This window comes from Quercus robur, chromosome 4 (genome assembly GCF_932294415.1).
Source record: "Quercus robur chromosome 4, dhQueRobu3.1, whole genome shotgun sequence".
Classification (NCBI taxonomy): Eukaryota; Viridiplantae; Streptophyta; class Magnoliopsida; order Fagales; family Fagaceae; genus Quercus; species Quercus robur.
In genome coordinates, this window is record NC_065537.1 from 83,816,358 (window position 1) to 83,952,661 (window position 136,304).

General features: G+C 33.7%; 9 protein-coding genes and 5 long non-coding RNA genes across 77 annotated transcripts in view; 4 read left to right on the forward strand and 10 right to left on the reverse strand.

The window, feature by feature from the left end:
• LOC126724037 (receptor-like protein 13) overlaps positions 1-11,057 on the reverse strand; it is a 66,139-nt gene extending 55,082 nt beyond the window's left edge. Inside the window, exons 1-7 of one of the 12 annotated variants that reach the window (XM_050428127.1) lie at positions 10,628-11,057; positions 10,277-10,432; positions 8,656-8,811; positions 7,928-7,999; positions 7,689-7,835; positions 3,923-4,069; positions 2,860-3,816 (exon numbers count right to left, since the gene is read on the reverse strand). In XM_050428127.1, the coding sequence (XP_050284084.1) occupies positions 2,860-3,816; positions 3,923-4,069; positions 7,689-7,835; positions 7,928-7,999; positions 8,656-8,811; positions 10,277-10,432; positions 10,628-10,994 (2,002 nt within the window). In that variant the 5' untranslated portion in view covers positions 10,995-11,057. The remainder of the gene's footprint in view (positions 1-2,859; positions 3,817-3,922; positions 4,070-7,688; positions 7,836-7,927; positions 8,000-8,655; positions 8,812-10,276; positions 10,433-10,627) is intronic. The other 11 variants (XM_050428136.1, XM_050428135.1, XM_050428134.1 and 8 more) reach the window with 11 other exon arrangements.
• A 14,108-nt stretch (positions 11,058-25,165) lies between these two features.
• LOC126724051 (uncharacterized) lies at positions 25,166-27,361 on the forward strand. The gene is made up of 2 exons (XR_007654582.1): positions 25,166-25,433; positions 27,065-27,361. It is a non-coding gene; the product is annotated as an uncharacterized LOC126724051 (long non-coding RNA).
• A 326-nt stretch (positions 27,362-27,687) lies between these two features.
• On the reverse strand, positions 27,688-33,866 carry LOC126724042 (receptor-like protein 15). Of its 2 annotated transcripts, none has more exons than XM_050428144.1 (5): positions 33,341-33,866; positions 33,003-33,161; positions 31,353-31,430; positions 30,079-30,225; positions 27,688-30,001 (listed from the first exon to the last, which is right to left on the reverse strand). In XM_050428144.1, exons 1-5 carry the CDS (start codon positions 33,717-33,719, stop codon positions 27,789-27,791), a joined length of 2,976 nt encoding a protein of 991 aa, XP_050284101.1. In that variant the 5' UTR covers positions 33,720-33,866; the 3' UTR covers positions 27,688-27,788. The 2 variants fall into 2 exon arrangements, with proteins under 2 accessions (XP_050284101.1, XP_050284100.1); XM_050428143.1 differs by having other exon boundaries at positions 31,344-31,430.
• A 3,699-nt stretch (positions 33,867-37,565) lies between these two features.
• LOC126724053 (putative disease resistance protein At3g14460) lies at positions 37,566-85,041 on the reverse strand. Of its 50 annotated transcripts, none has more exons than XM_050428155.1 (21): positions 84,970-85,041; positions 50,340-50,453; positions 49,667-49,815; positions 46,300-48,081; positions 46,069-46,126; positions 45,887-45,992; positions 45,506-45,775; positions 44,360-44,417; positions 44,101-44,239; positions 43,875-43,974; positions 43,472-43,654; positions 42,570-42,996; positions 42,183-42,481; positions 41,802-42,071; positions 40,646-40,703; positions 40,387-40,525; positions 40,161-40,260; positions 39,467-39,531; positions 38,857-39,210; positions 38,670-38,747; positions 37,566-38,227 (listed from the first exon to the last, which is right to left on the reverse strand). In XM_050428155.1, the coding sequence occupies exon 4, from the start codon at positions 48,065-48,067 to the stop codon at positions 46,301-46,303; it is 1,767 nt and encodes a 588-aa protein (XP_050284112.1). In that variant the 5' UTR covers positions 48,068-48,081; positions 49,667-49,815; positions 50,340-50,453; positions 84,970-85,041; the 3' UTR covers positions 37,566-38,227; positions 38,670-38,747; positions 38,857-39,210; positions 39,467-39,531; positions 40,161-40,260; positions 40,387-40,525; positions 40,646-40,703; positions 41,802-42,071; positions 42,183-42,481; positions 42,570-42,996; positions 43,472-43,654; positions 43,875-43,974; positions 44,101-44,239; positions 44,360-44,417; positions 45,506-45,775; positions 45,887-45,992; positions 46,069-46,126; position 46,300. The 50 variants fall into 50 exon arrangements, 46 of the variants coding, with proteins under 46 accessions (XP_050284112.1, XP_050284111.1, XP_050284113.1 ...); XM_050428154.1 differs by having other exon boundaries at positions 49,667-49,999; XM_050428156.1 differs by lacking the exon at positions 84,970-85,041 and adding an exon at positions 51,045-51,131.
• On the reverse strand, positions 48,074-49,660 carry LOC126722798 (putative disease resistance RPP13-like protein 1; the record flags this gene model as incomplete). The annotated part of the gene is made up of 1 exon (XM_050425944.1): positions 48,074-49,660. A coding segment is annotated over exon 1 (1,320 nt), but the record flags the coding sequence as incomplete, so codon positions are not given.
• Positions 51,667-52,842, reverse strand: LOC126722799 (clustered mitochondria protein-like). Its single transcript, XM_050425945.1, has 3 exons — positions 52,661-52,842; positions 52,228-52,362; positions 51,667-51,888 (listed from the first exon to the last, which is right to left on the reverse strand). The coding sequence occupies exons 1-3, from the start codon at positions 52,766-52,768 to the stop codon at positions 51,667-51,669; spliced, it is 465 nt and encodes a 154-aa protein (XP_050281902.1). The 5' UTR covers positions 52,769-52,842.
• Positions 52,785-95,522, reverse strand: LOC126722800 (clustered mitochondria protein-like). The gene is made up of 5 exons (XM_050425946.1): positions 95,395-95,522; positions 94,949-95,067; positions 56,661-56,769; positions 56,482-56,571; positions 52,785-52,955 (listed from the first exon to the last, which is right to left on the reverse strand). The coding sequence occupies exons 3-5, from the start codon at positions 56,748-56,750 to the stop codon at positions 52,785-52,787; spliced, it is 351 nt and encodes a 116-aa protein (XP_050281903.1). The 5' UTR covers positions 56,751-56,769; positions 94,949-95,067; positions 95,395-95,522.
• Positions 53,020-55,697, forward strand: LOC126724058 (uncharacterized). The gene is made up of 3 exons (XR_007654588.1): positions 53,020-53,216; positions 54,288-54,377; positions 55,391-55,697. It is a non-coding gene; the product is annotated as an uncharacterized LOC126724058 (long non-coding RNA).
• LOC126724055 (AAA-ATPase ASD, mitochondrial-like) lies at positions 58,450-97,436 on the reverse strand. Its single transcript, XM_050428203.1, has 2 exons — positions 96,972-97,436; positions 58,450-59,953 (listed from the first exon to the last, which is right to left on the reverse strand). The coding sequence occupies exons 1-2, from the start codon at positions 97,323-97,325 to the stop codon at positions 58,727-58,729; spliced, it is 1,581 nt and encodes a 526-aa protein (XP_050284160.1). The 5' UTR covers positions 97,326-97,436; the 3' UTR covers positions 58,450-58,726.
• Positions 85,691-87,006, reverse strand: LOC126724056 (clustered mitochondria protein-like). Its single transcript, XM_050428204.1, has 4 exons — positions 86,867-87,006; positions 86,613-86,699; positions 86,180-86,314; positions 85,691-85,840 (listed from the first exon to the last, which is right to left on the reverse strand). Exons 1-4 carry the CDS (start codon positions 86,930-86,932, stop codon positions 85,757-85,759), a joined length of 372 nt encoding a protein of 123 aa, XP_050284161.1. The 5' UTR covers positions 86,933-87,006; the 3' UTR covers positions 85,691-85,756.
• LOC126724060 (uncharacterized) lies at positions 87,676-90,402 on the forward strand. Its single transcript, XR_007654590.1, has 2 exons — positions 87,676-87,851; positions 90,025-90,402. It is a non-coding gene; the product is annotated as an uncharacterized LOC126724060 (long non-coding RNA).
• LOC126724059 (uncharacterized) lies at positions 90,849-93,648 on the forward strand. Its single transcript, XR_007654589.1, has 2 exons — positions 90,849-91,124; positions 92,194-93,648. It is a non-coding gene; the product is annotated as an uncharacterized LOC126724059 (long non-coding RNA).
• Positions 97,437-106,468: 9,032 nt separating the features above from the next.
• LOC126724061 (receptor-like protein 15) lies at positions 106,469-111,660 on the reverse strand. 3 transcript variants are annotated; one of them, XM_050428205.1, is made up of 5 exons: positions 111,155-111,660; positions 110,811-110,966; positions 110,414-110,569; positions 108,901-109,047; positions 106,469-108,789 (listed from the first exon to the last, which is right to left on the reverse strand). In XM_050428205.1, exons 1-5 carry the CDS (start codon positions 111,534-111,536, stop codon positions 106,652-106,654), a joined length of 2,979 nt encoding a protein of 992 aa, XP_050284162.1. In that variant the 5' UTR covers positions 111,537-111,660; the 3' UTR covers positions 106,469-106,651. The 3 variants fall into 3 exon arrangements, with proteins under 3 accessions (XP_050284162.1, XP_050284164.1, XP_050284165.1); XM_050428207.1 differs by lacking the exon at positions 108,901-109,047 and having other exon boundaries at positions 111,155-111,659; XM_050428208.1 differs by lacking the exons at positions 108,901-109,047; positions 110,414-110,569.
• Positions 111,661-124,119: 12,459 nt separating this feature from the next.
• LOC126724062 (uncharacterized) lies at positions 124,120-125,280 on the reverse strand. The gene is made up of 2 exons (XR_007654591.1): positions 125,150-125,280; positions 124,120-125,018 (listed from the first exon to the last, which is right to left on the reverse strand). It is a non-coding gene; the product is annotated as an uncharacterized LOC126724062 (long non-coding RNA).
• Between the last annotated feature and the right edge of the window lie 11,024 nt (positions 125,281-136,304).

Below are 136,304 nucleotides of genomic sequence, written 5' to 3' on the forward strand. Positions count from 1 at the left end.
ATTTTAATTGAAGCAACTTCCTCAGCTCGTGTCAATGTGGTTTTTTCTTACTGCCATGATTTATTCTTTTTTTATTTTAAAGTAAGGAATCAACAAGAAAATTTGACAGAAGAGTATCCTCTATGACAAACGTTAAGAGTTCACTTGAGTCACATAAAATATGCAATTTGTTGCTGATCATCATTTCAATGTAGGATTTGATGATTTTACCTTAGTTAAGCAACTTATTTAATGTAATATCATTAATTTTATTTGTCTGTTAATTAAGATTCTAAATATCTTTAGCGTAAAGACTTTTTTTTTTTTTTTTTAATATTGAAATTGTGTGTGTTTTCCCTCTGAATTCGTTGTTTTTATGCAGGGATCAAGATGAGGAACTCTTACTCATTTGGTGATCAATATTTGCACTTCAATGTCAGCATTCCGTCGTAGGTTTCCTTGTTCTTAGCCATTGTTGTTGCAGGATTTTTCACCCTCCAGAATGCATTTTTATGGTTCAGTTCAATCTAGTGTGTGGACTATATATGGGAAAAAAAGTGTCATATTACTGTAATCTATAGCATCATATGGGAATGTGTTTGCAGCCTCTCATTTTTATTGTAGAACTAAATGCTTGATTTGTGCATGAATTTGACCCCAAGGCAACGTGAATTGATTGAAGAGTTTGCCAAAGAAGAGCAAGGGGAATATGATAAGCGTGCTACTCCTGGAGCATCAGGGTAAAATGTAGACCAATTGGTGTCATTTGTTTGCTAATTCTTAGCAAAAAAGGATAAAGGTAACTGAAGAAGAGCATCAATTGTTGAAAGACCCACCTACCCCCTAAGTTTTGTAGGTGACTAGGTCGTTTTTGTCCTTTTTTTTTCTTTTTTTCTTTTTTTTTGTAGGGGTGTGTAATTTTTTCCTTACAAATCACAATGGTAGTTTTATTTAAGGCGACAACATTTGATCACTTGCATCTAGAGTATCTAAGTTGTTATTGTACATATTATTTATTGTTCTTTAATATTTTTCACTATCAAGAACGTCAAGTCAGTTTATTTGTCATTTTTATATTATGTTATGAATAATGTCACATACATGGATATTTAGATGTCACTTGGAATAAATCTTTTGAATATAAAGATGGTTCAACATTTACTGAAGCATTTAGAAAGTTAAACATTATTTAATTGGTTTTCTTTGGAGTTGTTAGATCAAACAAGTGCTTGTGTATAGGATTGGATGTCCCTAAATTCTGGTTTTGAACATTGTGAATTCATGAGTATGTTTTATGTGATTTTGCAGAGTTAATGGTGAGTAGAAAATGAGTTAGACAATATTTTGAAATAATGTGCAAGATTTAATTAAGATTTTCTTGACGTTACATGGCACTTCATGGCTAGACTCCTAGCCCTTTGGGGGTAGTTGTATTTCTGTCTTTGCATAACTCTCATATTAAATTAAAGCAACAATGCAAAAATACAATCTTAGTCCTTTAAAATTACATAGCAAATACAAATTTTACACAACATAGTATTAAAATTCAATCTTTAGATTCAAAATCCAACAGAAGAGACACACATACATGTAATCATTAAAATGCAAGGCTATGCAAGTCTGAAATTAAACAACTTACGGTAATAGACCACAACAAAATAGTAGTAATACAAGGCTATGCAAGGCTGAAATTAAACAACTTATGGTAATGAACCACAAAAAAGCAGTAGCAAGTGTCAATGCACACTTCAATGAGGTTAAACCACGCCCTACGCCAGTATGGATTTATGTAGAGAACTACAACAATTCCTAGCAGGACAATTATGTAAGCCACCACAAAGCTTATGTAGAAGACACTCATGTCCATGAAATTACCACCTTCCCCCTCAATATCCACCGATATTGTAGACGGTGGTCTCATTTTGGTGCAACTATTATGTAATGGAGGTCCACACAGGAGAGGGTTCCCCTCATAACTGCTTTCACCAAAAGTGATGAATTGATTTTTTCTGTCAGGTGTTGTTCCTGATAAGTTGTTGTGTGCCACAGTGAAGACAGCTAGAGAGGTCATTTCGGTCAACTGAGGTGGAATTTTGCCATTCAAATTATTGAAGGAAAGATCCAGACTTTCTATTTGATGTAGATTTGAGAATGTTACTGGGATTGGTCCGGATAGATTGTTGTGTGACAAGTTCAATGCACGAATGTTGCTGCTCATCCTACCGAGTTCCAGTGGGATTTTACCTGCTAGGTTGTTGCATGAGAGGTCAATTCCAAACATGTACTCGAGGATGTCACCCTTGTAGGAGTAAGTTCTAGTTTTTGTTGTGAACTCTACTTCTTCAACAACCCCAAATCCGCCAAACGTAGATATATCAAAAGGGAGAAATTCAATAATATTTGACGTTGTGTTCAAATATAATGACAAACTCAAAGGGACTCCCCCTAACTTAGAACCTTTTAAAGAAGGATTGTGGGCAGATGCATCAAAAGTAATGTTACTCAAGCAATGAGGAATTAGACCTGAAAATTTATTGTAGGAAAGATCCAAAATGTTTAAGTTCTGCAAAAGGCATACTTGAATTGGAATTTGACCTCCTAAATGATTTGCTTTCAAGAGGAGAATTCTTAATGATGAGAGGCTGCCAATCCAATTGGGAATGTTTCCAGTTAGATGGTTATCTCGAAGATTCAGTGTAACTAGATTGGAGTTGTTTTGGAAAGAACTTGGAATTGGACCGCTCAAGCAATTTTTATTTAATTGAAAAAACTCGATACTTGAGGAATTGAAGCAAGATGGAACAGGGCCAAAAAGATTGTTGTCAAAAAGGTCAAGAAATTCAAGATCAACGAGTTTGCATAATTCAACTAGAATGGGACCTTCAAAATGATTTTTGGCCATAACAATATCTTCTAAAGATGTCACGTTCCCTATCCATGTTGGAAGCGTGCCTGAGAAGTGATTGTTGTCCAAATGTAAATTTGTTAGACTAGTCCAATTAGAATTGGTAGGAAATATTTGGCCACTGAAATTACTGAAATTATTGTTTGATAATACGAGAAATTCTAAATTGTAGCAACCCATTATGAAATGCATTGGTATGGTTCCTGAGAAATGATTCTCAGACAAGTCTAGAATCTCTAAGAAAGCCATATTCCCAAAAGAAGAGGGAATACTGCCTTCAAATTCATTTCTAGACATTTTTAAATATTTTAAATTTGGAAAAATTAAACCGAGGTTTGTGGTAATTGGACCATGTAAGTGATTATCAGAAATATCTATGCTCCAAATGTTGGGACGGATATCATATGGCACCATAAAAGGCCCCGTGAAAGAGTTATTATTTACAAAAAAGATCTCCAATCTTGTATTGTTCTCTAACAACCAGTTAGGAAACTGCCCAGCAAACTTTTTGTGAGAGAGATTAATTACTCGCAAATCATATTGGTAATGGAGAAATCTGGGAGGTGTCCTATTGTGAATGTTAATTGAGCAACTAGACAAACTGAAAACCTTTAATTGGAAGGTTGGAATCCAAGTAAGGGAGTCAGGTTCCAAAGCTAATATATTGTTATCACTAAATAGGATCTTAAGATTTGAGAGGTTGGAAAGGAAGGATAATGTGGATGGGATTGAGAAGTTGTTATATGAGAAAGAAAGGTACTCAAGTGATGTCAAACTTGATAGTGGAGACTGGACACTGTTCCCATTGAAGTGATTGTTAGAGAGATCCAATACCCGAAGTGATGTCAAGTTTGCCATACATGAAGGTAGTCTCCCTTCAAAATTATTGTTGCTGAGGTCTATCTCTTGGAGCTTCTTAAGTTCACACCAGCCTGTATAATGTGATAATTAGTTATTAGGTTCTACTATTGTAATTATTCGAAGCAATATCATTGTGAAAAAAAAAAAAAAAAAAAAAAAAAAAAAAAAAGAGCCTACCTTGGTCAAGTAAGGTGCCATTCAGTCCACAGTCTGACATTGTCAATACATTAAGAGAAGTCATAACTCCAATTTTATGAAGAAGACTTTTATCAAATGACGATCCATCCAACATCAACTGTTCAAGGTTGTTTAGTTTGCTCAACTCTAAAACAAAAGCAAAAAGCTTAAATTAGTACTAATTGATATGGTAGAGCATAAATTAGTACTAATTGCTGAAAATTATTAAGATACCACACAGAAGTGTTAAAGTAGCCAAGACCACTTTCATAACTAAGATTCTTTGAAAGAAAGTAATTTTATTTTATCTAATAATAGTGTATAGAGTATAGACTACCATGTAATGTGGCAGTCTATATACTTTCATATTTTAGAATTTAATTCAAATTGTGAAATTAATTTATTTCAACTAGAGATGATGCTTTTTTTTGAAGATCTCAATCTTATTTTAAAAGCTATGTTGTTAAACCTTTTTTTTCCCCTTTTTCTATAACATCTAAATCATTTTTTTTATTTTTTTATTTTTTTTATTGATGCTACAATTACCAGCTCAAATAGAATTTCGGTCAATTTTGGGGTGTTCCCTATGTTTTGGTCTGTTTCAGATAATTTCGGTCGAAATATGAATTTCGCCCGGTATGAGTTTTGGATTTTATTTCCCTTCTTGAAGCTAAAATATGTTGTTTTCTCGCTGAAACTCGAAACCATACTATTTCTCATTTTCTCCTTTAGCTTGATCTTTGAGCCACTGCCCTTCTCCGCCATTAGCATTTGCTTTCCTAGAGATTGGAGCCACATGTATTGCTTGCATTTGTTAGAGTAGTTACCTTGCCTTTAAGTATGTGTATTCTTGACCTTGTGTTTCTTGAGCTCCTGCCAATGCTTCCTTGGTGGAGGATGAAATTTGTTTGTGAAGAGACGAAGAAAGGAGATCTGATGAGGAAGAAACTAGGGAGATGAAGTGAAGAATGGTCAAGCACTTGTTGAGTAGTAGAGCCTAGAGGGAGTAAGGAAACTTCTAGGACACTTCCTACCAATTAAAAAAAAAATCCTAGACTCTCCTTTATTTACCAGAATTCCATAAAGTAATAAGTTAAAAATTTTCCCTTAATGTTTTTAATCCACTTCTGACTTCACTACATATTATTATTATTATTATTATTATTATTTTTTTTTTTTTACTTTTAAGGTAAAAGAGTAGGCACATATTATTAATTTTTACGGGTATAGTAATCTCAAAACGGTAAACCGAAATAGATTGATACCAAAACATTTCATTTCAATTGACAAACCGAAATGAGCACCAAAACAATATCCATAAAATTGGTTTGCACTAAGCTACTTATTGTTCATTCGACCATATAATAATAGAGGAAGGGAGTGGCAACGGTGGGTTGGAGGGTAAAATGGAGATTGCACTTGAATAGTGAGGGTAAAAACATAAATTTGCCAATCTCAGGAGATGTGGACATCCTAACTTGCAACAAATAAAATTTATACTTGGAAAAAAAAAATTTATATACATAATTATTTTTAAATTAATATGTTTTGTCTCTCCTAAAAAGTATATATTGTACACCTTGACTTGTTAATTCCAAGAATTTGTGTTCAACAAAAATAATCTTGACCCCACAATCATAATTCATAACCACTTAAAGAAAGAAAGAAAGAAAAAAAAAAAACCCCCCAAATAATAGCAAAAATAGCCCAAACAACAAAAAATGAACAAAATATTTAGCAAAAAGCCTATTAAAAAACAAAAAATAAAAATAATTAATTATTCAAATTCGTAACTCATTCAACACATTCCATAAAAATTATCCTTAATTTCATATTTCCTAAAAAATGGTACCCATAGAGATACTATGATCGTGTTTTCTCTTTAGTGGCATTAGCAGCTCGGCTCTCCTCGACAACTCATATTGCAGTTGTAGCAAGTATTATTCGTTGTTCTCTGCCACTCTCTCTTTCTCACTTTCTCCCTTTTCTATAATCATTTCAAACTCTCTCTCATTTTATTACTTTTATCTCAATATTCTTAGTTCTCACATTATCTTTCATTGATCTCTTTTTGCCTTTTTATTTTGTTAGAAGAAGGAAATTGTAAAATTTTATATATTTGCGTACTTTTTTTTTTTTTAAGACAAAGGGGCTTTAGTTGGAGTTGGAGAGCCAAGGAAAAGAAAATCTAAATGTGCGCAAATGTGTAGTCTAAAATTTTTACGAAAAGAGAGGGGGGGGGGGGGGGGGGGGAGCTCATGCTAGGTCTTTGTATTGAGCTTAAGTAGTAGTGGCCCAATTTTTATATCTAAAAACAAGTAGAAAAGCATTTGGGCTCAAGTTAAAACCCAAATTTTAGTAAAAGAATCCATTTTAAACCAAGTTTTCGTGTATCTCCCGATACATATGATATGATATCATTCAATTGATATGCATCTATGTATTGTACAATTCATGAACACTTCTAATACACCCTTACAATACGAAACTTTTTGTATGATTCTGGGAATCTGGTTAGGCGAACCAAACCGGTTTGCTGTTTAGTTCCCACACTAGGCTGTGAATCGAGTTGTAGAACAGTTCTACCATATGGGTTGTGTTTTTGTGTAGGGTTGGGCTTAATGATTTGGCCTAAATCAATTTTTCAACAGAGCTTTATTGAGCTTGGGGTTTGGGTTTGCTATATTATTTGTTTGCATGCTGTGAGTTTAATTTTGATTGTGAGCTTAATTGAAGAACCAAGTTAAGGAACTTGGATCGAATTGGTGTCATGAACCGGGTTAGATTTTATGATTGGATCAAGACCACCAAAAATGGTGTCATTTTGCCTTTTGGGTTGGTTTCCTTCTTCTTTCTTCACAGACTCAATCAACAAAGGATTGGAAGAGTTGTGGGCCTCGCGATCTCATTGGACTAGTGATTAGGCTTGAACGGGTAGTTGAGGAACTTGAATCAGCGATAACGGTTGGATCTCTACCTATAGCGACTTGGCTTCAAATACCGACAGACTTCCTTGAAACGTATCCAACAGTGGGATCGATGTAGTATATGCCGCTCGAAATTTCTCCTCTTTCTCGCTAGGGTCCTCTTCGATCGAATCTAAAGATGTCACAAAGATTGCCTTTCCTCTTTGTGATGATTCGAGTACTTTCTAACCGAAATATTTTCCAATAAGTTGGGAAAAGATATATCCTTACACAAATACTATTTCATTAAAAATCATCTACAGAATAACAAATCCTATGAATATGAAGTAACACTAGGTACCAAGTGGGGTCTATTACGCCTGTGAGGAGGTTGCACCATGACCATGTTATAGGGTGTGTTCCCCTATTACAATTGTAAACTAGCATTAACAAATGAGAATGGTCTTAAAATATGTGCAAATAATGATTGAATTAGAAGCTTTTTATTGGCGGGAATGCAAATAGTTATTGAGAATATTAAAGGAATTGGAAAACAAGTTCGACCAAAATAAAGCATGATGGTAAGGGGGAAAAAAAAAGTGTGAGTTAGCTCTCTGTATTTGACTTCCCTATAACCCAAAAAAAAAAAAAAAAAAAAAAAAAAAAAAAAAAAATGGAAAAGAAAAGAAAAAGCTCAGTTTCATTTATTTTCAATATATTTTGTTTCAGAAAAAATGAACAATATTTAATAATAAAAAAATGTTTTATTATAGCTTCTGCTTTTCTGAGATTATGTCAGTAATGACGAAAAAGAAAAATGCAAAACAACACCACCGTAAAATGTCCATGGTACAATTTACCTTCAGTTGTAAACGATCCTTCCAAATTGTTTCCACTCATTCTTAAGATCTTCAATGATGTGAAGGTGGTCAATGACTTGAAAATTCGTGCATTAACTTTGTTCCAACCCAACTCTAGGACTTGCAGCTTAGGTAAGTTGTTTGAACCTAGGCAAAGTAAAATAGATAATTTGACATACCATATAAAAGAAGGAATTGATTTGAATTCATGAACATATATTTTTAAAAACAATCGTTACCTTTTGTTGTTGTTGTCACGAAGTCATCGATCTCATTGTCATCCAAGTAGAGCTCCTCCAAGTTGCTAAATGCTTTGAAGTTTGAATTCCACATATATATATATATATAAATCATAATATTCATCAATTGATTTTGACTGGATTATTTTAAGGTTACATTTGCATTTGATAATTTAAAATTATTATTATTTTTTATTATTTAAAATTATTGATGATCTAAAATAATAATTGATTTTTTTTTTAATTGTTGTTCGACATAAACTATAACGACACAAGATGAATTTGATTTTTGAGAGTTTTTCTCTAGCATAGGTGCATTAACACTTGTGTAATTAATTTGAAATCACATTTCACCCAAATTATTTCAAATCCACAAATTGATAAGGCTTTGTGTAATTAATTTGAAATCACATTTCACCCAAATTATTTCAAATCCACAAATTGATAAGGCTTTAAATTTGTTCACGATTTTATTAATTTAGAAATATTTGTACTTCTCATAATTTATACCAATTGCTTAAACTAAAACTGAAATCATAATGATTCTCTTCGGTAATTTAATTTAAAAGAGCCAAGAAAAAAAAGTGAGATTTTAGTTGCATAAATCTCAATAACTAAGAGCAGAAATTCTCAAAATACAAAAAAGAAGCAAAAGTTTACACCCTCAAGCGTGAGGCACTCTTTCAGTCGCTTTGCAACTTGATGTGAATTTTAGCCGTGAGACTTACCTGGGATGTGGAATGATCCATTCAATTTATTTCCACCCAAATCTAGTATCTTCAGCGAAGAAATTCCACTGAGCGATGACAGGATGTTGTTGTTGAAATGATTATTAGCCAAGTAAAGCATCTCCAGCTTGTGCAACGCTGAGAATCTTTCAAAACCTACAATTTAGTAGAAGCTTCAGTTTCCATGTCCACAACTATATATTCCCACAACCTATTTAATAGTATAAAGTGAATCATAACCATAAAATAACACACACAGTATTATAAATTGATGTCATGGACCATTTCAAGTTATCACTTATCAACCTTCCTAGATGCACCTATTCCCGTTGCATGTAAAATAAAATAAAGTTCTATTATTAATTACCTTGAGAGATAATTAAATTAAAAATAAAACATAACATACTAAGTAAATTAGAATAAGTAAATGTTTTATATGAATTGCACTCAATCTACTCAATGTTAGTAGCAAATCTAGCACTGAAAGTCTTTATACTTGCAAAATTACACCTCAAGTTGTTGAGTAGTTTTGTTAGTCACTTCATTTGCAATACAAAATTTTAATACTATAACTTAAGTATACCAAGAAAGTAAATCAATAATAAAGATTTAACATTTTATAACTAAGACTATTATATAATTAAATTACTTTCAAATCCATATAAACAACTTTTTGTGCACAACAAAACTTTCACATTCTTAGGCAAAAGACAAGATTAGTATGGTTTTGTTTTCAATTTTTTCCCAATGCTAAAGTTAAATAACCAATTTTTTTTTTTCTTTTCAATTTTGAACTTTATCTTTAGATAGTTATAGTTGTAGCAGCTTAGGTTTTGTTGGTAATGCAATTCTAGTGCCGTAGTATCGTAGTGATTGGTTACTTGGATAGCTTAAGTGGTTTTTAAATAATGGCATGGCAGACTTTTTATTTTTATTCTTTATATTTGTTAACTTCCCCCTTTCTTTTTATGCACAATGTGCTCCTAAAACTAAACCAAACAATGAAAGTATGAAATTATAAACAAATATGATTTTATTTGTTTACTAAAAAGTCGTTTTAAAAAACAGGTCAACCATGGGTCAATTCTTTCTCAAAAAAAGAAAAAAAAAAAAAGAAAAAAAGGTGGGAAAAAATTATTTACTTTCATTGAGAAAAGAAAAAAAGACAAAGGATATGTGCTTTCACCAAAGAGATGAAAGTGATATGATATTATAAAAATATAACGACACAAGATGAATTTGATTTTTGAGAGTTTTTCTCTAGCATAAGTGCATTAACACTTGTGTAATTAATTTGAAATCACATTTCACCCAAATTATTTCAAATCCACAAATTGATAAGGCTTTAAATTTGTTCACGATTTTATTAATTTAGAAATATTTGTACTTCTCATAATTTATTCCAATTGCTTAAACTAAAACTGAAATCATAATGATTCTCTTCGGTAATTTAATTTAAAAGAGCCAAGAAAAAAAAGTGAGATTTTAGTTGCATAAATCTCAATAACTAAGAGCAGAAATTCTCAAAATACAAAAAAGAAGCAAAAGTTTACACCCTCAAGCGTGAGGCACTCTTCCAGTCTCTTTGCAACTTGATGTGAATTTTAGCCGTGAGACTTACCTGGGATGTGGAATGATCCATTCAATTTATTATCACTCAAATCTAGTATCTTCAGCGAAGAAATTCCACTGAGCGATGACAGGATGTTGTTGTTGAAATTGTTATTAGCCAAGTAAAGCATCTCCAGCTTGCGCAACGCTGAGAATCTTTCAAAACCTACAATTTAGTAGAAGCTTCAGTTTCCATGTCCACAACTATATATTCCCACAACCTATTTAATAGTATAAAGTGAATCCTAAGCCACAACTAATTTCTCATTTTTTGAAAATTCAAAAGGAAAAATATAAGGCAGAAGTAAAACATAATTTCGACAAACACTACCAATTGACTTTGCTTAAGACATGAACATACCTTCATTTGGGACCCATCTACTAATCTGATTACCAACCAAATAGAGGTACTGGAGCTCTTCAAAGGGAAGAAACAAAGAGGCATTTAAACACCAATCTTCCCTACTCCAATTGATCGTATAATTACGATCAAGTTGGATTACACGCCCCGTAGTGTTGTCGCACTTCACTCTCTCCCAATCACAGCAATCACTATTTTTGTTGGTTGAGTTCCAAGTTCGCAAATAATCTATATCAGCTGTGGAGTTTATGGAAGCTTTGAGTTGCAAGAGAGCTGCTCTCTCATGCTCCCAGCAACCAAAGCACCCATTCATACCTAATTGAACCAAAATTAACACTACCCACCACCAAAAACGTCCCAACTCCATTACTTTTTTCTTCTTCTGATTTTCTATGACAGTAAGACTGACAAAGTTTTTGTCCAACTCTCTCACTTAAAATTACTAGCAAATGTGGCTTTAGTTTCTTCCTGCAAGAACCTCTAAAACAAATTGTTTTTTAAATGATGAAACCTCTTCATATTTGCTAAATTGGATTATTCTAAATTTATTACTGTGAATGTGAATGTGACTTTTGCTAATGGTTTGAATTAGTGCCACAAATGTGACTGTTGCTATTGGTTGGAATGAAAAAAGTTGCCAATTCAACTTAAGTCATATTTTGGAATGAGGTAGCTTGGAATTTAAGTCATACTACTTGTATTATGTGTTTTGCATTATTTGAGAAGACCTAGACACAACAAAAGAACAAAGACTTGGAATCAATTGTACTTTCTCAACTTCTATTCAGAGTTTAGTGCCTTGTTGAAAAGGGTTTCATAGTGAACAATAGTTCATAATATTATGAGTTTTGCATTATTTGTGAAGATTCACTTAAGAAGAGGCAAGAAACTTTGGTTTCAATTGTGCTTTCATGGAAAATGTTTTGTAGTAATGACTAGGTCATGTTATGAGCTTTGCATTATTTGAGAATACCTAAACTCAAGAAGGTGCCAAAGACTTTTGTGTCAACAGTTTGGAGAGAGAGAGAGAGAGAGAGAGAGAGAGAGAGAGTTAAAAAAAATTGTTTGTAGGTGGTTGAGATATGATTAGAAAAAAATTTACATTCCGTTTGGTAATTAATTAAATTATATATATATATATATATAGTGGTAAAACAGTACGTTAATATTGACCAATATCAAAATATACCATTCTTTTAGTTAAATTGAAATAGCTCCCGGTACGAAATTGTCTACCTTAATTATAACGTATTAAGAAACAATGATGTTTTGTGTCTTTTGTCTTTGTTGATAGATGATTTCATTTTAAATTATTAATGTATTAACTATTAAGAAAAAATAATTTTGGTGTTTGCCTTGATTAATAGTTTGTTAATATGTTTATTTGAAGTTTATTTTTATTATTTTTTATTTTTACTTAAACTCCCACTATAGTTTAAAATTCTGGTCTGTCCACGCGTTAGTTCTTCGTGGTGATCACCATTGACTTACTTCTGTCATTTGTTTTTCTCACGCCAATGACTTTGCAATTAGAAGACTCTCAACAAGAAGCCAAAGACTTTTTTTTTTGAGAAAGTGAAGCCAAAGACTTTATTGGTGTATCCAATACTTTCTTCATAGATAATGTTTATTGATGACTAACCTATGCCATTGGTATTATGAGCATAGCATTATTTGATAATACCTAAAATCAAGAAGAGGCTAGAGATTTAGGCATAAATGGTCCTAATAATAATGCAAAGCGCGTTTCTCTTAAAGCTATTCCAATGACAGTTTCGAACAATTTTTCATCTCCTATTATTTCAAGGAAAATATCAAATACGTAAGTCCTTGATGAGATGATATTCCAGCATTTCAAGGACTCTAGGCATTCTCCTTTTTCCTCTCTATCTCTTAATTGATTACCCTCTTGTTTGTTTTTTTGTAAGATAGTCTTCATTCAACAGCCAAAAAAGTTACATCCACCATTAGTAATATACGAATTTTGCATTATTTAGGAAGACTTAAACAGCTAAACTTAACGAAGACGCCAAGGACTTGGGGTCAATGGTGCTTTCGTTGCACCTTATATTGTGCTCTCTTTGATAATACTTGCATTATTGGAGAAGACCTAGCTAGACTACTATAGTCGAAGACTTCGTGTCTTTCCAGTTTCTACCGAAAAAAGAAAGGAAAAATTCATTAAAATTGATTTCTAAAAATAACGTAAGAGGAAAAAAAAGCTATTGACTTGAACAAAAGTATGGTATTTGATCTTAACTAATTATGTGACACTTGGACAAACAATAATATCATAATTTTGGATAATTCATTGAAATTGAGAATTTAAAAAAATAAAAAAGTAAGCAAATTATAGACAACTTATGATATAAAGATCGAAATCTAATGTATTGAAAATAACAATTAAATCCTTAGGTAAAAGTAAAGCTTAAAACACAACAAACGAGCAAGAGACTGGATAGTTTGGTATGTCATTCAATTTGTTCATCGCCAGGGGAATGTACATTTGAGGGAGTATATATGCATCATAATAGAGGTACAATATAGAGTGTAATTGTTGAGCTTTACATGGGGAAGGTGAATTCTCTCTCTATCTTTGCACGAATCACATATCAAATTACCAACAGCAATTAAACCAAAAATGTGAAACACAATCTTCGTCCACTAGAATTACACGAAGAAAAATTCAAAATTTTCAGTCATAAAGATCAATTAAAAAAATTCAACTTCGGAATAAAAATCCAAGAAGATGAAACACGTGAATATGCAATCATCAAAATGCAGGCAAGAAACACGTGGCTATGTCAGTATTTCAACGACTCTAATCATTCTTCTTTTCCTCTCTATCTCTTAATTAATTACCCTGTTGTTTCTTTTTTGGAAAGATAGTCTTCATTCAACAGGCAAAAAAGTTGCATCGACCACTAGTAATATAATAATTTGCATTATTTAGGAAGACCTAAACAGCTAAACTTAACAAAGACGACAAGAACTTATATAGTTCTTTCTTGGATAATCCTTTCATTATTGGGGAAGACCTAGCTAGACTACAATAGTCGAAGACTTCGTGTCTTTCCAGTTTCTACCAACCATCATGTTTGGAGTGTTCTTTTCTAGGGTTTTGTGTTCATGAGTTTGTTAAGAAACAAAACAATTTGATGTAGTACTTCTCCCAAAAAAAAAAAAAAAAAAAGCAATACACAAAAAAATTTATGACATTTTTCATAACAGTTTAGTTAGCAAAGTTTTACTAGTTCTCATTTAAATTCACCACTAACATCACTCTTTTACTTACCGCTATCAATCCATATTTGGTGCCAAAATTTTCTTGTAATTAAAATTTCAATTGCTTTGGAATTTGTATTTTGTGGGTTACTTATAAGTGGGAGGAAAAAAAAAAAAGATACAACTTGATAACTTACTACAAGCTCAAACTTCAATTTGGGCTGGAATTGACCGAAATAGACTAAAATGACCCATAATTTTATTCAAAGGAGAAAAGGGGGTTTCTTGTTCCAGTTTGCATTCCGGAAAGGTATTGACAACATTGGTAGGAACCCAATTGACTATCTGACTGATCATTTGTGAATGAATCTGACTCCAAAGCAACGTGAATTGAAAGAGCATGCCAAAGAAGAGCAAGCAGAATATGATAAGCCTATCATTGAGGCAGAGAACATTTAAAATCTTGCCTCTAGATATCCAAGTTGTTATTGTAAATATTGTTTATTATTCTTTACTACTGGAATTGATGTATGCATGTTAATTGTAAAGTCAGTCTATCATTTTATAGTATCACATCTTTTTGATTTTAGAAATGATGAGCAAGAAATTTATCATTTTGCTTTATTGTTTATTATTCTTCGTTGTTTCTAGGTTAAAATTAACAAAAACAAAAAAGCCCCGGTAACTTGGATGATATAAATGAAAAAAGTATTGCCTACCAAATGCAAATAGCTTCGGTCTAAACCGCATGGATGGATTATCCTCAAATGTGAATGAAAAACATTCTTAAATAAACCGAATGGACCAAAGTAGACTGAAATGGACTATAGGGACTGAAGTGGACTGAGTTAGATTGTTATGGACAAAATAGACAGAAGTGCACTGAATGGACCGAAGTGGACGGAAACGGACTAAAGCGACTGAAGTTGACTGATTTAGATCGAAATGGACTAAATGGACAGAAGTGGACCAAATAGACTGAAAGTTGACCGGAAGGAAAGAGTTAGACCGTCGTGGACTGTATAGATGGAAATGGGTGAAAAGGACTGAATTGGACAAGAGTGGAACAAATGGACCGAATTAAACCAAACTGGACCAAAATAGACCGAAATGTTGTTTTTATTGCTTTGGAGTACCACGGTCCACATCAATTGTAGTTCGTGATTAGCTAAAAATTCCCATAGAATGGAGGATTTTCTTCATCAAAACCATGATTTCTAAATTTACACAAAACAAAGAATTTGAAAGTGTGATGTTCTCAATTTTTTACAAAAGAAAAGGAATTATGGTCACCTCATTTTACGTATTAAGCATTGAAATTCTTTCATATGATAACCTAAAATTGTCTCAAAATTAAAAAAAAAAAAAAAAAAAAAAAAAAAAAAAAAAAAAAAAGAAGAAAGAAAAAGAAAAAAAGAAAGCTAGGAAAACTAGAAGATGGACACATCGAATTCTATTACCAGTTTAGAGTTTGCATAAGCAAGCACTTCTTAGAAGACTGATGGACTCCAGCAGGAGACTGTTATTCTTCTTCTGATTCTAATTTTCCTAGTTTTCCATAAGATTTTATTCTATACATTTTTTTTATGGAGGATAAAAATTATTTTTCCATTTTTAACTTGAAGTTTTTCTGCCGATCCAGATTTCCATGCAACAGGGCCCATTTATGGTGCAGATTACTTGTCCTCAGTGTCATGGAGAACGGGAAATTGTGCTGGTATGTTGCATTTATCTGAATTTACTCGCAATCATTAACGTAAATCTGAAAGTAATCAATTGAATTGCACTTAAAAAAAAAAAAAATCATCAATTTAATTGTTTCTCCCTTTTCTGTGGATGTTTCATAATGTCTCTTTGGAAAATACTGAAGAAATCTATGTCCAGTGCAAACAACTATTGAAGCAAGAATCCAATTGTAAACAACAGTAACAGAGAAACTGAGAAGAAGAAGAGTGAGAGAGAGAGAGCAAAGATTGTAAAACTGAGTAATTCTTGCTTAATTAATTTCAGTGGTATACAAACGTATTTATAGTACAAAGCCCAAGCTTAACTATATAACAACCAATCCACATTATACGGATCTAATTCGTGATTCAAGGATCTAAGCTCAACAGATTTTCGCGCCAAGTCTAACAGTTTCTGAGTTCACAGAGAATGGCACCGTTTTAAGACTCAATTTCTAACACATATGACATAAGCAATACGGTGCGTTCTGATAAATGAACTCTAGTGAGAAACGGTGCGTTTTGCTTCTTAATTCAAATTCTAACGGTAACTCCCATATTCGTTTTTTAAGCTTTAAGAAGAAAAGAAAAATATAACCGGTTTTATAGGTTTTGTATATGCTAGTTTTTATAGATGCTTGACTCTCCTTTGCCATTTGCAGGAGTAGATAATGATGAGACCATAAAGGTGAGTAGAAGTGGTGGAGCAGATCTTGATGGAAAACTATCTCATTTTCCAAAGAACATTTTTTTTAAAACTATCTCATTTTACGGTGTTTGATAAAGACTTTGAAAATGAGTTTGCGAACGTTTTCCTGTGTTTGGTATGCATAAAATTTTTATAACATTTCTTTTATAATTTAAAACATGTGTATTATTTAAACCAACTAATGTAATCAATATAAATAAAAAACCAAGAATGAATTTAGTTTTCATACTAAACTTTTGACAATATATACAATAAAAAATAGTTATTCAATTTTCATGATCTCTATCAACCATCTTGCTCATATATATGGATAGTAATTCTCATAATTCAAAATAACCATAAGCTCCACTTTAAATAGTTCAAAATGCCACATAGGCCAAATAGTTTGACCTACAAAAGAATCTAGTACAAATAGTTTGATAAATACCAAAATGCCAAATTGTTCAAATTGACACATCCAAATTCTAACAAAATGCACCTACATAATCAAAATTGGTTTAAATAGTTGTCAAAGAAGTTATGCAACCATTGTCTACGAAGCTTGTCATTTTTCAACATTAATGTATAACTTACACTTATTTGATATTGGACTAATGGGCAATTTTGTAATTTGCAATTACGAAGTGAATAGAGGTTAAGCTTAAATGTTAGACACATGGGAAACTGATCTAGGGATGTATATATATTCTTAACATGTATTTGTGGTTGACTCTCCTTTGCCATTTGCAGGAGTAGATAATGATGAGACCATAAAGGTGAGTAGAAGTGGTGGAGTAGATCTTGATGGAAAACTATCTCATTTTCCAAAGAACATTTTTTGAAAAACTATCTCATTTTACGGTGTTTGATAAAGACCTTGAAAATGAGCTTGCGAACGTTTTCTTGTGTTTGGTATGCATAAAATTTTTATAGCATTTCTTGTATAATTTAAAACATGTGTATTATTTAAACCAACTAATGTAATCAATATAAAAAAAAAAAAAAACCAAGAATGAATTTAGTTTTCATACTAAACTTTTGACAATATATACAATAAAAAATAGTTATTCAATTTTCATGATCTCTGTGGGGCCCAATAGTTTATGGGCCAGGCCCACTTGCTCATGGGGAGCCCGCAGGCCCAAGCTGAAAAAAGTTATGGCCCAAGCTTAAAAGTATAAGGCCGAGGATGGCCCAGATATGCAGCCGAGGACGGTTTAGTCCTCGGCAAGCCTAAAGCTCCCTTGACAAAAGGGGTAAAAGAGAGCTATAAGAACAAATCCGTAAGAAGATCTAAAATATCTTGGGAAAGTTACCCTTATTATCCTTCCCAGATAAGACTATACACCTAACAGAACCGGATTCTTAGGCTTTATCTACCATCCCCACCAATTCTGGGATTAGACTGACGGGACAAATGTCAGTCCTGGAAAAGTTAACCCTACACGGGACGAAGGACAGCAAACGCAGGATAATATAAAAGGAAACATAAGGTAACGAAGTGGGGATCCCCCCATCTCACTTCCTGGGAAATACTCCAGGGATGAGAATGCCCGGATAATATATGTAAACCACCACGAAAAACCCACCGCCGGGTAACAGGAGAAAGACATTAGTTCTCCTCGGACATGATCCGAGGAGTCCAATCCCTCAAGTTAAAAAGCTGTGGGGCTTGGATATCCAGGCTGAAAACTTTTCTTATCTGAGTTCCCTAAAGTCCGGTTTGGACCAATGCCCTGTACCAAACGCTAGCCTTTCAAGCCCACTCTCTACAAATCTTATTGTGAGGGATCCTCCACGTGCGAGCCCAACGTCATTGTTGGGCCGTTTGAGAATCGTGTCCCTACAATTGGCGCCGTCTGTGGGAAGGCTTGCGCGTTGGCGCAGGTGGCGCATGAGTCAACCCTCTAGCAAGCGGAGATTCGAGAATTTTACCCCATCTCCGATGACCTGAAGTTGTTGCTCTGATATAAACTTGCACCAGGGCTTACATCCTGTAGCGCCAACGGCACGGGCATCTTTAGGGGCTTCCGACCCCAAATCAGCTCTCCCTGTCAGGGTCAAGGGGCTGACCTGCGAAAAAACCATAAGTTTTGGACAGAACCAAGGCCTTGCATGGTCCTCGGACTCAAGCCTATGGGGAAACCAAGTACACAGAAGAAAAAACATAAGTTTTGGACAGAACCAAGGCCTTGCATGGTCCTCGGACTCAAGCCTATGGGGAAACCAAGTACACAGAAGAAAAAACATAAGTTTTGGATAGAACCAAGGCCTTGCATGGTCCTTGGACTCAAGCCTATGGGGAAACCAAGTACACAAAAGAAAAACCATAAGTTTTGGACAGAACCAAGGCCTTGCATGGTCCTCGGACTCAAGCCTATGGGGAAACCAAGTACACAAAAGAAAAACCATAAGTTTTGGACAAAACCAAGGCCTTGCATGGTCCTCGGACTCAAGCCTATGGGGGAAACCAAGTACACAAAAGCACAGTCGGAGTTCCCTACTTCCCAGTCGACCGCTCGGATGGATTATTTAGGGATTATCAGTCTTGGACGGTATTCGCGCGTTTATCACAGAATATTCAACTGTTACCCCGGTTAGTTTCCTAAATTTGATTTACTATGAATTATCGATATAATGCCTGGTAGTACTGGTAAATTAGAATTAGTTAGATTATGTTTCAAGGTATCTTACTCTAAATATTCTTGAAGCAACACACACATGGAGCACACCCATTCACAAAGTAATGTTGCCCAAAGGATCAGTACTCAAAACATGTAAATAAATTTCTATTTTTACTAAAACAAAGAAGTAGTACAGCGTACAATGAAAAGCTGGAATCAGCTTATGTCAGAGCTCACTACATAATTGAGTAGGAAGATGCAGAAAATAAAACAAAGCCGAGGAGCAGTACAGACGAGAGGTTGGCTACTAAAGCTAACCACATAACCAAAAAGAAAGATACAAGAGAATAAGAGAAAGCCGATGAGGTGGGTCAGAGGAGAGGTTGGCTACTGCTCCAAGACCTTGTACTTCCTCAATGCTTTTACATACCCATGACTCAGGCAGTAAAAGAAACCCAACTTGAGCCTGACACCGCTGAAAGAAAGGTGCAGGGAGCTGGAAGTTGAGGGGCTTTCTCTAAATATTTGCCCGCCACAAGGCAGAAGCGCTGACGGCGGAGAATCTTTCTTCTGACACACCAAAATTCTGGCATGAACAGAACCTGCTTCGGATTTTGACTAAAAGAGGGAGAGACACCCTCTCCCCTCGGTCGAAATGGAGTATTCTCTTGAACTTATGCTTCCTGTGCCCGTACCTCGCTATTTTGAGTCTCAGGAGGACACGACGATTCCGTGGCGGAGAGAGTTCCTTCTCCCCAACCCTCGCCTCAAACATGTTATGCTAAGGGAGGACAGCACTGAGTATAGGAGCTGTGATTTGGGAGAAAGCTGAAGGAGTTGTGTGTAGGGAGAGCAACTATCTCTCCCATTTATTTAAGGGAATAAGGTGGTGGCAGTTAATTCATGCAGCATCCCAAGGGACGCTACAGACAAAATAGTTCTGGCTCAACTTCCAACGTCAATTGCAACCACAAGATTAAAGAAGCCTCGTAAAGGCGCACCTCGATCATTGGGACGTCAGAGAGTACCGCGTGGTCAAAGACTGTAGAGATACCTCTTAATTCGTGGGCCTAGTGAATTCACGGCCCAGACCCGTTCTGCATGAGGACCCAGGAACTATGGCCCACGCCAAGAAATAGCCATTGCCGAGAACAACCCCTACTCGGCGCCTCGTGAAATACCTGAGGAAGGGGAGAATCTGAACTCAAAAAAGTTTTGGACAGAACCTAGGACTTGCATAGTCCTCGGACTCAAGCCTATGGGGAAACCAAGTACGCAAAAAAAAAAAAAAAAAAAAAAAAAAAAAAACATAAGTTTTGGACAGAATCTAGGACTTGCATGGTCCTCGGACTCAAGCCTATGGGGAAACCAAGTGCTGAGAAAAACATAAGTTTTGGACAGAAACTAGGACTTGCATGGTCCTCGGACTCAAGCCTATGGGGAAACCAAGTACTAAGAAAAACATAAGTTTTGGATAGAACCTAGGACTTGCATGGTCCTCGGACTCAAGCCTATGGGGAAACCGAGTACGCAAAAAAAAAAAAAAAAAAAAAAAAAAAAAAAAAAAACACACAAGTTTTAGACAGAACCCAGGCGTTGCGAAGTCCTCGGACTCAAGCCTTTTGGGGAAACCAACTACTCGGATGGGGAAGGTTCTCAGCTCAAAATACTGTAAAAGGTTAAGGCCAATGTGTTAAGAAGATGGCGAAACGACCCAATGTTCATTAGCCTAAGGAAACTGATCATTTTGCGGGCGACATGTCCTCGGATGGTTACTTCTTACACCGTATCAAACACTTAGTCCTTATCTCGGCTAATTTTAAGGTGAGTCTCGTTCCTCACTGGTCAGCATTGCCATGTCGAATAATTTTATTAAAGTTATGGTGGCATCTTTTTATTAGCAAGTATTTTGGCCTTAGTTGTCATTGATTCAAATGCTATACTATTGTGCCGAGCAGTGCTCGCAAATTTATTAAAACATATAAACAGAACATGCGAAGTAGAATAACAATAACTTTTATTAATATGAAAAATTACTACAACGTACAAAGAAGGGCTTAAACAAGCCTATACAAAAATGAATTGCCAAAGCAACAATAGCATCCGCAATACAGATAAATAAACAGTCAGATGTCTTTTAAACTCGCCTTCAAAGTCTATCCAATCTCTGCCTCAGTACTGCTCATATCAGGAGAAGAACCTTCTTTAGAAAAAGATGAAGGAGAAGGAAGAAGAATTGGAACACATGGAAGCACTTCAGCAAGCTCTTGTCATCAAGGAGCGCAAAGGAAGAAGAGGATGGAGGAGATGAATGAAGAAGATGGAGGACATGAGTAGGAAGGAGGAGAAGAAGAGAGATGAGAAGAAAAGAAAGAGAAAGGAGCAAAAGAGGGAGAAGGAAAAGCACCAGGATGGATCTGGTGGTGGATAGAAGAAGAAAGAGAGGCAAAGGGGGGCGCCAGTGAACGAAGAGTGGAAGAAGCAGGGGCACTTAGTCCCTGCCCCAGTCCTGACTCCTAACACGCTGGCGCCATGTTAGATATGCTCACGATGGAGCGGATGGTGGTGATAATGGATGTCTTTGACTCGGTCACGCCGAAAGTGAGATGTGACGAGTCCCTGCTTCGGATTTTGGCTAAAAGGAAGGGGAGACAAATCTTGAGTCTCCGCCATCCTTGCCCTGACCGAGCCATCTCGAGCTTTATTAGGACATGGTGTTTTTGGGAATGAAAGGGTTTATTCATGGTTGACTACTGTGGTGAACCTTTTATCGGATAAGGTACAACCAGAGGGAAAGAGTGGACTCTGGGAGGAATATGAAGGATTCAAGTATGATAAAATCAGTTTTTGTCTTCTCTCCTTATATAGGGGAAGAAGACAAGGGTACATAACACGTTCGGATCCCCAGGGAAATCTACAATTAAGAATACGCCGTTTCGTTCTCCCACGCCATCAATAGCCGTTAGATCTGGGAGGTTTCGTAAAGGGAAGATATTAAAGACGCGCCTCGGATACCCAAACGGCATAAGGGCAACGTGCGCAAATTCAGGGGAACGGCTTGTAGACCGGTACATTCTCTAGGTTGTTGAAGGGTCGCCAACGTCACTCAAGGGCTGAAATAAATGAACCATAATAAGGCTCGGTATCACCAAAACCCACCTTTCCAACCAAGATGTTGGACAGCAGGGTTTTGAGGGGCTATTGTGGGGCCCAATAGTTTATGGGCCAGGCCCATTTGCTAATGGGGAGTCCGCAGGCCCAAGCTGAAAAAAGTTATGGCCCAAGCTTAAAAGTATAAGGCCGAGGATGGCCCAGATATGCAACCGAGGACGGTTTAGTCCTCGGCAAGCCTAAAGCTCCCTTGACAAAAGGGGTAAAAGAGAGCTATAAGAACAAATCCGTAAGAAAATCTAAAATATCTTGGGAAAGTTACCCTTATTACCCTTCACAGATAAGACTATACACCTAACAGAACCGGATTCTTAGGCTTTATCTACCATCCCCACCAATTCTGGGATTAGACTGACGGGACAAATGTCAGTCCTGGAAAAGTTAACCCTACACGTGGACGAAGGACAGCAAATGCAGGATAATATAAAAGGAAACATAAGGTAACGAAGTGGGGATCCCCCCATCTCACTTCCTGGGAAATACTCCAGGGATGAGAATGCTCGGATAATATATGTAAACCACAATGAAAAACCCACCGCCGGGTAACCGGAGAAAGACATTAGTTCTCCTCGGACATGATCCGAGGAGTCCAATCCCTCAAGTTAAAAAGCTGTGGGGCTTGGATATCCAGGCTGAAGCCTTTTCTTATCTGAGTTCCCTAAAGTCTGGTTTGGACCAATGCACTGTGACCAAACGCTAGCCTTTCAAGCCCACTCTCTACAAATCTTATTGTGAGGGATCCTCCACGTGCGAGCCCAACGTCATTGTTGGGCCGTTTGAGAATCGTGTCCCTACAATCTCTATCAATCATCTTGCTCATATATATGGACAGTAATTCTCATAATTCAAAATAACCATAAGCTCCACTTTAAATAGTTCAAAATGTCACATAGGGCAAATAGTTTGACCTACAAAATAATCTAGTACAAATAGTTTGATAAATACCAAAATGCCAAATTGTTCAAATTGACACGTCCAAATTCTAACAAAATACACCTACATAATCAAAATTGGTTTAAATAGTTGTCAAAGAAGTTCTGCAGCCATTGTCTACGAAGCTTGTCATTTTTCAACATTAATGTATAAGTATAACTTACACTTATTTGATATTGGACTAATGGGCAATTTAGTAATTTGCAATTACAAAGTGAATAGAGGTTAAACTTAAATGTTAGACACATGAGAAACTGATCTGGGGATGCATATATATTCTTAACATGTATTTGTGGTTGATTGAATCAACATTTTTGGAGGTTAGCCTATTTTCTATCTTGTGGACAGAAACATCTCAAATAGTATATATTTAACGGATGAAAGAAGAGTACCCACAATATACTTCTTCTCACTATGTATACCAGGACGAAGATTGGAAATGGACTAAGAGTATGGTGAGAAAAACGATAAGAACAAACACTTGAAAATCTGGAAAATTATCTTTACAGAAGATTTTCCAACTAGTTTTTGAGTTTTGTAAATGAATTCCAGAAAATCACCTATTATGCTGTTTCTTAACACCACCTCAGTCACCTGTTATCAATAAAGGAAGAAGGTTTTAGGGTCTGTAGGTTGATTATGGTTTCAAAAAGATGGAATATAAAGCTAAAGATATATGTTCTTAAAAATACATTTTAGGAATTTCCTGACAGCAGAAAATTTTAGGTACTTTTTGATTTGTTTCTATAATTATTAGATCGCTAAAAGCCTTAGAGGAATGATAAAAATAATTGAATTACATCTGTAGAAACTATCTGTTTCTGTATGGAATAAAAAAACCTCCTAAGATTAGTAAGTTTCTTGAAAATTTTTATTACTTATAAGCCAATCCCAATGACCAAATTTGGTACCCTATCCCCTTTTTACAAGTTTGCGTTCAATATTTCTGATAGCTATAGTGTATGTATCATTTGTCTCAAGTTACTTTTATTTTTGATGTTCAGTCTTTAGTTTGTCTTTCTATTTGATTTTCTTGCATTTGTTTTTAGGTGTTTTGTGTTTATCATTGCGAACGTAAAGTACTTTTTTTTTTTTTTTTTTCCATTAGTAAAATCTTTATTACTTATAAAAAAAAAAAAAAACTTTTATTTTTGATCTAGTTGTTTATTTTATTTTATTTTATTTGTGTGTGTGTGTTTATTGGATTGCAAGCAATTTTGGGGGGAACAATCCAAGTCCCATCTATCACAGGAGATGTAGTCCTCAAGGTTTGTTTATTGTTTATATATGATTAGTACTTGTGCAATGGGAAAATTTCATTTATGACTGTTTTCTTTGTTGAGATTCTATCAGTGCATTTGGAATTTACTCATGCAACTCATGTGACTTGGTTATTGGACTTGACCCCCGTGACTTGATTGTTGGACTGATCAATTAATAATGAGATCGAATTTGTTTGTTGAGGTTCTTTCATGTCTTTGTCCCTTTGTTGGGATAGGAAAAAACCAAAGCCAAATAGCATCTCTCTATTCCTCCATGTCATTTCTATGGGGTTGGCTTTTAGCCTAAGATAACTGGCTTCTTGTAGAGGTTCTTTCTTGTTGTAGTTGTCTATAGTATCATGATCTAACTAATTTCTGATATTTAGGTTCGTTCTGGCACCCAGCCCAGTCAGAAGGTAGTTTTGAAGAAGAAAGTTTGGTGAGCTAGACATGCCAAATTTCATTATGTTCACTAATAAAAAATTTTGTGTGATAAATGATTTTATTTTGGCATGCCACTTGCATCCTGCTCTCTATCGAGAATAATGTGTGACATAATAAGTCTCTATCGATGATCACTCACATGCTCTTCAAATCGGTGGATTCAAGTTATTGATCTCCAAATATCAAGTGCGTTGGATTCAAATCTTCTAAGGGGCATTGAAGTATGTGGGCTAGAGGTTCATGTTGCAGCAAATCACTATTAGAGACATCTGTGAAATTCAAAGCTTAGTTTGGTAACTATAGTTAGATTTATAAAGAATGAGGTTATTTTGACTCTACATATCTATCCTATAGTGAAATTGTTCACCTCAATCGTATTTATAAGGTCAAGTTCCCCTAGGTTTTTCCTTTGAAACTATTGCTGTAACATCCAGTGAGTTTTTTTTTTTTTTTTTTTTTTAAAAAAGGGTAAGTCAGATTTTTTGTGGACCAATGTGCCCCCACCTAACCCCACTACCCATCACACAATCCACTCCCTCTTTTCTCTCTTTGGCCGGTCACTCCCACTCTTGTTCTCCTTTTCTTTTTCTTTTTCAGTCAACACAACACACATACACACACTCCTCTCCCTCACCCTCCCACCGGTACATTCCTCATCCTCACCTCTACCATTTTTTCCAGCAAAATCACTAGAAAATCCTCAAGAACATCACACCTTCACATAAGTTAATTGAGGTAAAAGTTTTAATCTCTTTTGATGAGTATTATGTTCTTATTTGAGGTTATTTTACCCAAGCTTTAATAATGATTTTCATGTGATTTAAGAGCTTTGGAAATGATATTCATGTGTTATACGTATGGGTTTTGGTCTTGGTGGATGTAATTGTTGAGTGAGTTCATGCTTTTTACAATGTTGGGTATCTAGGGCTTGTTATGGTGAAAATTTAGGGGTTTTAAGGTATATCTTGTGAAATGAAATTGTGAATATAATTTTATGGTTTATTTGGAGCTAGTTAAAGATCTAAATTGTTTGTTTGAAAGGATATTGTGATTTTGGTGTCATGGGTCTCTTGATGATGTTGTGAAAACCATGTGGAAACTATTTATAAATTATTGAGGTTTTGATGTTAGAAATAATACCTTGTATGATTCATAAGTATAATGGGAGTCTATGTCTTGTAAAGTAATTGGTTGAGAAACTTTGGGGATGGAAAATATTATTTGTGAGGCTAAATCTAGGCTTGCCTAATTTAGTGCTTATTTGACAATTCCTAATATGTAGCTAGATACAATTTCAAGCTTTGTGCTCATTGTGATAGATTTGCTTGACATTGTTTAGGTTCTAGCTAATCTCCCCTTGGAGCTTGGAGAATTAGGATTTTGTGGTTGCTAGGTAAGTAGCTTTTAATGGGTATTTTTGAAAAATAACCATATCTTATAAATATTGTTTTTGGGTCAAACACATTTTGAAAAATTAATGGTGGAACTATGTTTTTCTAAAAGGTGTTGTGTTATGACCCTACTATATATGATTATATATGAAAATGCATATTCTTATTGCATATGGGGGATTTGCATGATTTGTTAGCAAAGAAAAGACTGGCATCTTTGATTAAATTCTAGAAAATGCGTATTATGGATTTATTGCATTATTTGCAAAAATATAAAGATGCTTTATCTTGGCCTATCTTATTTGGGAAGTTAATACAAAATCTCTTTGGCAAGAAATAAGTTGAAGGCATTGAGAACCTTGTGAATATCTTGGGCTTTCAAATGTTTTATGAAACTACTTAGAAGTGAAATTATGTATTTTGAATTAAAGTTATGTGAGCTCTTTATGTTCTACCCATGTGCTGTGACATGTGATTACTCGGTGATTACCTAGCTAGATACTATAGTCTGTGTGACATTAGTATCTTAGCACCCGTCTTTGTGATGGTTATTAGTTCCGGCTTTGTGTCGGCGATGAGTTCCGGCTTTGTGTCGGCAGTTTAGTTCCGGCTTTGTGTCGGCAATGAGTTCCGGCTTTGTGTCGACGATTATCATGTGGCCTTGGGTTAGATTTTCTGGTTTGGAACGGTGTGTTATTGCTCACAGTATAGTAAGTAGTTTCATGTTGAGATATTTTGAGGAATATATAGTATGTAATCTCATGAGAACATTTTGAGAAGCTTTGTGTTGTGTCAATTTATTCATTATTGTCATATTATTTTTGGGAAATGGTTTTGTAGAAACTATTTGGAAACTCCCGAATTAAAAGCATGATTTGTAAATTGTTACCATCATGAAACTTGCATTTCCCCACCCCCTTTAATTATGCTACTTACTGGGCTTTGTCTCATTCCATTATTTTTATAACTTTTCAGAGTAGGCAACAATCTTTTGAGACAGCTTTTTGGTGGCTAATAGTAGTTAGACTAACTACTGATGGAGGCTGAATTTTTGTGTAATGGATATATTAGATGGTGTACATCTTAGTCTAGGCTTGACTCATTCTTTTGTATATTATAGTGGTTATGACTGTATTTCCACTGTTGGAACAAGCTGTTGTTATGTAATTGTTGTTTTCAGACCTCTATTCTTTTGTGGCCTATGGTCCTTGTAATTAATGCTTAGAGCTCTAACTTACTCTGAAAGTATATTCTATGGGATGATTATGATAATCCTTGTTGTTGGCACTCGATAATAACTATGTGGATTGAATTGTCAAAAAGGAAAAATTTACAGGTACTTGAGACGTCTCTCTCATGTTTTGGACCCTTTGGGGTTTGAGGCGTGACAATTGCCTTCTATTGGTTTCCTAGATTATCATATCTTGTATCTTTTAAATTTCCACACTTGCATAATAATATTAATGATTATGTGTTTAGCCTAAATCTTCCAAAATAGATCTAATTATTTACTTGGATTTAAAATTGGTTAAATATAATGTTTTGAAAGGGGTCTAAAATTTAAATGCACTATCTTTGTAGTTAGAACAACAGCCAAATTCAAAATTTACACAACTGATATATTTATTCAAAGTTCAAACTTTAGATTCAAAATCCACAAGGAAGAGACACACATACATGTAACCATTAAAATGCAAGGCTATGCAAGCATGAAATTGAACAACTTACGGTAATGAACCACAACAAAACAGTAGCAATTGTCAACGCACACCTCAATGAAGTTAAACCACGCCCTACGCCAGTAAGGATTTATGTAGAGAACTGCAACAAGTCCCAACAACACTGTTATGTAAACCACCACAAAGCTTATGTAGAAGACAGCCATGTCAATGAAACTACCCCCATCTTCCCCATCATGATCCACTAGCATTGTAGAAGGAGGTCCAATTTTGGCGCAATCATGTAATGGAGGTCCACACAAAAGAGGGTTACCCTCATAACAACTTTCATCAAAAGTCCCGAATTGATATTTTCTTTCTGGTGTTGTACCTGATAAGTTATTATGTGCCACACTGAAGACTTCTAGAAAGGTAATTTCGGTCAATTCAGATGGAATTTTACCACTTAAATTGTTGTAGGAAAGATCCAAACTCTCCATCTGCTTCAAGTTTGAGAATGTTGTAGGGATTGGTCCAGTTAATTTGTTGTGTGATAAGTTCATTGCCCGGATGGTGCTCATCATTCCAAGTTGAGGTGGGATTTCACCTACTAACTTGTTACATGAAAGGTCAATTCCAAACATGTAGTTGAGAACGTCTCCATGATAGGAGTCAATTCTATTCTTTGTTGTGAACTCTGCTTCATCTGTCTCCTTTACATCTGTCTCAAAATAACCCATATAATTCCAGTCTTTCATATTTGTTGATTTTGTCTTCAAGTATGGCATTCTAATTTGGTACTTTAAAATCTCATCCGAGAAACCTCTAGAATTAAGCTCTTGGGTGGATGCCACGAAAGTAATGTTACTCAAGCAGTGTGGTATTGTACCTGAAAATTTATTGTAGGAAAGATCCAACAAGTGTAAGTTTTGCAAAAGGCATAATTGACTTGGAATCCTACCTTCTAAATGATTTTCTCTCAAAAGAAGAATGCTCAAGGATGAGAGGTTTCCGATCCAATCAGAAATGTTTCCAATTAGGAGGTTATCTCGAAGATTTAATGTAACTAGATTAGAGTTGTTTTTGAACGCACATGGAATTGGACCGCTCAACAAATTTTTATTCAGATAAACTGATGTAAGATATGATGAATTGAAGCAAGATGGAATAGAGCCGGATAGATTGTTCTCGGAAAGGTCAAGAAATTGAAGTCTAACAAGTTTGCACAACTCGATTGGAATAGTACCTTCAAGTTGATTTTTGGCCATAACAAGTTCCCATAAAGACATGTTCCCCAACCCCGTTGGAAGCATGCCTGAAAAATGGTTATTACTAAAATCAATTGTGTAAAGATAATTAGATATTGAGATGCTATTTGGGATCATTCCCGAAAAGTGATTGTTATCCAAAAGTAAAGATTCTAAATTAGTCAGATTGAAATGGGTGGGAAATATTTGGCCACTGAAGTTATTATATGACAATTTGAGAAAATGTACGTTGTGGCAGCCCATTCCGAAATGCATTGGTATTGTTCCTGATAAATGATTCTCAGACAAGCCTAGAAATTGTAAGAAAACCAATTTCCCAAAAGAAGGTATACTACCTTGAAATGCATTTTTAGACATGTTTAAATATTCTAAACTTGGTAAAATTAAACCAAAATTTATGGGGATTGGACCCTGTAAGTGATTATCTGAAATATCTAGGTTCCTAATGTTGTGACAAATGTCATATGGCAGCATGAAAGGCCCCGTGAAAGAGTTATTATTTAAGAAAAGGGACTCCAATTTTGTACTGATTTCTAGCAACCAAGTGGGAAACTTTCCGAACAAATTATTGTGAGAGAGATCAATCACTACCAACTCATATTGGTAATGAAGAAATCTAGGAGTTGTGCCATTGACATTGAGTCCGTTAGAAAGACTCAAAAACTGTAATTGGAAGGTTGGAATCCAAGTATGAGAGTCAGGTTCAAAGGCAATTTTATTGTTATCACCTAATAAGTCCTTAAGATTTGAGAGGTTAGAAAAGGTGGACATTGTGGCTGGGATCAAGAAGTCGTTATTTGACAGAGAGAGGTGCTCAAGTGATGTCAAACTTGGTAGTGGGGAGTGGGCAATGTTCCCGGTGAAGTGATTGTTAGAGAGATCCAATTCTTGAAGTGATGTCAAGTTTGCCATACATGAAGGTAGTATCCCTTCAAAATTATTGTAGCTGAGGTCTATCTCCTGGAGCTTCCTAAGTTCACACCAGCCTGTAAAATGAGATTAGTATCGATTAGATTCTAGTATTGTAGCTTTCCTAAGTAATATCATTGTGAAAGCAACCTACCTTGTGCAGGTAAGCTACCGTTGAGACGACAGAATTGCACTGACAATACTTCAAGAGAATTCATAACTCCAACTTTGTGAAGGAAGCAGTTATCAATTGATGAATCATCCAAGTACAGCTGCTCTAGGTTGTTTAGTGCACCTAACTCTAAAATAATAATAAAATTTTTAGACATGGAAATTGTAAAAAATAAAAAATAAAAAATTATTAATATTGTATACTATGAAATAGTTATGGAAAGATATGTGGCATGCTATATGTAAAGTTTAAATAAAAGTAATATATACAGATTTTGGTTTAACAGTTACAAATCCAAGAAAGAATTAGAAATGTCCACTTTGTTTTTATCATCAACATCATCAGTTAGACGAGTGAAAACTAAATAATTTGTCCATAGTAAAAGACATTTTTCCTATTTAGGTGGAATTTTATAACAAGAATGTCAACAAATTTAAAAGTAAATGCTTCTATTACGACTTTTTACTTGTTCCTTTTTTTTTCTTTTTCTTTTTCTAAAATCCAAAATCTGTACAATATGGTTTTCAAAAGCATGAAATAAACTTTCAATGTCTGAAACTACCGCTTTTGTTATTTTCTTGAGAAAGTGGTAAAGTAAACATGACAGCCATTTTTCGAGTTTCATTGGTCTTCAAATATGTGCATAAACTGATTGAGTTACAAAAGATCTCTATGTTCTTTCAAGGACTACGGAATTTTAACAACTGATTCCAAATCATTATAACTAGAATTGCAAGAGATGCAAAATTATTATCGAGAATAATAAAGGGTTGGAAAATGTAATACGAAATTTATTTTAAATTACAAAAGAATCATGTGTTAGAAAGGTTCAAATGTTAAGGAACACAAGTTTAGTTTCATTTTTTTAAAAAGAAATTTCATGAAAAATATTTATAAAAAGTTTATAATAGGTTATGGTTTTCTAAAATTATGCTAGTAATGATTATCTTACTGTGTATATAAGAGTTTGAGCATTGTATAACTTTCCTTTAGTAGTATGCGATCCTTCCAAATTGTTGTATCCAATATCTAATATCTTCAACGATGGGAAGGCAGCTAATGACTCAAGAATTCGTGCATCAAAATTGTTGACACTCAAATCTAGGACTTGCAACTTACTTAAGCTGTTTGAATCTATAGGAAAAATAAAATATTTCATAAATAATAATGTTGCAGTTTCATTAAGCATACGGCATACAATGTAAAATGAGGATTTTATTTTAATTCGTGAACATGTATTTGACAACCTGTCATACCTTCCGTTGTCACGAAGTCATTGATATAATGATTTCCGCCCAAGTAGAGCTCCTCCAAGTTGTTAAATGCTTTGAAGTCTACATGTAAAAAAAAATTAATTAAAAGATTGTAGATTTTTTAGTAGTTCAATTTGTCTAGATTAAAGGTTGAATTTCAATTTGAGAATCTTAAATTCATTTTGTTAACAAGGATTGTAATGTTCATTTCCATTTGCTAGCTGTTTGGGTTTCTTGTACATACTGTTTGGACTTCTTGTACACAATCACTCCCACACCCAATTTCATAATTTGCTGACTTGTGTGAGTTTGAGTGGTTTGCATGAAGTAGTGAGTCGCATAAAGTAGAAAATATCCACCATTCACAGTGACACAACTTAGTAAATTGTAAAATTAAATGTGTGATTGGTTATGTCTCTAGAATTATTCCTCTTGAACTATCTCATTCATCCATTCTGTTCTCTTAGAGGATGAAGATAGTTTGGACTTTGGATCAAATGACTTTTTGTTGTCGTTTTATTTTTGTTTAATGGTACTTAATTAGTCAGCTTAAAAAAGAGTCATCATTGACTAACATTATATTATATAATTGAATGACTACTAATATTTTAGTCTAATTGTTCTATATTTGATGATGTATCTTTTTTTCCTTTTGCTCCATATCCATCAATGGAATGGCCTATAACTTGACCCACTGGGCTTGTTTTTGTTGTCCTTATTTACCCAAAATAAAAAGGGCATGTGAATGTGTGTGTGTGTGTTTTTTTTTTCTTTCTATGTCGTCATATAATAGTTTGTGATTTTTACCTATTTTCCCCCTAAATTTTGTCAGTGTTTCAACTTCAAGAGCTCTCTCATGGGTTATTAGAATGATTTTTCTAATTTATGACATGCTAGGTTCCAAATTTTATCACTTACCAAAAAGCAAAGTTCCAAACTTTATTACTGACTTATTGTTACCTATTCTTTTTCTTCATTTGGAATGCCAAGTCACACTTTTTTTACACATTATCTGAGATTGTTACCTAAGCATCCAATCATCCATGACATTTCCATACACCTCTTGGGAATTCAATCATTTGAATCTTCGCATTTAATAGGGTATAATAACCCTATTAATAGTATACCCAATGCAAGGTATAATTTTTCATTAAATGGAACTTTAAATATGTCTAATAAATAAATATAACAGGTTACGCAAAACTTCACAGTGGGATTCTTTGCATTTAAAGAATTGGTCTATCAATATAGGGTCGTCTAAGAAATAACTTTATATCAAATCATTTAATTTATGTCAAATTTTTTACCAATTTTTAAAGATGTAGAGCCAATAAAACTAATTTTTTGAATCTCACTTATCATTTAAGTAATATTTTCAGTTACTTCATTAATTTATACTAATTTTTAATTAGGTGAAAGTGCCCACTAACATTTCCCAATAATATAAATGGCCAGTAATTTAGTTTTTCTTAAAGGAACTACAGTTCCATAGATAAACATTTAAAAGAACTACCGGAAAAAAAAAAGGTGAAATTTAGTTGTATAAATCTCAATGATTGATATAGGAGGGAAATAAAAAAAAATATTACGTTCTCAATAAGCATGAAACACTCTTCTAATCTTCATTTGCAAATTAATTAATGATAATTTTACCTTGGATGTCGATTGATCCATTCAAACTGTTGTAATCCAAATGTAGTTCCTTGAGCGAAGCAATAGTACCACTAAAGGATTGTAAAATGCTGTTATTAAAACTATTATCACCCAAGTGAAGCACTTCCAGCTTGCCCAACGTAGAGAATCTTTCAAAACCTGCAATTTAGATGCTTCAATTTGCATGTCGGCAACTATATATTCCCACAAAATAGTATAAAATGATTCTAACATGTGACTAATTTTTTTCACGTCCATTAAAAAAAACAAAGAGGTAATAGAAAAAAGTAAAATATTGACAAATACTACCTACTTTTCTCAAGATATAAACTTAGTACCTTCACTTGGGATCCATCTAGAAATGGAATTAAAACTCAAATCGAGGTACTGAAGCTCTTCAAACGGAAGAAATAGAGAGGCATTAAAGTGCCAACCTCCCCCACTTTCTCCACCCCAATAAATCGTATTATTAAGAGCAAGTTTGATTACACGGCCAGTAGTGATGTCGCACTTGACTTTTTCCCACTCACAGCAATCATTCTCTTTGTCAGCTGAGTCCCAATGAGGAAAATAATATTTATCAGTGTAGTTGACAATGGAAGCTTTGAGTTCCAAGAGAGAAATTCTCTCTTGCTCCCAGCAACCAAAGCACCCATTCATATTAAAATGAACCAAAACTAACACCACCGGCCACCACCAATAATGTCCAAACTCCATTACTTTTTCCTTTTACGATTTTCTACAACAATAAGACTGACAAAGTTTTTGCTCAACTTTGATTTATACTCCCAAGCAAAATAGGTCTTGAGTTGAAATAACACTACCACCACCATCCTATATATACCCACTACACGTACCACTTTCTCAGATCATATCTTGTGTTTTTTCTAAAAGCAAAAAGTTACGTCCATTATTTGAGATGACTTGGACTAATTAAGTCTTCGCAATTCGCATCATGTGTCTTTCCACCCAGCTAAGATAACGATTTTTTCTAAATAAAAAAAGGTGCAAGAAGATAATTTATTTTAGAGAGTTATAAATATATATATATATATATATATATATATATTTATTTATTTATTTATGAGACTGAAAATAAAGTGAAAGAAAGAATTTGTTTTTAAGAGCCTATTCATTGTTTTTTGTCCGGCCGGCCTAAACAGTGTGGTCCCATACAAAGTGGTGAATAACTCTCTGATAAAGTTCAAAGTTTTGAATAAACGCTTTCAACTCTTCAAAACTTTGTCTTTGTCTACCAACACAGCCGTGTATTGTAGGCCTTAGCCTTAAATTTTAAATTTTTTTATCTATTTTATTTATTTTCTATTTAACATATTCTAACAATAGGTGTATCTTATTTAGGAAAAAAATAAAAATAAAAATCTACATATAATTATTATTATTGAAATATATTATGTGAGACAAATAAAATTATAATTATAATAAAGAATTTTAAATATGTGTATATATATATATATAATATAAAATTAACCATAATTTCAAAATGATACCGAAATATTTTATTTCTTTAACCAAACCAAAACAACTTTTGGTACAAGCCTCTTTTAGACTATAATTTTTGGTTTTCTAGGTTTTATAAGTTTATGTGTTTTTTGTTGTTTAGGGCCCGTTTGGTACATATGTTTAAAAACTGAAAATTGTTATTTAAAAATATTTGTGAAAATACGTGTGAGTGAAAAAGTGTATAAAAATATGTGTAATGTTGTTTAAAAATTGAAAATTGTTGTTTGAAAACACAAACCAAACACTCCCTAGTATTTGTTATATTGTTTGGCATTTGTTGTGACTGTGTACAATTTGTTTGTTTATTAAATTTAAATATTGTACATAAAATGAGTACTGAGATTGATTGATAGTTTTCAACTAGTGAATCAGGCAATTCAAGTACTCTACTATGGAGAATTGTACTTCATTGGGTGTTATTGTACTTTTTTTTTACTGTTATTACTTAATTTAAAAACTAAAATAAACATAAATTATGTCTAAAAATATTTTAAAATATACCTAAATATAAATATTAATTAATTGTCTAACCCCTAACATATTGTACTCTTGTTTTTCAAGAATGGTTGCACCCCATGACCATACCCATCTTGATGTCCATGCAAAATAGCATTACACAGTATTACAATTGCAAGTTTCTTAAAGCTATTCCAAGTTTCCAACTATCACCAATCATCAATACTATGTGCATTATTGAGTTGATAAACTTTCGGACATTTTTTCATTTCTAACTTCTTCTTTTTCCCTATCTAATACATACTCACGTCTTCCTTTCTCTCTTAATTTCCCTTTTACCTAATCCCTTCAAGAAGCAGGAAAGCTACACCCACTACACATACAACTTATGAAAGAACTAGTAAAGTTTATTAACTCAATTGTTGTGGAAAATGTTATGAATTTTTTGTGTATTGCTTATCATATTAGTGGACCTTATGAAACAATCTCATGAATCGTGCCTCTCATTTTTTATGGCCCCCACACATATGGAGACTCATCATATTTGCTAAACGGGATTATTCTTATTTTATTTCTGTTGCTATGAATGTGACTTTTGCTAATGGTTTGGATTAGTGCTACGAATGTGAATGGTTTGAATTAGTGCTACATTAGGAGTTGAAAAGTCGCCTGTTGAACTTATGTCATATTTTGGAATTAAGTAGCCTGATTTTATTAATTTAGAGTACCACGTCAATTGTAGTTGGTGAGTAGCTAATAACGTCCCAAAGTCCATTAATTTTTCTTTTTTCTGATTTTCTATGACAATAAGAATGACAAAGTCTCAGCTATGATTCCGAGCTAAGTGGATTAGAGTTTTTTTTTTTGAGAAATAAGTGGATTAGAGTTGAAATAGAAAACCAGCATTAAAACTTACATTTATACATATATCAAAATGATCCAGATTACATTATTCCAATTTCCAACTACTGTTTTTGACTTTTAGACCTGTTATTTGTTTTCTTTCGGCTGTAATTTTGCAATTATGTCCTACTCAAGAAGAGGCCAAAGTCTTTGACGTGGGTGCTGATCCTAATTTCGTATCTAGTATTATCTTGTAAAATTTTTATTTATGACTAGTCAATGTCAAAGACTTTTTGGCGACAATATTTTTTTTCCTAATTCGTACGTATTTGGTGGTAATGACTCATGCAGTCATATATTATGAACTTGGCCATTCGGAAATCTCGCAGCTTTTGTCTAGTTCGTTCAATGATATATTATTGGCAATTTTAGTTGGTGGTTCACTGAAGCCATTCACAGCATCATCAGAGACAATCTTGAAATCACATTCAAAGATTAATTACATCCCGGACACCCACATTTCATGCAAAGATGACGCTGTCCTCCAATGCCTTAGCTACGGCTTTCATTGAAGGAACTAGACTCAAAAGGTCACTGGTGCCAGGGTAATCACATATCTCAGCACAATATGCCAAGCATATTGTATTTATATAACTTGGATAGAAGAAATTTCATTTATGGTTAAGTTTGCTGTGATTCAAGATATATTGTTTTTAATTTTTTTTATAAATAAAAGTTACGATCTTTCTTAATAGAATATATATTTTGAACTTGGCATTATTTGTGAAGACTTTTTCTTTTTTTTTTTGAGAAATATTTGTGAAGACTTGGACCCAACTAAGGCCGAGGACTTGGCGTCAACTACCTTTTACAAATTAGTATCTAGTTCCTTCTTGGAAAGTGTTTCACATAGTGAATGCTACTTTATGTCACTAGTATTATAAATTTTGCAATATTTTAGATAATCTATACCACGAGAGTGGGAAATTTCTCTTTGTTAACTAAAATCGAATTAAAAATAAAAGGTGGGATTTTTTTTTTTTTTTTTTTCATTTTCATTGAGGAAAGAAAAAGGACTCGAGGGTACGTATGTACTTTCACTAGAGAGGTAAAAATGCAATGAATATTATGAATTAAGGATGGATCTCGAAGGTTATATTGGCAAACTGAGGAGCCGAATTTACATCTCTATTGTCTATACGCAAAAGAGAAAGAATGATGTTAGAAATACTATAAAATTTATATTTTAGAAATTCGCAAAAGGTTATGCAGTAAAATGTGTAATATTGTAAAGTTGTGATTTACAACTATTTTGTGTTGGCTTTAATTCCATGCCAAATTTGATTGTGATGGGCAAAAAATACTAAAATAGTTTGGAATTCTTACAACAAGAGAATTGAAGTTCTTCAAAAAGACTACTTAACATTCTTATATTTGAGAATAAAGACCCAAATATCTCTTACTTGCAACATAAATTGGATAAATCATACAACATTGTCGTATCTATTTGTGTAAAATAAAGTACTTTGAGATCATTATGAGCTCTAAAACATGTAGTATTGAAATTCAATTCACTAAGCAAATTGGCACTTCTCTATAGCTATGCCTTCAAACCGCTTAGTATTTTAAATCTTGAACTGGTATTAATTTCGAAGGAAACATTAGGCATTCCTATGCTTTATAAAAAACAAAAAGAAGCCTATGAAGCTAACTGAAAAGACAACTGCCAATCATCATAGATGAGCACAATATAGATACCATAACATATGGAACTTAATTAGTACTAGAAATAAGTTGAATACATGATAGCATCAAGGGATATTTTTGGATTAGGTGAGTAAATTGAATCATGTGGAGCAATTGCCTATTATATTGTTGTTAGAAGCTGCAAATATGTTCCACATTTTATGTCTGAAACCTGTGAAAGAGTTTGCAAATATTTTAAAAATAATCATTGGTTGGAAGTCAAAATCTTATACAAAGAAACATAATTAATTGAACAAAGCTGACAACCACAAAGCACCTTCTTGTTGGGGGAAAACCTATTAGTCTAGTACTGATATGGGAGAGCCTCAAGATTGACTTTGATCCTTCAAGGAACAGGACTTGAGCATTTTTGTGGTAGTAGCCAGATTTTCCATCTTTCTCTATTTCAGGCACCATGGCATCGGCATAGGACAATATAAAGTTCTTGAGGTACAAAAGGGAATTGGGAAGCTTCTGCTAGTGAGGACAGCAATGACATCAAGAGTGCTGAGTCGTTTGGGCCATCTAGAGTTGAAGCGAAAAACCAAAAAATAGCACTATGTTCCCAAGAGATAACTTCTCATCTTCACGTCCGCCACCAATTTCAAAATGTCAAATAAAGCCTTTGCGAGCCCATCACAATGAGTTTGTTGCATCTGGTGATGAAAATTGGATTTAAAACCAGGCATATGAAATATACAATTTTCCTTCCCTATATTGCAAAATGGAATGCTTCAGTTTTTTCTTGTTAAAAATACACCTTGGATGATGGATTTTTAAATAAAAACATTATTTTAATCAACAAGAGAGGATTAGATCCAATGGAGCATAATATTCCAAAAATGGCTAGTAAATTTTTCTAGGAACAAAGGATGTACAATTCTTCTCTATTTCTATTATAATGACAATCAGCTAAATGGTTTAAAGTATATGAGCTAATGCCATTCAGTTCCATAATCCATTCAGAATGGATTTTGATCTTGGCCTTGACAATGTGTTGTACAGAGAATTAAAAGGATAGGTGATGGTCAGGAATATGTTTAACGAGTACCAACAAAAAAGAGAACTGATGCTGATCCATGTCTTTTTGGCATGTACCTGGCTGTAAGATGAAATTCTGTATTTGATAAACAACTTGGTTGCGTAACAGCATTATACTCCTTGCATGTAGTGGGTCTGCAAAACCAGTTTAAGCATCCACAAATGAGAAGAATCCAAGAATTAAAGAAATGTGGAGCAATTGTTAAATCAAAGCATACCCTACCAGATTGTGTAGAATATATACCTGACTATAACATTCATTTGATGTAGCAAGCCTACAGTTTTGTGAATGGTAGAAGGTATTGGAGATAGGGTTAACTAGCCATAGCTCTCAATATCGACCATGTCATAGTCTTTGGTACTGTGTCAGTGGTCTTGCAGCAACTATATGCATCCCCTCTTTCCAGACGACTGATGAGACTAGCATACGGACTCGAGAGGTCTTGGTCGATGAGGTCCAGAATCTTATATTTAAGGTAATAGCAACCATAAGTCCAATGTCCCCTTCCTTGAATATGGTATTTGCGTCGAGCATTCGGATCATACCATGTCAGTAATGGACTTGGCGGAGCCTTAGGTGGCACTGGAATAATGAGTCCTGTTGAGATCAAACCTAGATGTTTTAAGATAATAAGAGACTGACATTACTAACTTAGCTAGCAGAGCAAATTTCTTCCAAAGAAGTTTTTGTTAATGTATTATATGCTGTGAATCAATATATATATTTGTTTTCCAATATAGAGGCTGAAATTTTAAGCTACTTTGGCTAAAGTTCCCTTATTAGAGATGGGTTTTATGATTCCCATTGTTGAAAAAAGAAAAAAAGAAAAAAGAAGTGAGTTGGAGTAACTAACAATAAGATCATTGTCAAAAGCTACAAAATTGTTGAGGAAACTTGGATCAGAGTTTGGCCACAGTTCTGCAGGGCATCAAAAATAAATGCTAAGGTCAATGGCCTTAGGAGAAAATAATACAAACAAGTAGATCTGTGTAATATTCAATACAAAATGGAAAAATATGTATATTTTGGTCATGGACCTCCCAGATAGATTTGTATCTCTATTACATTTAGAGTATCAGGTAATTTATCTCTATTACATTTAGTGGCAAAAATCAAACTATATTAAACAGACATGGCAACAAGCCCTACATAAGCAACATTTTGAGAAGTTTCTTAATTTTCACATTATTGTGATCAATGATAATTAGCAATGAATTATGGTAATTATGAAGATCATGGTCAAAAGCCCCAAAGTTGTTGAGAGAATTTTTATCAAGATCTACCAAAGATATTATAAATGCACAACCCTGTGGTTCATAATAACTCCCATCCTTTCCAACATAGCACCCCCCCCCCCCCCCACCCCACCCCCAAAAAGAAAAAATTTTCAAGAACTGGATCAGAGCAATCCTGCTATAAGGTTTCAACATGTAGTCAAGAGTTTTTTGTGAAACTCCTACCTGTCCTTGACTATTTAATTAAATCTAGAAAAAAAAAAAAAAGGTATGAAACTTGGAAGTGCAGTGATGTAGGGATAGATGGAGTACCTGGTTAGTTTGGAGTGCTGCCACTGTTAGTACTCCATTAACAATACCTTTTCTCCTGAATTTCCTAACCTTACTTCTCTCACCAAGCAAACAACAAGTCCTACAAAATATAAATGGAAATCAACACCTATGTGCAATAGGAACACCAGTATAATTGCAGAAAAGTCCCTTGATATTCACATAGAAAATAATTGAGTTGTAGAGATTTCAAGATCATGATTCATACTTGATTAGCTTGGAGGACATGTTCTTTTAATCAAATTTCAGTGCTAAAAATGAGGACCACCTGTGGTCATTCTTGCCATTGCTCTTGGAAGTCTTGTCTGGAAAAAAAGTAAACACAAGCCCTCAAGGCCAACCTGCAGCTTCAGCAAGTACAAAAGCTTAGGAAAATTCTCTGTAGAAAATTAGAAATATCGAAAGAAGGATCAGGTGGTGCAGCAGCTTGCTGAAATATTGATGGGAAGATGAGTTTAAATACTTACAGGAAGTATTGGGTGTGGTCCGTGCAGAGGGAGGTTGGGTAGGCTGGCTGCAGGCACCCTGGAATTTAAAGCAAGGTAATAATTTTCAAAATCACAAACTGAAATCTCATACGACTATTGACAGCATATTGTTGTTTGAAAACATGTAGAATAGTGCAGCACCCCTTGAAAATAAATTAAGAAAGAAAAGTAAAGAGAATAACAAAAATCAAAGCAGATTTGGAATTGTCTTTCATTCCAAGGCATAACATGTATCCATGAACTTAAGATTTGCCTGCAATTCGCTCCTAGAAATATAGCCATCCCTACCACCTCATGCTAATCCCATGAACATTATAAAAGTCAAACAGCAATTGCTGGTAGTCAGCTGATAAATCCATAACATTCACAAAAAAAAAAAACAAGGATTATCGATAGTCAAGCAAATGCCTAATTTAGTAGTAACCAAAAAACAAAGTCAGAAGATACTATTAATCATTTGAAATTCCCAGGGTGCCAAGTTAAATAATTGTCTAAATAATGAACAAGCTTATTCTGCAATGGACCACATTAATGCCTCTTCCTAGGACTGGTCAATAAATTGCTATTTCTGCAAAAGAAAAAGAGAATAAATAACAATCATGGTTCTATCGTTCACTAAAAAATTATTTCAAATAAATAATAAACTAATAAATGCATCAAATCACTTATTCAGTATCTAGCTGTCCCATGTTACATCATTCCATAACTTTTCCAATGAATAGGGAAGATGAAAGCTGAATTATTTATTTTTTTGGGTTATATTGTGATACATGAATTTTTGTTTGGAATTAAGGTTTAGTTGACTTCAGTATTAATAACAAAAGCAAAAAATTCAACTCCAGGGAACATTCTAGTAAATCTATAAGAAATGCAGGGGAAGAAATGAGTGGAGAAAAAATATTGGCCTGACCAAAAATAAAAGGCATAAATGCATAATTAAATAACTAAAACCAAGGAAATAGAATTTTTTTTTCTAATACACAATAATCTTCTTGTTATTTCATAAATGAACAGATTATTGGGAGAGAGAAATTCTCTTTCAAAAAACATGTTTTTACTGCTTCTTGAAGCACATTTCAGTTATGGTACCAAATCAATATGACAATTTGCCAGTTTCTGTACAACAAGTACTTACCAAACTGTAATATTATGTTGCTGCATGTGAATGAAGAAAACAGGTGATGAGGACTTTGTCTACACTTTCAGTTTCATATGATCATCATCGATTAATATGATGGTGAAGTGAGCAATCTTGCTCCATTCTTTTCCCCTCTTCTCATCGCAGCACTGTTCCTTCAACAAAGGAGACTACTCATCAATCCTCAGTGTCGCAGCCCATCTCTCTAGATAACAAGTACTTGAGCTCAAGGCAGAAAGTGATTGTCGCACCATTCCTCAGCCAGTCCTTTATTAAGTGAAAATTTTTTCAGATATATTTATCAAAAAGATAAACGTACAAATAAATATAAATGTAATCAAACGAAAATGGGTAGAGTGCAACACTACAACACATTACCTGACTATAAAACAGGGGCGTGGGTCACAATTGATATCTATAAATTCATAAAAGCTATGTTTTCAGTCAAATCGAAAAGCTGAAATTGGACTATGAGGCATCATTCTGCATTTCACAACATTACACCACTGTATATACAGTCCAAATATGAAGTAAACAGAACATGCTAACAGGACAGATGTCATTGCAGCTCATCGGATGTAATTTAGCAATCTGGAAGTTTTGATTGCAGGAGGCTTACTTGGTTTTGTATACTATTGTCTGAGGCCTCAACATTCACACATTTTGTGTCTGAAAACCTACAGAAGAATTGATAAAGATTTAAAAATCATTTATGATTGCAGGTCCAAAGTTTATTACCAACAAACACAAATCAATTAAACAAACCTAACAACCACAGAGCATCTCTAGCTTTAAAAAGAATATTAATAATTGCTGGTAATGACATGAGCGTGCCAATTGGTGTTGAAATCCCATGCCATTGAGTGATGTCAGATGTGGAAATGAAATGTCGAGGCGGATAAGAGAAGGGGGCAACAACGCCTCCTCCGGAAGGGAACCCACTTCTCTGCCGTAATACCGAATTATAATTTCTCTGAGAGAGTGAAGACTCTGAGAAAGAGTTTCTCGCACGACACGATTTCAAGCATTTGTAAAATGGAGGGCAAACCCCCTTCAGGAAATGATTCCAGTTCTGGACAATTCATCAAGGCCAATTCATGAAGAGCCGAAGGACTAGGAAGTGAAGCAACAAGCTGGGGACAATATCTAATTTCAATAACACTTAAAGAAGGAAGTAAACTGGGCAGATTTCCTGTAAGCAACAAGCAGAGTGGACTCAGGATCTACATATTTGTGCAGTGTAAGTTATTGTCAACTTGTTGTAACCACGGATTTAAGTTGAAATGCCCTTACAAGTACAATAACTTCTTCCGATTTCTTGTTTTCCGCTTTCTAAATAAATGCAAATGAAATTTATTTTTTATTTTTTATTTTTTTTTGAGATAGTTTTAACTTATAACTTCTGTTCTTAATAATTGCTGAAATGAAATAAATTGTAATGTATGTTAAATTTAACTAATTGTGGACCTGATAAATTTTTTAGAATGGTCTCATCAAATTTATTTTTTGCAATTTGAACTAATTTAAAATAACTTTCCCAATCGCAATTTTTTCACTCCTACAGTCCAAACTGAAAAACATATCTCAAAAATTAATAAAGCTCTACAAAACTACAATTCAAAATAAATTTAAAAAAAAAAAAAAGAAAAAGAAAACAAAGAACTCACATGAATGAGAGAGAATCGATGTTCTTGGTTTGATTGGATAGTCGTGCATGTCCAAAATTGGAGATTCATTCTCTATTTATGAAGATCATGGTCAAAAGCCCCAAAGTTGTTGAGAGAATTTTTATCAAGATCTACCAAAGATATTATAAATGCACAACCCTGTGGTTCATAATGACTCCCATCCTTTCCAACATAGCACCCCCCCCCCCCCCCCCACCCCACCCCCAAAAAGAAAAATTTTTCAAGAACTAGATCAGAGCAATCCTGCTATAAGGTTTCAACATGTAGTCAAGAGTTTTTTGTGAAACTCCTACCTGTCCTTGACTATTTAATTAAATCCTGAAAAAAAAAAAAAAAAGGTATGAAACTTGGAAGTGCAGTGATGTAGGGATAGATGGAGTACCTGGTTAGTTTGGAGTGCTGCCACTGTTAGTACTCCATTAACAATACCTTTTCTCCTGAATTTCCTAACCTTACTTCTCTCACCAAGCAAACAACAAGTCCTACAAAATATAAATGGAAATCAACACCTATGTGCAATAGGAACAACAGTATAATTGCAGAAAAGTCCCTTGATATTCACATAGAAAATAATCGAGTTGTAGACATTTCAAGATCATGATTCATACTTGATTAGCTTGGAGGACATGTTCTTTTAATCAAATTTCAGTGCTAAAAATGAGGACCACCTGTGGTCATTCTTGCCATTGCTCTTGGAAGTCTTGTCTGGAAAAAAAGTAAACACAAGCCCTCAAGGCCAACCTGCAGCTTCAGCAAGTACAAAAGCTTAGGAAAATTCTCTGTAGAAAATTAGAAATATCGAAAGAAGGATCAGGTGGTGCAGCAGCTTGCTGAAATATTGATGGGAAGATGAGGTTAAATACTTACAGGAAGTATTGGGTGTGGTCCGTGCAGAGGGAGGTTGGGTAGGCTGGCTGCAGGCACCCTGGAATTTAAAGCAAGGTAATAATTTTCAAAATCACAAACTGAAATCTCATACGACTATTGACAGCATATTGTTGTTTGAAAACATGTAGAATAGTGCAGCACCCCTTGAAAATAAATTAAGAAAGAAAAGTAAAGAGAATAACAAAAATCAAAGCAGATTTGGAATTGTCTTTCATTCCAAGGCATAACATGTATCCATGAACTTAAGATTAGCCTGCAATTCGCTTCTAGAAATATAGCCATCCCTACCTCCTCATGCTAATCCCATGAACATTATAAAAGTCAAACAGCAATTGCTGGTAGTCAGCTGATAAATCCATAACATTCACAAAAAAAACAAGGATTATCGATAGTCAAGCAAATGCTTAATCCAAAAAACAAAGTCAGAAGATACTATTAATCATTTGAAATTCCCAGGGCGCCAAGTTAAATAATTGTCTAAATAATGAACAAGCTTATTCTGCAATGGACCACATTAATGCCTCTTCCTAGGACTGGTCAATAAATTGCTATTTTGCAAAAGAAAAAGAGAATAAATAACAATCATGGTTCTATCGTTCACTAAAAAATTATTTCAAATAAATAATAAACTAATAAATGCATCAAATCACTTATTTAGTATCTAGCTGTCCCATGTTACATCATTCCATAACTTTTCCAATGAATAGGGAAGATGAAAGCTGAATTATTTATTTTTTTTGGTTTATATTGTGATACATGAATTTTTATCTGGAATTAAGGTTTAGTTGACTTCAGTATTAATAACAAAAGCAAAAAATTCAACTCCAGGGAACATTCTAGTGAATCTATAAGAAATGCAGGGGAAGAAATGAGTTGAGAAAAAATATTGGCCTGACCAAAAATAAAAGGCATAAATGCATAATTAAATAACTAAAGCCAAGGAAATAGAAATTTTTTTTTTTTCTAATACACAATAATATTCTTGTTATTTCATAAATGAACAGATTATTGGGAGAGAGAAATTCTCTCTCAAAAAACATGTTTTTACTGCTTCTTGAAGCACATTTCAGTTATGGTACCAAATCAATATGACAATTTGCCAGTTTCTGTACAACAAGTACTTACCAAACTGTAATATTATGTTGCTGCATGTGAATGAAGAAAACAAGTGATGAGGACTTTGTCTGCACTTTCAGTTTCATATGATCATCATCGATTAATATGATGGTGAAGTGAGCAATCTTGCTCCATTCTTTTCCCCTCTTCTCATTGCAGCACTGTTCCTTCAACAAAGGAGACTACACATCAATCCTCAGTGTCGCAGCCCATCTCTCTAGATAACATGTACTTGAGTTCAAGGCAGAAAGTGATTGTCACACCATTCCTCATCCAGTCCTTTATTAAGTGAAAATTTTTTCAGATATATTTATCAAAAAGATAAACGTACAAATAAATATAAATGTAATCAAACTAAAATGGGTAGAGTGCAACACTACAACACATTACCTGACTATAAAACAGGGGCGTGGGTCACAATTGATATCTATAAATTCATAAAAGCTATGTTTTCAGTCAAATCGAAAAGCTGAAATTGGACCTATGAGGCATCATTCTGCATTTCACAAACAGAAATGTCATTGCAGCTCATCGGTTTAGCAATCTGGAAGTTTTGATTGCAGGAGGCTTACTTGGTTTTGTATTCTATTGTCTGAGGCCTCAACATTCACACATTTTGTGTCTGAAAACCTACAGAAGAATTGATAAAGATTTAAAAATCATTTATGATTGCAAGCCCAAAGTTTATTACCAACAAACACAAATCAATTAAACAAACCTACAGAGCATCTCTAGCTTTAAAAAGCATATTAATAATTCAGAATTAAACAGAAGAAAGTACAAATTAGTGCAGAAACAAATACCTTATGTGATTACTTCACGGTCAATCCTTATGATGGGGATATGAGAAATTTTGCGCCATTCTTTTCCATTCTTTCTCCGATACCGCTTTTTTAGCAAAGGGCACTTATAAATATCTAGAATAGAAAGGGAGGCGGGAAAGCCCTCTTCTGGTAAGCGCTGGAGGTTATCGCAGTTCAAAATCTCCAACTGTTTAAGCAAGGTAAGGTGTTGAAATCCCTTGCCATTGAGTGATGTCAGATGTGGAAAAGAAATGTCGAGGCGGATAAGAGAAGAGGGCAACAATGCCTCCTCCGGAAAGGAACCCACTTCTCTGCCGTAATACCGAATTATAATTTCTCTGAGAGAGTGAAGACTCTGTAAACCCCACTCCATGCGTCTGAGAAAGAGTTTCTCGCACGACACGATTTCAAGCATTTGTAAATTGGAGGGCAAACCCCCTTCAGGAAATGATTCCAGTTCTGGACAGTCCCACAAATTCAAGTATAGAAGAGATGGGAGGAGGGTGTGCATACCTTCAGCAAGTGACTTCAACTTTTTACAGCCAGCAATAGAAATCTGTGTCAAATTTGGGGCGCACAGTCCCCCGATGGGAAAGGATACAAAATTAGGGCAGGAATGGATGGTCAATTTAGTGAGAGAAGTTAGATCCAATAGAGATTTATCTGATGCCGAAAGAGATTCAAGATTATCAGAATACCTAATTTCGACAGATTTGAGTTTTGGGAAAAACTCTAATGGTAAAGACCAAAGTGAACCAGGACCTCTCTCTACGTTCAAGCTCTCAACTGATGGATAGTGACGGCTCCCTGGCAACTGAAGCACTCCATTGATTTGAAGTGTTTTTAAAGTAGTGGGTAGACCACCTTCGGGGAGAGACGCATGGCAACCTCCAACTGCGAGACTTTGCAGCTTAGGTGATAATTCATTCAACGCCACCTTATCACAATTCATCAAGGCCAATTCATGAAGAGCCGAAGGACTAGGAAGTGAAGCAACAAGCTGGGGACAATATCTAATTTCAATTACACTTAAAGAAGGAAGTAAACTGGGCAGATTTCCCGTAAGCTTGGGACATCCGATAATGCGAAGCTCTCGGAGGGTTGGGAAAACTCCGCCTTCAAATATAAACCATTCCTTCCACTCTGGCATCCATTTAAATGTTAATTTTTCTAGGGATTTGAATGGCTTATTAGTTGCCCAAGAGCCATCCCCGTAGAACTCACTATCCACACATGATACTCTGCCCAAACCTTCAATTGAGAGTTCCTTAAGGGCAAGTAGCTGCCCAAGTGGAGGCAAGGAGGAACAGTATCTACAATCGTCAAGCTTTAGGGACACCATATTAGAGAATGAACATGCTCCTAACCAACTTGGATATTCTGCACCATAATAAGATATGATGGAGAGAGATTTCAAGTTCGTATGAGGACACAACTGTTCAACCACTTCTCTTTCTTGTCCTGAATCATAGTTCTCATGACCGCTTCCCCATTTCAACTTCAACTCTGACAAGCCCTTCTTATCCTTCAAATTAACCTCCTTTGCATCTCTTGTTTGATAAACGTTTTCCAAGTTTGATATACACAATGATCCAGAAAGATGTGGAATCTCTCCTAACTCTTTAATGCTACTCCCACTTTGTTTTTCTTTTCCCACACAAAAAGCACTTAAATTTTGGAGGCTTCTTAATTTACCCATGTGCATTGGCATCCCTTTCAAAGGGGTCCCTCTTATATCTAGGTGACGTAAGTTTACGAGTCTTCCCATGTTGGTTGGCAACTCTACGAGGGAACAGCAATTCCTCAATAACAAGGTTTGCAAATTATACAAACCACACACAGAATCAGGCAAGCCTTTGATAAAGGTGCCATTAAGATTCAAATAGCGAAGGTGTTTCAAATTTCCAACAGAATCGGGCAACACATTTATTAATATGTAGAGAGACAATGATAATACTCGTAAACACTTAAATGTGCATAACAAATCATTTATCTCCATTGTTGATATAAAATTAATCCTGAAATTTGACGTAGATGGCGATTTTAGTCCCAAGAATGTTCGCAAATTCTTAGCTTCATAAGACTCCTTAAATTTCTTAGGGACAACAAATTTAGTTGGAAAATATGACAAATGACGCATCTTTTTTGTAATTTCAAGTGAGTTATCAATCTCCAACCTAAAACAAAATTCTCCAGATATAAATTTTGCTAAGTCATTAAAAAGGTCATGCATTATGAAACATAGTTCATCATTATTTGATCGTTGAAAAAATGATCTCGATATTAGCTCATCAAAGTATTGTTCACCTATTTCTTCCATGCTTCCATTTCCCTTGGGTTTCAACAATAAATCTTCTGCCATCCACAACAAGACTAACTCCTCCTTTGAAAATTCAAAATCCTTTGGAAAGATTGAGCAATAAGTAAAGCATCGTTTCAAATGTGATGGGAGGTAGTTGTAGCTCAATCTTAGAGCTGGAAGGATACTACTTTCACCTCCTGGTAGATCCCATATATCACTCTCCAAAATATGATTCCACTCTCTTAGGTCTTGTTTAGATTGCAACATACCCCCAACTGCTTTTGCAGCTAAAGGCAAACCTTTACACTTACAAACAATTTTTCTACCAACTAGTTCTTTATCTAAATTCAATTCTCCATTCTTAAATGCATGCTTTGCAAATAACAACCAGCATTCTTCATCAGACAATTGCATTAGATGATGAATTGAAATAGGCTGCACAATTGTCGCAACATTTTCACTACGTGTTGTAATAATGATTTTGATCTCTTTTGCCCCACATCTAAGTATTGTAACTAACTTATCCCAAGCAATATATTCCTCATTCCAAACATCATCTAAAACAAGGAGAAACTTCTTTCCCTTTAAGCTCTCTCTTATTCTAATTTGTAACAAATTCAAGCTATGAATGTCACAGTTAGACAAAGTGATCTCTTCAAGAATAGTTTTTGCTATTCTAAAACTATCAAATGTGTCTGAAACACAAACCCATGCTTTGAGATCAAAATTCTCCTTTACTCGGTTGTCATTATATACAAGCCGAGCAAGGGTTGTTTTACCAACCCCACCCATGCCCACTATAGGAACAACACATATCTCATCACCATTTGCATTATCTAATTGCAACTTCTTAAATATCTCCTCCTTATCAATATCTCTACCATACACACCATATTCTTCAGAACAAGAAGTTGTTAATTGTCGTGGTGGTAGTGGTACTCCACCGGCAACTTCTATCAGATTATGGACCTTCTTTTGTTCTATGAGTATTTGTAATACACCTAGAACGTTTTCTAGCTCTGACTGTATCTTTTTGTCAAATAAAGTAGAGACAAAGCGCCATACCTTTTTAGTGCGGGTTTGGAGTTTAGCTTCTGACTTGGATCGTAAGGCTTCAGTGGCAATCTCATCCAGAAGGTCATCTGCAACATAAATAGCATCTTTAAGCTCGTCCAGCCATTTTTTCACAGCTGAGTTTGTAAATTGCTTCTCCTCTGCATCAATGAGCACTGAGTTAGCAGATAACAGCACAAACTCCAAGTTTTGTAGCAATTTCTTATTGAGTTTCCTTCCCTTGAAGTAGTCTATGACCTCATGAGAAGCCAGTCTATCAAGTGCCACCTGAATAATTGAAGTGGCAAGTGCTTGTCCCAGGAAGACAGCCATGGTCTCTTGTTGCTTGAAGAAGGAAATAAAAAAGCCAAAGGGAAGCAATTGCAATTTAGGTAGAAAACCAGGGGAGAATGGCTTGCAAAGTGATAGATATATAATGAATGGCCCAGACCCGGTTATAAGCACAACAATTGAGAAAGAATTTGGCATTACTTGCCTATTACACAAGTATTGTGAACTTTGCATTATTTGAGATAACCTAGAATGCGACAGTTGAAGACTTCACATCCAATCATATCTTTCCACCCACCCCGTAGAGAGTTTTTATTTTTTATCTTTTTTTCAACCAAAATAAAATAAAAATGTGAAAAAAAAAATGCATTGTCAATGAAGGAAAAAAAATTACCTTATAAACCAATCTCATGGATCATTCCTCTCATATTTGATGGTCCCCACACACTTGAAGACTCACATATTGTAAAAGGGATGCACCATGAGACAATCTCATAAGAAAATTTTCCTATAAATAGGGGAAAACCCACATGCTATAAGAGGATGCACCATGAAACAATCTCATAAAATAAATTTTCCTATGCATGGAGGTCATCGCATTATGCATCTCACTCAAAAGGCAAATAACTCTGAATTTTTTTTAATGATGAAGCCTCATCATGTTTGCTAAACGGGACCATTCTTAATTTATTACTGCCTATGAACGTGACTTTTGCTAATGGTTGGAATAAATGCTACGAATGTGACTGTTGCTGTTGGTTTGGATGAGTGCTACATTAGAATTTGAAAGTTGCCTGTTGAACTTATGTCATATTTTGGAATAAGGTAACTTGTTTTTATTGATTTGGAGTACCACCTCAATTTTAGTTAAGTAAAATTTTCCAATGAATGGAGGATTTTCTTTATCAAAACAATGATTTCTAAAACTATACAAAACAAAGAAGTAAAAAGAGAGCTGATTCTCAAACAAAGGAAATAAGCTCATCTCATATTTGAGGGAAATTAACACTGTTTTTCATATTAAACATTGAAATGCTTTCACATGATGCCCCAAAATTGCTCAAAATTTAATTAAAAATCAAAAGATAGGAAAACTAACAAGTTCATTCTTCAGTCAGAACCTAGAAGAATATATTTAATCTATTGGCATGAGAAATTGCTAGCATGATCTCCGGAGTATATGATCTTGATTATTGGTTAAAAGTTAAAACGAAAAGGAATACCTGTCGATCAATGGGCACATCTCAATACCCTTTATAGCTTCTGAGAACCTTTTCAAATAGGGACTACAAGCTACTGTTGGACACCAACGGGATTGTTCATCACTCTTGACGCCACTATAGTTACATATTAAATTTAAGGTTTTTTTTAAATTTAATTTATTTTTTAAAATTTTCTGACATGGCTTTTAAAAAAATATTAAAATGCTGATGTAGCATTAAAAAAAAGCCAAATAATATTTTAATTGCCACATCAGCGCCACGTCAGTTAATAGAGTGTTCCGTCTACCACCTAGGACTTTGCCATTAGAGCATTGACGGTAGAGACAAAAACGAGATCGCATTTTTTATTTTAGAGACTAAAAGTGGTGAAAAAAAAAAAGTTAGGGACCAAAGTGAAAATCACGTGAAAATGTAGGGACGAAAATGGGTTTTATGCCTAAATTTTTTTGATATAGCCTAATAAGTTTACTCAGATGCAACCCAAAAAAAAAATTTATTTTAAATACTTTTTGCAAGAAATGACTCATTCAACCTTCTAGAAATATCCAGTGTCCTTGTAGAGACTTGATATTTGAGTTTAGCAAATTCTTGTATGTCTGACCATAGAGTTTCTGAGCTAACATTCATAAATGACGATTGATTCATCCTTGCAGACGCCCCACCATTAGACCTTCCTTGCCCCTTAGAAGGCTTTCCTGAAGATTGATGGCCTCCTTGGTCCTAAAAAAATATGAAACATAAAGAACAGCCTTGGGTCAAGATTTCTCCATCAAGAGTAAAATTTCATGTTACCATTTCCATTTAAGAAAATTGAGTGAATTTAGTAAAGATTTTAGATTCTAAACATCATTTAATATTTTAAGAAAAAATTTAAACTTTCTTCTGAAGAAAAAGATGCAACTTAATTGCTTTGATTGTTGTACAATTACAATGACAGACCACAAACTGAGGGAACATATGGCTTCAAGAGTTAGCTCACAAAAAGCTCAAAGCTGAAAAGTAGTAAAAGCCAAAAAAACCATAAGAAATCCTGAAACTATTGATCCATGTTTCACATACCTTTTTGTGGGTTCTGGACTGCATATTATTGGCAGCAACTTTTGAGCCAACAGCTTGAATACTTCCAAAAAAGCAGTTGAAGAAATGTGATATAGCTGGCGCAATATCATGATCCCCTACATCTCTCAAAACATCCTGCTCCAGAGGGAGTCAGTTTAATCAGACTAGGAAGGGAAGAGTGGATGTGAACAGGAAATGTGTTTCCACATGCATGTGTGCAAGTTATGCCAGACCGCCCTCTTGTAGGCAAAGTTGATGGTGTCTATCTCTAACACCAACGGCAGGAAAAAGATGTCACGTTTTACAATTGACATAGTAACATGCGACACCTCTTTGCAAATTATTGTGGTGAAACTGTGGAATTAATTGAAACAAAGTGGACATTTTGTAACATCATTTATAATGTAGAAGCTACTTAGATTATGCTTATCACCTTGAGGATGTGCTTTGCAGACCTAACAACAATCTCATTAGAACAAAGATCCCACAAATGTGGTAAATGTTTTGTCCCATCAGCCACCTGTAGCAAAGCTCCAGACATGTCAAAAGCAGTACAATCATTTGCAGAAAGATGGAAAAGTTATGAACATGACAGCTTTAACACAAATAATAAATTTCAATTCAGGCATTGATTTAGGGTTGAAAAGAATGTCCTCATGTGGTTCAGTTTCAGATTGGGAAGAAGCACAATCCTTAACATTCTCATCCCTCCCTTCTTTTGTTACATCCTGTGAACAAAAACAGAAAGAACCACATATTGCAGATTACTAAGAGGAAATTAAGCCCCCTCCCATAAGCCTACACGTTCTCTCCCTCTCCCACTTGTCTTCTCTTTTGTAATTTCTCTCTTCTTGTTCTCACCGTCCTCCATGGCTGATCCACTGAAGGTCCTATATCCTTACCACCACTTCAAATAACCTCCTCAATAGCTTGAATCCAACAAGTATGATCTTCCATGAGTTTTGGCTGCCCCAAACAATGCTTTTAAGGTAAGTTTTCCATTGACCCACTTCCTTGATTATTTCGTTTATGGCTCAATGCTCATGTGGGGTTGATCCAATGGATGGGGATAACACTTTGGTAGGGTTAACTACGATTTTTGGGATGTGGATATGTGATCGTTGGTATTAGGGTATTCAACCATGGAGGTTTTGGGCACTTGGTTTATTGGAGGAAGGAGGGGCTGACTTTTATGTGTTTTACGATGATTTTTCTGTTTTGAGTTGAGTTGTTGTAATGATTTTTGTCATATGTAAGAAGTTGATGAAATGTTAACTATTACTTGTCATAGTGATTTGAGAATGTACTTGTGCATGCCAAGTGTTTGGTATATTGCCTGTATGAGTTATGGGATTGAATTTCTTGACTCTTGTTGTGATGACTATTATATGAGGTTATTGGTTGCATTCGTAGTTGTTATCATGTGCTAAAACATGTAGCTTTGAGGTTAATCAAGTTTGAAAGTTTTTGGCATGGTATTAAGATTATAGTAATTTTATTTTGGAATTGTAAATCTATCCTTGACAGATTTGAGTAAGCTGCATTACATGATTTTTAATAAATTATAGAAAAATCATTTTGAGCTGAATTTTTTATGGTACATACTACACATATAAGAGCTTATCCATATTTAATTCAAGTTGATTGGATAACTTTTCATGAACCAAACGGTTTTTACAAAAGGGCTGACCTGCTGTGTAGTGAATCTGAAAGTACGACATGTATGTTGAGATTTTGTGAATTTACTTGAAACCCTTCTTGAGTGGGTTGACTTGTAAATTCTTACATTTTCTTCTACATTTGTTTTACTTAGTTAACTTTAATAATGGTTTGGTTTAATCTCTTGCAATAGTGTATTAAAATGCTTTGGTTGTGTTATGGTCTTTTGGATCACTTGTATGCTTGTCTGATGTCCCTTGGGAATAGGTGCCTTGGGATAGTCAAGTTAGGCTTAGGCCCTCGATTTGATTTTAGGGGACCATTTTCAATTTATGGAGACAAGTTTGAACGTACTTTGTGATAGGCCTTGTTATTGATAGGTTTGATCATTGTATTTCTAGGTTTCGAGATTCTTGGTGATGGACCTAGTAATTGGATTGCTTGCTTAGGTGGTGGTGCCTGGTTGAGGTAAAATTGGTTGGCCTCCTGAGGTAAGTAACTTTTAATGGGATTTTTGGAAAATAACCACGTTGCATAAACTTTATTTTTGGGTCAAACACATTTTGGAAAATTATTTGTGGAACTATGTTTTCTTAAAAATATTGTGTTGTGACCCTATTATATATGATTGTATATGAAAAGCGCATCATGTTAAATATTGAATATGGGGAAATGCATGATTTGTTAGTATGGAAGAGATAAACATCTTTGATATAATTTTTGGGAATGGATTTTATGGATTTGATGCATTATTTGCAAATTCAAAAGATGTTTTATCTTGACTTGTGATATTTGAGAAATAGATAGAAAATGTTATTGACAAGAAATGATTTAGGAAAATTTGGGAACCTTGTGAATATATTGGGTATTTCAATGGTTTTTGTGAAATTACTTAAAATTGAACCGTCTTTTGAATTCATATTATCTGTGAGCTCTTTATGTTTTACCCTTGTGCCGTGACGTGTGATTACCTAGCTAGATACTATAGTCTGTGTGACATTGGTATCTTAGCACCCGTCTTTGTGACGACATATGAGTTCCGTCTTTGTGATGGCATTGAGTTCCGTCTTTGGGATAGCAGATGAGTTCCGGCTGTGTGTCGGCGATGAGTTCCGTCTTTGTGACGGTAGATTAGTACCGATTGTGGGTCGGCGATGAGTTCCAGCTGTGTGTCGGCGATGAGTTCCGTCTTTGTGATGGCATTGTCACGTGGCCTTGGGGTTAGATTTCCAGGTTTTAAAAGGATGTTTTGATAGCTCACAGTAAATATGTTGAAATATTTTGAGAAAGCTTGGTGTTACATTCTTTTAATCATTCTTGTAATTTTATTAAGAAAAATGGTTTTGCATGATCCAAATGGAAATTCCCAAAGTATAACATGTTTTGTAAAATGCCCATTATCACGAAACTTGCATTTCCCTTACCCCCATTAATTATGCTACTTACTGGGCTTTAGCTCATCCCACTCTCCAACAGTTTTTAAGATAAATTTGCTATACCTCAGGCATGGAGCTTGTTTTATTGGTGGTGATTGGAGCATTATGCTAATTGAGGGATTTATGCTATGATTGATTGGTGACTCAACTTTCTAAATTTATTGAGGCCATAGCTAATTCTATCGAAGGTTGGGCCCTTGAGGTTTGTTAACCTTGGGCATGGTAGGCATAGATTCTATCGTCCTGGTTGCCTTTCCTTGGAAGGATTGTGATATGATGTTGATCCATTTGGAGTTTTGGAATTCCGTGTATATTTGGAGACATTATTTGTAATTCGTATTGTTTGTAAATGTGTTATAGAGTTTTGACTTGTAATATGGAGATCTTAGCATGGTTATTTATCCTTATCATGTGTTGAGGAAAAAAAATCTCTTACGTTCTCGCTCTTAATGGTTCTTCTCTCACGCTTTGGACCCTTCTGGGTTTGGGGTGTGACATTGCTAATTCTATAGGCCCGTAAATATCCCATTCGCTTAACACATTAGTAAACCGGAAATAATAATGACACAAGAAACGGACCATAGGCATGATGGAGGTGCTACTCCAAAACCATATCCATAAAAATAATAATAATAAAAAGGAGAGAAATAGAGCGAGAACTCGCAGAGTTACGATTTCAAGTATGGCGACCTTTACTGCAAGAAATAGGCAAATTGCTAAAAATGACTCCAATGGGGGTCAGTGTATAACTCAATTTGTTGCTTCAACTATAGCAGCTATATTCACACCAAAGCAGCATCTAGAAACACGGATGCATTACACACAAAGATATTGTCATTTAAGGGCATGACAGATTCTGCTAATTCAAGGGCATTGAGATATTGTCATTTAATAAACACGCATGCATTACACACAAAGAAAAAGTTCAAATCACTGCTAATTCCATTGTGAATCATACCGCAACATATATAATTGGCTCATAAAGTGAGTTAGCAGTAGGTAGTCCAAGGATACAAGGTAGGGAAAAAAGGGACAAAACCGATAAAATATAAATAAATATTTAATCAAAGAATAAACTTTCTAGGATGCAATACACTCCTAACAAAAACACCACTATACAGCAATCAAAAGCTGCGGTTGCATTTGCCACTCTTCTCACCTGTTCGTTAACACCTGCAACTGTTGAAGAATCAGTGGTCACATGAGCATCTCCTTCAGACTTAAATTTTGATCTTTCTGCAGCTTGGGCCTTCTCCCATAAAGCAAACGTTTATATTAAAAATGGAACATATAAAACAAGTTCCAAAGTGTAGTTAATATCAGAATGTCATTACTTACCTGGCAAAAGGCAGTAATTAATTCTGGTCTCAAGATACAGAATCTGGATCCAGGTCCAGTATAGTTTGCATCGCGAGGATTTACTCTCATTAAATCCAGAAGATAATGCCTAGAAAAAGTAGAAAGGAGAAAAAAAAAAAAAAAACATAAACAAGTGCACATGCTTTATAAATATAAACAAGCATGTTATTTTAACAGTTGTGGCATCATCATGAATAAAGTCAGAAACTAGGTGCATAGAAACAGAGATTTACTACTATATAGCTAATAAAATGTCAATATTTAAATCATCAAGCTAGCTAGCTAAAATAATGTTTCAGGAAAATGTGTGCTTAAAGTGCTGGGTACTGGAGTTAAGCAAATTTAAGCATATTTAACTAAGAATTTTTAACAAAATTTAGTTATATATAAAGAAATCCAAGCACTAAGAAGAAGAACGTAACCAAGTAGTTAGGTTTGTATGACTAATAGACCAATCCAATAGAGTAATCACCTGTCATCACTACCAACAATACCCTTGCATTCCACTGGGGCAACTAATTTGGAAACATTTCCAGATCCATCTAGGACAGTGTGTTAGCAGCCTCAAGAACCTAAGGATAATAAAAGCTTAGCACTTCTAACAAGGAAACTCATTTCACAATTCACATAGACAAACCCAGAAAGAGAGATCAAACTGGAATCTTCATTGAAATAACATGTTCTTATAAAGCATACCAATTACATTTACACCATAAATGAAAATTATATATTATTTTTATAGGTATAAATGAAAACTATATTTCTTGTAAGACAGCACAATTAAGCCATTATGGATATCTTAACCCAAGAGAAGTTTAAGAAGTACTCTCACATAGCAATTAACAAAGACATATTATGCAAAATCTGAAACATGACGTGCAAGAAATCTTATATGCTCCCTCACCTTGGAATGAAAATCATCATTCCAACATATCTTCTTGTCATTGTCAACAGAACCGTACAGAAGAGAGTCTTGACTTATCCCCTTGAAGAATGCCAGGTAAAACGCTCTGCAACGGAATGTATAAAAGCAATTGAGGGCCAGCTAGAGATCAATCTAAGCAAGCCAAAATAGAAATAGCAATCATGAGCAAAAGCTTCCAAGTATGTGCACAAATATGTACTAACACAACACGATTTAGTAAACACAAGCAAAAATTGCTGATAATAAATAACAGGTCATATAACTAATGTTACTGTAAAAAAATGTTTGCCAACGAGTCCATCAATAAAATTAATAATAATAAAAAAAAAAAATTTCTACAAGTGCTTATATTCTTTCTTGTCGATAAGAATGTCAATAGAGTTGGCTGCAAAAGAAGATGTAACTAAGACTTTATGTGAGAGAGAGAGCCAGGAACAGGCAAACAAAAGCATGAAAGAGAAAGCAATCCCAGTATTTTAACAAATACCTTGGCAGAAAATATGTGTTATATCATAAAAACACTTTAAGAATAAATGATATATCAAATACAGTACAGATCTTATTTTTAATAATGAGCTATAGGCCATTGCTCAACTGGCACTTCTATCTCCCACAATAATTAGTTGTATTGTGAGATCGTGAGTTTAAGAACCATTGGTGCATGTGTAACTTAACAATAAAAAAATTTTTTGACTTCTATTTTGGCAGTATTTTATTTTTCTATATTCAAAAAAAAATTAGGAGCCTAGAACAGTACTACAATCTACAAATACTTGGCGCTGCTTTGACTTCTCATCTGTTCTTTTTATATAGAAAAAATAAAAAAATATAAAAGCATGAACAGTATGGTAAGGTGATGAGTCCCGCTTGATTCATATTTTATCGGAACAAAGTAGTTCTTATTGAATCTTATAGGAACAGAGTAATTCTTATTAAACAAACTAAAATCATACAAACATCTACACGCTACAGCCTAGTAGACCAGTAGTTCTAACCGCCATAGTACTATTACACATCTTTTCACATTCTTCAAGCATCAATATAGCATATGATGGCTTTTAATATGCATAATGCAGAGCACACAGGAACAAATTCAGTCATAATTGTATCCTAGTTTACTTCAGGCGGTGACTCCATTTTCTTTCACCTCTTTACCCAATGTCTTGTCATCTTTCACAACATCAACACCATTCTCTTTGACATCTTTAGCTAACGACTCATCAACTTTCACATCTTCTTGAGTATCTTCATGCTTCTCTTTCTCTTCTTTCTCTGCCTTTAACCGTGCCTCTTCCTCAGCCTTCTTTGTTGCTTCCTCTTTGGCCGTCTTAATAGCTTCAATCAATTTCTTTAAACAAGTCTCAGCATCTTCATTCTGTGACTTAGGCATCAAATTCTCAGCAACATCAGCAGGAGTCATATCAGTTTCCTCCAACAAATGGTCAATGGTCGCAAACAATTCATGTGAGTCAACATCCAAATAATTCTTGGCAAGAACCTTGAATGCTTCAAAGCCACAATAGGACATTTCTATGTGCATGTCCATACGTCCCCTCCTAATGAGAGCTGGATCAAGCTTTTCCACATAATTAGTGGTGAAAACAATGATCCTCTCTCCCCCACAAGCTGACCAAAGCCCATCTATAAAATTCAACAAACCAGAGAGAGTGACCTTACTACTACTTTCTTCTTCTCCTTTGGCCATTTTACTAGCGGGGTCCTTCTTTTCCTCATCCTTCTCTTGCTCCTTTTTCTTTTTTCGTTGACCCGTAAGATCAAGTGAGCAATCAATATCTTCAATCACAATAATAGACTTACTTGTCGTCTCGATTAAAAGCCTCCTCAGCTCCGTGTTGTCCTTAACCGTTGTCAATTCAAGATCATAGGTGTCATAGTTCAAGTAGTTAGCCATAGCAGCAATCATGCTAGACTTACCAGTTCCGGGAGGACCATAGAGAAGATAGCCACGCTTCCAGGCCTTGCCAATCTTAGCATAATACTCTTTTCCCTCCCTGAACTTAATAAGGTCATTGATGATTTCTTCCTTTTTCTTCGAGCCCATGGCCAAAGTGTCAAAACTTGCTGGTTGCTCAAAAGTGATATGGCTCCATTTGGTTGACCTGTAGCCACCCCAATTCTGACTAGGATTGTTGATGCACAGCTTCCTTTGTCGATTTCTCACCGTTATTGCTTTTCCTTCTTGCAGGACATGATTGATGTATTTCCCACAGAGAGTTCCTCGGTGAGATTTATGGAAAGTGAGCTTGTAATACCTCTTCTCCTCCATCTCTGGGTAGAAAGAAAATGACTGTGTTCTTGGGGGGATTTTCTTTACACCCCACCAAACCTTCATGCCATCAAATTCATCTGTAACTTCTTCGTTCTCGTCCATGCTCAGTTGTACAGGTTGACTGCTGTCTTTGACAACTACTGCTTTAAGATTTTTAGCTTCACTGGAGGACTTGCTACTGAGGTATGTTTCAATGGCAGCATAGGCTTCACTGCGCTTAAGATACTCACCAGTGAATTCAGGGAACTTAATTTGGATATAAGGGTACACGAAACTAGTCAATTTCTTAGTATGACTTAGGATTAGGCTACGAAGATGGTGAGGGAAATATTTGTCAAACATGGCCCAAAGAAACATTGCGGTCGCAATCAGTGAGCCTAGTTGAGACCATGTTTCCCCCATCATCATCATTTTTCTCTTCTGAAACCTTTTATGAGAGTTGTTAGAAGAAAACGTTTGCTGATGAAAGAACAACTCCGAGCTATGTTATATTTAGAAATTAAATTGTACTGCTAGCTGTTATTTCTTGTTGAGTAAGAAAGCAATATATATATATATATATATATATATATATATTTTGCCTGTTGAACTTAAGTCATATTTTGGAATGAGGTGTGTGTTTTGCATTATTTGGGAAGACCTAGACTCAACAAAAGAACAAAGACTTGGAATCGATTGTGCTTTCCCAACTTGTGTTTAGAGTTTAGTGCCTTGTTGGCATTTGGGAAGGGTTTCATAGTGAGCACTAGTTCATGATATAATGAGTTTTGCATTATTTGCGAAGATCCACTCTCAAGAAGAGGCCAGAAACTTTGATTTCAATTGTGCTTTCATGGAAAATGATTCATAGTAATGACTAGATCATAGCATTGGTGTTATGAGCTTTGCATTATTTGAGAATACCTAAACTCAAGAAGGTGCCAAAGACTTTCGTGTCAATGGTTAGGAGTTTTGCATTATTTGAGAAGACGCACACTCAAGAAGAGGCTGAAAACTTTGGTTTCAGTAGTGCTTTCAAAAAAAATGTTTCGTAGTGATGACTAGCCCTTGGCATTGGTGTTTTCCTATTTTGTATGTAATGCGTTCTTGTAAAATGTTTTGTAGCGATGACTAGTGACCATTCTTTTGTATTATTTGAGGAGACCTAGACTCAACAAAAGGCCAAAGACCTATCCAGTAGTTTCTAGGAAATTATTTTGTAGTAAATACTAATCTAGCTATATCACTAATATTATAAACTTTGTATTATTTGAGATAACCTAAACCATGACAGTTGAAGACTTCATGTGATTATACCAAAAAAAGAAAAGAAAAAGAAGACTTTGTGTGATCATGTCCACCATATCTTTCTACCCACCACTATGAAAGTTCTTTTTATTATTTTTTTCCTAAGACTCATATTTGATAGTCCCCATGATAGTCCCTCTCATATTTGATAGTCCCCACATATAAGACTCACATGTTGTTAGAGGAACGCACCATGACACGATTTGTTTTTCTTAGTTTAGTTTGTAACTCTCATATGTTCATTTGTATTGAAGTGAAATGTCACAATGCTCATAGCAAATTCCGTCGCATTCTTACAGATCTATATAGGTTTCCTTTTGTACACTTCATGGGATCAAATATTTAAGTTAAGATAGCAAGTAAAATACAATCTCCAAGAAGCAATTTAAATTATTTAATGCCTAGTCAGCAGTTATAACTAATGATGAGGGAAGCACGTTATGAGAATTTCCATTATCAAGATGCAAGATATTTATTGAGTTTTAACCGAAACCCTCACCATTAAATCACATCTAAAACAGCAACACAAACAAACTCAATCATAGATCAATACTATATCATCTATTGGAGCTTTGTCATATACAATCTTAGCATGCAAGGAATTCATGCAGCCTAAGCTAAAAGCGAATGCATATATAGGTATTCTCCAGATGGAAGAGAGAACATTCTTAACCTTTGGCAAAAATATAGATGATTTGATAGTAATTCTAATTTGTTCTGCTTCTATTGGATTTGTTTTGGAGAATTACTGCAGAAGGAAGTGTTAGAATTGTGTGGTTAAATGTTAAATTATTGATTGTCCCAAAAGTTTAAGCAATTAGAATATGGTAAATTTAATCATTTAACCACAACAGTTTGATTAGTATATCAAAGAGTAAAATTGCACCTTGAAATTGGGATTTCACTGAACAGTGAAATCTGAAGTTGTATACCTGCCATTTCCTCACCATAATGACAAGTCCAACTTAACATGAAGATGCATTCAATCAAAGCATTCTAGACTTGATGCAAATAGATTCCATCTAAACAGCACGAATTGATTACCCTTAAATATGCATGAAAAAAAAAAATCCTATCAAACTTAGAAAAAGGAAACAACTAGCAAACAATAAAATTTTGAAGCATTTTGCCCTGCTTCATTTGCAATGGGGGAAATTGTTTTGAAGCACCATAAAGCCCTGGTCTTTTTTGACACACATCATTTTAAAAGCAAACCCATAAAAGTCATATGCAAAAAGATAATACCACATTAAAAGCATGTTGTTTTACATAAGAAAAGAAAATAAACTCACCTCATTTTAGAGGGAAATTAACACTTTTTTATATATTAAACATTGAAATGCTTTGACATGATACTCCAAAATCAGCTCAAATTTAAAAGTAGATGTTAGAAAAACATAAATTTAGAAACATAGTAATTTTGTATATAAAAAAGCAAGAAAATTGAAATTAAAAAAAAAAATTAGAGTTACAATATAAAATTTAATAATGACATCTAAATGATAGTTGAATAAAATAAAATAAAAAGTCTCAAATAAAATTGTTGCCTTAGGCATAAAATTGTCTTAGTCTAACCCTAGACTTTACTATATTGTCTTTACAAACTATTTTGTTGCAAATCACCCAAAAAAAAAATTTCAAATACTCATTTAATAAAATTTTAAAATCCACCGATCGTACTTATTACCACATTAATCTATAAAAGTTTATGTAGCAAAATGTGTAATATTTTTAATATTTTCCAAAGAAAAGAGAAATCCTAAAAATCGAGGTAAAAACCATAATACGTTAGATATTAGGTAGCAGCGTAAGAAATATCCCATTTAGCGCAATTTCTTAACTTGTATAATCCCTTCTTGAATAGTTTTTCTTAATGAATACTAGTCTATATCACTAGTATTGTGATTGAGGATAGTGATAGACTTACAGTGTGTGTAAGTTGAAGACTTGGCGTCAATGGTGTCTTTCCACGGTTCCACCCACCATCTTGACTTTTATCAAATTATTTTGTCAAATTAACCCAATCTAGATGCAAAGAATGACATCTAGTTGTCCGCAGCTGAGACTTCTTTCTTATTCTTATTTATTTATTTGTGGGGAAAGGCTAAGAGATATAAGGGTTCATGTTTAAGGGTTAGGCCAAAGTTTTGTACATTTTAACCCATAGAATACACTATAGTAGGGCCTTGGGAAATTTTTTTTGTCTTAGTTGCACAACAATTTCATCATCCACTTTATTATATTTTTTGCCAAGCCTAGTGTTAACATTACCTGCATTTGGAGCTTTTTGTTGTTGCTAATGTCCACACTCCACAGTGTGGTTTAAGGATGAGATGATGCAGACATTGAACCAAAATTTGGAGTTAGGGGGAGCAGCTTTAGCAATGCTAGCTCTATACTATAAGCAATTCAGGCAGTCGCCTAAGGCCCCAAGTAAATAAAAAACCCCTATATTTTAACCAATAAGATTATTTCTTTTATTGTAATAGTATTAATTAAACCCAAATATTAGCAAATAAATAAAATAATATTTTTATATCAAACGAGAAACAAGAAGAAAAAAAATAGAGAAAGAAATACTACATCCATAACATTTTTTACAACACTTTTACAACAAATCTTAAAGTAGCATATTGTTACAAGCTATTATTGATAGCAAAAAAATAATTTCAGTGGTGGGTTCAAATTATAATTTAGAACCAATAATAACTTAACACCTATGATTGATGTAGCACTTCTAAAAAAAAAAAGAAAAAAAAAAGCAATACACAAAAAATTTACAATATTTTTCATAACAGTTTAGTTGGCAAAGTTTTACTTGTTTTCATCTAAATCCACTACTAACATTATTCTTTTACTTACCACTATCAATCCATATTTGGTGCCAAATTCTTGTAATTAGAATTTCAATTGCTTTGGAATTTGTATTTTGTGGGTTACTTATAAGTGGGAGAAAAAAAAAAATTTAAGATACAGCCTGATAACTTACTACAGGCTTAAACTCCAATTTAGGTTGGAATGGACCGAAATAAATTAGAATGGCCTGTAATTTTATTCAAAGGAGAAAGGGGGATTTTTGAAGAATAATGCTAGAGATACAAACTTTTTTATGAAAAAAATTAGAAACTGCTGATATAGTGAGTAATTATTGGTAAATGAAAAAGTGATGTTAATGATAGGTCAAAATGTTGTAAAATAGTTTGTACCTGTGGCATTACTCGTTCTAGAATTCCACCGGAAAGGTATTGACAACATTGATAGGAACCCAATTGATTACATGACTCAGTCATTTATAACAACTTAATATTTCCTTTAAGAAGACCTACATGACAACAGTTGAAGACTCGGCGTCAATAGTGTCTTTCCACGATTCCACCCACCATCTTGACTTTTATCAAATTATTTTGTCAAATTAACCCAAACCAGACGCGAAGATTAACCTCTGGTTGTCCGTAGCTAGGACTTGTCTTTTGGATTAGCAGGACTTCTTTCTTATCTTTATTTCTTTTTTTTCGTGGGGAAAGGCTTAGAAATATAAGGAAACATGTTTAGGAGTTAGGCCAAAGCTTTGTATATTTTTAACCCATAAAAATTTTCCTCCAAATCTGGAATTCTAACTCATTTTGTGACCCTTTATAAGACCGTATATAAAAATTTTATTAAAAAATATAATTCATAAAATTATTTAAATAAATCTCATAATTATTTAATAAATTATTTAACTAGAAAGTATATATACATGGAGACAAAACAAAAGACTTTGGCTATGCACAGTATTTTGTCTTCACACCGTCCTCTTGCTAGCGCATTTGCCACCTAATAAGTGGTCCAACTTCACTTTCATTAAATGCATAGAGTACACTATAGTGTAGGGCCTCGGTAGGAAAGTTTTTTGTCTTAGTTGCACAACAATTTCATCATTCATTTTTTCTCCAAAAAAAAAAAAACAATTTCATCATCCACTTTATCATAATTTTTGCCAAGCCTAGAGTAAACATTATCTGCATTTGGAGCTTTTCTTTTGTTGCCAATGTTCACAGTATGGAGCCAATACTTGGAGTTAGAAAGAGCAATTTATAACTATATAAGTAATTAAGGCAGTCATCTAAAGACCCAAGTATATAAAAGACCCCCAAATGTTTAACTAATATGATTATTTTTATTATTGTAATGGTATTAATTAAAATCAAATATTATCCAATAAATAAAATAATATTTTTTATCACACGAAAAACAAGAAAAAAGAGAGAGAAAGAAATATTATATCCATAACATTTTTCATAATATTTTTACAACAAATCTTAAGTAGCATGTTGTTACAAGCTATTATTGATCATAGCAAAAAAATAATTTTTGTGGTGGGTTGAAATCAAAATTCAGAACCAGTAACAACTTAACACCTAAGATTTGATGTAACACTTCTCAAAAAAAAAAAAATAAATAAATAAATAATACGCAAAAAAATTCACAACATTTTTCATAACAGTTTAGTTAGCAAAGTTTTACTTGTTCTCATCTAGGTCCACTACTAATATTACTCTTTTACTTACCACTATCGATCCATATTTGGTGCAAAAATTTTCTTGTAATTAAAATTTCAATTGCTTTGGAATTTGTATTTTGTGGGTTACATATAAGTGGGAGAAAAAAAATATTTGATACAGCCTGATACTTACTGCAGGCCCAAACTCCAATTTGGGCTGGAATTTACTGAAATAAACTAGAATGGCCTGTAATTTTGTTCAAGGGAGAAACCCAATTGGCTACGTGAATTGAAAGAGGATGCCCAATTAAAGTCAGACTATCATTTCAGAAATGATGAGCTAGAAATATATCAATTTGATTTATTGTTTATTATTCTTCGTTTTTTCTTGGTTCAAAAAAAAAAAAAAAAAAAAGGCCGGTAACTTGGATGATATAAGAATGTTTAAAAACCTGTCCAAATTGTAGTTTTTTGTACACATGTATCGGCCAACACTTTTGAATAGGTTCGCACATAACTTGATGAGGGAGGAATTTAATTATGAGACAAAAACGACCACGTTTGGTGTGAGATCTAATATTACTTTGCCTTTGTCTAGCATGTTAATTGATCTGTTTACATTTTAGCCACGTTTGGTTTTTTCTCACTTCAATGTTAGCATCGATCGTAGGTTTCCTTGTTCTTAGTCATCGTTGTTGTAGCCTCCTTGTGTTAAGAGCATTCTTCCGTTTTCTATAACCATGCCGTTTTGTTATCTATTCGTAGTATAGACCCTTGAATGTCGTTTGCAGGCTTTATTTTATAATTACAGGTCTCTTTGTATCAGGTAGCAAAAGTCATATTTCCTTTCTTTAGCTTTAAGAAGAAAGAAAAATAACTAGTTTTACTTGTATCCAATACATTCTTGGAAAGTGTTTCACAGTAAATATTATTTTATATCACTAATATTATAAAGATTTCAATATTTGAGAGATAGCCTAGACCATGGTAGTTGAAGACTTTGCACCATCATACCTTTCCACCCACCACCATGAGAAGGTTTTTTTTTTTTTTTTTGTCCAAAATGTTATTAAATAATTATAATTCAATTTCATTGAGAGAATACAATATAAAGAAATTATCTTACAAAATAGTCTCAAGGGACGCCCCTCTCATATTTGATAATCTCACCTATGAGACCCACATTCTGTGAGAGGAATGCACAATAACACATTCTAAATTTCTCATTACATAATATTTTTCATGCATAGGTCAATCACATTGTGCATCTCCCTCAAAAGTAAGATAACCTGGATTTTCAATATTTAAAATGGCTGGCAAATTTGGCTTTTAGTTTCCTCCCAAAAGGCATCTCTCTAGGATCTCATCATTTATGCTGAAAGGGGTTATACTTATTTCTTGATCAGAACATGAGTTTTAAAACTAGACTACGCAAAGAATTAGAAAAAGAAGTGTTTCTCAATGTTTTTACTCAGTCTAGTAATTGTGTAACCCTCGTGGGCATTTATAATGAAATACCGCTAATATATAGCAAATTCCATCCCATTCTTACTCACACTAGGCTTCCTCTTATTCACAATTTTCTACTTTTCCATGCTTAAATTTCAATGCAACACTTTATGAAATCATATACACATTCAAGTTATGATATCCAGTGATATACAATCTTGAGGACGCAATTTATTGCCTAGTTAGCACTAAGATGAGGGAATGGAAATTCATGCAGCCTAAGCCAAAAACCATTGGATAGGTATTCTTTAGACGGAAGAGAGTACAGTCTTCACCTTTAGTGAAAATTTTGCTGATTTGACAGTAATTCTAACTTGTGCTGCTTCTATTGTGTTTGATTGGGAGAATGAAGGAGGAAGGAAGAGAGGTTTGATTAATATCCAAGAGTAAAAGTTAACATGAAGTTGCATTAAATTAAAGTATTCCCTACCAATTCAATCTTTTTTATATATATATATAATAAAAAAAATAATAAAATAAAAGTATTCCCTACCAAATGCAAATAGCTTCGGTCTACCACATGGATGGATTATCCTCAAATGTGAATGAAAAACATTCTTAAATAAACCAAATGGACCAAAGTAGATAGAAACGGACCAAAGGGACCGAAGTGGATCGAGTTACATTGAGATGAAACAAATGGACAGAAGTGCACCGAATGGACCAAAGTGGACCGCACGGATCAAAGGGGCCGAAGTCGACCGACTTAGATCAAAATGGACTAAATGGACAGAAGTCTATGGAATGGACCAAAGTGGACTGAAACGGACTAAAGGGACTGAAGTGGACAGATTTAGATCGAAATGGACCAAATGAACAGAAGTGGACTAAATGCACTGAAGTGGACCGGAAGGACCGAGTTGGGCCGTAGTGGATTGTATAGACCGAAATGGACCGCAGGGACTGAATTGGTCAGAAGTGGAACAAATGGGCCTACTTGGACTGAACTGGACCAAAATGGACTGAAATGTTGTTTTTATTGATCTGGAGTACCACGTCAATTGTAGTTCGTGATTAGCTAAAAATTCCCCTAGAATGGAGGATTTTCTTCGTCAAAACCATGATTTCTAAATTTATACAAAACAAAGAATTAGAAAGTGTGATGTTCTCAATTTTTTACAAAAGAAAAGGAAATATGCTCACCTCATTTTACATATTAAACATTGAAATTCTTTCTTTCATATGATAACCCGAAATTGTCTCAAAATTTAATTTTAGGAAAACTAGAAGATGGACACATCGAATTCAATTACCAGTTTAAAGTTTTACTGCTGGCAGATATTTTTCCAGAATTTTGGTCGTTTTGCTCTGTTTGGTTGGTAGAGTTAATCTAGTTTCGAGGAAAGGTTCCCAACATAAGATTTTATTCTATACATTTGGTTGTTTTGCTACCGATCCAGATTTCCATGCAACAGGGCCCATTTATGGTGCAGATTACTCGTCCTCAGTGTCATGGAGAACCGGAAATTGTGCTGGGACGTTGCATTTATCTGAATTTACTCGCAATCATTAACGTAAATCTGAAAGTAATCAATTGAATTGCACCTAAAAAAAAAAAATCATCAATTTAATTGTTTCTCCCTTTTCTGTGGATGTTTCATAATGTCTCTTTGGAAAATACTGAAGAAATCTATGTCTAGTGCAAACAACTATTGAAGCAAGAATCCAATTGTAAACAACAGTAACAGAGAAACTGAGAAGAAGAAAAGGATGAGAGAGAGAGAGCAAAGATTGTAAAACTGAGTAATTCTTGCTTAATTAATTTCAGTGGTATACAAACGCATTTATAGTACAAAGCCCAAGCTTAACTATATAACAACCAATCCACATTATACGGATCTAATCCGTGATTCAAGGAGCTAAGCTCAACAGATTTTCGCGCCAAGTCTAACTGTTTCTGAGTTCACAGAGAACGGCACCGTTTTAAGACTCAATTTCTAACACATATGACATAAGCAATACAGTGCGTTCTAATAAATGCATTCTAGTGAGAAATGGTGCGTTTTGCTTCTTTGAATTAAATTTGAAAGCTCACCATAAGTCCAACGTCCCCTTCCTTGCATATGGTATTCACATCGAGCATTCGGATCATACCATGTCGGTAATGGACCTGGTGGAGCCTTAGGTGGCACTGGAGTAATGAGTCCTGCTGAGATCAAATCTAGATGTTTTAAGATAATAAGAGACTGACATTACTAACTTAGCTAGCAGAGCAAATTTCTTCCATAGAAGTTTGTGTTAATGTTTTTATATGCTGTGAATCAATAAATAATATATTTGTTTTCCAATATAGAGGCTGAAATTTTAAGCTACTTTGGCTAAAGTTCCCTTATTGGAGATGGGTTTTATGATTCTAATTGTTGAAAAAAAAAAAGAAAGAAAGAAAAAAGAAGTGAGTTGGAGTAACTAACAATAAGATCATTGTCAAAAGATACAAATTTGTTGAGGAAACTTGGATCAGAGTTTGGCCAGAGTTCTGCAAGGCATCAAAAATAAATGCTGAGGTCAGTGGCCTTAGGAGAAAATAATGAGAATACAAACAAGTAGATCTGTGTAATATTCAATACAAAATGGAAAAATATGTATATTTTGGTCATGGACCTCCCAGATAGATTTGTATCTCTATTACATTTAGAGTATCAAGTAATTTATCTCTATTACAATTAGTGGCAAAAATCAAACTATATTAAACAGACATGGCAACAAGCCCTACATAAGCAACATTCTGAGAAGTTTCTCAATTTTCACATTATTGTGATCAATGATAATTAGCAATGAATTATGGTAATTATGGATCATGGTCAAAAGCCCCAAAGTTGTTGAGAGAATTTTTATCAGGATCTACCAAAGATATTATAAATGCCCAACCCCTGTGGTTCATAACAACTCCCATCCTTTCCAACATAGCACCAACAACCCCCACCCCCCCCCCCCCCCCCCAACCCCTCCCCCAAAAAGAAAATTTTTTCAAGAACTGGATCAGAGCAATCCTGCTACAAAGTTTTAACATGTAGTCAAGAGTGTTTTGTGAAACTCGTACTTGTCCTTGACTATTTAAATAAATCTGGAAGGAAAAAAAAAAGGTATGAAACTTGGAAGTGCAGTGATATAGGGATAGATGGAGTACCTGGTTAGTTTGGAGTGCTGCCACTGTTAGTACTCCTTTAACAATACCTTTTCTCCTGAATTTTCTAACCTTACTTCTCTCACCAAGCAAACAACAAGTCCTACAAAATATAAATGGAAATCAACACCTATGTGCAATAGGAACAACAATATAATTGCAGAAAAGTCCCTTGATATTTACATAGAAAATAATCTAGTTGTAGACATTTCAAGGTCATGATTCATACTCGATTAGCTTGGAGGACATATTCTTTTAATCAAATTTCAGTGCTAAAAATGAGGACCACCTGTGGTCATTCTTGCCATTGCTCTTGGGAGTCTTGTCTGGAAAAAAAGTAAACACAAGCCCTCAAGGCCAACCTGCAACTTTAGCAAGTACAAAAGCTTAGGAAAATTCTCTGTAGAAAATTAGAAATATCGAAAGAAGGATGAGGTGGTGCAGCTACTTACTGAAATATTGATGCGAAGATGAGGTTAAATACTTACAGGAAGTATTGGGTGTGGTCCATGCCGAGGGAGGTTAGGTAGGCTGGCTGCAGGCACCCTGGAATTTAAAGCAAGGTAATAATTTTCAAAATCACAAACTGAAATCTCATACGACTATTGACAGCATATTGTTGTTTGAAAACATGTAGAATAGTGCAGTACCCCCCGAAAATAAATTAAGAAAGAAGAGAATAACAAAAATCAAAGCAGATTTGGAACTGTCTTTCATTCCAAGGCATAACTTGTATCCATGAACTTAAGATTCGCCTGGAGTTCGCTCTTAGAAATATAGCCATCCCTACCTCCTCATGCTAATCCCATGAACATTATAAAAGTCAAACAGCAATTGCTGGTAGTCAGTTGATAAATCCATAACATTCACAAAAAAAAAAACAAGGATTATCGATAGTCAAGCAAATGCTTAATTCAGTAGTAACCAAAAAACAAAGTCTGAACATACCGTTAATCATTTGAAATTCCCAAGGTGCCAAGTTAAATAATTGTCTAAATAATGAACAAGCTTATTCTGCAATGGACCACATTAATGCCTCTTCCCAGGACTGGTCAATAAATTGCTATTTCTGCAAAAGAAAAAGGGAATAAATAACAATCATGGTTCTATTGTTCACTAAAAAATTATTTCAAATAAATAATAAACTAATAAAAGCATCAAATCACTTATTCAGTATCTAGTTGTCCCATGTTACATCATTCCATAACTTTTCCAATGAATAGGGAAGATGAAAGCTGAATTTTTTTTTTTTTGGTTTTATTGTGATACATGAATTTTTGTTTGGAATTAATGTTTAGTTGACTTCAGTATTAATAACAAAAGCAAAGAATTCAGCTCCAGGGAACATTCTAGTGAATCTATAAGAAATGAACATTCTAGTGAATCTATAAGAAATGCAGGGGAAGAAATGAGTTGAGAAAAAATATTGGCCTGACCAAAAATAAAAGGCATAAATGCATAACTAAATAACTAAAACCAAGAAAATAGAATTTTTTTTTTTCTAATACACAATAATCTTCTTGGTATTTCATAAATGAACAGATTATTGGGAGAGAGAAATTCTCTCTCAAAAAACATGTTTTTACTGCTTCTTGAAGCACATTTCAGTTATGGTGCCAAATCAATATGACAATTTGCCAGTTTCTGTACAACAAGTACTTACCAAACTGTAATATTATGTTGCTGCATGTGAATGAAGAAAACAAGTGATGAGGACTTTGTCTACACTTTCAGTTTCATATGATCATCATCGAATAATATGATGGTGAAGTGAGCAATCTTGCTCCATTCTTTTCCCCTCTTCTCATCGCAGCACTGTTCCTTCAACAAAGGAGACTACTCATCAATCCTTCAATTGAGAGTTCCTCAAGGGCAAGTAGCTGCCCAAGTGGAGGCAAGGAGGAACAGTATCTACAATCGTCAAGCTTTAGGGACACCATATTAGAGAATGAACATGCTCCTAACCAACTTGGATATTCTGCACCATAATAAGATATGATGGAGAGAGATTTCAAGTTCGTATGAGGACACAACTGCTCAAGCACTTCTCTTTCTTGTCCTGAATCATAGTTCTCATGACCGCTTCCCCATTTCAACTTCAACTCTGACAAGCCCTTATTATCCTTCAAATTAACCTCCTTTGCATCTTTTGTTTGATAAACGTTTTCCAAGTTTGATATACACAATGATCCAGAAAGATGTGGAAGCTCTCCTAACTCTTTAATGCTACTCCCACTATGTTTTTCTTTTCCCACACAAAGAGTATCAGAATCCAAGTAAAGATGAAGTCACCAAGACTAGTGGCAAGAGCAGAGAAGCATCAAGCAACACAGAGGATCAAAGACTCACTCACAGAGTTGAAGATTCTATAACAGAGCATAAACGGCAAGGCTGTATAAGTGAAGACTGATGTACACGACTTGTAGTTTAGTACTCACTTAAGTATTAGCACGTAGGAAGTTGGTTATTTCTGTAGCTTGCACGTGTAGTGGTTTGTTATTTCTGTTAGTCTGTTAGCTTCGTGTTCACACCTGCATACACTGGTATATATATGTATTGCTTGTATTCAAGAATCAATTAATGAAATATACAGTTTTCAACTTCTGAATCTGTGATATGGTATCAGAGCAAAATTCCTAAATTCCTATAGGATTTTTTTTTTTCTTTCTTGTTTCTCTCAATTTTCCGAGAAAATTTCTCTCTGTTCTTGAGAAAATTTTGTCTTCTGGATATTGAGGTTGATTTTTTCAATCGCCAATTGTCATCTATGGCTTCTACTACAAATACAAATGATTCTACAGATGCTTCCACATCTGTGAATCCATCTTCTTCATCAATGGACAATCCTATGGATAACCCTCTGTTTTTACATCATGCAGAGAATCCAAGTTTAGTCCTTGTTACACAGCCATTGTTAGGTGGTGAAAATTATGCTGCTTGGGCTCGTGCAGTTAGGAAAGCTTTACTCACAAAGAACAAACTAGGGTTTATTGATGGAAGCTTGACTCTTTCATCACCATTGGTATCAACTCCTTCGAATGTGCAAGCATGGATAAGAAGTGATAATATGGTTGGGACATGGCTAACCAACTCAGTCTCACCAAAACTCCAATCAAGCATCATTTATGAAGATACTGCCCTAGAAATTTGGAATGACTTGAAGAATCGTTTTGCTCAAACAAATGGACCTAGAGTTTTCAACCTTCAAAAGGACATAGCTGAGCTTCATCAAGGTGAATTGTCTATCACTGACTTCTTTACTCAACTAAAGGTGTTTTGGGATCAATTACAGAGCCTTAGTCCGTTTCCTACTTTCACATGTGGTAAATGCATTTGCAATGTCAACAAGAAACTCACTGATTTACAAATGAGAGAATCTGTCATGAAATTTCTCATGGGATTGAATGACTCTTTCTCCCAAGTTAGATCTCAGGTTCTGCTTATGGATCCAATTCCATCTCTTAGTAAGGTGTACTCCTTGCTAATCCAAGAAGAGACACAAAGATCAGTACCTAATTCAGCTTTTGTCAAGGTTGATTCTACTGCTTTAGCTGCTAAATTGACCAATGATCATCTTGGTTCATTTCTTGGTGGTGCTGTTGGGAGAGGGAAGGACAGACCAATTTGCACACATTGTGGCAAGACTGGTCATACAGTGGATAAATGCTATAGAAAGCATGGTTTTCCACCGGGCTTCAAGTTCAAAAACAAGCCATTTATGGCTCATCAAGTGTCTTCAGATATGCTAGTTGCTCCTACTCCAATTGCTTCACCAATGCATCATCAATCTGTTTTCACTCCTGAACAGTATCAGCAACTTCATGCTTTATTTGGGGCTTCATCCACTCTACCTTCTGCTCCAGTCAGGGATGCTCCAATGGCAAATGTAGCATCTTGTTCTACATCTATCACTACTCCAATGTCAGGTATTGACCTATCTCATAGTGTCTTTTCTGCCCAAGTAGTGAATAGAAGGATCTATGATCAATGGACATGGGTGTTAGATACTGGGGCTACTGACCACTTTGTTTGCTCAGTTGATCTATTGACTTCAATCACTACTACTATACAATCTTTGGTGCATTTGCCTAATGGGGAATCAGCTCAAATCACTCACATTGGCACTGTTGTTCTTTCCCCTTCCCTTACACTCACTAATGTTCTTTGTGTTCCCTCATTTAGTTTCAATCTACTATCTGTTAGTTCACTCACATTATCTCAGCCTTATTGCCTTGTTTTCCTTTCCAATTACTGTTTTATCCAGGACCTTTTACCTTGGAAAACGATTGGGATGGGCAAGGCTGTTGATGGCTTGTACTTGTTGCAGTGTGACAGTCTCCAAAATGTTTCTCCTACTTCCCTTGCTGATTACTTCAGCAGTCATAAGTCTACTGCTTCTTTTCTTCCTTTTTCTGCAGCAACTTCTGCAGGTTCTGCATCATCTTCTCTTTGGCATGCCAGATTAGGACATCCTTCAGATATGAAGCTTAAAACTTTAGGTCCTAGTCTTCCTTCTTTACAATTTCTATGTAATAAGACTTGCCATATTTGTCCTATGGCCAAGCTTAAACGTTTACCATTTCCTTTTAATAATAAAATCTGTGCTTGTGCATTTGATTTAGTTCATATGGATGTTTGGGGTCCTTATTCAGTTCCTACTTTGGATGGTCACAAATATTTCTTGACTATTGTAGATGATGCAACCCGAGCCACTTGGCTTTTTCTTATGAAATCCAAATCTGATGTCAGACCTTTATTTCAATCCTTTTATGCTATGATTGTTACACAATTTAGCAAACACATTAAAGCCATTAGGACTGACAATGCCAAAGAGTTTGCCATGAATGACTTCCTTAGTTCACATGGCATTATTCACCAAACTAGTTGTGTCTATACCCCACAACAAAACTCTGTTGTAGAGAGAAAACACCAGCATCTACTCTCCATTGCTAGGGCTTTACAGATTCAGTCCCAAGTTCCCTTGTCCTTTTGGGGTGATTGTGTTTTAACTGCTGCATACCTCATCAATAGGCTCCCTTCTCCATTGCTACATGATAAAACACCTTTTGAACTCTTGTTTCATAAGCCCCCTGAGTACAATCATCTAAAAGTCTTTGGATGCTTGTGTTTTGCATCTACCATTGTTCATACCAGAAACAAATTCTCCCCAAGGGCAAGAAAATGTGTTTTCCTTGGCTACCCGTGTAATGTCAAAGGTTATAAGCTATATGACCTTGATTCTCATGTTATCTTTGTATCCAGGGATGTCCTATTTCATGAATCTGTATTCCCTTTTGTGTCTTCTGCCAATGGATCCATTCCTCTTAATTCCTTGCCCTTGCCATGTGCTTCACCTGTTCCTCCTTTATATGATGAGTCTTTCCTGTTTCAACCTGCCACTTCTGCCTTTTCTCCTCATTCTATCACTCAAGTTCATCATAACATTGATAATGATTTACTTGATGATGTCCCAGAAGCTCCCCTTGATCCTATTGCAGATCCTATTCCCATTAGAAAGTCTACTAGAACCATTAAAAGACCTTCATACCTACAGGAGTTCCACTGCAATACTGTCACTTCTGTCCAGCCTTTGCTTTCTTCCCAATCAGGTACATCTCATCCTTTTTCTTCTCATGTGTCCTATCAGCATCTTTCTCCATCCTATAAAACCTTCTGTTGTGCCATTTCTTCCCTTGTTGAACCTCAGTTTTACTATCAAGTTGTCTCTGATCCCCAATGGCAGGCTGCCATGGCAGCTGAGATAGCAGCACTTGAGGCTAACCATACTTGGACCTTGACACCTTTACCTCCTGGTAAGAGGTCTATTGGCTGCAAATGGGTGTACAAAATCAAATATAAGGCTGATGGAAGCATTGAAAGATACAAAGCTAGGTTGGTGGCTAAGGGCTTCACTCAAAAGGAAGGCATTGACTACTTTGAAACATTCTCTCCAGTGGCTAAAATGGTGTCTGTCAAGGTTCTTCTTGCTGTTGCTGCCATTAAGGGTTGGTCTCTTAGTCAATTGGATGTCAATAATGCCTTTTTGCATGGAGATTTGGATGAAGAGGTGTATATGGCTCTTCCACAGGGGTTTCACAGCCAGGGGGAGGTTGTTTGTAGGCTTAACAAATCCATATATGGTCTCAAGCAAGCCTCTAGGCAATGGTTTGCAAAGTTTTCAAACACTCTAATTCAGCTTGGTTTCATTCAATCCAAGGCTGACTACTCCTTGTTTACTAGAAGACATGACAACATTTTCATGATTCTCTTAGTCTATGTAGATGATGTTTTGATAGCTTGCAATGACAAGGCTGAAGTGGATAAGTTTAAAATCATGCTGGATGATAAGTTCAAGCTTAAGGATTTGGGGAATTTGAAATACTTCCTTGGTTTGGAAGTGGCAAGATCAGACAAAGGAATTGCTCTTTGTCAACGAAAATACACCCTTGAGCTGCTCAATGATGCTGGTTTACTGGGCTGTAAGTATGCTAAGACCCCCATGGAGCACAACTTAAGACTTAGCAAGTTTGAAGGTGAAGAATTGAAGGATCCTAGCCATTACAGAAGGCTTGTGGGCAGGCTCTTGTACTTAACAATCACAAGACCTGACATTACATTTGCTGTCCATAAACTCAGTCAGTTTATGTCCAAGCCAAGGAGACCCCATTTGGATGCAGTACATAGAGTGTTGCAGTATTTGAAGGGTGAACCGGGCAAAGGACTTATGTTTTCTTCCAAGACAAACTTGCATTTGAAAGGATTTGCAGATGCAGATTAGGCTGCATGTCCTGACACTAGGAGATCCGTGACTGGCTATAGCATCTTCATTGGTGATTCTTTAGTATCTTGGAAATCCAAGAAGCAGTCCACAGTGTCAAGATCATCAGCTGAGGCTGAATACAGGTCCATGGCAGTTGCAACATGTGAAATCGTGTGGATCTTGTATTTTCTCAAAGACATTGGTGTGAGTCATGACAAGGAGGCTTTATTGTTCTGTGACAGTCAAGCTGCTTTGCACATTGGTTCCAATCCAGTCTTCCATGAGAGAACAAAGCATATAGAAATCGATTGTCATGTGGTTAGGGATAAGGTGTTGGAAAGGGTGATTAAGCTGAATCATGTTAGATCAAATTGTCAGTTGGCTGATCTGCTCACTAAAGCTCTGAATTATAATCAATTCTCCATTCTTAGTTCTAAAATGGGGATGATTAATATACATGCTCCTGCTGCTCTTAAGGGGGAGTATCAGAATCCAAGTAAAGATGAAGTCACCAAGACTAGTGGCAAGAGCAGAGAAGCATCAAGCAACACAGAGGATCAAAGACTCACTCACAGAGTTGAAGATTCTATAACAGAGCATAAACGGCAAGGCTGTATAAGTGAAGACTGATGTACACGACTTGTAGTTTAGTACTCACTTAAGTATTAGCACGTAGGAAGTTGGTTATTTCTGTAGCTTGCACGTGTAGTGGTTTGTTATTTCTGTTAGTCTGTTAGCTTCGTGTTCACACCTGCATACACTGGTATATATATGTATTGCTTGTATTCAAGAATCAATTAATGAAATATACAGTTTTCAACTTCTGAATCTGTGATAAAGAGCACTTAAATTTTGGAGACTTCTTAATTTACCCATGTGCATTGGCATCCCTTTCAAAGGGGTCCCTCTTATATCTAGGTGACGTAAGTTTACGAGTTCTGGACAGTCCCACAAATTCAAATATATAAGAGATGGGAGGAGGGCGTGCATACCTTCAGCAAGTGACCAAAGTGGATATCTCTCTACGTTCAAGCTCTCAACTGATGGATAGTGACGGCTCCCTGGCAACTGAAGCACTCCATTGATGGGTAAACCACCTTCGGGGAGAGACGCATGGCAACCTCCAACTGCGAGACTTTGCAGCTTAGGTGATAATTCCTTCAACGCCACCTTATCACAATTCACCAAGGCCAATTCATGAAGAGCCGAAGGACTAGGAAGTGAAGCAACGAGCTGGGGACAATATCTAATTTCAATTACACTTAAAGAAGGAAGTAAACTGGGCAGATTTCCCGTAAGCTTGGGACATCCGATAATGCGAAGCTCTCGGAGGGTTGGGAAAACTCCGCCTTCAAATATAAACCATTCCTTCCACTCTGGCATCCATTTAAATGTTAATTTTTCTAGGGATTTGAATGGCTTATTAGTTGCCCAAGAGCCATCCCCGTAGAACTCACTATCCACACATGATACTCTGCCCAAACCTTCAATTGAGAGTTCCTTAAGCGCAGGTAGCTGCCCAAGTGGAGGCAAGGAGGAACAGTATCTACAATCGTCAAGCTTTAGGGACACCATATTAGAGAATGAACATGCTCCTAACCAACTTGGATATTCTGCCCCATAATAAGATATGATGGAGAGAGATTTCAAGTTCGTATGAGGACACAACTGCTCAAGCACTTCTCTTTCTTGTCCTGAATCATAGTTCTCATGACCGCTTCCCCATTTCAACTTCAACTCTGACAAGCCCTTCTTATCCTTCAAATTAACCTCCTTTGCATCTCTTGTTTGATAAACGTTTTCCAAGTTTGATATACACAATGATCCAGAAAGATGTGGAAGCTCTCCTAACTCTTTAATGCTACTCCCACTATGTTTTTCTTTTCCCACACAAAGAGCACTTAAATTTTGAAGACTTCTTAATTTACCCATGTGCATTGGCATCCCTTTCAAAGGGGTCCCTCTTATATCTAGGTGACGTAAGTTTACGAGTCTTCCCATGTTGGTTGGCAACTCTACGAGGGAACAACAATTCCTCAATAACAAGGTTTGCAAATTATACAAACCACACACAGAATCGGGCAAGCCTTTGATAAAGGTGCCATTAAGATTCAAATAGCGAAGGTGTTTCAAATTTCCAACAGAATCAGGCAACACATTTATTAATATGTAGAGAGACAATGATAATACTCGTAAACACTTAAATGTGCATAACAAATCATTTATCTCCATTGTTGATATAAAATTAATCCTGAAATTTGACGTAGATGGTGATTTTAGTCCCAAGAATGTTCGCAAATTCTTAGCTTCATAAGACTCCTTAAATTTCTTAGGGACAACAAATTTAGTTGGAAAATATGACAAATGACGCATCTTTTTTGTAATTTCATGTGAGTTATCAATCTCCAACCTAAAACAAAATTCTCCAGATATAAATTTTGCTAAGTCATTAAAAAGGTCATGCATTATGAAACATAGTTCATCATTATTTGATCGTTGAAAAAATGATCTCGATATTAGCTCATCAAAGTATTGTTCACCTATTTCTTCCATGCTTCCATTTCCCTTGGGTTTCAACAATAAATCTTCTGCCATCCACAACAAGACTAACTCCTCCTTTGAAAATTCATAATCCTTTGGAAAGATTGAGCAATAAGTAAAGCATCGTTTCAAATGTGATGGGAGGTAGTGGTAGCTCAATCTTAGAGCTGGAAGGATACTACTTTCACCTCCTGGTAGATCCCATATATCACTCTCCAAAATATGATTCCACTCTCTTAGGTCTTGTTTAGATTGCAACATACCCCCAACTGCTTTTGCAGCTAAAGGCAAACCTTTACACTTACAAACAATTTTTCTACCAACTAGTTCTTTATCTAAATTCAATTCTCCATTCTTAAATGCATGCTTTGCAAATAACAACCAGCATTCTTCATCAGACAATTGCATTAGATGATGAATTGAAATAGGCTGCACAATTGTCGCAACATTTTCACTACGTGTTGTAATAATGATTTTGATCTCTTTTGCCCCACATCTAAGCATTGTAACTAACTTATCCCAAGCAATATATTCCTCATTCCAAACATCATCTAAAACAAGGAGAAACTTCTTTCCCTTTAAGCTCTCTCTTATTCTAATTTGTAACAAATTCAAGCTATGAATGTCACAGTTAGACAAAGTGACCTCTTCAAGAATAGTTTTTGCTATTCTAGAACCATCAAATGTGTCTGAAACACAAACCCATGCTTTGAGATCAAAATTCTCCTTTACTCGGTTGTCATTATATACAAGCCGAGCAAGGGTTGTTTTACCAACCCCACCCATGCCCACTATAGGAACAACACATATCTCATCACCATTTGCATTATCTAATTGCAACTTCTTAAATATCTCCTCCTTATCAATATCTCTACCATACACACCATATTCTTCAGGACAAGAAGTTGTTAATTGTCGTGGTGGTAGTGGTACTCCACCAGCAACCTCTTTCAGATTATGGACCTTCTTTTGTTCTATGAGTATTTGTAATATACCTAGAACGTTTTCTAGCATTGACTGTATCTTTTTGTCAAATAAAGTAGAGACAAAGCGCCAAACCTTTTTAGTGCGGGTTTGGAGTTTAGCTTCTGACTTGGATCGTAAGGCTTCAGTGGCAATCTCATCCAGAAGGTCATCTGCAACATAAATAGCACCTTTAAGCTCGTCCAGCCATTTTTTCACAGCTGAGTTTGTAAATTGCTTCTCCTCTGCATCAATGAGCACTGAATTAGCAGATAACAGCACAAACTCCAAGTTTTGTAGCAATTTCTTATTGAGTTTCCTTCCCTTGAAGTAGTCTATGACCTCATGAGAAGCCAGTCTATCAAGCGCCACCTGAATAATTGAAGTGGCAAGTGCTTGTCCCAGGAAGACAGCCATGGTCTCTTGTTGCTTGAAGAAGGAAATAAAAAAGCCAAAGGGAAGCAATTGCAATTTAGGTAGAAAACCAGGGGAGAATGGCTTGCAAAGTGATAGATATATAATGAATGGCCCAGACCCGGTTATAAGCACAACAATTGAGAAAGAATTTGACATTACTTGCCTGTTACACAAGTATTGTGAACTTTGCATTATTTGAGATAACCTAGAATGCGACAGTTGAAGACTTCACATCCAATCATATCTTTCCACCCACCCCGTAGAGAGAGTTTTTATTTTTTATCTTTTTTTCAACCAAAATAAAATAAAAATGTGAAAAAAAAAATGCATTGTCAATGAAGGAAAAAAAATTACCTTATAAACCAATCTCATGGATCATTCCTCTCATATTTGATGGTCCCCACACACTTGAAGACTCACATATTGTAAAAGGGATGCACCATGAGACTCTCATAAGAAAATTTTCCTATAAATAGGGGTTATCACATTGTGCATCTATCTCAAAAGGAAAATAACCCTAGATTTTCAGCTTTTAAAATTGTCGGCAAATGTGGCTTTAGTTTCTTCCCACAAGGCATTTCTAAGAAATTCTATTTTTCAAATGATGAAACCTCATCATATTTGCTAAACGTGATTTTTCTATATTTATTATTGTGAATGTGAATGTGACTTTTGCTAATGGTTTGAATTAGTGCTACGAATGTGACTTTTCCTATTGGTTTGAATGAAAAGTTGCTTATTGAACAAAAGTCACATTTTGGAATTAGGTAGCTTGTAATTTAAGTCATACTATTTGTATTATGTGTTTTGCATTATTTGAGAAGACCTGGACTCATCGAAAGTACAAAGACTTGGAATCAATTGTGCTTTCCCAACTTGTGTTTAGTGCCTTGTTGGAAAGGGTTTCATAGTGAACACTAGTTCATGATATTATGAGTCTTGCATTATTTGTGAAGATCCACTCTCAAGAAGAGGACAGCAACTTTGGTTTCAATTGTGCTTTCATGGAAAATGTTTTGTAGTAGTGACTAGGCCATAGCATTGGTGTTATGAGCTTTGTATTATTTGAGAATAGCTAAACTCAAGAAGGTGTCAAAGACTTTGGTGTCAATGGTTTTGATTTTTGCATTATCTAAGAACATGCACACTGAAGACTTTGGTTTCAATAGTGCTTTCAAAGAAAATGTTTCGTAGTGATGACTAGTGATTGTTCTTTTGTATTATTTGAGGAGACCTAGACTTAACAAAAGGACAAAGGCCTATTCAGTGCTTTCTTGAAAACTATTTCGTAGTAAATACTAATCTAGCTATATCACTAATATTATCAACTTTGTATTATTTGAGATAACCTAGACCATGACAGTTGAAGACTTTGTGTGATCATGTCCATCATATCTTTCTGCCCGCCCACCACTATGAAAGTTCATTTTATTATTTTTTTCCTAAAATTAAAAATAATAATAATAATTCAATTTCATTGAAGGAAAAAATAATGATTCCCATAATGCCCATCTAAAACAGCAACACAAAACAAACTCCATCCTAGATCAACACCATATCATTAATTTATTTGAGCTTTGTCATATACAATCTTAGCGTGTAAGGAATTCATGCAGCCTAAGCCAAAAGCAAATGCATATATAGGTGTTCTCTAGATGGAATAGAGAACATATTAACCTTTTGTAAATATACTGATCATTTGATAGTAATTCTAACTTGTTTTGCTTCTATTGGGATTGTTTTGGAGAATGATCGACTGCAAAAGGGAAGAACGATTTGATTAATATATCAAAGAGTAAAATTGCAACTTGAAAATGGGATTTCACTGAACAGTAAAAATCTGAAGTTGTATACTTGAAAAAAAAAAATCCTATCAAACTTAGAAAAAGGAAACAACTAGCAAACAATAAAATTTTGAAGCATTTTGTCCTGCTTCATTTGTAATGGGGGAAACTGTGTTGAAGCACCATCCAACCATGGGCTATTTTGGCACACATCATTTTTAAAAGAAAACCCTTAAAAGTAATATGCAAAAAGATGATACAACATTAAAGGGCATGTTGTTTTACATAAGAAAAGGAAATAAACTCACCTCATTTTAGAGGGAAATTAACACTGATTTATATATCAAACATTGAAATGCTTCCACATGATACTACAAAATCGGCTCAAATTTTAAAAGTAGATGTTAGAAAAACTCAAATTTAGAAACATAGTTAGTAATTTTGTATATAAAAAAGAAAGAAAAATGAAATTAAAAAGTAAAGTTACAGTATAAAATTTAAATATGATATTAAATGATCTTTGAATTAAAGAAAAAAAAATTTAAAAAAACTCCAATAAAATTGTTGCCTTAGACCTCAAATTGTCTCAAGACAACCCTAGACTTTACTATATTGTTTTTACAAACTTACATGTCGTCAATCACCAAAAAATATATATCCAAACAGTCGTCAATTATGTTTTAAAATCCATCAATCACACTTATTATCACATTAATTTGTAAAGTTTATGTAGTAAAATGCATAATATTTTTAATATTTTCCAAAGAAAAGAAAAATCCCAAAAACCCAACATAAAAATCATAATGAGTTAGATATTATATAGCATGTAAGAAATGCACCATATAGATTGCACAAGACCATCCTACATAAGAGAAAGTATCTCATTCAAACATCTCATAACACGCCCCTCCTTATCTAGTAACTAGGCTCATACATCTATGAAACCCACATGTTATAAGAATGACGCACCATGAGACAGTCTTATAAGATAATTTCATTGTATAGATCATTGCATTGTGCATCTCCCACAAAAGTAACATTGAATAGCTTTCTCCAACAAGACATCTCTAGGACATTTTTTTTTTCTTTAAATAACTAAGTTCTCTTCATTTTTGCTAAATTAATAGGACTTATTAATTTCTTATTGTTTCCATTAATGTGATTTTTGCTAATGATACAAATGAGTGCTATGTTAGGGAAGAGTTGAAAAGTTGTTTGTTGACCTTATGTCATATTTTTGAATTAGGTATGATGCGTTTATTGATTTGAAGTGCAGATCAATTATACTCCATGACTACTTAATAATTTTCCATAATATGAAGGATTTTTTTGATAAGACCCATGAAATTTCGAACTAAATTAATATCTAGTGCCTTCTTAGATGATGTTTCATAGTGAATGCTAGTCTGTATTACTAGTATGATGAACTTTGCATTATTTGAGATGACCTAAACTGACTGCACATCCTACCAGATCTTTCCACCCAACCACTCCAGGGTTTTTTTTTTTTTTTTTTTTTTTTTTCAACCAAAATAAAATAAAGAGCTGGAAAAAAAAAAATTCCTTATGAAACAATCTCATGGATCGTCCCTCTCATATTCATATTTGATGGTCTCCACACTTCAAAACCCACATGCTATAAGAGGATGCACCATGAAACAATCTCATAAAATAAATTTTCCTATGCATGGAGGTCATCACATTATGCATCTCTCTCAAAAGGCAAATAACTCTGAATTTTTTTTTAATGATGAAGCCTCATCATGTTTGCTAAACGGGACCATTCTTAATTTATTACTGCCTATGAACGTGACTTTTGCTAATGGTTGGAATAAATGCTACGAATGTGACTGTTGCTGTTGGTTTGGATGAGTGCTACATTAGAATTTGAAAGTTGCCTGTTGAACTTATGTCATATTTTGGAATAAGGTAACTTGTTTTTGTTGATTTTGAGTACCACCTCAATTTTAGTTAAGTAAAATTTTCCAATGAATGGAGGATTTTCTTTATCAAAACAATGATTTCTAAAACTATACAAAACAAAGAAGTAAAAAGAGAGCTGATTCTCAAACAAAGGAAATAAGCTCATCTCATATTTGAGGGAAATTAACACACTGTTTTACATATTAAACATTGAAATGCTTTCACATGATGCCCCAAAATTGCTCAAAATTTAATTAAAAATCAAAAGATAGGAAAACTGACAAGTTCATTCTTCAGTCAGAACCTAGAAGAATATATTTAATCTATTGGCATGAGAAATTGCTAGCATGATCTCCGGAGTATATGATCCTGATTATTGGCTAAAACGAAAAGGAATACCTGTCGATCAATGGGCACATCTCAATACCCTTTATAGCTTCTGAGAACCTTTTCAAATAGGGACTACAAGCTACTGTTGGACACCAACGGGATTGTTCATCATTCTGACGCCACTACAGTTACATATTAAATTTAAGGTTTTTTTAAAATTTATTTTATTTTTTAAAATTTTCTGACATGGCTTTTAAAAAAATATTAAAATGCTGACATAGCATTAAAAAAAAGCCAAATAATATTTTTTTAATAATATTTTAATTGCCACATCAGAGTCACGTCAGTTAATAGGGTGTTTCGTCTGCCACCTAGGACTTTGCCATTAGAGCGCTGACGGTAGAGACAAAAACAAGATCGCATTTTTGATTTTAGGGACTAAAAGTGGTGAAAAAAAAAAGTTAGGAACCAAAGTGGGAATCACGTGAAAATGTAGGAACGAAAATGAGTTTTATGCCTAAATTTTTTTTGATATAGCCTAATAAGTTTACTTAGATGCAACCCAAAAAAAAAGTATTTTTATTTTAAATAATTTTTGCAAGAAATGACTCGTTCAACCTTCTAGAAATATCCAGTGTCCTTGAAGAGACTTGATAAAAACTGATACCTGATATTTGAGTTTAGCAAATTCTTGTATGTCTGACCATAGAGTTTCTGAGCTAACATTCATAAATGACGATTAATTCATCCTTGCAGACGCCCCACCATTAAACCTTCCTTGCCCCTTAGAAGGCTTTCCTGAAGATTGATGGCCTCCTTGGTCCTAAAAAAATATGAAACATAAAGAACAACCTTGGGTCAAGATTTCTCCATCAAGAGTAAAATTTCATGTTACCATTTCCATTTAAGAAAATTGAATGAATTTAGTAAAGATTTTAAATTCTAAACATCATTTAATATTTTAAGAAAAAATTTAAACTTTCTTCTGAAGAAAAAGATGCAACTTAATTGCTTTGATTGTTGTACAATTACAATGACAGACCACAAACTGAGGGAACATATGGCCTCAAGAGTTAGCTCACAAAAAGCTCAAAGCTGAAAAGCAGTAAAAGCCAAAAAAACCATAAGAAATCCTGAAACTATTGATCCATGTTTCACATACCTTTTTGTGGGTTCTGGACTGCATATTATTGGCAGCAACTTTTGAGCCAACAGCTTGAATACTTCCAAAAAAGCAGTTGAAGAAATGTGATATAGCTGGCGCAATATCATGATCCCCTACATCTCTCAAAACATCCTGCTCTAGAGGGAGTCAGTTTAATCAGACTAGGAAGGGAAGAGTGGATGTGAATAGGAAATGTGTTTCCACATGCATGTGTGCAAGCTATGCCAGACCGCCCTCTTGTAGGCAAAGTTGATGGTGTCTATCTCTAACACCAACGGCAGGAAAAAGATGTCACATTTTACAATTGACATAGTAACATGCGACACCTCTTTGCAAATTATTGTGGTGAAACTGTGGAATTAATTGAAACAATGTAGACATTTTGTAACATCATTTATAATGTAGAAGCTGCTTAGATTATACTTATCACCTTGAGGATGTGCTTTGCAGACCTAACAACAATCTCATTAGAACAAAGATCCCACAAATGTGGTAAATGTTTTGTCCCATCAGCCACCTGTAGCAAAGCTCCAGACATGTCAAAAGCAGTACAATCATTTGCAGAAAGATGGAAAAGTTATGAACATGACAGCTTTAACACAAATAATAAATTTCAATTCAGGCATTGATTTATATATATTTTCCATAGTATATGCTAATATTTAAGCATTCACAAATGCTTACTTTTCCAATATAGCTAACATTAATTCCATGAGCATGGAGTGCTTCAGTTAATGTTTGTCCATCCATAGGTGAAACTTCAAGCGTGCAAAGATCTTGTACAAACTTTGGAAGCACAACATTCGTAAGATATGGACTCACTTTTCCTTACATTTTCTTCATCTTCTGCTATGTTCTGGTGAAGGCAAAGGGTCAAAAACAAATCAGATATTTCTTGCTAGGGAATAAGCACAATCCTTAACATTCTCATCCCTGCCTTCTTTCGTTACATCATGTGAACAGAAACAGAAAGAACAGAAATTGTAGATTACTAAGAGGAAATTTAGGGCACAAGCTATTTCTTATTATAATATATGCCGAACAGAAATTCAACTGGTCTTACATGATGATAGTAACATAAACATGTGATTAATAGTTTCATGCCCAAATCCAAGTAAATACACAATTCCTTAAATGAAAATGTTCCCCCACAACTACTGCACCCACCAGATTTTTTTCCGTTAATTAATTTTAACAAAATATAAAAATATATATTTTAATTCAACCTTGGAATTTGCTTGTAACACCCCAAATATTTTTTAAAGAAATTTTTCCAATGAGAGTAATATCTAAATTGGACTTTATTTTTAATCAGTGTGGTTAATTATTTTATGGAGGACTTTTGAATACGTAAGTGATTTTTGGGGCTAGATGAAATATGGGAGGAATCTTAAGGGTGGAGTGGTAATTAAACACAAGAAATTTTTGGGGCAAACTTGTAATTAAGCCCCCTCCCATAAGCCTACATGTTCTCTCTCTATCAAACTTGTCATCTCTTTTGTAATTTCTCTCTTCTTGTTCTCACCATCCTCCATGGCTGATTCATTGAAGGTCCTATATCCTTACCACCACTTCAAATAACCTCCTCAATAGCTTGTGATGGGAATGACGAGAATCCAACAAGTATGATCTTCCATGAGTTTTGGCTGCCCCAAACAATGCTTTTAAGGTAAGTTTTCCATTGACCCACTTCCTTGATTATTTCGTTTATGGCTCAATGCTCATGTGGGGTTGATCCAATGGATGGGGATAACACTTTGGTAGGGTTAACTACGATTTTTGGGATGTGGATATGTGATCGTTGGTATTAGGGTATTCAACCATGGAGGTTTTGGGCACTTGGTTTATTGGAGGAAGGAGGGGCTGACTTTTATGTGTTTTATGATGATTTTTCTGTTTTGAGTTGAGTTGTTGTAATGATTTTTGTCATATGTAAGAAGTTGATGAAATGTTAACTATTACTTGTCATAGTGATTTGAGAATGTACTTGTGCATGCCAAGTGTTTGGTATATTGCCTATATGAGTTATGGGATTGAATTTCTTGACTCTTGTTGTGATGACTATTATATGAGGTTATTGGTTACATTCGTAGTTGTTATCATGTGCTAAAACATGTAGCTTTGAGGTTAATCAAGTTTGAAAGTTTTTGGCATGGTATTAAGATTATAGTAATTTTATTTTGGAATTGTAAATCTGTCCCTGACAGATTTGAGTAAGCTGCATTACATGATTTTTAATAAATTATAGAAAAATCAGTTTGAGCCGAATTTTTGGTGGTACATACTACACATATAAGAGCTTATCCCTATTTAATTTCAAGTAGATTGGATAACTTTTCATAGACCAAACGGTTTTTACAAAAGGGCTGACCTGCTGTGTAGTGAATCTGAAAGTATGACGAGTATGTAAGGATTTTGTGAATTTAATTGAAACCCTTGTTAAGTGGGTTGGCTTGTAAATTCTTACATTTTCTTCTATATGTGTTTTACTTAGTTAACTTTAATAATGGTTTGGTTTAATCTCTTGCAATAGTGTATTAAAATGTTTTGGTTGTGTTATGGTCCTTTGGATCACTTGTATGCTTGTTTGATGTTCCTTGGAAATAGGTGCCTTGGGATAGTCAAGTTAGGCTTTAGGCCATCAATTTGATTTTAGGGGACCATTTTCGATTTATGGAGCCAAGTTTGAAGGTACTTTGTGATAGGCCTTGTTATTGATAGGCTTGATCATTGTGTTTCTAGGTTTTGAGATTCTGGGTGATGGACCTAGTAATTGGTTTGCTTGCTTAGGTGGTGGTGCCCGGTTGAGGTAAAATTGGCTGGCCTCCTGAGGTAAGTAACTTTTAATGGGATTTTTTGAAAATGACCACATTGCATAAACTTTGTTTTTGGGCAAACACATTTTGGAAAATTATTTGTGGAACTATATTTTCTTAAAAAGTATTGTGTTGTGACCCTATTATATATGAAAAGAGCATCATGTTTAATATTGAATATGGGGAAATGCATGATTTGTTAGTATGGAAGAGATAAACATCTTTGATATAATTCTTGGGAATGGATTTGATGCATTGCAAATTCTAAAGATGTTTTATCTTGACTTGTGATATTTTAGAAATGGATAGAAAATGTTATTGACAAGAAATGATTTTGAAAAATTTGGGAACCTTGTGAATATATTGGGTATTTCAAAGGTTTTTGTGTAACTACTTGAAATTGAACTGTGTTTTGAATTTATGTAATTTGTGAGCTCTTTATGTTTTACCCTTGTGTTGTTATGTGTGATTACTCGGTGATCACCTAGCTAGATACTAGACTCCATGTGACATTGGTATCTTAGCATCCATCTTTGTGACGACATATGAGTTCCGTCTTTGTGACGGCGTTGAGTTTCGTCTTTGTGATGGTAGATTAGTTCCGACTGTGTGTCGGCAATAAATTTTGGTTGTGTGTCGGTGATGAGTTTTGTCTTTGTGATGGCAGATTAGTTCCGATTGTGTGTTGGCAATAAGTTCTGTTTTTGTGACGGCAGATGAGTTCCGCCTTTGTGATGACGCTATCACATGGCCTTGGATTGGATTTTCAGGTTTTAAAAGGATGTTTTCATAGCTCACAGTAAATAGTATGTAGTTTCATGTTGAAATATTTTGAGAAATCTTGGTGCTACATTCTTTTAATCATTCTTGTCATTTTATTAAGAAAAATGGTTTTTAATAATCCAAATGGAAATTCCCAAAGTATAGCATGTTTTGTAAGATGCCCATTATCATGAAACTTGCATTTTCCCTACCCCCATTAATTATGCTACTTACTGGACTTTAGCTTATCCCACTCTCCAACAGTTTTTCAGATAAATTTGCTATACCTTGGGCATGGAGCTTGTTTTATTGGTGGTAATTGGAGCATCATGCTAATTGAGAGATTTATGCTATGATTGGTTGGTGACTCAACTTTCTAAATTTATTGAGGCCATAGCTAATTCTATCGGAGGTTGGGCCCTTGAGGTTTGTTAGTCTTGGGCATAGTAGGCATAGATTCTATCGTCGTGGTTGCCTTTCCTTGGAAGGATTGTGATATGATGTTGATCCATTTGGAATTTTGGAATTTTGGATATATTTGGAGACGTTATTTGTAATTCATATTATTTGTAAATGTGTTATAGAGCACTGACTTGTAATATGGAGATTTTAGTATGGTTATTTATCCTTAACATTCTTATCTCTCCCTTCTTTTGTTACATCCTGTGAACAGAAATAGAAAGCACCGCATATTGCAGATTACTAAGAGGAAATTCAGGGCAAAAGCTATTTCTTATTATAATATATACCGAACAGAAATTGAACTGGTCTTACATGATGATAGTAACATAAACATGTGATTTATAGTTTCATGCCCAAATCCAAGTAAATACACAATTCCTTAAATGAAAATGTACCCCCACAACTACTGCACCCACCAGATTTTTTTCCGTTAATTAATTTTAACAAAATATAAAAATATATACTTTAATTCAACCTTGGAATTTGCTTTTAACACCCCAAATATTTTTTAAAGAAATTTTCCCAATGAGAATAATATCTAAATTGGACTTTATTTTTAATCAGTGTGGTTAATTATTTTATGGAGGGCTTATGAATACTTAAGTGATTTTTGGGGCTAGATGAAATATGGGAAGAACCTTAAGGGTGGAGTGGTAATTAAACACAAGAAATTTTTGGGGCAAACTTGTAATTAAGCCCCCTCCCATAAGCCTACACGTTCTCTCTCTCTCCCACTTGTCTTCTCTTTTGTAATTTCTCACTTCTTGTTCTCACCGTCCTCCATGGCTGATCCATTGAAGGTCCTATATCCTTACCACCACTTCAAATAACCCCCTCAATAGCTTGAATCCAACAAGTATGATCTTCCATGAGTTTTGGCTGCCCCAAACAATGATTTTAAGGTAAGTTTTCCATTGACCCACTTCCTTGATTATTTCGTTTATGGCTCAATGCTCATGTGGGGTTGATCCAATGGATGGGGATAACACTTTGGTAGGGTTAACTACGATTTTTGGGATGTGGGTATGTGATAGTTGGTATTAGGGTATTCAACTATGGAGGTTTTGGGCACTTGGTTTATTGGAGGAAGGAGGGGCTGACTTTTATGTGTTTTATGATGATTTTTCTGTTTTGAGTTGAGTTGTTGTAATGATTTTTGTCATGAAGTTGATGAAATGTTAACTATTACTTGCTGTAGTGATTTGAGAATGTGCTTGTGCATGCCAAGTGTTTGGCATATTGTCTATATGAGTTATAAGATTGAATTTCTTAACTCTTGTTGTGATGATTATTATATGAGATTATTGGTTGCATTCATAGTTTTTATCATGTGCTAAAACATGTAGCTTTGAGGTTAATCAAGTCTGAAAGTTTTTGGCATGTTATTAAAAATTATAGTAATTTTATTTTGGAACTGTAAATCTATCCTTGACAGATTTGAGTAAGCTGCATTACATGATTTTTAATAAATTATAGAAAAATCATTTTAAGCCGAATTTTTTATGGTACGTACTACACATATAAGAGCTTATCCATATTTAATTTCAAGTTGATTGGATAACTTTTCATGGACCAAACGGTTTTTACAAAAGGGCTGGCCTGCTGTGTGGTGAATCTGAAAGTACGACAAGTATGTTGAGATTTTGTGAATTTACTTGAAACCCTTGTTGAGTGGGTTAGCTTGTAAATTCTTACATTTTCTTCTACATTTGTTTTACTTAGTTAACTTTAATAATGGTTTGGTTTAATCCCTTGCAATAGTGTATTAAAATGCTTTGGTTGTGTTATGGTCCTTTGGATCACTTGTATGCTTGTTTGATGTCCCTTGGGAATAAGTGCCTTGGGATAGTCAAGTTAAGCTTTAGGCCCTCGATTTGATTTTAGGGGACCATTTTCGATTTTATGGAGACAAGTTTGAAGGTACTTTGTGATAGGCTTTGTTATTGATAGGCTTGATCATTGTGTTTTTAGGTTTCGAGATTCTTGGTGATGGACCTAGTAATTGGATTGCTTGCTTAGGTGGTGGTGCCCGGTTGAGGTAAAATTGGTTGGCCTCCTGAGGTAAGTAGCTTTTAATGGGATTTTTTGAAAATGACCACATTGCATAAACTTTGTTTTTGGGTCAAACACATTTTGGAAAATTATTTGTGGAACTATATTTTCTTAAAAATTATTGTGTTGTGACCCTATTATATATGATTGTATATGAAAAGAGTATCATGTTTAATATTGAATATGGAGAAATGCATGATTTGTTAGTATGGAAGAGATAAACATCTTTGATATAATTCTTGGGAATGGATTTTATGGATTTGATGCATTATTTGCAAATTCTAAAGATGTTTTATCTTGACTTGTGATATTTTAGAAATGGATAGAAAATGTTATTGACAAGAAATGATTTTGGAAAATTTGGGAACCTTGTGAATATATTGGGTATTTCAAAGGTTTTTGTGTAACTACTTGAAATTGAACTGTGTTTTGAATTCATGTAATCTGTGAGCTCTTTATATTTTACCCTTGTGCTGTGATGTGTGATTACCCGGTGATCACCTAGCTAGATACTATAGTCTATGTGACATTGGTATCTTAGCACCTGTCTTTGTGACGGCATATGAGTTCCGTCTTTGTGAGGGTAGATTAGTTCCGACTATGTGTCGGCAATGAGCTTTGGTTATGTGTTGGTGATGAGTTTCGTCTTTGTGACGGCAGATTAGTTTCGACTGTGTGTTGGCGATAAGTTCTGTTTTTGTGACGACAGATGAGTTCCGTCTTTGTGACAACGCTGTCACATGGCCTTGGGTTGGATTTTCAAGTTTTAAAAGGATGTTTTCATAGCTCACAGTAAATAGTATGTAGTTTCATGTTGAAATATTTTGAGGAAGTTTGGTGCTACATTCTTTTAATCATTCTTGTCATTTTATTAAGAAAAATGGTTTTTAATGATCCAAATGGAAATTCTCAAAGTATAACATATTTTGTAAGATGCCCATTATCATGAAACTTGTATTTTCCCCACCCACATTAATTATGCTACTTACTGAGCTTTAGCTCATCCCACTCTCCAACAGTTTTTTAGATAAATTTGCTATACCTTGGGCATGAAGCTTGTTTTATTGGTGGTGATTGGAGCATCATGCTAATTGAGAGATTTATGCTATGATTGGTTGGTGACTCAACTTTCTAAATTTATTGAGGCCATAGCTAATTCTATCGGAGGTTGGGCCCTTGAGGTTTGTTAGTCTTGGGCATAGTAGGCATAGATTCTATCGTCGTGGTTGCCTTTCCTTGGAAGGATTGTGATATGATGTTGATCCATTTGGAATTTTGTATATATTTGGAGACAGTATTTGTAATTCATATTATTTGTAAATGTGTTATAGAGCACTGACTTCTAATATGGAGATTTTAGTATGGTTATTTATCCTTATCATGTGTTGAGGAGAAGGAAAGAAAAAAGAAAAAAATCTCTTACGTTCTTGCACTTAGTGGTTCTTCTCTCATGCTTTGGATCCTTCTGGGTTTGGGGCGTGACATTGCTAATTCTATAGGCCTGTAAATATCCCATTCACTGAACGCTAGTAAATCATAAATAATAATGACACAAGAAACGGACCATAGGCATGATGGAGGTACTACTCCAGAACCATATCCATAAAAAATAATAATAATAATAAAAAGGAGAGAAAGAGAGCGAGAGCACGCAGAGTTACGATTTCGAGTATGGTGACATTTACTGCAAGAAAGAGGCAAATTGCTAAAAATGACTCCAATGGGGGTTAAGTGTATAATTCAATCTGTTGCTTCAACTATAGCAGCTATATTCACACCAAAGCAGCATCTAGAAACCCAAGCATGACAGATTCTGCTAATTCAAGGGCATTGAGATATTGTCATTTAATAAACACGCATGCATTACACACAAAGAAAAAGTTCAAATCACTGCTAATTCCATTGTGAATCATACCGCAACATATATAATTGGCACATAAAGTGAGTTAGCAGTAGGTAGTCCAAGAATACAAGGTAGGGAAAAAAAGGGACAAAACCGATAAAATATAAATAAATATTTAATCACAGAATAAACTTTCAAGGATGCAATACACTCCTAACGAAAACACCACCATACAGCAATCAAAAGCTGCAGTTGCATTTGCCACTCTTCTCACCTGCAACTGTTGAAGAATCAGTGGTCACATGAGCATCTCCTTCAGACTTAAATTTTGATCTTTCTGCAGCTTGGGCCTTCTCTCATAAAGCAAACGTTTTTATTAAAAATGGAACATATAAAACAAGTTCCAAAGTGTAGTTAATATCAGAATGTCATTACTTACCCGGCAAAAGGCAGTAATTAGTTCTGGTCTCAAGACACAGATTCTGGATCCAGGTCCAGTATAGTTTGCATCGCAAGGAGTTACTCTCATTTAACAGTTGTGGCATCATCGTGAATAAAGTCAGAAACTAGGAGCATAGAAACAGAGATTTACTACTATATAGCTAATATAATGTCAATATTTAAATCATCAAGCTATCTAGCTAAAATAATGTTTGAGGAAAATGGGTGCTTAAAGTGCTGGGTACTGGAGTTAAGCAAATTTAAGCATATTTAACTAAGAATTTTTAACAAAATTTAGTTATATATAAAGAAATTCAAGCACTGAGAAGAAGAACGTAAGCAAGTAGTTAGGTTTGTATGACTAATAGACCAATCCAAGAGAGTAATCACCTGTCATCACTACCAACAATACCCTTGCATTCCACTGGGGCAGCTAATTTGAAAACTTTTCCAGATCCATCTAGGATAGTGTGTTCCTTCAAATGAAGGCGCTTAGCAGCCTCAAGAACCTAAGGATAATAAAAGCTTAGCACTTCTAACAGAAACTCATTTCACAATTCACATAGACAAACCCAGAGAGAGAACAAACTGGAATCTTCATTGAAATAACATGTTCTTATAAAGCATACCAATTACATTTACACCATAAATGAAAATTATATATTATTTTTATAGGTATAAATGAAAATTATATTTCTTGTAAGACAGCACAATTAAGCCATTATGATATCTTAACCCAAGAGAAGTTTAAGAAGTACTCTCACATAGCAATTAACAAAGACATATTGTGTAAAATCTGAAACATGACGTGCAACAAATCTTATATGCTCCCTCACCTTGGAATGAAAATCTTCATTCCAACATATCTTCTTGCCATTGTCAACAGAACCGTACAGAAGAGAGTCTGACTTATCCCCTTGAAGAATGCCAGGTAAAAACGCTCTGCAACGGAATGTATAATAGCAATTGAGGGCCAGCTAGAGATCAATTTAAGCAAACCAAAATAGAAATAGTAATCATGAACAAAAGCTTCCAAGTATGTGCACAAATATGTCCTAACACAACACGATTTAGTAAAGACAAGCAAAAATTGCTGATAATAAATAACAGGCCATGTAACTAATGTTACTGTAAAAAATATTTGCCAACGAGTCCATCAATAAAATTAATAATAATAATTTTTTTTTTTTTTTACAGTGTTTATATCCTTTCTTGTCGATTAGAATGTCAATAGAGTTGGCTGCAACAGAAGATGTAACTAAGACTTTATGTGTTATATCATGAAAGAGAAAGCAATCCCAGTATTTTAACAAATACCTTTGCAGAAAATATGTGTTATATCATAAAAACACTTTAAGAATAAATGATATATCAAATACAGTACAGATCTTATTTTTAATAATGAGCTATAGGCCATACTAGCTCAACTGGCACTTCTGTCTCCCACAATAATTAGTTGGATTGTGAGATCGTGAGTTTAAGAACCATTGGGTGCATGTGTAACTTAAAAAAAAAAAAAAAAAATTTGACTTCTATTTTGGCAGTATTTTATTTTTCTATATTCAAAAAATTATTAGGAGCCTAAAACAGTACTACAATCTACAAATACTTGGCGCTGCTTTGACTTCTCATCTGTTCTTTTTATATAAAAAAAGAAAAAAAGAAAAAAAAAGCATGAACAGTATGGTAAAGTGATGAGTCCCGCTTGATTCATATCTTATCGGAACAGAGTAGTTCTTATTGAATCTTATAGGAACAGAGTAATTCTTATTAAACAAACTAAAAACATACAAACATCTACACACTACAGTCTAGTAGACTAGTAGTTCTAACCACCATATTACTATTATACATCTTTTCACATTCTTCAAGCATCAATATAGCATATGATGGCTTTTAATATGCCTAGTGCAGAGCACACAAGAACAAATTCAGTCATGATTGTATCCTAGTTTACTTCAGGCGGTGACTCCATTTTCTTCTACCTCTTCACCCAATGTCTTGTCATCTTTCACAACATCAACACCATTCTCTTTGACATCTTTAGCTAAAGACTCATCAACTTTCACATCTTCTTGAGTAGCTTCTTGCTTCTCTTTCTCTTCTTTCTCTGCCTTTAACCGTGCCTCTTCCTCAGCCTTCTTTGTTGCTTCCTCTTTGGCCGTCTCAGTAGCTTCAATCAATTTCTTCAAACAAGTCTCAGCATCTTCATTCTGTGACTTAGGCATCAAATTCTCAGCAACATCAGCAGAAGTCATATCGGTTTCCTCCAACAAATGGTCAATGGTCGCAAACAATTCATGTGAGTCAACATCCAAATAATTCTTGGCAAGAACCTTGAATGCATCAAAGCCACAATAGGACATTTCTATGTGCATGTTCTTGGGGGGATTTCCTTTATACCCCACCAAACCTTCATGCCTTCAAATTCATCTGTAACTTCTTCGTTCTCATCCATGCTCAGTTGTACAGGTTGACTGCTGTCTTTGACAACTACTGCTCTAGGATTTTTAGCTTCGCTGGAGGACTTGCTACTGAGGTATGTTTCAATAGCAGCATAGGCTTCACTGCGCTTAAGATACTCGCCAGTGAATTCAGGGAACTTAATTTGGATATAAGGGTACACGAAACTAGTCAATTTCTTAGTATGACTTAGGATTAGGCTACGAAGATGGTGAGGGAAATATTTGTCAAACATGGCCCAAAGAAACATTGCGGTCGCAATCAGTGAGCCTAGTTGAGACCATGTTTCCCCCATCATCATCATTTTTCTCTTCTGAAACCTTTTATGAGAGTTGTTAGAAGAAAACGTTTGCTGATGAAAGAACAACTCCGAGCTATGTTATATATAGAAATTAAATTGTACTGCTAGCTGTTATTTCTTGTTGAGTAAGAAAGCAATATATATATATATATAGATATATATTTTGCCTGTTGAACTTAAGTCATATTTTGGAATGAGGTGTGTGTTTTGCATTATTTGGGAAGACCTAGACTCAACAAAAGAACAAAGACTTGGAATCAATTGTGCTTTCCCAACTTGTGTTTAGAGTTTAGTGCCTTGTTGGGATTTGGGAAGGGTTTCATAGTGAGCATTAGTTCATGATATAATGAGTTTTGCATTATTTGCGAAGATCCACTCTCAAGAAGAGGCCAGAAACTTTGATTTCAATTGTGCATTCATGGAAAATGATTCATAGTAATGACTAGATCATATCATTGGTGTTATGAGCTTTGCATTATTTGAGACTACCTAAACTCAAGAAGGTGCCAAAGACTTTCATGTCAATGATTTGGAGTTTTGCATTATTTGAGAAGACGCACACTCAAGAAGAGGCTGAAAACTTTGGTTTCAGTAGTGCTTTCAAAAAAAAAATGTTTCGTAGTGATGACTAGCCCATGGCATTGGTGTTTTCCTATTTCGTATGTAATGCGTTCTAGTAAAATGTTTCGTAGCGATGACTAGTGACCGTTCTTTTGTATTATTTGAGGAGACCTAGACTCAACAAAAGGCCAAAGACCTATCCAGTGCTTTCTAGGAAACTATTTCGTATTAAATACTAATCTAGCTATATCACTAATATTATAAACTATGTATTATTTGAGATAACCTAAACCATGACAGTTGAAGACTTCGTGTGATTATACCAAAAAGAAAAAGAAAAAGAAGACTTTGTGTGATCATGTCCATCATATCTTTCTACCTACCACTATGAAAGTTCTTTTTATTAATTTTTTCCTAAGACTCATATTTGATAGTCCCCATGATAGTCCCTCTCATATTTGATAGTCCCCACCTATAAGACTCACATGTTGTTAGAGGAACGTACCATGACACAATTTATTTTTCTTAGTTTAGTTTGTAACTCTCATATGTTCATTTGTATTGAAGTGAAATGTCACAATGCTCATAGCAAATTCCGTCACATGCTTACAAATCTATATAGGTTTCCTTTTGTAATCTTCATGGGATCAAATATTTAAGTTACGATAGCAAGTAAAATACAATCTCGAAGAAGCAATTTAAATTATTTAATGCCTAGTCAGCAGTTATAACTAATGATGAGGGAAGCACGTTATGAGAATTTCCATTTTCAAGATGCAAGATATTTCTTGAGTTTTAACCGAAACGCTCACCATTAAATCACATCTAAAACAGCAACACAAAACAAACTCAATCATAGATCAATACTATATCATCTATTGGAGCTTTGTCATATACAATCTTAGCATGCAAGGAATTCATGCAGCCTAAGCCAAAAGCGAATGCATATATAGGTATTCTCCAGATGGAAGAGAGAACATTCTTAGCCTTTGGTAAAAATATAGATGATTTGATAGTAATTCTAATTTGTTCTGCTTCTATTGGATTTGTTTAGGAGAATTACTGTAGAAGGAAGTGTTAGAATTGTGTGGTTAAATGTTAAATTACCGATTGTCTCAAAAGTTTAAGCAATTAGAATATGATAAATTTAATCATTTAACCACAACTGTTTGATTATTATATCAAAGAGTAAAATTGCACCTTGAAATTGGGATTTCATTGAATAGTGAAATCTGAAGCTGACCTACCATTCCCTCACCATAATGACAAGTCCAACTTAACATGAAGATGCATTCAATCAAAGCATTCAAGACTTGATGCAAATAGATGTTGTCTAAACAGCACGAATTGATTACCCTTAAATATGCATGAAAAAAAAAATCCTATCAAACTTAGAAAAAGGAAACAACTAGCAAACAATAAAAATTTGAAGCATTTTGCCTTGCTTCATTTGCAATGGGGGAAACTGTTTTGAAGCACCATAAAGCCCTGGTCTTTTCTGGCACACATCATTTTAAAAGTAAACCCATAAAAGTCATATGCAAAAAGATAATACCGCATTAAAAGCATGTTGTTTTACATAAGAAAAGAAAATAAGCTCACCTCATTTTAGAGGGAAATTAAAACTTTTTTATATATCAAACATTGAAATGTTTTGACATGGGACTCCAAAATTGGCTCAAATTTAAAAGTAGATGTTAGAAAAACATAAATTTAGAAACATAGTAATTTTGTATATTAAAAAGCAAGAAGAATGAAATTAAAAAAAAAAAAAATTAGAGTTACAATATAAAATTTAATAATGACATCTAAATGATATTTGAATAACATAAAATATTAAGTCTCAAATAAAATTGTTGCCTTAGGCATAAAATTGTCTTAGTCTGACCCTAGACTTTACTATATTGTCTTTACAAACTATTGTGTTGCAAATCATCAATTTTTTTTTTCAAATATTCATTTATTAAAATTTTAAAATCCACCAATCGTACTTAATTATTACCACATTAATCTATAAAAGTTTATGTAGCAAAATGTGTAATATTTTTAATATTTTCCAAAGAAAAGAGAAATCCTAAAAATCAAGGTAAAAACCATAATACGTTAGATATTAGATAGCAGCATAAGAAATACACCATTTAGCACAATTTCTTAACTTGTATAATCCCTTCTTGAAAAGTTTTTCTTAATGAATACTAGTCTATATCACTAGTATTGTGATTGAGGATAGTGATAGACTTACAGTGTGTGTAAGTTGAAGACTTGGCGTCAATGGTGTCTTTCCACGGTTCCACCCACCATCTTGACTTTTATCAAATTATTTTGTCAAATTAACCCAATCCAGATGCAAAGAATGACATCTAGTTGTCCGCAACTAAGACTTCTTTCTTATTCTTATTTATTTATTTATTTTTTTGTTGGGGAAAGGCTAAGAGATATAAGGGTTCGTGTTTAAGGGTTAGGCCAAAGTTTTGTACATTTTAATCCATAGAATACACTATGGTAGGGCCTTGGGAGTTTTTTTTTTTTTTTTTTTTTTGCACAACAATTTCATCATCCACTTTATCATAATTTTTGCCGAGCCTAGTGTTAACATTACCTGCATTTGGAGCTTTTTGTTGTTGCTAATGTCCACACTCCACAGTGTGGTTTAAGGATGAGATGATGCAGACATTGAACTAGAATTTGGAGTTAGGGGGAGCAGCTTTAGCAATGCTAGCTCTATACTATAAGCAATTCAGGCAGTTGCCTAGGGCCCCAAGTAAATAAAAGGCCCCTATATTTTAACCAATAAGATTATTTCTTTTATTGTAATAGTATTAATTAAATCCAAATATTAGCAAATAAATAAAATAATATTTTTATATCAAAAGAAAAACAAGAAAAAAAAAATAGATAAAGAAATACTATATCCATAACATTTTTTACAACACTTTTACAACAAATCTTAAAGTAGCATATTGTTACAAGCTATTATTGATAGCAAAAAAATAATTTCAGTGGTGGGTTCAAATTATAATTTAGAACCAGTAATAACTTAACACCTAGGATTGATGTAGCACTTTTATAAAAAATAAAAAATAAAAAAATAAAAAAAATAAAAAAAAAACAATACACAAAAAATTTACAATATTTTTCATAAAAGTTTAGTTGGCAAAGTTTTACTTGTTTTCATCTAAATCCACTACTAACATTACACTTTTACTTACTACTGTCAATCCATATTTGGTCCCAAATTCTTGTAATTAAAATTTCAATTGCTTTGGAATTTGTATTTTGTGGGTTACTTATAAGTGCGAGGAAAAAAAAAAAAAAAAAAAAGATACAGCCTGATAACTTACTATAGGCTCAAACTCCAATTTGGGCTGGAATGGACCGAAATAAATTAGAATGGCCCGTAATTTTATTCAAAGGAGAAAGGGGGGTTTCTTAAGAATAATGTTAGAGATACAAACTTTTTTACGAAAAAATTTAGAAACTGCTGATATGGTGAGTAATTATTGGTAAATGAAAAAGTGATGTTAATGATGGGTCAAAATATTATAAAATAGTTTGTACCTGTGACATTACTCGTTCCTGAATTCCACCGAAAAGGTATTGCCAACATTGATAGGAACCCAATTGACCACGTGACTCAGTCATTTATAACAACTTAACATTTCCTTTAAGAAGACCTACACGACAACAATTGAAGACTCGGCGTCAATGGTGTCTTTCCATGGTTCCACCCACCATCTTGACTTTTATCAAATTATTTTGTCAAATTAACCCAAACCAGACGCGAAGATTGACCTCTGGTTGTCCGTAGCTAGGACTTGTCTTTTGGATTAGCAGGACTTCTTTCTTTTCTTTTTCTTTTTTTTTTCGTGGGGAAAGGCTTAGAAATATAAGGAAACATGTTTAGGAGTTAGGCCAAAGTTTTGTACATTTTTAACCCATAAAATTTTCCTCCAAATCTGGAATTCCAACTCATTTTGTGACCCTTTATAAGACCGTATATAAAAATTTTATTAAAAAATATAATTCATAAAATTATTTAAATAAATCTCATAATTATTTAATAAATTATTTAACTAAAAAGTATATATACATGGAGACAAAACAAAAGACTTTGGCTATACACAGTATTTTGTCTTCACACCATGACCTCTTGCTAGCGCATTTGCCACCTAATAAGTGGTCCAACTTCATTTTCATTAAATGCATAGAGTACACTATAGTGTAGGGCCTCGGTAGAAAAGTTTTTTGTCTTAGTTGCACAACAATTTCATCATTCATTTTTTCTCAAAAAAAAAAAAAAAAAAAAAAAAAAAAAAAAAAAAAACAATTTCATCATCCATTTTATCATAATTTTTGCCAAGCCTAGAGTAAACATTATCTGCATTTGGAGCTTTTCTTTTGTTGCTAATGTTCACAGTATGGAGCCAGTACTTGGAGTTAGAAAGAGCAATTTATAACTATATAAGTAATTAAGGCAGTCGTCTAAAAACCCAAGTATATAAAAGACCCCCAAATGTTTAACTAATATGATTATTTTTATTATTGTAATAGTATTAATTAAAATCAAATATTAGCCAATAAATAAAATAATATTTTTTATCACACAAAAAACAAGAAAAAAGAGAGAGAGAAATATTATATCCATAACATTTTTCATAATATTTTTACAAAAAATCTTAAGTAGCATGTTGTTACAAGCTATTATTGATCATAGCAAAAAAGAAATTTTGTGGTGGGTTGAAATCAAAATTCAGAACCAGTAACAACTTAACACCTAAGATTTGATGTAACACTTCTCAAAAAAAAAAAAAAAAAAAAACAATACACAAAAAAATTCACAACAGTTTTCATAACAGTTTAGTTGGCAAAGTTTTACTTGTTCTTATCTAGGTCCACTGCTAATATTACTCTTTTACTTATCACTATCGATCCATATTTGGTGCAAAATTTTTCTTGTAATTAAAATTTCAATTGCTTTGGAATTTGTATTTTGTGGGTTACATATAAGTGGGAGGAAAAAAAAAATTTAAAATACAGCCTGATAACTTACTACAGGCCCAAACTCCAATTTGGGCTGGAGTTTACTGAAATAAACTAGAATGGCCTGTAATTTTATTCGAGGGAGAAACCCAATTGGCTACGTGAATTGAAAGAGGATGCCCAATTAAAGTCAGTCTATCATTTCAGAAATGATGAGCAAGAAATATTTCAATTTGTTTTATTGTTTATTATTCTTCGTTTATTCTTGGTTAAAAAATAAAAAAATAAAAAAGGAGTTAAGCTTAAGTAGAGCTCTCCATGAATAGTGATAAACAAGGCCTAAATAGCTAAACTTAACAAAGACGCCAAGGACTTGGGGTCAATGGTGCTTTCTCTGCACCTTATACTGTGCTTTCTTAGATAATACTTGCATTATTGGAGAAGAACTAGCTAGACTACTATAGTGGAAGACTTCGTGTCTTTCCAGTTTCGACCAACCACCATGATTTTTTTTTTTTTTTTTGACAAATTAACCTGTGTGCGGAAATGTGCTTCAAGCTAAAAATTACCTTAGGTTGTTGACAGCTATGTGAGTTGCCTTTTAGCTTAGCTGAACTTTATGGATTGGGCCACGCTCATTTTTTTAAAGCCCAAACCAATTAAATTCCAAGCCTGATTCATGTTTGGATAGTTTTTTTCTAAGGTTCTGTGTTCATGAGTTTGTTAAGAAACAAATCAATTTTCTGGAGCTCAACTTGATTACAAAACAACTCTCAAAAGAATGACCAAGCTTGACTTCTTTACAAACAAACATAAACAAGTTTTATACCAAGTTTTACAACCCTACCAAAGACTGACAAAGTTATTATCAAACTCTCATGTATGCTTCCAATTAAGCAAAATAGCTTTTGTGTTGAAATAGGCCACCAGCATCCTACTTGTATATAGTTATAAAACCGGTCCACGTCACAGTAAAACAATTGATTGTCTTGTTTCTTTTTCTTTTTTGGGAACAATTGCTCTAATAATGCATAGCGTGTTGGTTAAAGCTTCAAATTTTCCTTTTACTATTTTACATGGTTTTAAAAACCGGAACAGACAAAGAACCGAAAAAGAGGCTGATTATCGGTTTTATGGTTCGACCGGGGTCGGACCGATGATCAAACCGATGATGTCATAATTAATATAATTTAAATATTTAAATAATTTTTATATGAATTTTGAATTTTAATAACTTATTTTAAGAAAATATAAAATATAGAATTTTTTTTTCTTTTTTTGCTTACTACGTTTTTTTTCTAGTCAATAATTATTGACAAAAAAAAAAGAATAATCTATTATTAAGGTTTCATATATTTATTTTTATAAATAATAGTTTAACTTTACCTATTTATTTATTCAAAAAACATAAAAAATAAAAAAATCTTCCAAAGTCAAATGATTAGACAACCCACTGACATAACCCCCCCCCCCCCGCCCCCACCAACTCACTCCCAGCCACACACGTATACACTTCTTTAAGAAATTTTTTTTTTCCCCTCATAAATCTACCACCCCACACGGTTTACTATCAAAAGATTCAAAAGTTTTATTTTTTTAGTTCTCACTTCTCAGTGTTTTGTGTTTTGTCTTTTGTCCTCCAGGCAGTACCTCCATCCGTCCCCTTCTCTCTGTAAGTTAGACAAAATCCTTTCGTTCACTGTCTCACCGAAGAGCCGTGGATACCTCATACCAGTCCAAAAGGCTGGTTTCAACACCAAGCAGTAATTTTCTCACTCTCTCAAGCCTAGCAGATCTGAGAAAAAAGAAGATTTTTTGAGCAAAAAATCTGTCCTTACCCACTTATACCCGCAGATCTGAGAAAAAAAAGATTTTTCTGCAAAATAAAGCTCCATTTCAGATCTCTTTCATCAATTCTGTAAAACCGGTTTAACCTTTCCGATTTTCGGTTTTTCCGGTTGAACCAACGGTTACCGGTTAAATCCGGTTTTTCTTTCATTTTCGGTTTTTAAGTATAACCGGACCGAATTACTGTCCGGTTCCCGATTGAACCGGTCGAACCGGTCGGTCCTGTCCGGTTTTTAAAACTATGCTATTTTACATAATATTCCTAATTGCTGCAAAAATGTCTATATCTTAAAAGGATAAAATTTAGGTACAGTATTTAAGTGTTGTTTTTTAAATTTTTCTCTTAAGATTTAGCCATGTAACTTTATTTTTATTTTATTTTTATTATTATTATTTTTTATTTTACGAGATGAAAGTGTATTTTTAGTTAATTATAGCCACATGACTATGGCATCCATGGTGAGTTTTCCACCCACTACCGTGATAATATTTTTCTATTTTATTAATATAAACTAAAAAGGTGGGAGAAAAGATTGGGGAAAGTAAGTTTAAAAAAAAAAAAGAACACCGCACTTTTAATAGGGCATATTAATTAAGTCCACAATTTTAAATGAAACATGCACTTCAAAGTTTAAATAGAAAATGTAAATTTTTTAGATTAATATAATTTAGGATATGAATCTACTGTAATTTTGGTGCAAGGCTTTTAGAGTTTGGATTTTGTTTGCATCAGTCTAATAGTGTGCAACACCATTGGAGAAACATTTTGTTCGAGTGTTACTCAAGCTAGAATATAGAACGAGTTTGAATTGCTAGTTTGTGTGGAGACTAGCTCTAGACAACATAGAACAACCTTGAGGCTTTTATGTGATTGTCAATTTAGGTCAGAAAAAACCGCTATTATAATTTTCACTGTTCAACGATTGGGGGGGGGGGGGGGGGTTGTCAAGGGTATTTAGTTTTTTCCTTACAAATCACAATGCTAGTATTATTTGAGGCAACAACATTTGATCACTTGCATCCAAAGTATTGAAGTTGTTGTTGTACATATTATTTATTGTTCTTTAATATTTTCCATTGTCACATATATGGAGATTTTTATTTTTATTTTTGAATAAGATTTCACTTGGAAGAAATCTTAGAGTTGACTATATAGATGATTTATGTAGTGAAGCTTTTAGAAAGTTAAACATTATTCAATTGGTTTTTTTTTGGCACTGTTAGATCTGACAAGTGCTTGTTTCTCATATAGGATTGAATGTGCCCATATTCTGGTTTTGAGCATTATGAACTCATGAGCATATTAATTCATTTTAGTCTTAATATACATATCAAATTTCATGTCAATCAAATGTTATTTGTTATTTGATATATAAGCTTATTTTTTATGCATAATCTTATATCACAAAAATTGAAATTTAAACATTTGTTGATAATAAAGCTATTGATATTTGATTTTTTGAAAGTATGAAGGATATGAGAGGATAGCTAGTGTAATATAATGGTAAATTTGTCAAAATTCACCTTTAATAAAAAGATATTGAATGGAGTTGTAGCTATTGGCTCCCAACATATTTGGAACCAAACTTTGTCAAATAAAAAAAAAAATTACAAAATATTTTGAAAGAGTTTATGAGATTTAATATTTCCTTGCCATTACCTAGCACTTCATGGCTAGTCTCCAAGCCCCTCGGGGGATGGTGTGTTGCACAACTCACATATTCAATTAAAGCAAAAAATGCAAAAACACAATCGTATTCAATTAAAATTACACAGTAAATATAGATTTTGCACAACATAGTATTAAAATTCAATATTCAGATACAAAATCCAACAAGAAGAGACACACATGTAGGTAATCAATAAAATGCAAGGCTTTGCAAGCCGAAAATTGAGCAACTCACAATTATGAACCATGACAAAACAGTAGCAATGCAAGGCTATCCACTCCTTAAACTGAATAACTTACGGTAATGAACCACAACAAAACAGTAGCAAGTGTCAATACATACTTCAATGAGGTTAAACCACACCCTACGCCAGTATGGATTTATGTAGAGAACTGCAACAATTCCCAACATGATTGTTATGTAAGCCACCATGAAGCTTATGTAGAAGACATCCTTGTCCATGAAACTACCACCTACTTCCCCCTCATTATCCACTGGCATTGTCGATGGTGGTCTCAATTTGGTGCAACCATTACGTAATGGAGGTCCACATAGGAGAGGGTTCCCCTCATAACTGCTTTCATCAAAAGTAATGAATTGGTTTTTTCTATCAGGTGTTGTACCTGATAAGTTGTTGTGTGCCACACTAAACACCGCTAAAAAGGTCATTTCAGTTAACTGGGGTGGAATTTTGCCATTCAAATTGTTGAAGGAAAGATCCAGACTTTCTATCTCCTTTAAATTTGAGAATGTCACAGGGATTGGTCCGGATAGATTGTTGTGTGACAAATTCAATGCACGAATGTTGCTGCTCATCCTACCGAGTTTTGGTGGGATTTCACCTGATAGGTTGTTGCACGAGAGGTCAACTCCAAACATGTACTCAAGGATGTCACCCTTGTAGGAGTAAGTTCTACTTTTTGTTGTAAACTCTACTTCTTCAAAAGCATTCACATCTCCATGGGACTTATAAATAAAATTATTTAGATCTTCAATATTTCTTGATAATGACCAAATATTTAAATAAAAATAAGGTAGATATGAATCTCTTGAAAAAGTGCTTCGGGCAGATGCATCGAAAGTAATGTTACTCAAGCAAAGAGGTATCGAACCTGAAAATTTATTGTATGAAAGATCCAAAATGTTTAAGTTCTGCAAGAGGCATAATTGAGTTGGAATCTGACCTCCTAAATAATTTGATTTCAAGAGGAGAATTCTCAATTTGGAGAGGCTTCCAATCCAATTGGGAATGTTGCCAGTTAGATGGTTATCTCGAAGATTCAGTACAAGTAGATTGGAGTTATTTGGGAAAGCAGTTGGAATTGGACCGCTCAAGAAATTTTTATTTAATTGAAAAAAATTGATACTTGAGGAATTGAAGCAAGATGGAATAGAGCCAGACAAATTGTTGTCAGAAAGGTCAAGAAATGTAAGAGAAAGGAGTTTGCATAATTCGATTGGAATAGGACCTTCAAAATGATTTTTGGCTATAACAATTTGCATTAAAGATGACATGTTCCCCATCCATGTTGGAAGCATGCCTGAGAAGTGATTGTTGTCCAAATGTAAAAATTGTAGCTTAGTCAAATTAAAATTGGTAGGAAATATTGGTCCATTGAAGCTATTGTTTGATAATATGAGAAGTTCTAACTGGTACCAGCCCTGTATTGGTACTGTTCCTGAGAAATTATTCCCAGACAAGTCTAGACACCGCAAGAAAACCAAATTCCCAAAAGAAGAAGGAATACTGCCTTGAAATTCATTGTTAGACATTTTTAAATCATCTAAATTTGGAAAAATTAGACCGAGGTTTGTGGGAATTGGACCATGTAAGTAATTATCTGAAATATCTATTGTAAAAATTCTGGGACGAATATCAGATGGCACTACGAAAGGCCCCGTAAAAGAGTTATTGTTTAGAATAAAAACCTCCAATCTTGTATTGTTCTCTAACAGCCAGTTAGGAAACTGCCCAACCAACTGGTTGTGAGAGAGAGTAATTGCTCGCAAATCATATTGGTAATGAAGAAATTTGGGAGGTGTGCTATTGAGAATGTTAAATGAACAATACGACAAACTGAAAACCTTTAATTGGAAGTTTGGAATCCAAGTATGGGAGTCAGGTTCTAAAGCTAATATATTGTTATCACTTAATAAGATCTTAAGGTTTGAGAGGTTGAAAAGGAATGACAATGTGGATGGGATCAAGAAGTTGTTACTTGAGAAAGAAAGGTACTCAAGTGATGACAAACTTGATAGTGGGGACTGATCAATGTTCCCATTAAAGTTATTGTAAGAGAGATCCAATACGCGGAGTGATGTCAAGTTTGCCATACATGAAGGTAGTCTCCCTTCAAAATTATTGTCGCTGAGGTCAATCTCTTGGAGCTTCCTAAGTTCACACCAGCCTGTAAAATGAGATAATTAATTATTAGGTTCTACTATTGTAATTACTCTTTTTCTTAAAGTGGCTATTCTAATTATTCTAAATAGTATCGTTGTAGAAAAATAAAATCTACCTTGGGGAGGTAAGGTGCCCATTAGTCCACAACTTCTCATTGCCAATATATTAAGAGAAGTCATAACTCCAATTTTATGAAGAAAGCTTTTATCAATTGATGAATTTTCCAAGTACAATTCCTCAAGGTTGTTTAGTTCACCCAACTCTAAAACAAAAACAATTTTTTTAGAGGTAAGTAAATTAATACATGTTAGTGTATAGCTTAGACTAGTTTAGCCCATTGGGCTTAGCCCAGTATACTGTACTTGTAGTTTACTCCTATTACTTGTTCTACACACATACTTAGTCTATATAAGACTCTCTATTATACAATGTTATTTACACACATCAATATATAGACTATTCAGTCTTTCTCTCACACTTTATACTGTTAACAATACAAATAGGTCGATATGGTAGAACACGAAGTAGTAATTGCAAAACATATCAAGATACCACACAAAAATTATGAAGTGTGTGAAGGTGAGTGCAATTTATTTTGGAAGTAAAACAGGTTAATGTACCATCTAAAATTAGAAGGGAAGTTAATGCAATTTTCCCAATTTAAATTAATCAAACATATATCACATATAAATATTTTTTTGTCAAACTTTCATGTGCATCACATGTGTTAGCAACTAATAGACTATATAATATAAAATGTCTTTCAATATATATGTGTATATATATATATGTGTGTGTGTAATAAAATGGGTCAAAGAAGTCATGATTGCATAAAATGTTATCTTCTCTCTTTGCTACATAGCTAAATTTTAACATATACTTAATTAAATTACATAATTTCTCTATACTTTCGTAATTTCAAATTAACACTAAATTTAACTAAAAAAGAGAAATAGTTACCATGATACTTACTAAAGACAACAAGTTTAGTTTCATTGAATTTCATGAATTTTTTTTTTGAGTAAATAGTAATATTGATTAGAATACAAATGAAAATAATAATAGTGTTTTAAACCGGATTTATAATACATTATATAATCAGAGTATAACTACAAAAGGGCCTAATATTTGTAGCTGTAAACTGGGGTTATAAACAAGGGACACTAGATACACACAACCAATGTGAGATAAATATCCCTATTCTTTTTTTGAGTAAATAGTAATACTTATTAGAACACACACGAAAATAATAATAGTGTTTTTAAACCGGGTTTTGATTGTAAATATTTCAAATAGGTTTGTTATAGCTTATGCTTTTTAATGGTTATAATACCACCACCTTGTCTTATCAAAAAAAAAAAAAAAAAACCACCACCTTGATGTTAAGGGTATAACGTACCTTTAGTGGTAAACAATCCATTCAATTTATTAAATGAGAGATCTAATGTCTTCAATGATGGAAAGGCAGCCAATGACTCAAGAATTTGTGCATTAAAAGGTGAAATTTAGTTGCAAAAAACTCAATAATTGATGTGAGGGAAATTTAAAAAAAAAAAAAAAAATTATGTTCTCAATAAGCATATGAAACACTCTTTCAATCTTCCTTAACAAATTAAGGAGAATTTTACCTTGGATGTGGATTGATCCATTCAAATTGTTGTCGCTAAAATCTAGCTCCTTGAGCGAAGCAATACCACTAAGGGATGAAAAAACGCTATTATTGAAATTATTACTTTCCAAGTGAAGCACCTCTAGCTTGCTCAACAAAGATAAGCTTTCAAAACCTGCAGTTTAGATGCTTTAATTTGCAAGTCCGCAACTATATATTCCCACAAAACGATACAAAATGAATCTTAACATACAACTAATTTGTGGTCTACATTTATTTTTAAAGAAAAGGTTAAAATAAAATAAAAATTCAAGCAATTTATTTTGGACAAACATATTAATTGGAGGAGGGGAACCAAAAAGTTTACACACTCAAGAATTAAGCACTATTCCTTTGCAAATTAATGAGAATTTTACCTTGGATGGGGATTGATCCATTCAAATTGTTGGACCCCAAATATAGTTCCTTCAGTGAAGCAATTCCACTCAAGGATGAAAGAATGCTATTATTGAAATTATTATTTTCCAAGTGAAGCACCTCCAGCTTCTTCAACGCAGAGAATCTTTCAAAACCTGTGATTTAGATTTAGATGCTTCAATTTGCATGTTCACAATTATATATTCCCACAAAACAGTATAAAATGATTCCTAACATAAAACTTATTTTTTTGCCAACCATATATACATATTTAAAGAGGTAATAGAAAAAATTAGAATTTTGACAAATACTACCTATTTTTCTTAGGATATAAACTTGGTACCTTCATTTGGGACCCATTCACGAATCCCATTTTCACTCAAATCGAGGTACTGGAGCTCTTCAAAGGAAAGAAACAGAGAGGCATTAAAGTACCAACCTCCTCCACTTTCTCTACTCCAATAGGATATCGTGAGATTAAGAGCAAGTTGGATTACACGGCCAGTAGTGATGTTGCACTTTACTCTTTCCCACTCACAGCAATCACTCTCTTTGTCAGCTGAGTCCCAAGGTGTAAAAGAATATTTATCAGTGTAGTTGACAATGGAAACTTTGTATTGCAAGAGAGCAATTCTCTCTTGCTCCCAGCAACCAAAGCACCCATTCATACCAAAATGAACCAAAACTAACACCACCGGCCACCACCAAAAACGCCCCAACTCCATAAATTTTTCTTTTTCTGATTTTCAATCACAATAAGACTGACAAAGTTTTTGTCCAACTCTCAGTGATTATGATTCCAAATGATCTTGAGTTTAAATAGGCCACCAGCACCATCCATATATACTGTTATCAAATAGTCCACATCAATATTACGATTTCTCTAATAAATATTGTAAAGCGCGTTCTTTTGTGGTGATAACTGATCACCATTGACCAAAGAGCATTGAATTGACTTTGCTAGCTGTTAATGTTGTTTTTTCCCATTTCGTATTTAATATGTTCCTGTAAAATGTTTCATTATTTCATAGTGATGACTAGCTGTTTCATACCATAAATTAATATTAGGGCCATAATATTTTAAGCTTTCCATTATTTGAGGATACCTAGAGTCAATAAAATGCCAAAGACTTTTGGCGTCAATTGTCCTTTCTTGGCTCGTATCATGTGCCTTCCTAGAAAATGTTTCACACTAAATACTAAACTATGTTTATAAATATACAATAAATTTTAATTGTAGATTGTTTGGGTAAGAATTTAATTTCAGTTGTGAGTTTAAATTTGAATCAACTGTAATAACTTACTGTCTAGAACTTGTTATAATTTGTTATGAAAGTGTTACAAACCACATACACTTCTCATATCACTAATATCATAAATTTTGCATTATTATTATTACTAGTCGCAAACCCACGCGATGCGTGAGAATATGTAATTATTTTGTAATATGCTATAATCTAAAATTTTTTGAAGATAATATGTTCACCTTAAAAATTGAACTTTTTCTAAAAGTATTTTTCAACTCTCTATCTATACAAATATATCATTATATTATTTTGGGTTTTTTTTTTTTTTTTTTTTTTTTTTTTGAGATCTGATATTTGTAACCTAATAATGGAAGGACATGCCAACACAACATTAGATTTCCTTTTTTTTTTCCTTCATGTGATAAGATTGTATCATATTTTAATTCTTTTGAATTTTCAAGTGCACTCTTCTTACCCGCTACATGGATCCTTAATTCCTAAAAATGATGTCTAGTTAGTTGCCAATAGAAAATGATAAGACCACCAAAAAAAAAAAAAAAAAGATTAAAGTAGGGTTTAACCGGTTAGAATCATCATATACAAAAATTTATCTACAATAAGGTAAATAAATAAAATATGTTTTAAACAAACCTTCAATAAAATGATCAAATTTAATAGATCCTCACATACACAAATTTCCCTCAAAGACCAAATTGTTAAACAGTATTGTGTCATTGATTCCACCCATGTCCATCACACACATTTATCAGTGTGTCCTTATACAAATTACCCACCTGTCATTACATTCATTTTATCAAAGTTCTGAATTCTCACAAAGAATTAAAATAGTGTGTATACAAATTGTAAGTGAGTTAAGAACATAGGTGTATATATTATATCTTACTAACCTTACCCCACACACACACACACAGAGATATATATATATATATATATATATATATATATATATATTTGTGGTCAGACATAGCCTTCCCACATTAAGTCCATATTTTAATTGCATTCAAGCTTGTTCTCCCCATTTATATTGGTTCATAGTGGTATAGGTAATGTTTATGAATTCAAAACGTCTGTCATAAAAATAGTTAACACATGACAATCAATCCTATGATTTGAAAGGCTTGAACACAAAGCCTTTAAGTTTGTGGTAAAAAACAATTAAACCATACGTTATATACTATATGAGATTAATTGTTAAATAGAAAGCAATTTACAAAGCTTAAAATTTGGTAAAAGAGAACTGATGAAAAGGATATGAAAAATAAATTAATTTGATCTTTCCACTCAAATGACCATATTAAATAATAATAATTTTATAAAAATTGTCCAATACATTGTGGTCAAAGTCAGTGGCAAATTTGCTGAACTCGGCCAATTGTTATTGTCTGGGAGAAGATGGCTATTAGCATTCTAGCTCATGAACTTTAAATGGCTACAAGAAATTGTTAGATTGTATAAGCTGCTATGCCCCTAAAATAGTAGTTGTTATTGTCTTCATTGGATCACATCAGCTATATCATATTGTGTTTACTAAAGAAAAAAATAGCAAAATCCAAAATTTTTAACTTGTAGTATAGTAGTTTTGTTAAGTTTTGTATAATATTCATGTACACAATATTCTAGACATTCAAGAGGAGAAAATTCTAAAAAGAAAATAAAGTTGTTGAAAAAAATAGCATAATCCAAAATCCAAAACCTAGCTATTGTTCGTGTGCACAATATAATATATAGGTATTCAAGAATCAAGAACCAATTAGTTTTTCCATCCACACAACAGTTGGCTTAAAGCTAGATATTAATGGAATTTAAAAAGAATTCAGTTTTTTGAATTTTCTCACTCCTAAAATCCCAAACAATTTCTCAAAAGCTAAACAATTCCAGCCATAACACAACAGCCTACGTAAGCTAAAGTACTTTGAAGAAATTATGTTTCCTTTAAAAAATTAAGATAAAAAAAAATTAAACCATAACACCCCAAGTTCCATAAAAAAAAAAAAAAAAAAAATTAAGATTCAAACACTACAAATGGTCCAATTAAACAATAAACAACAAATTATTAATATAAGGAAAGCGAAATCTAATATAGCTATTGTGTATTGAACCATAAAAAGCAAATTATCAAGCACCATCCAAGAAAAACAACAAATTTATTCCCCTTAGCTTCAAAAGGTTCTAAGAAAAAGTGGTTACCAATTGATTGGTATGACCTTCAAAAGAATAAAAAGCTTTCACTAATTGTGTGGCTTGATCGTTGACATCTGCCAATGAATTGACAAACATAATAGAGATAAAAAGAAATTTAGTTCATCATATAAAACCACAGGAAAAAGAGACAATAGCAATTTCTCTTTGAATGGTGTCTTTCCACCCACTACAAATTTACAATGACAACCTTTTCTAAATGGAAAAGGCGGAAGAAGATATTTTCTTTTCTTTTGATGAATGAATACTTACATTGTGAGAAGAAAAAAAAAAACCGATGACCTTGTAGATATACTTTTATGAAAGGGATTTAACTTTTGGTTGATCTCATAATGCTTTTGCTTGAGTCCCAAGATGTAAAATTATTTTCATATGTAAAGTTGATCATGCAAGCTTTGAGTTGTAAGAGAGCTAGGAACAGTTTGACAATGTCAGTGGTGGCTCCAGGAATTTTGTTAAAAGGGTCATTAAGAAACTTAAATTAAAAAAAAATAATAATAATAAAAAGAGAACTTGAATATATAATGTTATCAACTAAAAAAAAAAAAATGAAGTTTTACAATTTCCTTCTACAAATTTTCAAATTTTGAATTGTTACATGATAGTTCATTACGAGTAATTTATTGCCAATGCTAATAACTATGACCATTTTGTTTTGTTAAGTTTGTCTAACATTTTTAATTTTATGCAGTTGTTATTATCTATTAATTTGTCATTGTTTTTATAAAAATATTTTAAACTAAATGAATAAACTTAACTCATTGGCACTGTATTAATTATTGATGCACATAACCACACTCATTTATACATAATAAAATAATAAACTACGTGTCTACTTAACCAATCAAATGCTTGAACAATCACTAAATTTACACCACCGTGCACCCTTGGTGTGGTGGTCACTCCACAAGTATAAATGCTTATGGGGTGTGAAGGGCAAGAGCTAGGGTTCAAGTCTCCAAGAGGGAACTTCACACACATATACACTTAGATTATGTTATTGTAGAAATTCTATCTTGTATCAAAAAAAAAAAAAAAAAAGAAAAAAAAACTAACTAACTTTACAATTTTTCTTCTTCAATTTTTCTAACTTTATAACAAAAAGTTATTATAACATGAATACAAAACACACACATATAATAAACGCTCTCTATTTCTTAATTATTAAATTATATAAAGTTATATTATATTTATACTGTACACACAAGCATCCACACACATCATTATTTATACAAACAACATTATAACAAAAAGTAATGCTAACAATTAATATTAGACTCATTGACACACTTATAATATAAATTTATAATAAAGAGCGATACTTATAGTTCACAAACACTTACTCGTACTCTTAGAGTTAGAAATATTTGTAGTAAGGGTGTATAAGATTTAAGTCAAGGTGTGCAAAAATATTTTTAAAAATAAATTAAAGTATTAAACTAACAAAAAAATATTATAAATATATATATATATATATATATATATATATATATTGAAGTCAAGGGGTTCATTTGAACCCCCTAAACAAAATGTAGATCCACCCCTGGGTAATGTTGTTCTAGTAACGTTGTTGAAGTGTTGTGAAAATACATGTAAGTGAAAAAGTGTTGTGATAATATATATTATGTTGTTTAAAAAACGAAAACTACTGTTCAAACAATGTTACCAAACAAGCTCCTATTCTCTCTTGCTCCCAGCAACCATAGCACCCATTAAAATATAATTGAACAAAAACTAACACCGCCAAAAAGAAAAAACGTCTCAACTCATCTTATTTTTCTTTTCCTGAATTTCAGTGACAAAAATAAGACAAATATTTCTCTAAACAAAGTGTTCTTCAATTAAAATAGCCACAAGCATGCGACATATAGTCATATATACTTATATCAAATGGTCGACGTTATAGTAATGTAGTTGGTCTAATGCAAAGCGTGTTCTTTGTAGTGACTATTATTTACTTACTTCCGTTATTTGTTTTTGTTGGGAAGATAATAACATGGAAAACCACTAATTGAGCATTTAATTTAACATATAGAGACACTAGTCGCTAACCCGTGCGATGCACGGGAAAACTATTAAAAAATAATAAAGCATGCATATATTAAAAGACAATTTAAGTTCATGTGTGCTTGCAAGGAATACATATTTAAATAGTTCTTGCGGTAGAAATAAAAGCCTTATCTTTGAGATAAAGAACTGATATAAACAAACTAACCTTACATAAAACAAATTAAAAAAAAAAAACATAAAACTGATGTCACGGGAAATTCAGCCACATAGTAGTAATATATAAATCTCTTAAAACCTAAACCTAAACCTAAACGTAAGGACTAAATATTTATGCGCCTTCTCTTGCTTTCCTGATGTATTTGGTTAAAAACATAAAACTGATGTCACGGGAAATTTAGCTACATAGTAGTAATATATAAATCTCTTAAAACCTAAACCTAAACCTAAACGTAAGGACTGAATATATAAACAAACTAACCTTACAAAAGCTGAACTTTATAAGCTAAAATCTATACCGTGAGTTGTAGATCTTGAATGCTATATCGTGCGTTTAGGGCTTCCTACATCTGGAGAGAGCGAGAGTTTGTAGAAACCAAAGAAAATCTCTATATAGTTTAAGAAACACAATGTAATAAAATCAAAGAGATAAAATTTTCAGAGGACAAAGAGAGAGAGTTTGCAGAAACCGTGGCTTTATATTTCTTAACTTGAGAGAGGGGTAAGGTTGCTAGGGTTTTGTAGATCTTGAATGCTTTAGGGCTTCCTACGTCTGGAGAGAGAGAGAGTTTGCAGAAACCGTGACTTTATATTTCTTAACTTGAGAGAGGGGTAAGGTTGCTAGGGTTTTGAGGAGTTATAATTTTTATTTATTTTTTATTTTTTAAATATTGTGCTGACGTGGAAAATTGTGGTGCCAGCAAAGGCTTCGGTTTTATATATATATATATAGATTAGTTGGTTTCTCAAAAAAAAAAGGGACATTAAAAGAGGATACCCAAAAGACTATTTCAAAAAAGTTTGGATTTATTTCTTAAAAAACCAAGAAATGGAAAACCAAATTGGAAGGAAGGTCAAGTGCCTTAGAATTGATAATGGCATTGAGTACATGAATAAGGAGTTCTTGAAGTTTTGTGAAGAGCGTGACATCAAGAGCATGGTCAACTCTACTATAGAAGCGAATGAGACGGTTGCCTAAGGCCTCCGAGTAGAAAAAGACCTCCAAATTTTAACCAAAAGAGTAATTTTTTTTATTGTAATAGTATTAATTAAGCCCAAATATTACTCAATAAATAAAATAATATTTTTTATAAAAGAAAAACAAGAAAAAAGAGAGAAAGAAATGATACATCCACAACATTCTTCACAACAAATCTTTAGTGGCAAGTTGTTACTAGTTGTTATTGGTAGGTAAAAAAGTAATTTCAATAGTGGGTTCAAATTAGAATTAGTAAAAACTTAATACTTAGGATTTTTTGTGAAAATATTGTGAATATAGCACTTCTCACTACCAAAAAAAAAAAAAAAAAAAAAAAAAAAAAAAAAAAAAAAAAAAAAGAAAAAGAAAAGAGCAATACACAGAATTTCACAACAGTTAAGTTGGCAAACTTTTACTAGTTTTCATCTAGGTCTATTACTGACATCACCTTTTTACTTACAACTTTCAATCTGTCAAATCAACAACTGTGAAAAGTTTTGTCAATCGTTTTGTGTCTATAGATTTTTTGAAGAAAAAAAAATTCTATGTGATTAATTAGTAATTTTGTATCTAAAACAAGATAATAAATTTTAAGTAATATTAAAACTTTTTTTTTCAAAAAAAGTCATATTTAAATATATAAAAATGTCAAATCAATTTTCACCTAAAACCCCCAAATGCATCAAGCCGCTCCTGATCAAGAGGCACTTTACTGTACATAGAACACCTCAACAAAATGGAAGAGCTGAGAAACTTAACAGAACACTTGATAAAATAGCTAAATGAATAAGACTGAATGTTGGGATTCCTAATTGGTTTTGAATTCGTGTAAGACAAGACTATTGCTTCCGGACTCTAAATAGAATTAGGAAGCACAAACCAGCCTAGCCTAATATGAATATATGGTTATGTGACTATGTTTTTGTTTGTGAGAAAGAGTGATGCTACAAGCTCTAGTGAAAATAAAATAGGGTGTTCTTTATTCTTTGTGAGAGAGCATTAAGGGTATGTATTTGGGGTTTTGGTATTGTGAAAGTGCATGTGTACGACTATTGTAATCTACTTATTTTATAGTGGGAATTTTCTTTGTTACGGTCTATACACGTAGGCAAATTGTCAATGCACATAAATTCTCTATGTCTATTTTTTTTTTCTCCTTTCTTTAATCTTGCATAAACTATTTATTTTCACAGCACATTTCTTTCTATTATAATTTGGGAATTTGGCCCTACACACACACACACACACACACACACAAAAAAAAAAAAAAAATCTTAACGTAAAGCCAAAGACTTTGCCATAAATGGTGCTTTCTCAAATTTTTATCTAGTACATTCTTAGAAAATATTATTTTGGTGACTAACCCATACCCTTTGTATTATTTTGTTTGCATTATTTGAGTAGACCTAAAATCAAGAAAAGGCCAAAGATTTAGGCCTTAATGGTACTTTCTTAATTCATCTCTGGTAGATTATTGGAAAATGTTTGGTAGGGATGCCTAGCCCATACCATTTTATGAGTTTTGCTGCATTTGCATTATCTGAGTTGATTTGGACTCAACAAAAGGCCTAAGATTTGGCATCAATTGTGCTTTAAGTCAGCTCGTATTTAGTGCGTTCTTAAAAAGTATTTCAAGTGCACACTAGTTCAATTATGAGCTTTGGTTCGAGAAGACAACATACTTAAGAAGAGGCTAGAGACTTTGGCTCAACCGTGCTTTCATAGAAAATGTTTCATAGTGATGACTAACTCATAATATTGGTATTATGAGCTTTGCATTATTTGAGAATACCTAAAGTCCTAAGTTCAAGAAGATGCCAAAAACTTTGGCGTTAATGGTGTTTTCATAATTTGTATGTAATAAGTTCTTGCAAAATGCTTCATAGTGATGTTGCACTTGACACCTTCTCAGTCATAGCAATCACTCTCTTTGTCGGCTGAGTCCCAAGGTGTAAAATAATGTTCAGCCATTACTTGAGATGACTTGGACTAAGACTTCGCAGTTCACATCAAGGTGTCTTTCCACCTAGTTATGATGGCGATCTTTTCTAAATAAAAAAAAAGGTGCAAGAATATAATATATTTTCTTTTGATAAGTAAATACTTTGATTGAGGGAAGTAAACCTTATTAATATAGTTTCACACAATTGAAATTTGACTTTTGATTATCTCATAATATTGTTGCACTTTTTTGCAAAAATTTACCAAAATCTTGGACCCGTGAGAGACAAAAATAAAAGAAATAGAAGAAAAATAATACTAATTTATTTATTTATTTTTGTTTCTATCTAATCCATTCAACAAGCAGGAAAGCTACATCCACTACTAATACATAGGTAGGCAACGATAGAGTCAGAATGCTACATATATATTTATATCAAACGGTGATTTGTGTTCTTTCATCTGTAATGTTGCGGTTATGTCCTACTCAAGAAAACCAACACTTAAGAAGAGGCCAAAGTCTTTGGTTTGAATGGTGCTGATCCCAATTTTGTATCTAGTACTACCTTGGAAAATGTTCAGTTATGACTAATACAAAGGTAGGCAACGATTGTTGAGAAAACCTAACTTTTGGTACCACCAGCTTTGCATTAATTGAGAAAAGCTGACTTTTGGTACCACCAACTTTGCATTAATTGAGAAAACCTAACTTCCTAACTTTTGGTACTACCAGCTTTGCATGAAAGTGAGAAAACCTAACTTTTGGTACTACCAGTTATGACTAGTCTATTGGTTTTACCGGCATCCCTTAACTTTTCCCAAGAAGACTTGGACTCAATTAAATACTGAGAACTTAGACCCGAACAAATCAACTACTTTTTATAAATTCGAATCTAGTGCCTTTCAAAGTGTTTCATAGTAAATGCTAGTATCATGAATTTTGCACTATTTGAGATAATCTAAACCACGAGAGTTGAAGACTTTCACGTACATTATATCTGTACCAAGGAATTTGATTTTTGAGTAAAATAAAAGGTAGGAAAAAAATTATTCAGTTTCATTGGGAAAAGAAAAAAAGACTTAAAAGATATGTGCTTTCATCAAAGAGGTGAAAATGCTATGAATGTAATAAAAGTATATAAGGATGTACCTTCAACGTGAAAAAATAAATTCAAAAATAGTGGCGCAATGAGCCAGGCTGGCCCTGGACAAGGCCACTTAAGCCATTGCCTAGCCCTAGGGCTGCAAAAATTTTAAATTAATAATTATTTTTTATAATTAAAAATAATGTGAGTTCTCTCAGTTCGAGAAGGGCTCTAAAATTGTGGGAATAATAAAAACCCAATTGATATGAAATCCTAAATTTTTAAACAAAAATTAAAATTATAAGAATGCATCAAATTATCATTCAAGTTAATTTCTCGTAATGACTTTGAGATTTCAATTTTTTATATGTCTCTCTCCAACACAATGGATTGTCAATATTAGCCATCCAATCTTTCACATGACCACACACTAAATACTCTCTCTCTCTCTCTCTCTCTCTCTCTCAAAATTGAAATCAAATTTGGAAATTAGATTTCAATTTTCTTTCACTATGTATCACTTTATTTAAGGTAGGAAATGGTGAATTGAAATGCAAAGAATTTGTATGTGTGAGGGAGGAAAAGTCTTGAAACATTAAACCAAAGGAAACAAATTAAGAATATTTATTTTTTAATGTGAAATGTCTCAAAACATTGAACTAAATGAAACAAAAAGTCAAAATTCAATTTATTATTATCTCTTATGTGACACTTGAGAATAGTTCAATTATCTTAACAAAGAATGTGCTACTTGAGAAAACATTGAACGGTTTGATTAGTATATCAAAGAGTAAAATTGCACCTTGAAAATGGAATTTTACTAAACAGTGAAATCTAAAGCTGTATACCTGCCATTCCCTCAGCATAATGACAAGAGCCAACTTAACATGAAGTTGCATTCAATCAAAGCATTCTAGACCTAATGAAAATAGATTCTGTCTAAACAACATGGATTGATTATCCTTAAATATGAATGAAAAAAATCCTATCAAACGTAGAAAAGGGAAACAACTAGCAAACAATAAAATTTTGAAGCATCCCGCTTCATTTGCAATGGGGGAAACTGAGTTGAAGCACACATCATTAATCATTTTAAAAGCAAACCCATAAAAGTCATATGCAAAAAGATAATACCACATTAAAATCATGTTGTTTTACATAAGAAAAGGAGATAAACTCACCTCATTTTAGAGGGAAATTAACACTTTTTTATATATCAAACATTGAAATGCTTTCACATGATACCCCAAAATCGGCTCAAAATTTAAAAGTAGATGTTAGAAAAACTTAAATTTAGAAACATAGTTAGTAATTTTGTATATAAAAAAGCAAGAAAAATGGAATTAAAAAAATTAGAGTTACAATATAAAATTTAATAATGACATCTAAATGATATTTGAATAAAATAAAATAAAAAGCCTCAAATAAAATTATTGCCTTAGGCATTAATTGTCACGGTCCGATCCTAGACTTTACTATATTATCTTTTACAAATTATCGTGTCACAAATCACAACAAAAAAAAAAAAAATAAATAAATAAAATAAAATCAAACATTCACTAATTAAAATTTTAAAACCGACAAATCGCACTTATTACCACATTAATCTATAAAAGTTTATGTAGTAAAATGCGTAGTATTTTTAATATTTTTCAAAGAAAAGAGAAATCCTAAAAACGGAAGGAAAAATTATTAATGTGGCAGATACTAGATAGCAGTGTAAGAAACCATTTAGATTGCATAATTTCTTAACCTGTATAATCCTTTCTTGAAAAGTCTTTCATAATGAATACTAGTCTGTATCACTAGTATTGTGATCAAGGATAATGATAGACTTTCGTTGTGTGTGTGTGTTGAAAGACTTTCCAAGAAAGCAATAAATACAAGTTAAGGAAGGACAGTTATTGCTTTCTTCATCTGTCATGACCTAAGTTGTCTCAAATAATTCAAAATTCATAAACTAGTGATATAGACTAGTATTATGAATTGTGCATCTCACATTTATGGCATCAAATTGTGAATCTCCCTCAAAAGTAACATGGCATAACCCTTTATTTTCATCTTTTAAAACCGCTAGCAATGTGAGTTTAGCTTCCTCCCACAGGGCATCTCTAGGATTTTTGTTTTCTTTTTAAAAATAATACCTACCTCATCATTTTTGCAAAAAATAGCTTATTCTTGAGTTCTTACGGTTGCTACGAATGTGACTTTTACTAATGATATGAAATAAATGCAAGTTACCTGCCTATAGCACCCTTCAAAAGCACTTGAGAGTAAGTGCAATGATCACAAGACTACCACCCTCACTGGTAGGTAACTTGCATATTTTTTTTTAAACTGATTTGAAGAATCTTGTCAATTGTATTCCGCGAATACCTTGTAATTTCCCATTGTACAAATATTTTCTTGATCAGAACCATTATTATGAAAACTATACTAAATAAAAAAGAGGAAGTCCTCAAAATTTTTTTTTTCTTAGTTTAGTTTGAAACTCTCATATGTTCATTTGTACTGAAATAGTGAAATGTCATAATGCTCATAGCAAATTCCATTGCATGCATGCTTACTGATCTAAATTTCCTTTTGTAAACTTCATGAAATAAAATACTCCCTCCATCCCACTTTTTTTGTCCTATTGGAATAGTCAAAATTTTTAAAGGAACGTCATTTTATTGTCTTGTCTACCTTTTAAAAATGTATAAGTTTTCAAAACTACCCTTAAAAAAATTAATCAAAAAATTGAATTAGTAAATTAATAGGGGTATAGGAACATTAGTAAATTAATAACTTTTATTTTTAGAAACAGGGCAATATTTTGGGACATTTCAAAATAGAATAGAAGACAAAAAAATGGGACGGAGGGAGTATTCAAGTTACGATAGCAAGTAAAATGCAATCTTGAAGAAGAATTTTAAATTATTTAATGCCTAGTCAACACTAATGATGAGGGAAGTATGTTGTGAGAAATTCCACTTTCAAGATGCAACAAACTCCATCATAGATCAATACCAAAATAAAATAAAAAGGTGGGGAAAAAATTTCCTTATGAAACAATCTCATGGATCATCCCGCTCATATTTGATGGTCTCCACACTCGAAAACCCACACTAAAAAACCCACATGCTATAAGAGGATGCACCATGAAACAATCTCTTACAATAATTTTTCCTATGCATGGACGTCATCACATTATGCATCCCTCTCAAGAAGAAAATAACTCTGGATTTTCAGCTTTTAAAATCACCGGCAAATGTGGCTTCAGTTTGTTCCAACAAGGCATCTCTAAGACTTTTTTTTTTTTCCTTTTTTTTTAATGATGAAACCTCATCATGTTTGCTAATCGGGACTATTCTTAATTTATTACTGCCAGTAAATGCGACTTTTGCTAATGGTTGGAATGAACGCTATGAATGTGACATTTGTTGTTGGTTTGGATGAGTGCTACATTAGGATTTGAAAGTTGCCTGTTGAACTTATGTCATATTTTGGAATAAGGTAACTTGTTTTTATTGATTTGGAGTACGACATATTTTCGAATGAATGGAGGATTTTCTTCATCAAACAGTGTCTTCTAAAACTATACAAAACAAAGAATTAAAAAGAGAGCTGATTCTCAAACAAAGGAAATAAGCTCATCTCATTTTTGACGGAAATTAACACACTATTTTACATATTTCAACATTGAAATGCTTTCACTTGATACCCCAAAATTCATCAAAATTTAATTAAAAATCAAAAGATAGGAAAACTGACAAGGTCATTCTTCAGTCAGTACCTAGAAGAATATATTTAGTCTATTGGCTAGCATGATCTTCAGAGTATATGACCCTAATTATTGGTTAAAACGAAAAGGAATACCTGTCGGTCAACGGGCATATCTCAATACCCTTTATAACTTTTGAGATCCATGAATAAATGGGATTGTTCATCACTCAAACAACAAAACAAAAGGCTCTGATGCCATATTGGAAATCATTCCAATTCTCATAAATATATAAGGGGTTTCCTTACCGATCAGCGTAATCTCAACTATGCAACAATTCAAGCAGTAGCTTTGGCTTTTGCTTTTTGTTTCTTGGCATCCGATGATGCTAAGCCTGTGCCCAATCCAACAGGAGCCTAATCTTCTTGCCCTAATGTCAATTCATCATTTTTGGAATCCACTAGGCCATTTGAAGGATGGCCATTGGCTTCCTTCTTCACTCCATCAATTTCCCCACCTTCTGCCGCATCAGGGGTCATACCTGAATTGATAATATTGAGGAGTTGAGTAAGTGGTGGCATAGCTTGTACCGGAACACCATGTGGACGTATCAAGAGGCCCCTAGCTGTAGCTTTCTTTCTGACTTCAGCTGCTGCATGGGCAAATCTAACATCAACTCCCTTTCCTCGAGGAGGATTGTCACCAATTATCACAGCATTAAGAGATTTGTTGACAGAGGTGCCCGAACTCCCAAACCCTCCAGCTGTTGTAGTAGCTTGGAATGCTTGTATTAAGTCAGGATGGGCCTGTTGTGCAACATTAACTATCAAGATTGAATTGGAATACTTGCCCAAGAAAACTAAAATTCATATTTTTGATAGAAAACTTGACCCAACGTTTATAATCGAAACGCAAACCAAAGGTATAAGTGTAACACCTTGACCCAATGATTATAATTGAATCATGAACCAAAGGTATAAAGTTTGAACGCCATAAGGAAGAATCTCTGATAAGTTCACAGTTCTTGAAGAACCAAAAGAAGAGCAAAGCCTCACATTTTTCTTTTTCTTTTTCTTTTTTATTCAATAATTCCCTTCTATTACAATGAGTGCATGTTATTTATAAGACATGACTGAAAAGAGAAAATCTAAAAACGTACTAAATAATAAAACCCTAAATAAAAGTTGATTTGGTTTGAAATTAGCAAATCCAAAATAGGAAAATAGCTAAAAAAACGTTCTAAATAATAAAAGCCTAAAATTAAGGTAGATCTGATTCGAAATTAGAAGCTCAAGAATAGGAAAAATATTTATTGACTGATATGGAGCTAGAAAATCAATCAGCCATTAATCCACGCCATAAATCAAGCCCAATTAAGTCAAATCAGCCCTCAATAATTTGAATTAAATTTATTACGCCTTCATCTTTCTTTGGGCCCAACTTGGAATGACCTGCGTTTGAATTAGTCCAAATCTCTTGAATCAGCCCATTAAGTGCTTCTTTGATCTTCTTGGATCTTGTTTTAGTAATAGGCCCAACTGAAACATGCAATGGATCCTTGAATGCTTGTTGATTCTCATCACATGTACATGTAATCATTAAAATGCAAGGCTATGCAAGTCTGAAATTAAACAACTTACTGTAATAAACCACAACAAAATAGTAGCAATACAAGTCTATGCAAGGCTGAAATTGAACAACTTATGGTAATGAACCACAAAAAAGCAGTAGCAAGTGTCAATGCAGACTTCAATGAGGTAAAACCACACCCTACGCGAGTATGGATTTATGTAGAGAATTGCAATAATTCCCAGCAGAACAGTTATGTAAGCCACCACAAAGCTTATGTGGAAGACACATTCATGTCCATGAAACTACCACCTTCCCTCATAACTTCTTTCATCAAAAGTAATGAATTGATTTTTTCTATCGGGTGTTGCACCTGATAAGTTGTTGTGTGCCACAATGAAGACCGCTAGAGAGGTCATTTCGGTCAATTGAGGTGGAATTTTGCCATTCAAATTATTGTAGGAAAGATCCAGACTTTCTATTTGATTTAGATTTGAGAATGTTACTGGGATTGGTTCGGATAGCTTGTTGTGTGACAAGTTCAATGCACGAATGTTGCTGCCCATCCTACCGAGTTCCAGTGGGATTTTACCTACTAGGTTGTTGCATGAGAGGTCAATTGCAAACATGTACTTGAGGATGTCCCCCTTGTAGGAGTAAGTTATAGTTTTTGTTGTGAACTCTATTTTTTCTTCAACATACACAAATCCGTCAAACTCAAACATATCATCAGGGAGATAATCAATAAAGTTTGACTTTGCAGTCAAATATAATCACAAACTCCTAAAATAATCTCCCCCAAAAGTTAAACCTCTTAAAGAAGTTTTGGGGCCAGATGCATCAAAAGTAATGTTACTCAAGCAATGAGGAATTAGACCTGAAAATTTATTGTAGGAAAGATCCAAAATGTTTAAATTCTGCAAAAGGCATACTTGAATTGGAATTTGACCTCCTAAATAATTTGCTTTCAAGAGAAGAATTCTCAAAGATGAGAGGCTGCCAATCCAATTAGGAATTTTTCCAGTTAGATGGTTATCTCGAAGATTCAGTGCAAGTAGATTGGAGTTGTTTTGGAAAGAGCTTGGAATTGGACCACTAAAGCAATTTTTATTTAATTGAAAAACATTGATACTTGAGGAATTGAAGCAAGACGGAACAGAGCCAGAAAGATTGCTGTCAGAAAGGTCAAGAAATGTGAGATTAACGAGTTTGCATAACTCAATTGGAATAGGACCTTCAAAATGATTTTTGGCCATAACAATATCTTCTATATATGTCATGTTCCCTATCCATGTTGGAAGCGTGCCTGAGAAGTGATTGTTGTCCAAATGTAATTGTCTTAGATTAGTCAAATTGGAATTGGTAGGAAATATCTGGCCACTGAAGCTATTGTTTGATAATATGAGAAATTCTAAATTGTAGCAACCCATTATGAAATGCATTGGTATGGCTCCTAAGGAATGATTCTCAGACAAGTCTAGACCCAGTAAGGAAACCAAATTCTCAAAAGAAGAAGGAATATTGCCTTCAAATTCATTTCTTGACATATTTAAAGATTCTAATTTTGGAAAAATCAAACCGAGGTTTGTGAGAATTGGACCATGTAAGCGATTATCAGAAATATCTATGCTCAACATGTAGGGGCGAATATCATATGGCAACATAAAAGGCCCCGTGAAAGAGTTATTATTTAAAACTAGTCGTATACCCGTACATTGTGCGTGATAATTTTTTTAGGATTATCTTATTAAATATTTTATTAATACTATAATTTTAATTATTAACCATTGGTTTTTCATTAGTTTTTAAGTTAATAAAAACCTTAAATATATCTTTTTTTTACCTTTACACACACACATATATATATATATAGTGAATCTTTACACATACTTTTAAGAAAACTCTGTATATTCCACTTTTTTGAATGTGTAAAATTATAGACTACTATTCCATAATGATAGTGGCTAATTAATTAATTATATATATATATATATATATATATATATATGTAGGGACTCAATTCGTAACGACTCCAAGACGGTATTGGGTTCGCACGTTAGAGGCCCAAACAATATAATTTGTAGAGCGTGGGTTTGAAAGGCTAGGCCTTAGTCACCGAACAGCGGTTTGGGTGGCTCTGGTCATTGAACCTCGCCCGAGGAGTCTATGGAGCTTTGAGCTCTTGTTATCCTCCTTTTTCTAGGACTCCATGGTTTGGGAGACGGGATGTCCCCCCCTCTCCTATATTGCCTCTCTTTCCTTTTTATATTAGCATTTACCCTCTTTCCATTGGCCACATGTAAGCTCAATTTTCTAGGGTTTAAGACTTGTCCTATTAGCCCATACTTAGAGTGGTTGGGGGTGGTTGTAAAAGTTGAAGAGCATGGTCCTGTCAGGCGTAGAGTCCTTTATTGCAGTATGGACAGCCCTTTACTTGGGCCGCTCCTGCACTGTGCTCGCCCTTTCTTTTAGGGGAACTATGAGATGCCGAGCACAGGATGGTCCTCGGCCATATCCTTAGGCCTTTCTGGACTTCCATTGTGCGTCCTTGGCAGTATCTCCCCTCGGCCCAGGCCTTGGACCTTAATATAAAATGGGCCGGGGTCACAAATTCTCTGACCCCACAATATATATACACATATATATATTTTTAGTGATCTCATATATAATGCTTCTTACCATTATCATATATTTACTAACTGATGGTTTGTGTTAAGTTCTAAAGACTTAGGATTTTATGTATTTAGAACTCTAATGTGTATTGTTGGCAAACCATGATCAAAACAAGTTGGTTAGTCATGTTTAGACTTGCCCAAAGTTGGTTCATTTATTTAAAGTTGGAATAAGCTGTTGCAGAAGTTATTCATGCTTCTTAGCCTGGTTTGATCGATCGAAGCTTAGGCTCGATCAATCGAAAATCGAGTCAGAGGTGTTTTTCTGCAGAATTCCAACTCAACCCTAATTTGTTTTAAAACGTTTAGGGTTTTCTAATTTGCTCTAGGTATAAAAGGCAAATCCTAGCCACGTTTTAGTGTTACTCATATTGTTGTTTGTATAAATCTCTTGTGAGATCTGTGAGGAGCTTTCCTTTACACAAGCTTAGGATTATCAAGAAGGAGATTTCTTCAAGAGTTTGATGATCATTTAGTTGCTGCCATAAGAATTTAAAAAAACACAAGCAGGTGTGCTTGTACTTGCTGGAGAATCCAAGAAAGAAGAAGTCCGTGGTATTGGAGCTTGCACAAAGTCGTGTCAATAAGTTTCTACTGGTGGGTAGCAATAGGATGTTAGTGGTTTAAGTCCTGTTGAACAACTTCGATTCTTTCATAGTGGATTCAGGTTTACCTTGAGGATAGCTAGGTTAAATCCTCCCCAGGTTTTTACCCGTTTGATTTCTTGGGTGATCATATCTTTGTGTTATTTATCTTTCTGCTGCTTTGCATGATATGATTGTTTTGATTGTGATAGCCTAGATTTGTTAATTTGGACTAAGTAACAACTTGGCTAATTACCTAGGTTAATCCAATTGTGTTTTTAAGGGGTCTAAAAAACTATCAGTTTGCATAACAAAGACAATAATTGAGAGGTAGCATTGTTCATTAGATTTTCGAAAGTAATAGTGTATGAAAATTTTATATATATATATATATATATATATATATATATATATATATATATATATATATATATATATTATAAATAAGGTTAAATGAAATGTCAAAATATGGATTTTTTTTTTTAATTTTCTAACTTTATTTCTTATGTAATTTTTACTACTATCAGAGAACATCTCTTTTTTAGTTATGATTAATATGGTTTCCATAGTTAGAGTTTGATTAGTTTTAAATTTAAATTTAGTACTATGACTGTATTTAATTGTTGATTGTTGATTTAATTTTTTAAGTGAATTTAACGGTTTATGTTACTACACTATAAAGTTTTTAATGTTCTCCACACGGTAATCTCTATTTTATTTTTTACTTCTCCTTGCAACCTCTTTGTTTTCCAATCAACGATTACTAATTGACGTTTGGTTTTTTTTTTTTTTTTTCTTTATCTACTCTTTATTACTTTGTATTGGTTTTTTTTTTCTATATCATCTCTCTCTCTCCATTGGCAAACTATCATTTTCCACATTAAATATGAAATATTAGTTTTTTTTTTTTTTTTTAATTTAGTGTTTGTAACTTTTGTTTTGTATTTCATTCTTCCTTTTATGCATTGAGTGTGAAAATGAGTGTTTCCTTAGCATTACTCCACTTACTGTGGACAATTTTATTTATTTAATTTAGGCACAATATTATATTTAAATTTTTTAAAATAAAAAAGGAGTGGAAATATAAATAATTTAATGATATATATATATATATATATATATATATATATATATATGGGGGATGTGCCTGAATTTAAATGTTAAATAAAATGATATGAGAAAAAAATATATAACAATAAACACTAAAAAAATATATAACAATAAACACTAACTTATCCAAATAATTTTATGTAATATAATAATTGTACATTCTTATATACTATTTTTAATTATTTATAATGCAATATGATAATATTTAATAATCAAATTCATAAAAAAATAAAAAAATAAAAAGAAAACTTAAAACACAAAACTAAATCCCATCAACCAAAACAGAGTTCTAAAAAATACAAAACTTTATCAAGCTAAAATAGAGATGCAAGAAAAAAAAAATCTACCAAAAAATTGAGGGAGAAAGAGTGGGAATAACCACTTTTTTGTGAGAGGAAATTATGTAAAGAATGGAAGAGTGAATAACAAATTTATACTAAGTGGATGATAATAAAAAGAAACAAAATAAAGGAAGATAAAAGGAAAGAGGAAGAGTAATATCAAGGTAGAATGTTTGGGGAGATGAAAATGTAAAGAGAATGAGAAATATTGGAGAAAGTGTAAATGTTAAAAAAAAGGAGTATAATTTGATGAGCACAATTTTCTTTTATTTAAATTTAAGTAAAATATTACATTTTTTTTAAAAAGAGAGAGAGAGAGAGAGAGAGAGAGAGAGAGAGAGAGAGAGAAATATAACTAATTTAATGATAAGGAGGATGTGGTTGAATTTCAATATTGATATAACAATAAACAATAAATTATCCAAATTATGCTATGTAATGGAATACTATTTTATTTTTATCTACTATCTTTAATTTTTTATAATGTAATCGGATAAAATTTATCAATCAAAGAGCAAAATAATAACAATAATAACTTAAAACACAAAACTAAATCGTATCAACCTAAATTAGAGTTCTTAAAAATACAAAAATTTATCAACCTAAAGAAGAGATGCAATAAAAAATAAAAATCCACCAAAACATTGAGAGAGAGAGAGAGAGAGAGAGAGAACCTTTTTGTGAGAGAAAACTATGCAAAGAATGGAAAAGAGTGACAAATATATAGTAAGAGGGAAAGGATAAGAAGAGACAAATAAAGAAAGATGAAGGGAAAGATGAATAGTAATATTAAATTAGAGGATAGTGGGGAGATGAAAAAGTAAGGGAAGAAAAAAGGTTGAAGAAAGTATAAATATTTAAAAAATAAGTGAATACAAAAAAAATTATAGGAAAATTGGAAATAAAAAAGAAATATATATAGATATTAAAACTGACAAAAATGAATATGCAAAGTCAATAATCTATTTTTATATATATATATATATATATATATTTTGTAAAAAAATAAGACTAAATAATAATTATGTGGTGAATGACATGGCGATAAGGTGGCGCAACAGAAGTTTAGCAGCAATAAATGTCACGCTTCAGCTTTTAGTAATATATAGATAAAAAACTCCAATCTTGTATTGTTCTCTAACAACCAGTAAGGTAACTGCCCAACCAACTTGTTGTGAGAGAGATTAATTACTTGCAAATCATATTGGTAATGAAGAAATCTGGGAGGTGTCCTATTGTGAATGTTAATTGAGCAATCTGACAAACTGAAAACCTTCAATTGGAAGGTTGGAATCCAAGTAAGAGAGTCGGGTTCCAAAGCTAATATAATGTTATCACTCAATAGGATCTTGAGATTTGAGAGGTTGAAAAGGAAGGAAAATGTGGATGGGATCAAGAAGTTGTTATTTGAGAAAGAAAGGTGCTCAAGTGATGACAAACTTGATAGTGGAGACTGGGCAATGTTCCCATTGAAGTTATTATAAGAGAGATCCAATACGTTGAGTGATGTCAAGTTCGCCAGACATGAAGGTAGTCTCCCTTCAAAATTATTGTAGCTGAGGTCTATCACTTGGAGCTTCTTAAGTTCACATCAGCCTGTAAAATGTGATAATTAGTTATTAGGTAATTATTGTTATCAATTATTGTACTCAAGTGATGTCAACTTTGTCATACATGAAGGTAGTCTCCCTTCAAAATTATTGCCGCTAAGGTCTATCTCTTGGAGCTTCTTAAGTTCACACCAGCCTGTATAATGTGATAATTATTTATTAGGTTCTTGTAATTATTCGAAGCAACGTCACTGTCAATACATTAAGAGAAGTCATAACTCCAATTTTATAAAGAAGACTTTTATCTTCTTTTTTTTTTTTTTTTTTGATAATCAAAAGACTTTCATCAATAATCAAGAAGACTTTTATCAATCGATGAGATGCCATCCAACAAAAGTAGAAAGCTTAGAGGTATATAAATCAATAAAAAAATTTATGATATGGTAGAGCATAAAGTAGTACTAAATTACTAATTGCTCAAAATTATTAAGATACCACACAGAAGTATTAAAGAAGCCAAGACCACTTCCATAACTAAGATTCTTTGAAAGAAAGTAATTTTATTTTATCTAATAATAGTGTATAGACTACCACGTAATGTGATAGTCTATATACTTTCCTATTTTAGAATTTAATTCAAATTATGAAATTAATTTATTTCAACTGGAGATGATGCTTTAATTTCCTTGAAGATCTCAGTCTTATTTTAAGAGTAGTGTTGTTAAAGCACCCCCCCCCCCCCCCCAAAATTTTTCTACATCATCTAAATCATATTTTTTTCATTTAAATATGATTTAAAATTTTGAATACAAAATTTTAACAAGACAAAGATAAATTGTGATACTTACGAAAGACAATAAGTTTAGTCTCATTGAATTTCAAGAAATTTGATTATCAATATTTAGAATAGGGTTTTGATAGAGCTTTTGTACTATTATGCCAGTGATTATAACTTACCTTGATGTCAATGGTATAACTTACCTTTAGTAGTAAATGATCCCTCCATATTGTTATATGAGAGATCTAATGTCTTCAACGATGGGAAGGCATTTAATGACTCAAGAACTCATGCACTAAAATCATTCCAACTCAAGTCTAGGAGTTGCAGCTTAGTTAAGATGTTTAAATCTATAGGGCAAAATAAAATATCTCAAAAACATCGACGTGATAATTTCATTTGACATACCAAACAAAATTAGTATTTGATTTTAATCCATGAATATATATTTTTACAAACTATCATACCTCTTGTTGTCACAAAGTTATTGATCTCATTGTGACTCAAGTGGAGATCCTCCGAATTGCTAAATGCTTTAAATTCTACATTGAAAAAGGTTCATGAAAAATCATGCAAAAAAAGGGACTTCAGTCGCATAAATACTTTCATTTAAAATAGCTAAGGAAAAAAAAAGGTGAAATTTAGTTGCATAAATATCAATAAGCGTGAAACACTCTTCCAATAATATTCCTTTGCAAATTAATGAGAGTTTTACGTTTGATGTGGATTGATCCATTCAAATTGTTGGAACTCAAATCTGGTTCCTTGAGGGAAGCAATTCCACTCAAGGATGAAAGAATGCTGTTATTGAACTGATTACTATCCAAGTGTAGCACCTCCAGCTTGCTCAATGCAAAGAATCTTTCAAAACCTGTAATTTAGATGCTTCAATTTTTACATCTGCGACTATATATTCCCAGAAAACAATATAAAATGATTCCTAAAATATAGCTAATTTTTTCTTGACTATTTTTAAAAAAGGATGTAATTGAAAAAAAAATTAGAAAATCAACAAATTATATACTTCTACTTTTCTTAGGATATAAACTAGGTACCTTCATATGGGACCCATCCAGGAATGGAATTATCACTCAAATCGAGGTATTGAAGCTCTTTAAAGGGAAGAAACAGAGAGGCATTAAAGTACCAACCTCCCCCACTTTCTCTACTTCAGTAAGACATTGTATCATTAAGAGCAAGTTGGATTACATGGCCAGCAGTGATGTTGCACTTGACTCTTTCCCACTTACAGCAATCACTCTCTTTGTCGGCTGAGTCCCAAAGTGTAAAATTATATTCATAAGTGTAGTTGGCAGTGGAAGCTTTGTATTGCAAGAGAGCAATTCTCTCTTGCTCCCAGCAACCAAAGCACCCTTTCATACCAAAATGAACCAAAAATAGCACCACTGGCCACCACCGAAAACGTCCCAACTCCATTACTTGAAGTTTTTCAAATTTCCTATGACAATAAGACTAATAGTTTTTGTCCAACTCTCAGTTATGATTCCAAAATGATCTTGAATTAAAATATATAGGTCTTAAATATGTACTGTTGTCAAACACTCCATATCACTATTACGATCGTGGACGGCTTAAAGGGGCCCTGGGCCAGGCCCCCTGACCTTATGAAAAGAAAATAATTGATAAGTCCAAAAAAATATATTAATATTTGGGCCGTTGTTTGGGCTCATCTCCTTTAAAATTATTTTCCCAAACACCCTTCTCAAAAAAAAAAAAAAAAAAAAAAAAAGGTCCCAAACACATGTAAATCCTTGGTCCAAAATATAATAAATTTGATTAAAAAGAAAAAAACAAAATAAAAAGAGATATCAGCTATTCAGGGTGAAATACCAGATTTCGGCCAGCAAAGAGATACGGACCGAAACAATTAAAGTTAGAAACATAAAGATTTCTTTTCATATAAAAAATAAAAATAAAAATAAATAAAAAAACATAAAGATTTCTTCGTTCTGATTTTCTGTTATGCGTGTTCTTTGTTTTTCTCTATCTCATTATGTACTGCATTTAGCATTCTGTATCTTTTATTTATTTATTTTTGTTTTGGGTGTCTTTACAAGTGAAACTGAGTACACCATTGGATTCAAATGAATTTGTAATTCAAAGGTAGTCATCCTCATGTGAAACTGACCAGTGAGTACTGAGTATTGAGTAGTCAGTCAAGGGCAACAAATTGGAGCAAAGTGACAGGACTAAAGTTCCTCCAACCAAAAAAAAAAAAAAAAAAAAATTGACAAGACTTAAAAGAAAAACAAGACGCGTATAATAAAAAAAAATGAAAGCAAAAAGGGCAACGTTAGTGACACATAAAATGATACAATTTGTGTCATAACTCGTCCACGTGACGAGTTGTGAGTGGTAGAGATATGATGGTGGTTTTATGTAGGGATACACTTTTACAACTCAAAACTCGTAACGTGAAAAAGTTGTAACACAAATTGTGCCATTTTATGTGATTCCATGTTACTCAAAGCAAAAAAGATAAGAAATAATAATAATAATAATAATAATAATAATACTAATAAGAGATAAAACTTAATTAAAAGTAGAGCTAACCATAATACGCAGACTAGGTAGGTGTGGACTTATGAAGGATTAAGTTTTAACATTTGAATAAGGGAGTTTAGAGAGAGTGAGAGTTAAAAAAATTGTTGGTTGGTGGTTGAGATACTACTAAATATATATATATATATATATATATATATATATATATATATATATATATATTTACATTCCTTTTAGTAATTGATTAAATGTTTGTTTCTATATATATATATAGTGGTAATTGTGAAATAGTATAACAATATTCGCTAATATCGAAATATATCATTCTTTTAGTCAAATTGAAATTGCTTTCGGTATGAAATTGACTCCCTTAATCGTAGTGTATTAAAAAACAATAGTGTTGTGTTAAGAAACATCAACATCTTACATTCTTAATATATTAAGAAACAATGATTTTTATGTTTGTCTTGGTTGATAGTTTGTTAATATCATATGGATGTTTATTTAAATTTTATTTTTAATTTTTGGTTAAACTCTGGCCCTTTTTGAGTCCGTTCGCACGTTAGTTCTTTGTAGTGATAACCATTGACTTCTGTTATTTGTTTCCTCTCACCAATAATTTTGCAATTAGAAGACCCTCAATAAGAAGCCAAAGACTTTATCAGTGTATCTAGGGCAAAAATAGCCAAATACCACTATTTTTCGAAATTATTAGTGTTTTACTACTATTAGATAAATATTTAGTAATCTACCACTTTTTTAAAACTCAAGTTTTTAAAACTCGAGTTTCTCATGGAACTTAAAAAATAGCCAAATACCACTATTTTTTGAAATTATTAGTGTTTTACCACTGTTTGAGAAATATTTAGCAATTTACCATTTTTTAAATCTCGAGTTTAAGAAAATCGAGTACTATAAAAAAAACGTGGGTAGTCCCACATCGCCTAAGAGTGAGTTCAAAAACA

What these genes read in the sequence shown, in the direction of transcription:
- LOC126724042 (XM_050428143.1), bottom strand. Translation starts at nt 33,719, where the DNA reads ATGGAGTTTGGACATTATTGGTGGTGGCCGGTGGTGTTAGTTTTGGTT. An exon ending in TAGATGGATCCCAAGTGAAG is followed by an intron (nt 33,162 to 33,340) that starts GTACTAAGTTTA and finishes TCTAAATTGCAG; the next exon opens with GTTTTGAAAGATTCTCTACG. An exon ending in TGGATCAATCGACATCCAAG is followed by an intron (nt 31,431 to 33,002) that starts GTAAAATTATCA and finishes TTTTACATGTAG; the next exon opens with ACTTCAAAGCATTTAACAAC.
- LOC126724053 (XM_050428155.1), bottom strand. Translation starts at nt 48,067, where the DNA reads ATGGGAAGACTCGTAAACTTACGTCACCTAGATATAAGAGGGACCCCT.
- LOC126722799 (XM_050425945.1), bottom strand. Translation starts at nt 52,768, where the DNA reads ATGTCTGGAGCTTTGCTACAGGTGGCTGATGGGACAAAACATTTACCA. An exon ending in CTGCAAAGCACATCCTCAAG is followed by an intron (nt 52,363 to 52,660) that starts GTGATAAGCATA and finishes CCTCTGGAGCAG; the next exon opens with GATGTTTTGAGAGATGTAGG. An exon ending in AGTCCAGAACCCACAAAAAG is followed by an intron (nt 51,889 to 52,227) that starts GTATGTGAAACA and finishes ATATTTTTTTAG; the next exon opens with GACCAAGGAGGCCATCAATC.
- LOC126722800 (XM_050425946.1), bottom strand. Translation starts at nt 56,750, where the DNA reads ATGAGAGTAAATCCTCGCGATGCAAACTATACTGGACCTGGATCCAGA. An exon ending in TAATTACTGCCTTTTGCCAG is followed by an intron (nt 56,572 to 56,660) that starts GTAAGTAATGAC and finishes TTATGGGAGAAG; the next exon opens with GCCCAAGCTGCAGAAAGATC. An exon ending in TTGCAGGTGTTAACGAACAG is followed by an intron (nt 52,956 to 56,481) that starts GTGAGAAGAGTG and finishes TTTTGTTCACAG; the next exon opens with GATGTAACAAAAGAAGGGAG.
- LOC126724056 (XM_050428204.1), bottom strand. Translation starts at nt 86,932, where the DNA reads ATGGATGGACAAACATTAACTGAAGCACTCCATGCTCATGGAATTAAT. An exon ending in ATGTTAGCTATATTGGAAAA is followed by an intron (nt 86,700 to 86,866) that starts GTAAGCATTTGT and finishes GCTTTGCTACAG; the next exon opens with GTGGCTGATGGGACAAAACA. An exon ending in CTGCAAAGCACATCCTCAAG is followed by an intron (nt 86,315 to 86,612) that starts GTGATAAGTATA and finishes CCTCTAGAGCAG; the next exon opens with GATGTTTTGAGAGATGTAGG.
- LOC126724055 (XM_050428203.1), bottom strand. Translation starts at nt 97,325, where the DNA reads ATGATGATGATGGGGGAAACATGGTCTCAACTAGGCTCACTGATTGCG. An exon ending in ATGAATTTGAAGGCATGAAG is followed by an intron (nt 59,954 to 96,971) that starts GTTTGGTGGGGT and finishes GATGGCATGAAG; the next exon opens with GTTTGGTGGGGTGTAAAGAA.
- LOC126724061 (XM_050428205.1), bottom strand. Translation starts at nt 111,536, where the DNA reads ATGGAGTTGGGGCGTTTTTGGTGGTGGCCGGTGGTGTTAGTTTTGGTT. An exon ending in TGAATGGGTCCCAAATGAAG is followed by an intron (nt 110,967 to 111,154) that starts GTACCAAGTTTA and finishes TCTAAATCACAG; the next exon opens with GTTTTGAAAGATTCTCTGCG. An exon ending in GGGCACCTTACCTCCCCAAG is followed by an intron (nt 108,790 to 108,900) that starts GTAGATTTTATT and finishes CTCATTTTACAG; the next exon opens with GCTGGTGTGAACTTAGGAAG.